Source organism: Phalacrocorax carbo, chromosome Z, assembly GCF_963921805.1.
Source record: "Phalacrocorax carbo chromosome Z, bPhaCar2.1, whole genome shotgun sequence".
NCBI classification, from domain to species: domain Eukaryota; kingdom Metazoa; phylum Chordata; class Aves; order Suliformes; family Phalacrocoracidae; genus Phalacrocorax; species Phalacrocorax carbo.
The window spans coordinates 17,408,056-17,552,234 of NC_087548.1; the positions used below are offsets into that span (position 1 = coordinate 17,408,056).

Here is a 144,179-nt window from a genome sequence, read left to right on the forward strand (position 1 = left end):
CCACAAAGGAATTGTAATTGTTTTTGAACAAGATACATAAATTTAAAAATTAGGGTTTTGGTATCATCACATTGTGATGATCATCAAAATGTGCGAGGTGAGATTCAGCTTTGCTGACAGGAATTTGATTTTATTGTTTTGATGATTGTAAAGGTCTTGTGGAAGAACAGTGGAAGAAAAGAACGACCCATGGCCTAAAAAAAAAAATTAATTACCCAGAGTGTGTGCTATCTAGTTAGACATGATCCAGCTGATATCTCATAGCACCTGTGCATAAAGACTTCCCACTTCTAGAATCCTCCCAATCTGAATAAAACTAAAGATGATGTGATTGAGGGGCAGTTTTTAGGATTACTAAATTAAATACAGGAAGATACTACCGAAACTATATGCAGTGGATTTCTAGGACAAATTCAGTTACAGGTGCAGCAAGAGAATGGCGCTGTACAACAGGGACCTTGTACTGAATGCTCTCCTAAGAGAAATCATGACTTACTTAATACAAATACTGCCTCGTGTATATGTGCATTCATGTACATTCATTATAGCCAGGCTTACTGTTTTCTGCCTAACACAAGGCAAGAATGCTGAAGAGGTACTATTAAAATACTGATTTAATTTTTTAAATATCACTTGAAGCTTAAGTGCTCTATTCACTTGAGAACGTACAAACATGAGTAATAACTGATCTTTTTCAAGTCCTCATAGATAACCATAAAAACTAGATCTGTACTAATTAAGTCACAGCAGAACCTTGTTATCTGCATTAAGGTGAGTGATTTGCTGCCCCACCATCACCCCTTGTAAAGAGAGGTAAACAGTGCCATTTTGTGCCTTGGTGTTCAGCGCTAAGGCCAGAGCTAACATAGGCTGAGACTGTATGGATCAGTGTTGCAGTAGGAATTACTGTGTTCTATAATCCATTACAATATAACTTTTAGATTACAACACTGCTGAATCAAGCAGCAGAGACTTACAAAGCAAGTCATGCTACCCTTAACAGTGACCGGCACTGGAAATAATACAGTGAGCACTTGCAGGGCAACAGTTATGGACTTCAGGACAAGACAAGCACGTCTTGCATTATGTGTGTTTGACTCCTTCATAGGTTGCTAAGCTGCCATAAAGCACTCATCTTCTTTTAAGTCTTGAATTGTTCGAAGTACCAAACAAACACATTTGAATGTTTGGCTGGTGGCACTAAGGTAAATTGTCCCAGTAGCCTCACAGCTGCACATTCACTGGTTTGTTTTTTTTTTTCAGTGCCTATTTTCTCCTGATTTGGTCCTTGATCAACACTGTGAAAGGAATTATCACAGGCTGATGCAACCCAGATCCTCTAAACCTATCAAACTTCAGTGTGTTTAGGTTTCACAAGCACATTTTCAAGCAGGGAGGGGATGGGGAAGGGGGAACAGTGTCCTAAAACTCTGTTGTCCCCCTACCTGCCAAGAAAAGTCCATGCTAGACTTTAGGGTTTGAAAACAGATGGACCGGCTGAGGTGCCTGGGGGTAGCTTAGTTCACAATTAGGCACTGCAAAATTCCTGTTAAACCTCCTATACCAGTGCAACATTCTTTGCATGAGACTTGCAGATCAGCCTGAGTGGCAGTATTTTGAACCCCTGATGGTTCCCAGGAGGCTGGACTCAGTGTGATTAAACATAAATGAGACATAAACTTAGATAAGAGCCAGGCGATAAGCTGGTACATATGCTGCTTTAGTAACTGCAATAAGACCACATGGATTTATAGCAACCAAGAACTGTCTCCTTAAAGGCTCAGGTTTATCCAAGCCCCAGGTCTGGTCTGAAGAAGGAGCTCATTTCAGATTAAGGTGACTCTCCTGAATTTCCTGAAAATTCTTCTTCTTTCATTAATACAAAAATACACTCAGAATTGCATAGTCCATCACCTTGAAAGCAACAGGCTCAGTGTAGTTTGCAGACAGTGTTTTAAAGAAAGTATTCTATCTGCCATCTGGACACACCACTGCACCATAGAGGCACCTGGACTTATTATGGAGCCATGCTTATATTCTGACATTCCCAGGATCTATCAGGGAGGTGTTACGCATTCAGGAGAGACAGCGGCCCCTTTGAAGGCAAACTTTTGAGCTACAGCAAAGAAATGCAATAATAAAAATGCAATTAATTGGATTTCAGATACACAGCTTAGATACAACAGTCAGAGAGACAAAGAAAATGCTGTTATATAAGAACAGCTTGAAGGTATAGAAACTGGCAGTTATATTGTAGTCTAAAAGGGAATCCTTTGCAATATGATGTAACAGAGGTTGCCTTCCCCAGTGGATGGGGAAGCTGTTTCTGCTCACCCATGGGCAGCTGGGCATGTGCCAGACCCAAAGCCTCTCACCACTGCTGTCCCCAGCTGCCTGCAAAATCCGCAGAGAAATTCCCTTTTTTATGCTTTTGCCAAGCGAATATGAAGTGCTAGCAAATTAGAGCACCAATGTCTTACCCTCACTTTGCAGAGTTATAATGTCAGGCAAGCTCCGAGGTAGTGGAGAAAATAAGCTGAGAGCAGGCACAACAGATAAAAACCTGGGCACATCCTTACACCAGAAATGCTGTAAGAGGCAAGCACAAGGCAACCCCGTGTTGAAAGATGGCACCTGACCCCAAAACTGCTGCGTATATACAAGTATATGTAATACAGATAGGGAGAATCAACATCTGTTTTTACTCAGAAAGGAAAAGTGTTTTCTGTTTGGAGGGTCAATGTGCTCTGAACCATCCATCTCATAGGTTTTGTATAGGAATTTGAGAAAAGATGCATGAGAAACAACAGGAGACAAGTATGTTTTGTCTCCTCTTCTTTAATCTTCTGAAGCTACCCATCCTGTTTATAATCACAAAAATAGCAACACAAAGGTCCCCAGACCATTTTGTTCCATTCTGTTTTGTCCAATTATTAGGGGAGTACAGACTTGAATCAAGATATTCTATTTTCAGCATGTCTGTTGGTAACTAAGTGCTCTATGCAACATAAAACAGTCCCAGGAGAAGAGAATGGAAGAGCTGCAGGCCATCTGGCACATGGACCTGTGCCTGGGGCTGGAGCCCAGGACTCTCGCACCACCAAAATATTTGGCTAACGTGATAGAGATTAGGAATGTTCTGTTGAAAAACTGTATGTTTCAGGAAACAAACATCAAAAAGAAAAAAAAGCAAACCCATAGGCAAACCACAGGACAATTCATCTTTGGAGGAGGTTGTCCCTCTCCCCTTTAAGTGCATACTCATAGGCAAATGCTCACACATATGCACATATGATGTTTACAGGGCAGAATAACTGCTTCTTTTTTCTTAGAGGATAAAAATATACAAATTTACTGACAAATCTTTGTAAACATAGTTTGGCTCAGCTCCTTTATGTGGCCTTTCAAAAAAAAAAAATCGACAAAGTTCTTGCAACTCACTATTATAAATTCTCAGTGCATCAAAATAGCATTCAGATCATTAACACTACAATATTTACCACTTGCTTTGAAGTAAGAGAGAACCTGTGCAGACCGTAAATAAATCCCATTTATATTTATTAGCAAACTATTTCTGAGCATGCACTGGGTCCCACAAGACCCACAAGACCAAAAGTTACCACTGACATTTTTCTCCCATGAAGGTTCTGCTGAACTACTTCTTTCCACTCACCTGATCCAATCGATGCAGCAAAGGCTGTAATAGGAGCTGCAAGACATTGGCATTAAACACTACTGGTTAATGGTAGCTGGTTTTTCTCCTGTTTTTGTCCATGACGTCCAAGACAGAGAAAAAAAGAGTTCCTTGTGGCAGTAGCCAGTCAAGGATTTGGTTTGATATGAAAGGTGCTACATTCCAATCCAGTTCTCTGTTCTGCACCATGCTATGGGACTAAAGTTACTACAAAATTGTCAGCATAATTCTCCAAGCTATTTATTTAATTCTTCTGGAAGGTCAATAGCTTTTTCTGAATGTCTGGAAAAAGGGCAAAATAAAAAAAAAAATAGTAGAAGGAGTTTCACTGGATAATTAATTTAGTAACATATATATAGTCCCCACATTAATATCTTAGTCTTTAAAATTAAGCTCATTTTTTACTCTAAAATTTGTATTTGTTTAATCCAAAAATCTAATCTTAGCTTCACAAAGAGAACACCAGGGGGAAGGCTCCTCAGAGCTCTGCTGTGTAAAATGTAATGATTACAGGCAAACAAACACACTTTACACTTGTTAACTGCAGCCTTCGCACAACTGACACTTTCAACGTACAGAAAGAGCAGCCGTGAAAGTTGAAAAGCAACTTCATCATAAATTGTTGATTTATGTGGTCTTTTTGTCAAGTCCTTTTAGCAAGCTCTAATTTAGGACTCAGGCTTTAGTAAAAAGAAAGCAGAAGTAAGATGACAAACATTTGAGAGCAGCAGCAGCAGCAACCATGTTTGCTCCCTCCACCAGCAAACAATCTCCTCTTACATGACTCCAGGAAGGGTGGAGCTGCATCTGCTCCTATTTCTAGTTTTGAATCACCACTTTGTGATCATCAGGCTAAACTGCAGATGAATTTTATAAAACCAGATCCATTTAGCTGAACCCTTAGAAAGCTGAGAACCCACCTGATGTGCTTTCCCCTGGACACAGTGCTGGGTTAGCCCAGGGCACCAGCTCTTAATAAATTATTGCCAACAAAACCCAAAGCCTAAATTTCTTTTATCTTAAGTACTCCAGAGTGGCTGGGTGGGTGGTCTATGTTCCTATTCTGCAGTAAAAGGAAGGAGCCTAGGTCCTCACTAGTATACTTTCACCACTAGCCGGTGGTGTGTGATGTAACAGTCTCCAACAGTTTTCATGCTTGGTTCATGCTTGACCAACCTGACAGCCTTCTATGATGGCTTGACTGGCTGGGTCGATGAAGGGGGAGCAGGGGATGTTGTCTGTCTTGACTTCAGTAAGGCATTCGACACTGTCTCCAATAGCATCCTCATAGACAAGCTAAGGAAGTGTGGGTTGGATGAGTGGACAGTGAGGTGGACAGAGAACTGGCTCAGCAACAGAGCTCAGAGGGTTGTGATCAATGGGGCAGAGTCTGGATGGAGGCCTTTCACTAGCGGTGCTCCCCAGGGGTCTGTGCTGGGTCCAGTCCTGTTTAATATATTCATCAGTGACCCAGATGATGGGACAGAGTGTAACCTCAGCAGGTTTGCTGATGATACCAAGCTGGGAGGGGTGGCTGATATGCTGGAAGGCTGTGCTGCCACCCAACGAGACCTGGACAGGCTGGAGAGCTGGGCCGAGGGAAACCTCTTGAAATTCAACAAGAGCAAGTGCAAGGTCCTGCACCTGGGGAGGAACAACCCCATGCACCGGTGCAGGTTGGGGACTGAAATACTAGAAAGCTGCCCTGCGGAGAACGACCTGGGAGTGCTGGTGGACAGCAAGTTGACCATAAAGCCAGCTCTGTGCCCTTGTGGCCAAGGCGGCCAACAATATCCTGGGCTGCATTAAAAGGATTGTGGCCAGCAGGTTGGGGGAGGTTATCCTCCCCCTCTACTCTGCCCTAGTGAGACCACATTTGGAGTGCTGTGTCCAGTTCTGGGCCACCCAGTTTAAGACGGACAGGGAACTGCTCAAGTAAGTCCAGCAGAGAGCTGCCAAGATGATCAGGGGAGTGGAGCATCTCCCTTATGAGGAACAGCTGAAAGACTTGGCTTTCTTCAGCCTGGACAAGAGAAGACTGAGGGAGGATCTCACCAGTGCTTATAAATATCTGAAGGGCGGGTGTCAGGATGATGGGGCCAGGCTCTTTTCAGTGGTGCCCAATGACAGGACCAGGGGCAATGGGCACAAGTTGGAACACAGGAAGTTCCACGTAAACATGAGACAAGAACTCCTTTCCTGTGAGGGTGCCAGAGCAGTGGCACAGGCTGCCCAGGGAGGCTGTGGAGTCCCTTCCCTGGAGACACTCAAAACCCGCCTGGAAACATTACTGTGCCCCCTGCTCTAGGTGTGCCTGCTCAAGCAGGGGGGGTTGGATGAGATGATCTCCAGAGGTCCCTTCCAACCCCTGCCATTCTGTGATTCTATAATTTTCACTAGAGTTGTGATACACCAGCTTCGCCTTGCTAAATTTCAAAGAGGAGGCAGCTAATTGCCCCAACCATTCCTTCACTTTCAACTTTGATTTTGCTATACACAAGCTAAAATGTCAGTGTTCAGACTATGTAGTCAGTGCTTATGGTAGTGCTGTCAGATTTTACAGGCAGCTTTTTGAAAGAAGTTCCCCCTCCCTTTCCTGTTGTATGCAGACTGATTATGCACACATGCAAAATGTTCAGCCAAGTTTAGCTTGTACAGGTAACTGTTCTAGTAAGGAGAATACAGATTACCTGATTTTGCTGCAGAGTACATTGTCTGCACAAACTGATGTACAGAGTAATCATCTTCAAATTACAATAGAAAGCACCTGATCGGACCATATTAGAACTTTAGTAACGGAGTAATTCACGCAGATGACAAACTTGTCTCTAAAAGGTTTGATTGATTGGAGCATTGCTATTTTGTGCAAGTCCATGAATCATGGGTATGATTGCCTATTTTTATCACTACATAGTTAATTATCCTAAAGTATTCAATGTGGAAGCTTGCTTTTCAACTGGAAAAGGCTATTGTGGTCTTTATGTCATTGAATGCAGAGCATTGAAGATGCAATAACTTGTTAGATTGGATTATGCAGACAAGGCATTCAGGTCAGTTTGATACTAGGCTCCGTTACAAGCTGTGACTACAGCTAATAAAGTACTTCTGGCTCTCCACTCTGCCATAAATTAATGTGCAGATCTTTAGCCCACAAAAATACTGTTACACAAATGCAGGTTGGGTGAACAGCCAGGCAGTCTTAAGAAAATCAGTACATCAAATAGATGAATAAAGGCATAGAAGCACCTTTTCCTCCAAGATAATGTTTTCAGCATCTGATAATCCTGTCTAGACAAGGGTATTAGGAAAGATTAAGTAGGGAAATAGATGAACCTGAATTATTCTGTGACCCTATGATAACAAATCAGTGGGGTGCTCAAGGGTGAGCTGCCCAAGCAGAGTTTACCTTCACATCCATATAACATGAATTAACTTTTTTCCTGTTCATCACTAGACAAGTGCTATTTGATTTTGATTTGTGGGAAAGATTACACTTTATTTACCATCAAAAGTAGTAATTTGTCTTTCTGTTGCGAAACAACAGCTCCTAAGCATCCTCCCAGCCCCCAACTACTCGCTGTCTGTGTATTTAGTAACCTTCAGTAAATTTATTTTTCATGAATTTGCCTAGTCTCCTTTTGGGCTTATGAAAACATTCAACACCCACCCCAGCATCCAGCTGCAAGGAGCTCCCCAGTGTAATTACACAGCAGGTGAAATCCCCTCCTTTTTTTTGCTCTGAACATGTCCCCAGCAAGATAAGCTGATGACTCCTCCTGCTTGTGGGCCACCAGTTGCAGTCACTTTCCATTCCACTCACAGTTTCATAGCCATCTATCATACCTGCTAGTATTAGCCTCTCCTCCAGTCTCAAGAGTCCTGACATAGTCTTTCCTGAGAGGGAAGTTAGCCACAACTTTGCTCACCCTTGTTGCCCTTCTTTGAGTCTTTTTCAGACTGGTCACATGCTCCTTAAGACTGGCTAACCAAACTGCACTCAGTACTCGAGATGCAGACGTTGTTTAGATGAATACATAATGATGTGCTCTGGTTTGCTCCTATTTCTTTCCTCGTGATCCTCAGTGTGATTTGCTTTTTGTCTGCCAAAGCAAATTAATTTTATTGCTCCATTATTTACAGTTTGTTTCAGTGCTGATGCTAACAGTCATTAGAGGATTGAAAGATAGACAGATGACAAACACACACACACAAGAAAATATTTCTCAATAGCTCACAGAATAGGCTACAGCCATTCACTGTCTGTGTTCACTGCTAATTGCATATTTAATTTCTGTTAAAATACAACTCCAGACAGTTATTCTTGAAACAATCCAATGCCAATGGGATTATTAAAATGTATTGGCCACTTCTGGAGCTTGCAGTGACTCAATATGAGCTACAAGGTTTGACCATGTAAAAATACATCCAGTATGCTTTATTTCTGACAATTTGTCATGCTTTCTATTTTTTAATGCTGTAACGAGAGGAAGGGCAGAGGTGAATTTTATGGGATAGCAGATACATGACACAGTGGAAATGGAGTTAGCTCAGATTTTGGGTCAAGTGTTTTAATGAACATGGACAAATCTTCCCATTACTGCAGGAAAATAAACGGTGATTTGCTACCAAGAAACCAACCCTCAAAAACCTTTTGTAAGATCTTTGATGACTCTGGTCAGACGACTGCCAGGTTGACGAGTACAGCACTAGAGGAAGATGAAAGTGCTAAACCCTGGCTGGTGCCAGTGCTCTCACCCAGAGTGCCTTGTCTACGGGATAGATCTGCACCAGGGCAGGAAGCGCTTGGAAGCTCAGGAATAAAGAATTCGTTCAGGTGTCACCCAGTAACAAAATGCACCGTCCTCCTTGATTTGAATGCAAGCTGAGAGATGGGCTTCACATTTTTTCCGAGTTACTAGAAAAGCAAAGCCAGAGGACTTAGACATTTGGCTAATAATAGGCTTTTGTACTCCAGTATAAGGTCTATTCTGCCTGTTTCAACAGTGAGGCACCCGACATATCTAAAATACACCCCAGCCTATGCCCTCCAATTCTTCCTTGCAAATTGTACAAGCTTTATTTTAAGATGTTTATGAGTTTCAGAAATGTGACAGGTACTTGAGGAATGGAAGAGGTTTGGTCAGACAATAGTTTTGCTAATGAGGATGACACTTCCTCACCTGTGCAAACTGCACAGGAACAAGAAAACAGAATGTATCTGCATAGATCGTGTGCCATTAATGAGCAAGGACTGCGTGCATCACATAAATCAAGCCCAGAAATTTTTTAAAGCTCTCTTGCTTTTGATCTGAATGCTGTGAGGGAGCAATGGCTCTCCCAAAGCCTTGTGTGCTCCTATCTGCCTGCAGCTCATTGTTTAAGAACTTAAACAACAAAGTTCCCTCCTGTTCTTAGATTTTCCCACTTTCTCATTGACTCTCCCAAAAATACATTTCTTATTGCACACCCCAGCCCCCTAGGACATCCCATCAGAGCCATCCTGTGAAATTCAGTCCCATGTTTGAGTCCCTTCCAGCTGATCATCTCCTTCTGCAGTTTGTGCCACCACTGTGGTGCTCCTCGCCACCAGCACAGAGTGAAAATCTCACTCTCTCCCGAGAGCTGCAGGTGTTATTCCAGCTGGCCTCATTTCTGGGCGGGTTTGCTAGTTATTAATGATTATATGAAAACTGGTATCCCTTCCACCATTTTAAAGGAGAGACAGAAGCTTTGTTGGTCAATACTGGTCCAAATTAAAGCTTACACTTACTATTTAGTACTGTAAAATAATTTCCACTTTCTTCACACTGAAACACAGACAAATGTAAAAAGCTGAAATGGGTGAGGTCATCAGCTCTAAGCACTGAGGAATAGTTTCCTGAAGTGACTGACTTCTTTGGCATGTGGAATCTCTGCAGCCAAAATCAATAAGCTTTCCTCTCTTTAGTTTAATTCAATAATTTGCTATTTCAAAGCTGAAAAAGATTGACTTAAAAGCCAGGAAGACTTCCCTTTTCTGCTCATCTATGAAAAAAAAAAGTATATGCATGTTCTTGGGGCCTTTTGGTCTTAAAAATATAAAAGAATTTGATAATTATATATATAAAAAAATCCTACTCAAATCTTTAATTATGGATCAAACTTTTTCCATTTAGTAAATGACTTTCCATGAATTTCAGTGTTGATACACATTTTCTTTGGGATGCAACATATTTAGCTCCATTTTATTTACAACACTTTTTTTATTAGCCATAGGGCAGATTTTATATGTGTTAATTCGCTCTAATCATCTTCAGAAGGCAGCATGAAAAAAAACTAAAAAAATTTCATAAATGCCTTTTGCTGTTTCCTCAAAAAATAAAAGACGAAATAAAAATCTGCATGAATGTATGTTAAAACAGATGCTTGCTAATCCATGTATATAGCTTACACTCCTGTTTAGCAAAGACATACCAAGTCTAACGTGCTGTTCCACTTAGTTGCTAAATCAGGTCTTAATGATGATCTGTAAGGATTAACTTGTCTTTAGACAACAAAAACTGTGATGAAAAAACAGGAAAGCAAGTCTAAAATTCATTATTGAAATTATTGTTTTGTACTTGAAGATTTAAACCTGATTAAGACCAGTTATTTAAGTTACTTTGATTTCAATCAATAAATTTACAATTCAATTATTTTTTCCTCAGAAATTTCACAGATTCTCGGAGAACAAAACCAAAATTAAATGAATAATACCAGAAACTGCAGCTAGGGCACTAAGGAGCAAGAAACTGGGCCAAAAATGTAGAAGTCCTATTTATCACTTACACTGTGTTTATGCTCCTAAACGGCTTATTTCCATAAAATCTACTTAAAATTGACCTTCTGAGAGAATAATTTCATTGTTGTTGAACTCTCATCAAATTAAAAGCATGTAAGAGTAAAACTTCTTCCCCTTACCCCTCCCTTACCCACCCCACCCCCCCCCCCCCCCCCCCAAATCCAGTGATATAATATACAATTACTTTCTGGAATCAGAACCATTTACTGAATACCTGTCTCACCTAGTGTTACACGTGCTTTCTTAAAGGCATCAGCACCTCAGCTGGCTGTGTTCTCACGTATCATCAGACCACTATATTAACAGTTAGGACAGAGGCAACCTATATTTGGAATAAAGTAGCTATTGCAACAGCAGGATAAAGTAGGCCTGCTGATTCATTTATTGGAGTAGTTTAGCAAAAAACTGGAGAGAGAGAAGAACCACTTTTACAATGAAGAAAATTCATTCTGTGTACTGAGCAATCCATATGCTCCTGTTGGTGAGACAGTACCCATGGGACAGGAATAGGAAGGGAGACATTTTAAGCAGCTGGCAAATTTAATTCATGGGTTTCTGCAGGGAAGCACTGACAGAGAGGCCTCCTTGGCATTGCTGATTTTTCATGGCACCTTCTTCTGTAACCCTGGCAGCCTGCACCTGGCTCATTGACTTCAAACTGGGCCAAGTGAGAGGGCATGAAGAGTGCCAGAGCGGAGCACTTGCACTGGGTTTGCCTGTGACTTAGTAGAAGAGGTAAGCAAAAGAGGCCTGCCCTGGAAAATAACTTCTGGCCTCACTAGGAAGAAAAAGTCATATGAAACTTAAACTCCAAGCCGTCACCATGCAGAAAGGCTTTAGTTTCTAACACGCCACACTTCACCTTTGCAGGGTGCTGCAGAGATCAGCCTTGCTGGCTGTGTTTCTGGGTACACAGAGCTCTTGGTGGGGCTTGCCTGCATCCCTCTCTGAGGAACAGGTCCCCAGACTCCATGGAAGGCACCAGGGAGATGATGGAGGGAACTCACCTGCTGGATGGCACATCCTGGAGCCAGGCTTGAGGCAGCAGCTAGTCTGCTCCACCAGCACTGCAGGCAAGCTAAGTTTGCATCGGTAGTGGGCACTCCTCACTGTGCCTATGTGAGCTACCAGCAGCAAGGCTGAGGGCCCAGGGGAGCAATGGGACAGATACACATTTCGGAAGTCTAGGCCCTGCTTTCCATCTCCCTCCTTCTTACATGCTCTTGCTACATGACAAGAGTAGCAGCATGGGCTCGTGCAGGCTACAGAGCTGGGTTATACGCTTTGGTGTTTGAGGAAAACTGGGTCTGGAAAACCCTGCTAGGGAAAGAGGTAGCCAGGAACCTGCTGGCAGTATGAACACATCACAGCATCCCGTGGTATTCAAGGGTCCCACTATAACCTAATGGAAATGGTACTGCCCTCACGGGGCAGTCCACGTACATAATAGCACAGCCTGCGTCTAACATCCAACGCCACCCCAGATCGCAAAACTGTGATTAAGAAGCCTCCTACATGTAAAGTCTTGACTGCAGCAATGAAGCCATAAACAAGAATACAGGTACCAGAGCTTTATTAGATGTTTCACTGGATACAAAGAAACTGGATTTTATATTACTCTCTTTTTACATTAAATACACATTCTTGTCATAAAAATTCACATTTGCTATACAGAACTGTAGGCATTTTTTACACAACATTTATTAAAGTACTATTGAATAGATCCTAAAAAGAGAAGGTGCAGCTCTGTGAACCTTTGTGGGCACAACACACAGGGAGCTCCATGTCCTCAGTGTTACACAATCCCACCAAAACAGAAAAGTCATTCAAATGCAGTAATGCTCATTGGGAATAATAAGGCTTCTGTACAGAGACCCTGAACAGTGTCAGGAGGCAGTGTGGCAATAACATCCTAATCATCACCTACATGATCCTAAAGCTACAGATGGCTGAAGCAGTCAAAAACTTAACAACTGCCCTGGCAAGCCCAGATATTCCTTCTTTTTCCTTTTAAAATTATGTTTTTAACACATATTTTTATTTTCAATCATAATTACACATAAACCCAGGATTCTGCTTTAAGGATCCCAACTTCACAGCAAAACTGATTTCAGCGACTCAAGGAATCTCTCACGATCAAAATGACCTTTGTAGTACCCAGAGCTGAGGGAAGAGACTAGTACATGTCATCTTACTGCAGAAAAAAGCCTAAGTGTACCTCCATCTTAGGAGACACTCATTGGCATATCATCCAGTCTGTTTTTAATTTGGTGGGAGAAAGTTTATAACAGAATTCTCATCAGCCAAGTCAAGGACCATCTAAGAGGACACGTGTACGTGACTTGGAGTGTGGAGATGAACCAATTCGGGACATCAGATATGGGACACTGCCTTCTTTCAGCCCTGTACCTAGTTTCTTATAAGAACTGTGGATTGCTATCGTGTACTGAGGATGACAAACTCATAATATTCACTTTGAGCAGTGTTGCTCACAGCTGGCAGTTGAAGGGATGCATATGCAGAAGTTGAGATAAGGGGAACTGAGCAGAGGCAAAAAAGAGTGGTAAGATGCTGCATTTTAACTAGACAAAGATAACAGAAGAGGATCTGAAATCAGACTTCTGCCTTCCCTCAGTGACTGTTCAGGTTGGTCTGACTAAGGCTGACCTCACACCGAATGTACCATAGGGCAGGCATGCTCTGCCTACAAGTGTCCAACTGGCCAGGCAGGAGATGGACCCTCTCTGTGCTCAGTATGTCTTTCAGAATTACCCTTGGTGTCAGGCAGAGGGGCATCTCACACAGAAACCATGAAGGAAGAGCTAGACCTGGATGTGGGAATGGTAGAGGGGTCATACCTGTGGGCAATGTAGAGATTCCTAACTAGAGCACTAGGTCCTGCCAGCCGTTCGGAAATTATTGTAGCTTTTTTTATTAAAGCTGCCATGGCTCCTGAAAGCAGAATGCTGTACATGGGCAGGCCAGGCCAGGCCAGGCTGCTCAGCCTCTGACATTTATCATTTTTACATATGGATTTTTACAGTCCAATCTAGATTGGAGTAGAGTACAAAGCTCTTCCTGTGAATTTACAGCTATGTTCCAGCACAGGACATGAGCAGTATTGCATAGCATCCAGGCACTTCCCCAAAGCCAGGGTACCACCACCCTCCCATCATGATTTTATCCCCAAAGATTAATTTTAGGCCATTCAAATACATGATCACAATTCCTGCTGGCATCAGCAGAAGCTGTGTGTGCACAGAAGTGATTTGATCTGTATCACACCAGAAACCATGTCATAGCCACCTTGTACAATCAAGGTAGTCGATCAGGCAAACATCCTACTCTTTATTTACCAACATGTAAGTGAGCTCCAAGTAACTTCAAGTTTAAGTCCTTAGTGCCGAAAAGTGAGGGACTCAGCCCTATGGACAATCCCCATTAACGTTTGAAATCAGAACTGATAATCATGGTATTCAAACAAGATTATGCGAATGCATTAAGGCAGGTTACATAACTGCCCTTTTCCTTTAGGATTAATTATGATTTCCTTGTACATTGTAGACAATCCATACTCCCATACACACACATACCTACAAAACAGCAGCACGGTAAAAACTAAATAGATCACTGAACTCCAACATACTTATAACCAATACATTGCACATACTATAAAGCATATTTTAACCTCATCAATGAGTAAACATACACAATTCAGAACAATGCTGACTGTATGTAACACAGAAGCTACCACTGAGATATGGCAAATACATCATATACACTATTAGCTTTTACTTCACTGAAGAGGAGTTTAGAAGTTTAAAACGGTGTTAACTGAACTGCTGAAATCACCAAATAGCCTACTCAGCTGCTAATACCTAGTGCTCCATATACTATACTCAGGACAAACAGCACTGGAGCTATGTTTTCAGGGCACTCCACTTCTTTCATATTGTAGAATTAACCTCCGCAATTTTAAATTTTGTTTGCAACACAGCATATACTTACTATACACTATCTGCTCCCTCTAATCCCAAGTTAAACTTCAGTAACTGCTCTGAAGTCAGTAGAAGTCATCTAGATTTATATCAGTACGACGGAAAGACTTAGCCCAGTATACAGGGTCATATATCCCCTCTCACACACTTATGCATATATATATATACACACACACGCACACACACACGTGTATGTTTTAAAGAATGACTTGAAATGGCAGGACCTACAAAACCAGTAATGTAACCAACAGGAAGTGAATGCAAATAACCTGCTGATTTTAAAACCAGGCTCCTGTGGTCTGATTCTGATCTTACTCTCTCCACACAAGGCAGGAATCAGACCTGGGACCAGCTGCTATTTGGTCCAAATCACTGAGGTTGGATCAGTACCAAACAAAGACAACTCAGCTTGTGTAAACTGAAAAATGGAGCCAGGCAGGTCTATACCAGCCGAGAGACTGCCTGTGTTGTGCAGTGCAGTCGCAATTTTTCAAGTATGACTGAAAAGAAAGAATCAAGTAATCACGTGAAAACATCAGAAAACAATACTTCTTGATGTGTATACAATGAACATAGCGAGGGGGAAAATGAGCACAGGAAATAAAAAAAATTGGTGGAGAATGACATGACAGTTTGAGTAAATACATGCTTATGACAAGCAATAGTGTAGACAGGTATTTTTCTTCTGATGGGCTGATTACAGTAATTTAATTTCCCATGCCAGGTTCCTCATAATACATGTGCAGAAACCTCCATAAGAAATCAGGTCAGACAACTCATCTGACCCAGCCCCACAAGCACATTTCTGGTTGAAATCAAAGAGAGTTTTAGCTCCATATGGGTGGCAAAACTGGGCTCTTGAATGGTCCAGCTCTGCGGCATAATCCCTTCTGGCTTGTTCTTTTCCGGCAAGATCTCTATCCTTATCAGGACAGTCACAGTTACAGTTTTGGGGACTGACAGATGAAATTGCCAGAAAAGTAGGATAGTATGCCCCCTCCCATATTTTTTTGTGTTTGTAATTAAGGCAAGTTTGTTTACCTGTCCTGAACATAAAAGGTTGTCTTTCTCCAGAACTCCAGAAAGGAGTTCTACAGCTAAGTAAAAACATAATTTCTGACCAAATGTAACATTTTTCTAAGATTTCCCCCCCCCCCCCCCATATTAATGGAGAAACTGTATGATTTGCCTATTATCTTACTTGTCAGAAGTTGGGCTTTTTTTTGCTTTACTTTTATTTTCCAGCACCCAAATGACAATTAGAGTAAAACTGATGCTAAGCAAACATTTCGTAACAATGATAACAAGCTCAGGATAGCTCTATATTTATTCATATATACAGGTGTGCACGCACACACACACACTTTTCTCAAATACAGCAGAACATTTGCTTTGAGTGTAACTCTGTATAAGTGAAAAGCTTGATGTTTGAATTGGTATGTGTTTGAGTTGGGGTCCTCACGAGGAACGCGGTGTTGGTGCTCTCAGATACAACAGAATTTCAATCAGACCCACCTGCCCCCCCCCCCAAAAAAAACCCCAAACTTATTTTTTGCTCCACCCAAGGATCCGTATTAACTCACTGTATTAAAATAATAGGTTAACTCATTTGGCTACAGTGAAGTAGCTGAACGATGGCGGGTAGAATCTGGAAGCAAATAAATCCAGTTAAACGGAAAAATGAAAAGAGCATTTCACACCACATCACCAATAAATAAGCAAACATTTTCATGTTTCTATGTGGGACACCCACATCAGTGGGTTCAAAAAAACCATATGTTCATGTTTAATTTTATGCGTCTGTTATGTGGATTTTTCTTGGAGAGCCTGTGAAAACTAGAAACAAAGTGCATCAACCCACCCCATATCTGGCTTAGCTGTGGGTGAAAGCACTAAGAGTCCTGTCCTTTGTTCAATGTGAATATGGGCTGTGGCTCTTGGTAAATTTTGGGGGAAGTTCAGGTAAAGTTTTAACACTGTAAAAAACCTAACTGGCTTAGATCACAGATTTCACTGGGGATGAACCTTACAGTCCTAACCTATACAGAAAAAACTGCTACTGAAGGAGGCATCACAACTTCAAAACACCTCCACAGTTTTTTTCAACCAAATTATAATACTCCTGTCCAGACAGCAGAATATCATTATGCAAGTGTGCATGGATGTCTTTGTATCATATACATACAAATGTACACATATAAATGGGGTTTTATAGTACACATACACTTAAATGTTTCTTTCTAGTGTACACACACACTTTTCCAAGGCACCCTCTCAGTATGAACTGGCAGCAAGTGTTAATTTTATTCCACTTCTTCCTAAACTAAAAACAACATCCAAACCTCTCTAACCCACTGTAACCCACCTGTTTGATAAGAACATTTTTGTTTTTCTAAACTCTGATGGTAAATCAGAGTAGATCAGATCTATCATCTGATAGAAAATAGCAAAGGACCATATGATGCCATTCTCTTTCCTCATTCAACCAAAAGTTTTAGTAACATCAGTGGAAACTTGACCATAGTCTTATCCCATAAAGCCCTGAAATATTTCAAAGAGCGTTTTCGTGTTAAGACTTATAGCATCTACTGTTTTGCACAAATGAAATGTTTTGCTTTCATAAGTTGTTTGCTTGTGCATTGATGTGTCCAGGAGACATGACTGATTGCATTGTATCCAGTTAGGTGTCATACAGTGGCAATGCTCTCATTTTATAACTCACTGAGTTTTCCATATATTTGAGTTTTATATATGTTTCCTTAAACTTAGGATGACCAGCAGTTCTGCTGCTGGAACAGTGTCATTCAGTAGACTTCCAACCTTGTGATATGCACAATTATACCCCACAATTTAAGGACTATAGAGTATTGTTATTAGCTAGAAATTGAACTACTACGGTCTTTAGTACAGCAATTTTTCACTGATGAAACTGGCACTGATTTTTTTGTAACCAGCAGAGAATTGTTGTGTTCTTAGCTGCCTTAAAGAGAAGCTTAGACTGCACCAATTTTTTAAGTGCAGTTTTAGTCCTGCAGAAAGCAGGTTTCCACTATGGGACAAAATCATGCCTACTTTATAATACACACAATTTCCTGATCCTATGCCCAATCCATGCCAAACACAGGAAATTTTCCTATTAAATTTAGTGGGCATTGGATCAGGCTTAACCCCGGGAGGAAGTGGTGCTCCAAGCTGGCCTAACTTTGTTCATGTTAGAACCAGGGAAAATATGCACTGGCAAGTCCTAGTACAGAGTTAGGCCAGCACCACATATCTGACCTGGGGCAGAGACATTGGAAAACCCCGTTTTGAGAATGAAAAGCAGGCAGGATTTAGTCTGTGCTCTCTGCAGGCTACATAACACACCATATTTACTGTCCACTGATTATGTGTGTATCAGAGGCATGACTTTGGATTTACTTCGCAAAGGCATTTGAACCTGTAACTCACTGATAAATATGATCAGTTAAACCACCTAGAGATGAAGTGGAGCAGCTTAAAATTTTCAGGCCAGATATACTGTCCTTAGACTCCTGGTGTAATGCTCACACCGTCAGGAGTCCTGCTGTGAGCAGACAGACAACAATATACACCCCATTGCTCCAAAAGCAGCAAATTTCTTGGCACTGTTCATAGCCATAGAAGACACATGAGTCGTATTTGGTACCTCACACAAAACATGGAAATGGCCTTCTTTTATCAAATACTGTAAACATGTTCAGTTTTGCTCTTGACATGAAACACAAATGTAAAAAATGATCATAATAGATTAAAACTTTTCCCCTACACCCACCCACTAAAGCCCTAAACACCTCAGGAAGATCAGTGTTTTACAATATAATTCTTTTAAAATGCAATCTTTTTTTTTTTAATTCTAAATAATGGAACAACACACATATTATAGTACTATCAAGTAGTGTCATCTTCACCTTCATCCAGGGCATAGTTGAGCTTTATGACTGTGCTGATAAAATCACCAAGTTCTACAAAATCTGCAGTGATAATATTCACACCACTTTCTCCTGGTTTCTGAGTTCGGACCCACTGCATCATTGCAGGAAGAGCCCTAAGGAGAAAACAGGAACAATAATTACTCATAAAGCAGCAAGACAAATGCATTGAGGCAGGTTTTAACAACAGTGACTCCCATTGATCTTACTTGATTTCTAAGGGAATGGTATGAGAAAGGTTACTGCTCAGGGTTTTTGAAAACCCTTCTTTTTATAATTTTTGTTCTCTGTGGAAATAATATCTTGATTGTATTTCAACTTCTCAGTAAAAACAAATGAAAGGAAGGTCATACAGGCTCACAGTAACTATTGGTCTTGCCTAGGGGCATGGGCATAGACCAGATACCTTTTCAATATCATCTGGCCATATAACAACATGAGAATTGTTTATGGAAAAAGGAGTAACAGAGAACTCAAGCAATTTGCAAAGCATATTTGACACATTCAAGGAAATACTGAAAATAGTATTTTGGGGGATGCTGGAGCAACCATGATTTCTACAGTATAAGTACAGCACATACAGAATACTCTTGCCTTCCCAGTATTAGTATCTCAGCCAGGAATTATATTTTATCACAAACCAGTGGTTAGTAACTGAAATAAAAAGCACCACAGTCATATAAACTCTTTTCTACGACGGCACATTTTCATTATGTCAGAACTTTAGCATGGGAATACTGGGGTGTGAAAGATGTCTGCCTAACTGGGTTTGTGAGTATAAAGAAATTTTTCTGACACCATGAAAATATAAGCTAACAATCACAATAAATATCTATGGAAAAATAAAGGGCTCCCCAGTCCTGCTGAGAAAGTCATGCAGTTTTCAGAAGACAGAAGTTAACGAGTTCAAAAAAAAAGAAAAAAAAAAGGTACAGATTGTTCAGAGAAAGGGTAATTGGCCGTTGGAACAAAGTCCCAACGACTGTGAAAAACTCTGCAGCACTTGGCATCTTTAAATCAAGCCTGGATGTCATTCTAAAAATACACTCTCGGTCAACCTCAAGCTGTTGAGTTAAATAAAAGAACCTATGGACTGGGCAGGGCTGCAGTCAGTTTAGATGAACATCGAGTTCTCCCTTTGCTCTAAAATCTATAAATCTGTGATTCCCGCTCAGCTAGCATGTTGTACAGCCTCTTTCACAGAGGAAAGGTACATGTAAAATGTGGGTCTGACAGCAATTTAAATCAAGCTGAACATGCTGAACCTAAATCTGCTCCCAAAAGCTTTAGGAAAACAGATCTAAAGAAAACAGAACTATTGGCAGGCACAGATTATACTTGTCAGTGGCCAGCAGAACCAGTAATTTTTTAAAGCAATTTAGAAAAACCCAAGCAGTTATAATTAGCACCCTCTTTGATTTTACAGGAGAATGCAAAACACTAAGGCTCTCCTTTAGCAGAGTGCTTAAATCCACCATAAACCCATGTTTAAGCCCAGCAACATATTTTATGTCACCCATTGATTCAGTATGACCGAAGCATATTGCCACGGTTTAAACCCAGCTGGCAATGAAGCCCCACGCAGCCGCTCGCTCACTCCCGCCAGTGGGACGGGGGAGAGAATCAGAAGAGTAAAAGTGAGGTAACTCATGGGTTGAGATAAAGACAGTTTAATAGGTAAAGCAAAAACTGTGCGCAGAAGCAAAGCAAAACAAGGAATTCCTCCACTCCTTCCCATGGGCAGGCAGGCGTTCAGCCATCTCCAGGAAAGCAGGGCTCCATCACGCATAACGGTTACTTGGGAAGACAAACACCATCACTCCAAACGTCGCCCCTTTCTTCTTCTTCCCCCAGCTTTATATACTGAGCATGATGTGATATGGTACGGAATGTCTCTGGTCAGTTGGGGTCAGTTGTCCCAGCTGTGTCCCCTCCCAGCTCCTTGTGCACCCCCAGCTGCTCACTGGTGGGGTGAGGGGCAGAAAAGGCCTTGACTCTGTGTAAGCCCTGCTCAGCAGTAACTAAAACATCCCTGAATCATCAACGTTTCCATCACAAATCCAAAACAGAAGAAAATTAACTCTATCCTAGCTAAAACCAGCACACGTATGTATGCACTCAAGTTCACAAAACTGAGCTTACATACTTTCCTATGTAAAAGCACCTTTAGATTTAAGTTTATGTAATTCTGAAAAGCTGCACTCTGTGGAACCGTAGCAGGCACATGTCAGGTGTTAAATATCCACCAATGCCTGGACTGTTTGACAAGCTCTGTTAGCAATGAGAACCACAACAGATCTCAGCAGAACAGCACGGACCACCAAGGTGATAAAATTTAGCTCAGAAAAACTGAAAACTCCACTGCATCTTCACATGCAAGAGATCCTGCTGGACCCTGGACAAAGACACAAGACCGAATGTCTAAGATGGCAGTATGTTGCCTTTGTCTTTAATATAATTCCATTTAAGCTCAAAGAGTTTCAGGTTTAAAGGTGAACTGATTGATTGTAGGCAGGCACAGATTCTCTTCTTCATTCCTTCTGCATAAGTTGATACCCTTGATATTCTACTCCCCCTTGAGGCATAAGTAACTTCTTTTGGTGTCCTTTATTTGTTCTGAAGCTGGTTCTGATGTAATTCTGTCTTCAGACCATAGATTTTGCTGTCTATACACTTAGCCATATAGACTGAAATACTATTTTCTTTTCCTACTGTGTTCTTATTAAGCCAGTCTTTAACAGATAGTCATGCCTCTTTTTGATTAGTGCTCTATCTTAAACTCAGTTTGCCCTGCCATTTCATCTCCAGTTAGGCTTGGTAGTTAAATGCGTTACTTACATTTTACTGATACTTCACACAGGGGACAGTTGCATGACCCTTTACTCATACGCACATTGTTAGATGAAGTCACAGAAATCTTTTGTTCAAGAGACTAGAGAGCATTCAAAGATAAGTCAAGAATTGAATCAGAATATCCAACAAAAAGCTTATTTGCATAGCAAAGTCAAAGAATACAATCCTGTAAGAAAGAATACCTGAACAAAAGATTCCACTGACCTTTAAGAATTGATCTAGGCTATGCAACTCTGCTTATGATAGAAGTTCATAGAAAAAACCCACACAAATAATTTTATTCCCATACTGCCATCTTGAAAGTGGATTACATCAATGACTGTAAGAAACCACACATTGCTCAGTTTCGGTACAAATATCTTACATGCTCTCAATAATTATTAGAATAAACCTGCTTTAACATTTCTCACGGTGCCTTTGTGATAGCAGCACAAACCTCGTTCACCCGTCCTTGTAATTTTCAGTCTCTGCATGCCTCAAACTAGTAATTGTTCTCATTAAGGGTTTTAGTCAGAGGAACACAAACCATGCTGTGTGGCAGCCACCTACATGACTGTGCACACAGAACCCCAGTAGGTGCTATAGTCTTAGGGAATATTCTTGCAATGTTGATAAGAAATGATTTTGCACCTGAGCATATGCAAGCCTCTCAGCTTGCAAACCCTGACAGCATCACTGCCTCTGTGTTAGGCAGGTCTTGGCTCTCCTATGGAAGATGTTAATGTCTGTGCTTAAGGGTCTCACTGAAGCTCTGGCACCAATGGTTCAGATCCCAACCCTGCAAGGGTCAAGGGCAGCCCAGCCATGTGAGTATGTGCCACACTTAAAAGACACTCAAGGTTAGTAAACTCTGCTGTTACACCACTCAATGTAGTCATACTGTAACTACATCCACAGCTCCATTGTGCTTGTATAACAAATTTTCCTAACAAAACAGTATCAAGCTGGTAATAATGACAGCAATGCCACTATTGAAAATGCATGCAGGACAGACCCTAGCTCTCCTGAAGGTAACCTCAAGTCTTCCACCCCTCCTGTGCCTCAGCTGCCTCCGCTGTAAATGATGCAGCGAAAGCTGGATGAGTTGATCAGGAGTCCTACTGGCCTTGGAGATATGTCGTGAGGTTTCAGCACCACAATTAAATGTACGCATACAAGAGGTATACATACTTCAATATGCTACAAACGAAGAGTAGATGGAAAAGCTGCTGGATGCAGAATACTGTCAGCCCTTAAACTTACTGAAATCAGCCGTGTCCTGCAGCTGTGCAGTCCAGCCCTTGCGGCCACAGTCTCAGTTCTTGGAAGGAATCACTTCTAATCTCTAAGGGTTGCAAAGGCCACTGTGTAAGGTTGAGCCACACACGCGCACACACACACAGAGAACAGTGCTGCCTGCCTTAGCATAGAGCAAGGGAGAAGGTGTACTCTTCAGCAAAACCTGCATGGGGAGAAAGAGAGGAATCTCCTCCTCTCGCTCCGCTACCTGGGTCACTTTTCATCCTGCTGCAGTTCCACTGCCTGGGTCAAGGCTGTCGCACCAGGGGCCAGATCCAGCCCCCATTCATGCTGCCCAGCAGCCTCCTGTAGGGGCTCTTGGACTCGCCAAAAAGTCTGCATGAGAAGGGGGAGAGTGGAGGAGATGTGGACAGTAGGGACCTCCCTACCCTGGACAACATAGTGTCATGCAGATGTTTAATGTGGATACACTACTTCTGACACCAACGGTTTTATCTCTAGGTGGTACCTCACTAGGTCAGTCAGAGGTACCAATAATTTGGCAATGGCTTGGGTATCAGGATGGCTTGCATCATGCACGCAGACATGCCCTGCATCACTGTTTCCAGCCATTTTTTTTGTTGAGGAGCTGTGTATCTTCTCATATAGCACTGCTACAGTGATTTTAATTTACAATCCAGTAAAATCTAGGCTCAGCTTTGACAGTTATTTTATTACCTCTATTTCCCTGTTCTGTTTGCTTGCTCATATAAACAGAAATGCGCACAGATTTCATTTTAATTTTTTCAGTTCTTTCAGGAACCATCTTCTGATGCATTAAAGAACTCAGCTGAGGAACACTGCCCTAAACTACAAAACACACATAGCCCTTTTCAAAGCTATTGAATATTCAAGATGTCTCTTTTTTTTTTAATCTATCAAAGATCTCAATTGCACTTCAGTGGTATTGAATTTTGTTTCAAAAATAATAATTAAACATTCAAGTAGCTTCAGTGCAAGCAGCAAAACTGTGAGTCCCATTATGAGCTTTCAGAAAGAAAATATGACCTAACTAATTACATTAAAATTTGCTTTAAAAATTTGTTCTTGGGCTATTTTAGTTCAGAAAGAGGGGTGGTGGTTTTTTTTTTTAATGCCTGAGTCATCAAAGCCTGACAACATGACAGAAGACTAACAACAGCAGCACTCTAAGACAGGACTTCCCATGGTGAAACAGCCATTCCTCTCTGCAGAGCTTGGAAAGAAGAGGAGGAGGAAAACCAACTTCAAAAACATAAAACAAAAGGGCTGTTCACTGTTTAATGAGAGTTTGATCACTAAACGCAGAGAAGGAGTTTTCTTCTGGAGTGCAGGGAGCCAGTACAACCCAATCCAGAGTGAGAAAGTGGTCTTATTTACAGAGTGCCATGATGCCTAGCATCAACTGCCCATTACCACTAACACCAGCAAGAACTGAAGCAGGTCCACTTGCTCAGAGCAAAGTGACATGTGGCATTTCTTCCCTCTCCAGTGAAGCATACACCTTGCCTCCTTGCAGACTTTCGCAAACAGGCATTACCGTTCAAGAAAAAGAGCAGTCCTCTGCAGAAGGATGTACTCACACGAGCCTGAATCTGAATCCCTATACTCTCTAACTTTCCCCCCCTCTATCCAATTTTACCCACGTTTGCAAGAACACTGATTAATTGCAGAGCTGTAATTCAGCACATGCTGACTTTGGCCTTTCAAGGATGCTGAGAATTCGTCGTTCCAGAGGGAACAGTGGATGTCTCGTGTGTTACTGAATCATAAAAATCATGGCTGGAAAGAACCTTGAAAAGTCATTCCAAGTTCATCCAGCCCATTCTGGGCAGGATCAACTACACAAAGATCAAACACTCCCGGTAAATGTTCAATTTAATCAGCACTTACAAGCCCCACTGATGGAGACGCCACAACCTTCTTCAGTATTCAGAGCATCCCTATGTAAATATCCTTATACATCCCCATTAGCTTCAACTGGAGAACCCACAAATAGATGCCACCAAAAATAATGGCATTAAGGTGTGCTGCTCAAGCAGTGTTCATCATGTCCTCACTCTGCTTCCTCTAAAGTTTTATTGCTCATCAGTAAATAAGCTTCCCTGTAGAACATGAACCTTAGGTACCATTCCACAGTACATCATTCTACCATAATTTTCTCTGTGGCAAAACTAGTTTAAAAGGTCCTCTTCTTTTATGTGCCAGCTGTTTGCTGCAGCTCCCTGATCAAAATTTACCATTCTCTCAGTTGTACTAATAGGCCTGTAGGGACAATAAAAACCAGCACATGGAAATGGTCTGGATTAACAGAAACAAATCAACCATATTTGCTCTCCCTCTGCCCCAAATGGGCCAGTTCATTGATGAGATTTGATTTATAACAGGACCTCCCAAATTACTGAATGGACCAACTGAGGTACAAATGAACTGAAGCACATGGATTTATATGAGCTTAGCATGAACAGGCTGGGAAGGAACTCCTTAGATTCCTTACCCCTCAGATCCTCTCTAGGAACAGAGCAAGAGTAGTGTGGCCATAAAATTGGCAGTACCAAGGCCAGACTGACTAGAGTCAGAAAATTTGGGGAACACTGGGGGAAAGTTTATTATTAATAGTCTTGAAGGCACACAAGTGGAACTCCTTTCCCCAGACCCTGAACGGACATTACACTGCCCACAAGCTGTCTTGTTGCAAGAACTACCTACATGAATGTCCAACAGTCCTGAATTTATTCTTCTGAAATGCTTCTCTATAATTCCGTCGTCTCCAATTGCTTTATACACTTTGGAAACTGTATATACGGACTACTGTGCTGGGGTCAGATGAATAGCCGTCTGATGTGACAGAACACAGACTACAGTGCTGGGGTCAGATGAATATTTTAACGTAATTGATGACAGTATTATACTCTGTAGAGTCACCAGAGGCCAGAAGTCTTTGCTCTCCTATTGAACAGTTATTGGCTTTCCGGGTCTCATTTTTAAAGGGAGGCAGAAACAAGCTCAAAAGGGCCTTTTCTGCCCTGCCTTCAAAGAACATTTCAGCTGAATTTATTGAACCTACCCCTCTACGCTTGCACAAAAATGCAATGGGATATTTAATAGCAGCAGAAGGTGGTTCTGGATGTGATTAATGTTCAACATCCTATTCTTCCCTGATTCTGTGTTTTTAGCCGTTGCACCTAGGGCATTAACTAATAGCATTAGGAATGCAGACAGCTGCGAGAGGATTCAGTGGACTCTGTAGTACAAAAGATCTCATTAATGAGGCAACTCCAGTATTTTGGCTACTCTCCTGGTCAATGTAGTGGGGAACTGAAGTGGGCAATGCCAGAGCTAAAAGCTTGAACTGCTACCACACAAAGTGAGGCATTTAGCTTTTACATCATGACTGAAGAAGACCTTGTAACACATGTAGTTACGCTAGTATGGACAAATACATGATAGTCCATAGATTAACAGAAAAACTACTGCCTGCCATGAGGATGCCTGCTCAAAGGCTGGCTTTTATCAGTGATCCAGCTGATGAAGTTAGATGAGCTTATCAGCCACTCTTCTAACCAGTTATCTCTTTGGAGATCACATAGGGGAGAAACATCTCCCATTTTCCTAATGGTGGTGCAACTCTTAAGCTATGAAAATGGAGGGGAACAGAGAGATCCAAGTGCTGTTCAAACATCATTCTTTTCAACCTTTTGTGGCCCAGAGATAAGCCTGAAACTCATTTACACAGGTGCCTGCACATGGCATAGTTTACCTCCTTGAGACAGTCAGTGGTGGCCCCAGTTCCACACTGAAATCTGACTGTTCAAAAAAGGCTAAGAAATTCAAGAAATTATAGTAAACGTGGACTATGGAAATGGGTACTGGAACTTATTCCACTGCCTGTGAAACAGAGAAAACCTCTCTTTTACATAAGAAAATATCTGTCACCAGTCAAGGGAATAGATACAGGTTTGGGGCTTTTCCCCTTGTACCTTCTAGTTCTTTTATTAAAGAGTTATCATTAATTCAGACACTCATTACACTTGGATCACTGTATTAAACCATTCAAATCAGGTGTTAAGAGTTGACTACAGAGCAGGAACTGCTTTGTCATAGATGTATGTTGTAGCCTGTACTAGACTATTCACAGCCAAGGTTTCCTCCACCAGACTCAGCCAAGGGCTTCATTTTCTCCAAGATTTGCCACCATGTGTCACCTGGGACCTTTCAAAGAGCAATCCTGCTGGGGCACTTGGTAGGGGACTCCAAGTACAGAGCTGCCTGGCTATTCACCAGTTCACAGCTTCACTTGCTGATGGCTCAGCATCTTGTTACAAAACTCCCATTCTTGAGCATGCAAAATCTGAATAATGTAAGAAAGAAGAGAGATTAAAAGGCAATGAATAATAATAAAAAAGGTTGTGCATGGACAAAATACTCTGAAATTTTATGTTGAGAACAATGAAATAGGGTCTATCACAGTGAACAAGAAGAGGTGATTTTTGACCAGTGTTTTGCCCTTCCCAGAACCTTGGGACACAGATGAATTATCAGACTGATTGAAAAAACCCTCACTTTTAAGTAGCAGGAAAAGTTACTAAAAAGGTATGTATCACTATCAGGGAAAGCACAGCAGCTAGGTGGAATGCAGGTTCTATTTAAGAAACCTCTGGATGCCAGAACCATTACTCCACTGCATGACCTGTAACAGAATTTCACACATCATTGCAGTTTCCACTGAAATAGATACTACAATAAATATAAATTACTTAATTAAATAGGTAAAATGGTTTGGTTTTTTCTTTAGTCTAATAGTGTAGCCTGCAAAATTAATGTTTTCCTCCTGCAGGTGCTTTGAAATTAAACTAAATCTCACCTGTATTTGAATCCTTTGCTATTGAATACAGAGCCAAGCAATTTCCATTTTCTTTCAGATAAACAGCTCTCAGTGGTTCTAATTTTTTGTTCCATCAAGTGGAGATATAGTGTCAGTCTTGCAGTGGCAGAGAACTCACAACCAAAGTAAATGAAACTGCATACAGCTGTTTGCCATAGTACCTTGCTCAGTATGTTCCACAATACATTATTCAGACAATCATACTATAGAAAAATCCATATTGAATGTAATGTTCAAAAATGCAAGGAAAATAACCATACTCAAATCAAAGAAAACTGCAGTAAAGAGATAGGTCTTGCAGCATTCCCAGGAATTTAACAATTTCTGATTCTTCAGAGAAGGTGGAAATCTGCTTAATTTTTAAAACATCAGCAAGTAGATTACAATGAAGCAGTCCACCCAAAGTTTAAATGGAAAATTAAGACAAAAATAATTGCCTTCAAAAAAAGGTATAGGGAAATAGTCAATTTTCATCACTGCTGCTATCTGGACAGCAAGAAGAAGCAGAGAATATAGTAAGAGCTTCAGGCTTCACATGCAGGTAACAGAAATTGGGCATAATTACATCTCTGATTTGAACGATGTGATTAAAACAAGTCAGGAAATGAGATGATGGGGGACAAAATTATATTGGAACATACAGTTTTTCAGTTAATTAAAAAATTAAATGTCTAGTTAATGTTCAATATAACCAATTAAACATTCTTTTCTTACTTTTTGGTCTTTTAAACTTTAAATAATTTTAAATTAGGTGTCATTTTAAAATAATGAAGTTGTTTTGAAACTGTCAAAACACTTCAGTATTTCTGAAACATTAAGTTAGAAAATATCATGATGAAATGTTTTCCTACACATTTTTCTCAAATACAATTAGTCATCAAGTTTAACTCAATTTCACAAGTAGTATAAATGGTGGCCACAAATCTGTTTTTTCAGCAAATTTCTGTTTAGCATCAAACCTCCTCCTTGCTGTACCTCTATCTGAAGCACCACCTCTTCTGCTTCCTGTTGTCATTTCCTTTGATTATGTTAGCAACTGCCTTTTTGAGTGGACTGAACTTCCTCTACCTCCTTCTCTACCAAACCTTCTTGTGCAAAGCTAGTTTTATAATTTCCCTTGCAAGGTGTGTATCAAATAAATACACAGCACCAAGGGTCCTTATTATGCTGTTGTCACTGCCACCTAGGGTTTTGCCACCCAGCACCCCAGCCCGGCACCCAGACCATAGGCAGTGGGGGTCTAGGGTCATGACACACCCACTGGTTCCTCCACAACAACTTTTTCATCTCACCAGACAGGGAGACTAAGCTGCTTATTACCCATTATACATTTTCTGGCTTCTAGCTCTGGCCTCACACAGCTAAACCAGCTTTGTTAACCAGCTGGATCCCAGAGGCAATCTCCTCCTAAATAGCATCCTGGGCATTGCTGTGAATCATTTACCAGAAGCAGCCTTCCTTGAGCTACTCCTCATTCCTTCTACTTGCTTTCCTCACAACCCAGTGCTAACAAGCCCAAACCATTCATATGATAAATCCTGTATTATATCAATTATAATTATGCCAAATACAGTACCCAGGAGATGTTACAGTATATCCACTGCTCTTTCACAGTGAGAAATGTTTGCCTGGCTACAGCTTGGGGAGACATGCTCACTGGGCTATTTTCTTGCCAAGGCGGTCCCATGTCAGGAAGATTTGTCCACCTAACAAAGACTTCTCTGATTCCTCAACAACCTGTAGAGCTATCAATAAATACTGCAAGAGCACCTGCTTCCCCATCACCAGGCATTGGCTTCTCACATGCCTCAAGACCAGACTGCTCCCGGGGCTTCTGCAAGCAAGCTAGCAGGAGAGGAATGCTGTGCTGTGCAGTCCTGTCCTTCCATCTCCAGTGACAAAGTAAGTGGTATGGACAAGACCATGCGCAGCTGCCTTTGAAAAGGTGGGTTAGCAGCTGTGACGTTCTGCCTTAGAAGGGGACCTGGGAGGAATCTGCTAATGATCTCTGTCCCTCTTTCAAAAGCTCATAGAGCTCATCTTAAAAGAGTCAGCTTTCTCACTCCCACTTTTCCAGCTGTAAGACTGATGAAAACTTCACTGCTGTGATGGCAGGGAGCTCTTCTCTCACTTCCAGCCTAAATTTATTTAGTCAGTGTATAACTGTTGCTCTTGTGAGAACACTGGCCTTTAGCCTAAACTGTTCTTTTCCCTCGCCGGTATTTATTCCCCTGTGATATTTATAGACAGTAATCACACAGCCTCTCAGGCTTTATTGTGCTAGGGTAAACAAGACAAGCGCTCTCAATGTCTTCAGCAATTTATTCCCTGATTATCCTAGTTAGTAGTCCCTCTCTGCATCTGTGCCAATTTTAATCTACTCCCCAGAACATGGATGATCAGAATTGCACAGGATATTCAAAAAGATACCCTACACACACCTTGGGCAGTAATATCACCACCTTTCTGCACATGCTGGAAGTGCCTCGATGCATATCAAGAGGATACCACTCTCTATCCCAGATGCTTTTCACTGAGGGCTCAGCTTTAGCCAGCCATGGGCGATACTCCAGCATCTGCCTTGCCTGGCTTCCCCACCTGTTGAGATCCCACCTTACCAGAGCATGCTCCCATTGTTATGACCTTGCATTTTATACCACTGAATTCCAGTTCATTTCTAAATACTGCAGGTGTCCAGTTCCCATTGTGTGTTACCCCTCAGCTTTCCTCTGTTATGATGATAGCCTCTTACTTTGTGTTATCAGCAAACTCCATTAGCAGTCTCCCTCAGCTGAATCCAAGGTCCTTCATGGAAATATTAAAGACAACCAGGCTCTTTAAGGGATGCTACCATTATGTCCTCTTCAGTCTGGTATTTCCAACCAGTCCCAACTCCATTTCTTATTCCTAAATTCCATTTCGGTTGATAATATTTTACTAGCTGCGTTACTGAAATCCCAAAATTTTCCTGTAAAATTTCCACAGATTTAGTTACAAAAACAAATTAAGATAATTTGACACCATCCACCTCTGGCAAAACATCATCAACATTTATCCTATTTTCCATTAACCTTTGTAACTTTAATTATCACTTCTTTCCCAGTTAAGCTCTTCAGTCTCACCTTCTCCTGAAAGTTTGTGAGGGCTCAGACCATTCCCCTAGCATTTTTAGATAAGGGTATTATGTTTGCTGCTCTCCACTCTAAACCACTGTTTTCATAGGTCTGCTTTAATGTGTGCAATGCTTATGCTAGTCCTTCAGCAATTCTGCTATGGAGGTTACACAGATTGCTCTCGTCTCTCCTTGAGTGTATCCACTTCTTACAGCTTTTATAAATCGTCTTCCCCAGTGATATCGGGAGTCGCAAAGAAGGCTCCAAGAGGAATCCTGACAATTCAAACACTGGACAAAAAACTAACTTCCAAGCTCCACACTGAGTATAGCAGAACTTAACATGAAGATAAGCAGGATAAATAGTTATTTTAACCAACTCAAAAAGGCCTCACATCGTTAAGGTAACAGCAGTACCATTTATTTACTATACTGTGCAAGGGAATCCACTAGAAGGAATAAAATCTGCTTGTTTCACTCCGGTAGATATTTCTGCTGACCTTTGAGCCACCCTTTTTAACATTCCTTACTGGCAGATTTTGTAAACAAATGCTAATAGTCGTCTTCTCTTTTAACTCAACCTTGTAGCCAAGAGTCTTGAAATGTCTAGATGACGCAATCAATGGCAACAAAACATGACTGACAGCAAAATTCAGATCAGTCATAAAGCTGAGTCAGACTCTTCCACATTGCGCAGTCCTGAATCACTAACTCTAGACTACATATACCATCATGCTGTCTGCCTTGACTTCAATTCATTTTAAATTTTAAAAAAGGCAGTCAGGCCATTTCACTTTTGGCCGAAATAATGAGGTTGAACTTTCTCAGAGAAAAATTAAGAACAGATTCTGACTTATTTTTCCTGGAAAAAAGTAAAAGTCCCGGAGATGTGCCACAGTATACCTTAGATGATAGTGTCTCCCTGAAGAACTGTGCCCTTCTACAGTGTATACTATGATGCACACCAGGTGAATTATTATTGTTAATAATACTGCTATTTTGCTTGGCCAGTTGTATTCACCCTATAGTGAATGGATAAGACTGTAATTTCCAATAGTCATATGCAAAATTAAAATGGACATCAGGAATGAGAGAAAAAGTATGATATTGTCTGCAGACTGTCACTTGATCAACAGTGATATCGAGGGGCAAGTAAACGCTGGGTACTTCAGTGCTATACACCCACTGTCGTATTAAACAGATCTGGCCTGAAACCAAGAACTGCTGTTCTGTGAGAAAATCCAGCATTTCAAAATGTGACTTTGTTTCAAATTAGAAAGCAAATACAAAATGTTGGCCTTTCCCTTCAAATAAAGTTCAAGACCTATTTCTGAATACAGAAATGAAAAGCTGTGAATATAGAAACAGCATTAAATATTGCAATTAACACTGTAACATAAATCTGAAGACAAGACAGAATTAATGGAAGTACAAAGTTGAAATGTTTTGACATGAACTATTTTGCTAAAATAGACTTCTCCCTGGAGAAAAACACTGAAAGATGCATTTCTGGAAAAAAAATAGTAGACTGCAGTCTTCAATAAAAAGCTGCTGCAGTGGGAAGAAGAACAAATGGTTTTGTAATCATTGGGTTGAAACAATTTACACAAACATGTACTTGCTGCCATGTCTAAAAAAACTAACAACGGTAGACCAAACTCCTAAAAAAGGAAATAAAATATTAACCAATATACCAGTGATGTGATCTCGAACTAGCTTAAAAAAAAAAAATGTTTTGATGATTTGGAGAGGTCTTACTGGTTCTGATCAGCACCAAAAATAGGCAGATGTTATGAGAAGTCTCATGTTTCCAGTAATACTGGTAACTTCTGAATTGATCTCATATTTTATTTAATGAGAACTCCACATTGATGAACTGGGGTTGCTGTATCATAAATGAAACAAACTGCATCACAGACCATCAGGGAAAAGGTAGACTAAAAAATGCATTATATAGCTTGTAAAAATACAGCAAGGGATTACAGAGGATGCATCAACAATAAACAAAAATCCTCCTGGAGAGAAGCCAGAATAGATAATTGGCTGAGACATGCCATAACAAAGGGGCCACAGAATCACAAAATAGTTTGGGTTGGAAGGGACCTTTAATGGTCACCTATTCCAACTCCTCTGCAGTGAGCAGGGACATCTTCAGCTAGATCAGGTTGCTCAGAACCCCGTCCTGCCTGACCTTGAATGTTTCCAGGGATGGGGCACCTACCACCTCTCTGGGCAACCTCTTCCACTGTTTTACCACCCTCACTGTAAAGAATTTCTTCCTTTAATCTACATCTACCCTCTTTCAGTTAAAACTGTTGCCCCTTGTCCTGTCACTACACTCCCTGATAAAGAGTCCCTCCCTGTCTTTCTGATAGTCCCCCTTTAAGTACTGAAAGGCCACAATAAGGTCTCTCTGGAGCCTTCTCTTCTCCAGGCTGAACAGCCCCAACTCTCTCAGCCTGTCCTCACAGCAGAGGGGCTCCAGCCCTCAGATCATTTTTGTGCCCTCCTTTGGACCCGCTCCAACAGCTCCATGTCCTTGTGCTGAGGGCCCCAGAGCTGGACGCAGCACTGCAGGTGGGGTCTCACCAGAGTGGAGTGGACGGGGAGAATCACCCCCCTCAACCTGCTGGCCACACTTCTTTTTGATGCAGCCCAGGATACGGTTGGCTTTCTGGGCTGTGAGCACACATTGTTGGCTCATATCCAGCTTTTCATCCACCAGTGTCCCAAGTCCTTCTCTGCAGGGCTGCTTTCAATCCCTTCATCCCCCAGTCTGTATTGGTACCAGGGGTCGCCCCAAACCATGTGCAGGAACTTGCACTTGGCCTTGTTGAACCTCATGAAGTTCAAATGGGCCCACTTCTTAAGGTTGTCCAGATCCTTCTGAGTGGTAATCCCAGTCCTCAGGTGTGTCAACCACACTACTCATCTTGGTGTCATCTGCGTATTTGCTGAGGGTACACTCAATCCCACTCTCTATGTCATTGATGAAGATACTAAACAGTACTGGTCCCCGTACAGACCCCTGCAGAACACCACTTTTCATGGGACATTGAGCCATTGACCACTACTCTCTGGACGTGACTATCCAGCCAATTCCTCATCCACCAAACAGTCCACCCATCAGATCCATATCTCTCCAATTGAGAGACAAGGATGTTGTGGGGGACCGTGTCAAAGGCCTTAGGGAAGTCCAGAGAGATGACATCTGTAGCTCTTCCCCTGTCCACTGAGGTAGTCACTCCATCATAGAAGGCCACTAGGTTGGTCAGGCAGGACTTGCCCTTGGTGAAGCCATGCTGGCTGTCTCGGATCACCTCCCTGAGCTCTGTGTGCCTTAGCATAGCTTCTAGGAGGATCTGTTCCATGATCTTCCCAGGCACAGAGGGGAGGCCAAGAGATTGGTAGCTCCCAGGGTCCTCCTTTCCACCCTTTGTAAAACTGGATGCAATATTTCTATTTTCCAGTCCCCAGGGACTTCACCTGACTGCCATGAATTTTATTATGGAGTGGTTTGGCAACTACAGCAGCCACTTCTCTCAGGACTCTAGGATGCATCTCATCAGGTCCCAGAGACTTATCTATGTTCAGTTTCCTCAGGTGGTTACGACGAACCTGATCTTCTCTTACAGTGGGTGGAACTTTGCTCTCCCAGTCCGTGCCTTGAGGTCCACCCACTCAAGTGGTGTGGGAAGAGCGGTTGCCAAGAGAAGTCATACCCTCCTCCTTCAGGGTGACATGGAGTTATGCTGGACCACTCCACTCCATTGGCACAAAGAAATGCAGACCTGTCGCATCAGCTATGCACCAAGCACGAGTGCCCCTGTGGTGGCTCATGATCCTCTTGTAGGATACAGACCAAGATGCATATTCACCATAGAGCTGTTGCAGTCCCCTTCCTCCTGCAGACCTCTCACACCAGATGCTGATGGTGGTCAGCATGGTCAGCATCTGGTAAGCATCTGCCCCACATCAGAGTCAAAGACCAGCCAGAGATACCTTGCCCCCTTCCACTCAGTGCTGACTCAGGGGGACATCTGCTAGACAGTATAGCCTTATGACTCAGCGTGCTGGTATACTGTATATCCGTTGACATGTTATTTAAGAGATGACAAGAGTTCATAAGCATGGCCTGGAGAAAAATACACCACTCAAAAAAAAGAAAAGCAAAAAAGCAGATGTGAGTCTGCATCTCAGAAGAGATGTACCCTGAGAAGTGTGGCACAGTCATCGTGGTCGATGCTGGCTCTAAGCAGGAGAGAAGCCCAGAAGGTTATTGAGAGAGAATTACAGTAACTGAGTCTTGTGGTCAGTCCATCCAATGCATCATTTCCAGTTACTAGAAAATAAAGGAAAGTCCTGCCTGAGCTGGAAAATCTTTTTCAAGCAACAGCCCACCTAAAACTCTCATGAGAAATAGATCAGAAGAAAAAAAACCCCAGATGTTCATTGTATGGATTACTACTTCCACAAATGTTCCTCAGACTGCAGAGTTCAAAGGAAGGTGCTTTCCACCAAGAGAAAACTGTTCAGTTGGATCTATGTCTCTTTTGTTCTAGCACAGTCAGACAGTAATAGCACTGAAACACTGTCTGACAGAGGGAGCCAGCAGCAAATGCCACTAGGTGAGACAGATCATTATCAGCCAAACACTCACTGAGATTAGCAACAGGCTCAAATGAACTGTGCCTGGTGTGAGAGCAGGGTGAGAGCAGAGCTCTCATTTCCAGTGCTGCAGCAGTCACCTTACTCACCCCTCTTCGGCTGAGCCCTGTCCTTTCCCTTCTGCAGAAGGATGCTTAACAAACTGAACTGGGTGCAGATACTCGCCATGCCACATGCTTATCTGGCTGGTCTTAGACAACACACAAGTACCTTGATGACCTTCCACCCACATGCTTCAGGACCACCCACCTAGCATCTAATGACACCCTGAAACAGCATCTCTGGGTACAAAACATCCTTTCCTAATTCCTCCCAGTGGTGACTTCAAAGGTGATGGCAACACTCTGGATTCAGATTTAATTATTTCATCTTAATTGTCCAAATCCTAACCATCACCACGCATGCAGCTCAAGTAGAAATTAATCTTGCTGGGTTGACTGCTTGCAACAGCCCAGATGAAGAAACAAAAACAAAGTACAAAGAGTGTCCACAGGAGCAGAGAGATGATGAATGGCGGCTAAGGAAAGGATGTGACAACAGTAGTCCTGAGTGGAGGCAGATCCTCCTCCTGACACAGGGACGGTGCTCACGAGCCCCACACAGCTAGTGACTCAGTTGATACAGCAGGGAAGGGTACTGAGGAGTTGAGTCCTCACTGCTTCAGCATTTTCCTCAAGCAAAAGCAGGGAATGTAGCGGTGACACTGTTGTTACTTTCCTCTAGTAAGCAGCAAAACCCAGGCAAACCATAATGAACTTAGCTCTGAGAAAAGCCTGCTGACAAGGAGGCAAGTTTCTTTGTAATATCCACTCATACCTTGTGAAACAAGGCAGCAAAAGCACTGGCTAAAATAATCCCTTCCCAGTTACTCCAGCAACACACTACACTACCATACCTGTAGGAATTATTTGGATTACAGCATTGCCTCAGAGCTGTAATTTGAATGGGTCTCACTGGAAAAGGAGAGAAGCCAGTTTCTGACTTAAAAATCCAAGCAAGAAGGGAAAAAAGGTTCATGGCTCTCCCCCTTCACTGTCCAGCAGCAGAATTAAGGAGCCCATCACTCATGATCTGATTTCATTCTTTCTTTGCTACACAACAGTTCTTGCTGGCACAACTGAGAGCACCATCGTGATGTTTGAAAGATAAAGTTAAGCAGGTTTCAATACCCCACCATGAAACAGATGATGGTAAGGTTCCTCCTTGTGCTATAGCTCAAAACCCACAAGTTTTCAGTGGGAAAGTGCCTGCATCTTCCTGTGGCTCCCACTCCACTCTAACCACTCAGTTTTCTTCATATTGTAACAATATTTTATGATATAATACATTCTGGATGACAGTTTCTTAGTTACAAAAACTCTCAGATCAACAGTTACAATACTAAAATCTTGCCAAAGGTCAAATCCCACTGTATGATCATTCTGTGTCTTAAAGATGCCTTTTACTATTTTGCTTAGTGTCTGAGGTAAATACTGAAAGACATTTTACTATAATAGGCTGTGCTCTACTGAAGCAACTGTACATCCTGGGAAAATACATGCAATGCTATCATTATAATTATAGGCAAACTCTTATTATAATCTCTGCCTACATGAAGTTTGTATCTTAGCCACCCACCCCCCCACCAGAAAATAATCCTGGAGGAAAATGGAATTATGAAACATTTCTCTAAGAGTAAAGTTGTAAAGAAAAGGCCAATAAAATGAGGTTAAACATTTCCAGGCTTTAAGAACAAAAGAAATAAAAATAAGCTTTATATTGTATCAAACCAGCATCTTTCACAATTACATTGTCTGCCTAAGAAAGAATTGCATTTCATCCCACAGACATTACTGAATTCCTAGGGAATAAACTTTATCACCTCTGTTTTAACAGTAGAAAAACATGGGCATTTTTATAGCCTATGCAAGTTCTGCATCATACAGAAGGCAGTACATCACCAAGACCTTTGGTCTGGCTGCCTTCCCTATTTACAAGCCTTTTTTCACTCCCCCTGTTCCAGCCGGGGTTTTTTGTACGAATGTGGCACAAGGGTTCCCAGCACAACTCTGGCTATAGCTTGGGTGCCTAACTGCTCATTCAGTTCACAAAGGCTACTTGTTTGTAAGCATGGGGAAGCATTTCAAATTAATTGCAGGCTTCGTGTACCTTCTGACACTGGATCCCGGGGCTTTCTGTAGCTAAGGCTTCCTTAGCCTATCATCCATGCAGAGAGCACCACTGTAGAAATTGGGGATATGCAGGTGACTTCTCTAGGGACAGTGTGAATGCATTCTCTCTAGAATACAACTGAAAGCCCTCTAAGGCCTTGGAGGATGCTGAGAATTGCCCAAATTGATAATACAGCATATGCAATAGGGTTTTAAGAGCTGACAGGATTTTTCTGACAATTTCTATCCACATCCTACCACTCCAGGACCACGGAGCAGCCACAAGAGATTAAAAATGCAAACTTCCAAACATATTATTAGTTAGTCCAGAACTGCCCAGTTCTCTGCTTAAAAGATGTCAGGGATGTGCCTATAGATCTACTTACTCATATAGTCCTGAGGGCAATGGTTTGCAGCATGCAAGAAATAATACAACATAACATGGATGCTGTCATACCTGCTGAGGTTGTGTCTGCTTGAGTTTGTATTAAATGCCTTTGTATTACAGAAAGTCATTATCAGCTTGAAAGCCACCTTGTGAATAAATCTGGAAAGGCTTGTTTCTGTAAACATCTGCACTCATTTTGCACCTGACGGATGAAAAGGAGAGGCACCAACCCATCAAGGAACTGTTTCCTTGTAAAAGCAGATAGGCAGACCCAGGCCCAGCACCAACAAATGCATTTCTCCCAGGTTCAGCACTTCTTAGCATCTATTAGCTGTAGAGTTTCCTTAGTGATCTAAGTAATGTCAGAAAGATCAAAGAAAACCCAACAGACTTAATGCAATTTCAGTATAGCAGCCGTGTAGATTGAAGCATGAAATCTTTGAGACAAGTAGACATTAGTGACAGCTTACAGCAGCAGGGCTGGGGGAATGAACATTTCCTTTTCATGATGAAAAACACTCGCTGCTTTCTGTATATGCAGGGTCAGACTGTGCTCAGAGTGTGATGATGGGATCACATAAAATATCTTTACAAATAGTCACAGTATATACTGTAAATACAAGCAGGTATTTTGGTACAGAACATGATAAAAGTTAAAAGCAGGCCAAATAGAAGCAAAGACTGTGAGACACTCCACCCCCCCACATGAAAACACCAAGCCAACTACCCCAAACCAACACGCCAAAGCCAAGCTGCCATTAAGCTGGTGGTTGCAGAGCTGGTGATCACCATGCCAACTCTCTTTCTGGACTAAATCCTGCAGGCTACCAATAGGTATGTAGATAAATACTTTTCCCTAACAAAGCTATTTAAAAATCCTGTGCGCTTGTATTTTGTGGCGTTTTAATGCTCTTCCAGGTTCATGACCAGAGCCATCAGACACAATCACCCAGCACTTACCAAGGGAACACTGTACTAAAATCCTTGTGCAGACGGATGCTCTGATGATGAAATGCCAGTAAAACACCTGCCAGCAAAATCAGCCTGAACATACACAGCCCATTTGGGATTTTACTGTGCAGGCCTGTTGATGTGGCAGATAGAAGCTTCAGATGAAACCAAGGTCTCCCTATGCTGCTCTGTGTGCAAACACGGAGATTGCCTCTTGTGAGGAAAGACTAGAAAGGTAATTAAGGATAGTTTGAGGAAGAACAGAAATACTGAGGATTTGGCTGGATTGCCCAAAGTACTTCTAAATTCCCCAGTAATATACGAGAATGATAGTTTGTGCCTTCTGGAGTGTTAGAAAAAAAAAAAAAAAGAGAGAGAAAGTAAAAAGATGGACAGCCACCTCCAAAGTCAAACGCAGTGAGGGACAAGCATGCTTGTACCATACACATTAGTGAGGGACTGACTATACACTTGCCTCTCAGCAGTGAAAGAGCTCACACACCACCTGTGCTGCTACAGGGTCTCCAAGTCCTAAACCCAAACCAGCCCATCGAAGCCTCCTGCTCTTCTTCAGCCCATAATGGAGACAGACATCAAGGTTACAAGCAGGAAGGATGCTCAGAAAATCAGCAAAACCCAGCTGCCATTTCTGTTGTTGTTTTTCTTTTTGACATAAAATAGTTTAAGAATGGCATCAGTCAGAAGCAATTGTGGATCAAAACCATCATAAAATCACACACTGCAAGCAACACAGAAACTCAAAAATACAGCTGACTGAGATATGGCTTGGAGAAGGAGTGCACCCTCAGTAACTGACTCAAAAATTCCACTTCTTGCAACTCCAGGGATTATTTTTCCTATAATATCCACCTATTCACTAGCTAAATCTGACCCTGCTTAGTTTATGACTGCATCCAGAGTCGGCTTTTCTCTACACAGCCTCTGTGGCCTACTTACCACTCCTTTTCTTAATAGTGTGGATGCTTTGCCTCTACTTCAAAGGTTCATTCTCATGTGCAGGATTTTTTTTTAATTTGCTTTGGTTGCTAAGGGGGAAGCTTTAGCATGGTGGGCAAGGATTTAGTCACATGTGAGCTACCGGGAACATTATCCTTAGAGATTAATTTGGAAATCAAGTGACAATCAGCTGGGTATGTGTTTATTTTCTGTTTCCCAAAAGCTTTAAAAGTACCACAGGATTTTGGCATCCTCTGAAGGATTCTTCTTCTTCTATATTATTCAACCTCAGAGACAACAAAGAGAATATCATGCTTGCTCCACTGTCAGAGATAAAATTAGTAATTTCACTGCAAATCAGAAAACAAATCAGATTATTATGAAGGACAGCTCTACACTCATCAAAAGGTTGTTTCACAACTGCCTTTCAGATGTACTGAAGGCAGCTGCCTTGCTGTGAAGTTAATTCAATAAGCAGAGGGAATGTAATTCATTTGGTACATACCGTTTGCTAATCAAAGAGTATTTCTTGGCATCTAAACTGTGCATGACAGAATGTGAAGCTTGAAAACATATTCCTAGTCCTCAAGGTTTTTCATCAAATCCAAGAAACATAATGTGCACGTATGCAAGAAATTCTGAATTCTCCTCATTCAAGTAATGAAGATGAAAGCTGTGTTACAAAGTTTTGTAACACTGAGCTGTGGTCCTAGGAAGAGCTTATGAGCAACAGCTTATCCCTCTTGTATTTGTGCAGGATAGAAAGCTTGATGACTTTATAATTTCTCCTTCTTTCAAATTATTGTCCTATAGAGTATTAAGTGTGATGAAAGCAGCAAAGCCTGTGAGCCAGCATTATCAGTATTATCTTCTACTGAATTCAGTCTTAGGATCATGAAAGTGTTTGGTGGTTTTTGTTTGTTTGTTTGTTTTTATTTTCTTTAAATCAAGGTTACCATGGGTCTCCCATCTCTCTAGGTATCTGTACGGTAGGGAACAGGATGAGAAACAACATCACTTCTTCTAAAATGCATTGTTTTAGGAGACTGCTCTACTGCGGTTTGAACATGTAGACCTTTACCACCATAAGCAGCTGCAATGGGCAGCTATTAAAACAACCATCTTGTGTTGGCTACGGAGGAATGATTCACTGTGCTCTTTCACAACATGACCTACAAAGCAGCAGAAAGCAACATGGATTGTTGCACAGTGTCTGCTTGAAGTTTTCCTGGGTTTTTAATGTTTTCTTAAGATCTTAATTATTATTTTTATATATATAAATATATATGTTTTATGTATATTATATATAATACCTGTAAATATATAACATATATATGTAAAATATATACAGGCTTTTTTTGTCTCTCAGTTGCAGCATTTTACAGATGCTGCAACTGAGAGAAACCATGTTCTCCCTCTCACATGGCCATTGCTCTTCAAATCGTAAATAATGTCCTGAGCAACAAACAACTTCAGAGATCAAAACCTGATAAGTTTTGTTGGATCCAACAGGTTCTAAACTTGCTCTATTTTCAGAATTAAGTCAATATATAAATGAAAATGGCCACTGTACAGATGGGGGGGAAGAAAAAAAGAGACAACTAAGGGTTTTATCTGAAGATGCCAAAGGAACATTTCTTAAACATAATATTTAATTTAGGAACAAAACCCAAGAGTTATTTGAAAAATTCAACCTTATTCCACATTTGCATTCATATCTTCCAAAATTCAACATGAAGGAAAAACTCCACCCAAGTATGGTTACAAAACTGCTGCCAAAAGCAAGATACTGGATTCTTAATGCAAAGCTCTTCACCAGTATTTATTAATAAGCAGAAAATAGTATAAAATGTATAAATCTATGCAGCAACTGGCAACACAAGCACATATGTTATCTGCCTGGACACAATAACAGGATTTGATCTGTATATTTATTCTGAAAAGGACAGAATAATCTTTTTTCCAAATAATTATGAGATGGTTCAAAGAAGCAAACACAGTGCAGCTAGCGCATATGCCCCAGCTCCTTTAGTATGGATTACATACTTCTAAATTACTGAAACATTAATGCAGCAAGATTGAAGAGAATTCTGTAAATTAAAGGATGTGCTGCATCCTTTAACTGATCATCTATTTTTTAACAGGATCATCATCAAGTGAGCAGTAGTTCTGAGTATACCTGATGTTTACTTTCAGAACAGTTAACTCAACCTACAAGCTCAGTTTCTGTGTAGATAATACACATTCCAAGCCTGTGTCTTCCTGCAGTGTATTTTTGTTGTAAGTAGTAGGATTTCAAAATGAGATGCCACACTTGGAAGACAAAATACCAGCTTTGGAGAAAATTTAAAGGTCCATTTCTTTTGCAATGGTTAAGAGAGTTGTGCAAAGAACAAAAAAAGTATTCATGCAACAGACATGATTACACAGTTGTGGCTCAAGCGAAAATCTCATTTGCAACTTGGAAAAACAACATTTTCAGCTATTCCAGCCCAATTATTTACTGACATTTGAAGTTAGTTACAATCTCAAAAATTGCAGTAGAGAAAGGCATACTGTGAGTTCAAAGGCTCAAGTCATTCAGCCAACCATATCCAGAATGCATTTGAACATTTTATTTCTCCAAACAGCTTCAAGGAAGCACATTATGAGCCAGAGATGAAGAAAAGGCCTTTTATTGACTGTTTTATTGATGCAGCAAATTTTAAGGATAACTCGGTAGTTTCTTGATTGTGCTACTTCATGTTCTAGAGAACACTCAGAAAGGTGTCTACCAGGGAAACAAATCCCTGAACAAGGTGAGTGTTTAACAGTAAAATCCATCAGCAAAGTAGTATTTCAGTACAGACTCACCAGAAAGGGAGATCCCCAGTCTGATGGAGCCTGTAAAAACATAAGTGGAAGATACACAAGAGCTGCAAGTGCAGTCCCACAAGGACTTCTGAAACATATTCCACTACTTGTAAAACCTTCTGTGTCAGTGTTTTACCATTTCAGGTAAAGGTTTTCACCTTGTTTTAAAGTTAACAGTAACTTAGGAAAGCTGCCATAAAAATGGCTCAACCTTTCTCAAAAATGAGGCATGTTTTCTTTGCATGGTGTAGTGTCACAGGTGCTCTATCATTCACCTCATAGAAGGAGACAGTGTTCCCAATAGACCTTCCTGGCACAGGCACATCCATGCAGAGAGCAGAACATTAGCAGGCCATTGATCCCCATTATAAATTTTTTACACTTTGCAACCCTTCTTTTATAAGGGGAAAAGAAAAAGGTTTTGTGTCTTGGCATTAAATTTCAGGTTCTTACCAAGTTGTCAGGAATGTAGTCACACATACATGACTTCAAGCTGAAAATTGGCTGTGATTTATCAAAGTCAGAACAGTATTAATAATGCATGTCTTGCACAGATGGCTTTTTTTGTAATGTAACAACTAATGGCCTGTCAACACAGTATTTCATGTATGCAACCTCTACAATGGTCTGCAGTCTCTTTCCAGTATGATAAATGAAGGCCCATTAGGAGGCAAGTTCACTCTAATGGTGTCCTGATATCTTTGATATAATATCTGATGGTACGCAGAGAGAAAAAGCACACATTTTAAAGGTGTTTTTAAGGTAATTAAGGATGCAAATTCTGAAGTGTCAGGCTTTGCCCATAAGCCAAAATGAAAAAATTATTTACCCAATACCAGAAGCCTGATGCACAAATAAAAACTTAAATTACCTAGAACATTTAGACAGATTTGTCCACATCCAGTAAGGAAATCTAAGGCAAGATGTTCAGTGCTCATGGTAAGAAACCAAATCTGAAAATTTGAAAACCCAAAACAAACAGAAAAACCTGCATTCAGGGGGAAAAAAAAGGCTAAGCCAATCCTATAAAACCTCATTAGGCTTTGGTGACAGATTTTTCTTCAAGATCTAAAAGCTTCTCCTTCAATGTGTTTCTCTTTAAATGTTTTAGGATTATGCTCAAGTTCTGACTAACCCAAAGTAGCATGGAAGAAAACACATCTGCTGGAGTTTCTTTAAAAGGAATTAGAAAAGCAGCATTACCAACATACACATTCAGCACACTCAGCACACATTACCCACCAGAAACTTACCTTTCTGTGATTGTTTCTCTGAGACCACTAGCAACCCCTTTCACCACTGTACTAGCCTTTGGTGTCAGCACTACTTGAGATATAAAAAAGGAGCCCTTCTTTCTTCTTTCAGTGATTGATGCCTGGAGGAATTGAATCAGTTTTTCCGGATCTGTTGTGTTTGCCCAAGGAGCTGGCATCATCTGGCCTGGCCAAAGAAATGGTACTTCAAGAGCCACTGGACTGTGGTAGAATACCAGCACTTGGTGTTCCTTTTCCCACAGGTACTGGAGGCTGACTTCATGAGCAAATATAGCAGGACACATTTTGTTTCCATATGTGTCTTTGAGCATTTGGACAAGCTTTTCATGATGGTATTTCTGCATTCCATAGAAGTGATTGAAGTCCAAGAAGACCACTTCTTTTGGGTGGTCAGCAAGAAACGCATTGATCTCTTCCAGACCCTCCTTGACTTTGGCACTGAATAAGCCATGAGCAAAGTAGAGTTCATTGTCTGGGTCTCTGGGCTTGGTGGAAATTCTAAGATCAAAATACCGTATACCTGCTCCCAGCTGGCTGGTGAAATTCATGGTCTGTGTAGCCAACCACTTCCTCATCAGCTTTTTAGCCACAGTCCCAAAAACAGACACAAAATTCTGGACCGTCTCTGGCTGTTCAGGCCCAACAGGAGAGGCTTCATCGATGTAGAAGCTAAATGAATCATGAGACCCTGAAACACAACAGAGGAAAATGATCAATATGGTATTAATATATTAAAAGTCACTAGTGATTCTTTCTTAATAAACACAATTTTCTGACCTGTACCAACACTCATGAAAGGATTCCTCCCCCACCCTTTTTCTCAAAAAAACCCACATTTGTCTGGCAGCATTTACTCCACCAGCAACTCCCAGGGTCTTGAAAGAAGTTAGTGCCTGTTTCACTGCTTGTTTGGGCACTCCCTCTCTCTCCTCTAGCTCGCTCTTACACCTTTAAGCTCACTGGTGTTAGTGGGCATGAAAGTAATCCTGGTGTCACTCCAGCAAAGCTAGTCATGTAATAAATCCCTAGAGCCTATGAGGAGAGTCTGGCCCTGCACACTGAATTATGCACCATCTAGTTTGCAGAACCAAAGGGAAAAACCAAACCAAACCAACAACATCCCGCACACACTTTCACAGCCAGCTAAACTAAGAGTTGAAAAATGTCAAGAACATGTAACATTTGTGACCTTTTCTTTATTTCATGTTTCATCTGGTCATCAACAAGGTTACTGAATGCTGTTTTCCTTCTTAAATTTACATCTGAAATTCTTTGCTTTCCTTTGCTACATAAGTACAACAGAAGAGCCAAAGATAGCATTGCATTCCACTGATAAAATACAGAAACTCCATTGCATACTCTTGCAAGAGCAAGACATACTACTCAACATGCCTATGTACAGAAGTTACCATTTTTCCACGACTTAAAGTTGAATACAAATATGTAAGACACTTTGCTATGCAAAACTCACTCTATCTCAGGGTATTTCCATTAAAAAAAATAAGCAACCACAAAACAAAAAACCAACAACTTATTTTGCTCTACTTTTAGACATTTACATGAAAGTAGCTGATAAAGCTAAGGACATCTGCAAACACATGATCATTCTTCTGGAAGGGACTTTGTCTTGCTTTATGGAGAGATGAGCAGATCCTAGGAGACGCTCATCACCATTGTCTACTACTAGCCTTCTGAATACCTGGTGGTGAAATCCAGCAGTTTATACAGAAATAGTGTCCGGCTGCAGGCAGAGCCGCACTCCCACTGCCCCAGCTGGAGGGGATGCTTCTGGTCAGACTCACCATGGTATTGGGTCCACTCCTCAGCCTACATCATACTGCTTGCAAAACTCCTTCAAGGTCAGCAGGACTTTTATTTCTGAAATGGACTGTAGCACAAGGCCCTCAGAGATCCAAATCCTAGCAGCAAAATGAGTTCAGATCACAAGACTTGCCTGCTACTGATGCTTCTGTCGGTGCCTTTCAAAATTACTTTCCAAAGCATGCATGCTGTGTCAAATAAGTATCACATTAATGAAATCCTGCTAGTCAGTCATTTCTGATGGCAATGCTATTTTAACTGAACTGGAACAAACCCTATAAACTGAAGTGACAGCTATAACATTTTCTTTAACAATAAATGGAGTCATGACCAATCATATTAAACTCTGGCTTGAATTTTGCTTTGTTTAATCTGAAAAAAAGTCTTAAAATCTTGTACACGCCTCCTTTTCATTGTTGTCTCTCTGAGCTGCACTTTACCGTTAAATATTAGATAAATTTTCTATTCCTAAGCTTTCTACTGCTAAGTGTTGAAGCGATAGCATATTCCTTGCAGAATCTGATTAGATCAGAGTATCTGGTTACACGCTGATATCCCAGGGGACCAGATCTGCATACAGAATTCTAATGGTAAAACAAATTATTAGAGCAGTGACTTGTGTTTCAACAGTATTACAGGGAAAATCAATGAGATATATTAAACATTCTGCTTAATGTAACCTGTGCTAATCTAGAAATCAAATAGATCCAGTCTTGTTCAAAACAAGGCATAGCTACTGATATTAGCAAGGGATGGATCTTGCAAACTCTCACTTTGTCCATTGAAGTCCCTTTTATTTCAGTAGGATTTTATGACAGAATAAGTACATGTATAAACATGATTAAGTGATTGCAGCTGTGAGCTCAAAATAGTATTAAGATTAATTACACTACTTGTCCTTTATAGTCTGATCTACAGCTACTGGCAGCCTGAAGTTGCAGTACAGGTAGCTAAACTTGACCATCACAGCCAATATGCAACAGAATGCCAAACACTACTTAAAGTCAAACTACTTAAGTCAAGAGAGGCAGCACAGTTCTCATAGCAGAAAACTATGGTGAACAACTTGTCAGCAGGTAGCTTTTAGCTATTGGTGATGCAAAACACAGAGAACAGCATGTAGGAGGCAGGGGAGACACCACAGTTACAAGTGACGGAGCATCACATGCAGCATAGTTCAGAAAAAATATTTTTTCTTAATTAAGGTCTTCATGCACATATTCAAGCCTAAAAATGGGGATTCCTACAATTAGGGTACAGAGAAAAGTGCACAGTTCACTGAGAACCTCCATGTTTTGCAACCCAAACAAGGAGACCCTATTGAATACTACAAAAAAGAAAATAAGGCTTGACTTAACTTTGTTGACATCCAACAAAGCAGCTCTCAGCTATTCAAGAGTATGTGAAGATTCCTCCTGACTGAAAAATAGGGCAAATGTTTTGTCTTTCCACATGAATAAGTAATTTGAACAGGTCATTTAAATATTTATTTTCATCATACACTCATCTGCATTGCCTTTTACCTTCATCCTGCCCTGTTGTCCTATGCAGCTTACTCATATAACTTGGGGAAATTCAAAATCCTTACACTTGGCAGAGCAAATTAGAGTATGATCTTTTCCACTGTTATGCCCCAAATCACTATATTCCTGTAATGAGATAATCCTATACAAACATACACTTGTTTTTAGGAACCAGGTTTCCTTTCAACTTTGCTTTGGTGGATGGGGACATTCCCATCTTACTTTGCCACTGGGAAGTGGACTTGCAGGTTCTCTGTATCACCAAATCTCAGCTCCCAGGAAGACAGGATGTGGGCTACACTCAGAAATGCTAATGCAAATATTGCCCACAATCTTTGGAAGACAGCGGTGGTTTCATGTCAGGTATCTTTATTATAGTAGGGCAGGGGACACACTGACCTGTTGTATAGGACAGTGTCTACCACAGAGACTTCACAGTCTGAGACATGGGGAAGCAAAAGAGAGGTGAGATGACTCATCCCAAGTCACACAGGGAGGAGGAGTAAGCTTATACTCCTCTTGTGTGCAAACGTATTTTCTCAAGAGTTTACTAAGTGTCTAGCACTTTCTTAAAATATTGAGGATTGTTTTTCCACTATTTCAACAACACATATCACTGATCCAAGGAGTCAATGATGAAGCTTCATGGATCAGGATCATGGTGGTGGCGAACAAGGGGTAAATGTGCTATGCATATGGTACAGACTGCACAGTCAAGAAAATTAAGTGGGCACGGCCTCCTTTAAGCATCTGGAAGAAGCCTCACATTTACAGGCCTGTTTTTGTGGGGAACTTTGAAATATTAGCTGGAAGAGCAGAACAGCAGGGCACAGGCAATCTGGAGAGAATCAAAGACTTTTTTTCTGCAGGCACTCCTTTAAGTAGACAAGGCTCACTGCTGGTTGTGGTATGAATTAAGGAAGAAATGGCTAGGGACACGAAGGCAGACAGCAGCCTTAGCCGGAGTGACTATGAGGTGATATAAAAATTTTAAATTGTGAGGAAAGTGAGGAAGGCATATAACTGAATAACGATCCTGGATTTCAGAGCAGCAGTCTAGGAAATTGGTAAGTGGTAGTCTGCGGGAGAATTACCTTAAATGCCAAGGGACTTAGAAGAAATGGCTGAAACTGAAAGACAATCTTTCTAAAGCATATGAACAATCCACCCCAGTGAGCAAGAAAACAAGGAGGTAAGGCAAGAGGCAAGTTTGGCTGAATGGATAACTTCTGAGAGAGCTCAAACTTAAAAAGCCATGTACAGAAGGTGTAAGCAGGGACAGGCTCCCTGGGAGGAACAGAGCAGGAATGGAAGGTAAGAGCTACGAAGTCCACAGCTTGGCTGGAATTTCTGCAAGGGATCGAAAACCTGCAAGGCATGGGAAAAGCAACAGAGAGCTCCTGCAGATACATCAGTAGCAAAAGGGAGCAAGGAGAATGCTGGCCCACTGCTGAGCAGGGCAGGAAACCTCATAATGGAGGACAAGAGAACTACTGAAGTACTTTGTATCTTTCTTTCCTACGTCTTCACTGGCAAAGTCTGCTCTCAAGCACCCATGTCTCTCTGCATAGTACTTTCTCTTTCTAGAACTGCTTCTCATTAGTAAAAGGTGACTGAGTTAAGGACTTATATAGATTAGACACATGTAAGTACACAGGACAAGGCAGGATTCATGTGAACATGCACAAGGCATTAGGCCAAGATCTCTCTAAGGCTGCCCTCTCTCACCTTTGACAGGTCATGTTGACTGGAGGAGGCAAAAATTACACTTATGTTCGAAACAGGAAAACAGGACAATCCAGTGAACAACAGTCTGTCAGATTCATTTCAGTCCCAGGAATATCACAGAGCAAGTCCTCATGAAAACCATTTCCAGTTTATGAATGGGGAAAAAGTGACTGGGAACAGCTACCATGGGTTTTACAGGAGCAAATCATGACTGACCAACCTGATTGTTTTCTAGGATGGACTGATGGGCTTTGGGGGGGAAAAAATTCCTATTACTTCAGCAAGGCTTTTAACACAGTCTCCCTTAATATACTTGCAGTCTAACTGGGAAGACACCAACTAGACAAGTGCACTATAAAGTACGTGAAAAACTGTGTGGACCAGCAGGCTCAGAAGTTGTGCTGAAGGTTCAAAGTCTTATCTCGCAGCTGATTACAAGCCAATCCTGTTTAATGTCTTCATCAGTGACACAGACAAAGTGATGGGGAGCACCCCCAGCAAGTTTGCAGGTGAAACAGAGTTGGGAAAAGAGGTTAATGCTCTGGAGGGGAAAGTTGGTGGTCAGAGAAATTGCAGCACAGCAGAGAAGCTTGATTAAAGACAAGATGGACCCAGAACAGACAACACCATTCAGTAGCACAGCTGCAGCCCAACTGGCTACAAAATAGCTCTGCAGAAAAAGACTTGTTCACTTGGAGGTAATATAAAAACAACTTCCCCGCAAGACCAGTTAAGCCCTGGAGCAGAAGCCCAGCAGGACTGGACTCTGTATCCCTGATTCGCAGTGCTTGGCTCGACAGCCTCATCTAACTTGAAGTTAGCTCACCTTTGAGCAGGGGGTGGACCAGATGACTTCTGGAGCTCCTTTACAATGTAAATTATTCTGTGTCTTATTCCCTCCTCTCCCAAGATACAAAAGATTAGTTTCCTGTCTCTCAACCTTAGATGCAATTATCAAGAGACACTTAAAATGGCTGCACCAGCCATGATGCAAAAACCAAAAGTGGCCAGTTTCAACCACTGAGATATTAAATTTTCATGAACTTAGATGTGGCCAAACACTATTTAGATATTCAAGAGTAAAATGTGCAGTATCACTTATTTCACAAGAGAACAGCTGCTAGTATTTTTATTAGGGAGAACAGTCTCCTGTTTTCTTTGCTGAATTCCCTTAATAGGACAATTGGGAATATATAACCCACTACAGCTCAGCTATGGACATATTTATGGCTTCCCTGGAGAGTTAAATCCCCCATTTAAAAAATAATTGGGCTCAGTGCTGAAAAAAGGCCCTCGGGGAGAGTGTGTTTCAGTTCAGAATAGTTTCTTCAGTCCCACAGAGATTTACAATGAGGCGCAGTGAAGCTACTATTTTTGGTGGCTAAGTTTTAACATATCATTCATAAAGCAGGCAAGCGTAGCCAAACTTCACTTTGCCCTCCCCTCACTGTTGGCTCTGGCCATCCTCTTAACAACCTCTTGGTAAACAGCACCAAAAATAGAGGTACTGAATTGAACAGCAAAGTCCAACATGCTCCTTACAGCAGCAATCTCAGCCTGAAGATCCACATGTCACAGGAAAACCACAAACAGAGAAAAGCAAAGTTTCACAGTTTTTGGCATCTTTTACTCTCCTCCCCCTCTCCCACAGACCTCAAGCTCCTGCTGTCTCTGCACTAGGAGTTACCCAACAACTGTTGGAAATGGACTTTTGTACTACAATTTGGGTGTCATAAAAAGCTTTACCTGCTGTTGCCTTCCTATATTTAGGAGATGACATCCCTTGGTGACTATTGCTGAAATGTCACATACTGTGCAGTCTCACTTTTTTGAAAACATCCTTGTCAATGAGGGCTATACAGTGACTGACACCAGATCACAACTCCCTTCTTGGATGTTGTGGAGAACAGCTAGGACAAATTCCATGACATCTGGCACACAGGAGACCAATGCAGATGTTCTCCCAACCTCATTTGATCTGTTCCTACCATCTCGTTTGGCACTAACAATGAATCAAACAAAGAAAAAATCCCCTATGATCTCTAGCCACACTGCTGTTTCAAGGAATAGCAAAGCCTAATCATGACTACTAGATTTGGTGCACTGCAATATTGTGTTTTACCTTCTTTTTAACATGGCTGAGCACTGTTCTTTCCACCGAAGCCACAGCACATCTCAGGAGGTCAAAGGTTTTACCAAGAGCAATGCAATTCAGACTTCCCAGTCCAGTTACCTTTAGCAGTTAAACTGTTTGGGTGATACAAACTTTTTTTGGTAAAAATATTACCCAGGAGAGCAAAACAAAAACAACTGGGAAAAAAGGAGGTTATAGATTATGCAGTGACTCAGCTTCCCTGCAGGTAACTGCTTCACTTCTCAGCTATTCTTCCACTGTTCATCACCAGTTGTGTACCCCTGACACCAACCAAGATCACAGGTCTTGGCCTCTGTGATCCAAAGGAATTGGAAAAGAGGTAGACACTACCTCAGGAAATGCAAAAATTCAGATAGTGAACAAGCCATAAGAGCCAGAGCAAGAGTACATGTATGACCCATTCCTGTATACATAGTCCCACTGGCTATGCATCCGATCACATCAAATTATGTTGTAATGTGTACAGACAACTCTCTGCTACCCATAAAATCTCTTTCTAGACTCATAAACTCTGTCAAAACCCTATGAGAAACAGCCTGGTGCTCCAAGCACCATGCTGCTGTTTCTAGGTAAGCCAGTGAAAGATGCACAGACAGCCCCATGTGAGTCAACTTACATCTGGTAAAGAGGAACTGAGAAACCTGAAACTGCCCCTCAGCAGTGAGACCAGAGGGCTTTCTCCCTGCAGTCCTCAAAACTTTTGTTTTGTCCTGTGTCTGAATTAATAAGCCCGAAGACACTGAGACAGCCACCTCCCGGGTCTCACCCACCAAAACCCCATGGCCACAACCAGCGAAACCACCACAGTTAGCCAAGGGTGCAGGTACCTAGCAAAGAAGCTCATCCACAGTCTTATTCCCCCACCTCAACCTCCAACAGTTGCATGGGATTTCTGCAACTCCCTACTTGTGAGCAGTTGCTGCACTGCCCCTAAATTAGCCCAGTTTTTTAGGCAAGGTGGCCTGCAGCACCAGCAGGATCATGCCTACTTTTTAGCTTTCTGAAGGCTCAGGAAACCTTCTCAATGGAAAGCCAGAGCAGTGGGTGCTCATCCCAGAGTCCTGGCCAGCCAAGCAACCACACATTTTTGTAACTTAGTCTCAGCATGGAAATCAGGATCTTCATTAAATACAAAAAGTTGGACTTTTCTTTACATGAGAGAAATATTTTAATACATAAGAATATCTGCATTTTGTTCAATAGAATTTTCTGATCAGAATATAAGAAAAAATATTTTATATGCCTGCATTTTGGAGGCCGTGAGCTAACCCATACATAACTCAAATCATACTGAATCACCTCCTCTGAAGCAGTGAAATCAGAAGAGCTATTTCATTTTATTTATATAAAGCTCTGAATTTTCTATTGAAAAAGAGACATAAACCAAAATGAAGACTTTTTAAAATAAGCCCATTAAACAAACTTTAAATGTCTGTGAGGCAACATGAACACAAATCATTCCCACTTTTCAAATCAAATCTTTTTTCCAGGTCATGCAGCTTTACAACTTTATATCCAGACAGCTAAATCTTTCGAAGTCAACAGTTTTAACCTGTTAAGTAAGCATTTTAATGTTTTCAATCTATAACTATGGGGATGAATTAACCTTGGTTTTCAATAGGGGATTACCAATAAAATACAAATCCAAAGCCCAATTCTAAGCACACTTAACTGTTTGAATGATTTTAACTATGTGCACAAATGTCTGCAGGAAAGAGCCCCATTTTGCTTTAGTTTCTTTCAGAATAATAGAAATCCAAATTGCTTAGGAGTTACATTAACACCAGCTAAATTGAAGCCATCGAATATCTGGGAGCAAGAAAAGGCAGGCAGTGACACAAGAGAAAATGTATTCTGGTCGTCTTCGAGAATGTAAGCAAAAAAGTTAACAGGAGTGACAGAGAATGAAGATGTTAAAGCAACCTTTGTAACATTACTATTAACTTCACAAGAATTTAGATGCTGCTGCAAATAGGGCACAATCACGATTTCCCTGTCACAAATTCACTCCCCAGTCTGCCCCCATCCTCTGTGCCATCCCTATCACATCCAACAAACTCTTCTCTTCCTCCGCTTGTATAGCCGGCAACTCAGCCCCACACAGCCGCTCACTCACGCCCCCACCGGTGGGACGGGGGAGAGAATCAGAAGGGCTCCTGGTTTGAGATAAGAACAGTTTAATAATGAAAATAAAATAACAACAACAAAAATGCAATGGAAAGGAAAACAATGAGAGGGGCGAAACCTGGTGCGGGGGGAGGGGGAATGAACCACCAAAACAAACCGCACGTGACGCAACTGCTTACCACGCACCGACCCGACACCGTCATTCCTGAGCCGCAACCGCCCCCCGCACACCAACTGCCCCCGTTAATGTGCTGGCCATGGTGTCACATGGCATGGAATGAACATCCCATTGGCCGGTCAGGGTCAGCTGCCCTGGCCATGGCCCCGCCCCTCCCAGCCTCCTGCCCACGCGGCAGAGCATGGGAGGCTGGAAAGGTCACTGGCTACTACAGGCACTACAGTGAAGAGAGTTAACCCCTTCTCAGCCAAAACCAACAAGTGATAATTTGGGAAAGGAAAGGAAGTGTTTACTTCCTTCCTGCCCCCTTACTTCCCAGAACTCATAGCTCTCCCCTCATTCCCCACCCTCCTCCTGCAGGAGACAAAGGTGCATTTTCCCTCTGCTACCAGGTGACTCCTGGACCAGCCATAAGAATTGCACATAACTGTAACTTAGACCTTGGTCCTGTGCCTAGGGACGTGGCATCAGGAGACTGCGCTGTGCTACCTTATCAGGTCTGTTATTGCAGGCAAAGTTGTAATTAGTATGCGAACATGGTTTGCTTGCAAGGGTGAGCAGAACTACTTTGTATTAAAAAACACTTCAAAGTCATGTTTTGTCAACCTCTGCCAGACATTGCTTCTAATACTACTTCTGCCTTAGGTGGACCTCTGCATTTCTCAGCCAAAACATCTCAGCTCAAGCACCTTAATCTACATCAAATGTCACAGCACAACTACAAATGATGCAACAACTACTGGATCAATGAAAAAAGCCTAGAGCTGTACATGGCAAAGTAGAAAACATTCAAAACCCAGCACACAGCAACTGCTCTTTGATCAAGGTAATACGGAACAGAGTTTATCCTTCAGAGAATAAGAAAATAGTTCAGTTTGGAAGAGACCTCTGGAGGTCATCTGGTCCAACCCCACTTTTCAGGAGTCCGAAGAGAAGGGAAAGAAAGAAAAAATTTTTGCACAGATTACTACAAATCATTGAAGACTGCTCAATAAGACCTGTCTGAATCAGCTTCTTAGCTAGGAATAAAGAATAACTGGTAGTCCATCAGTCTGCAGACAGCATCCCGTATCTAGTGACTGACTAGCATGACTCTTTAGGGTCATTGTTCTCCCTATAAACAAATAAAATTTCCATACACAAGAAAGAATTTTAAAAAACACCTCACTCTTGTTCCTCTGGCATCTCCTTATCACCTATGAAACACTCTTGAGGATCATTTTGGTTTGTGCTTTTGAACATGGCTACAATTGCGTCCAAGGGGAGCCTATGACTGTTGACATTGCCTATAACCTCCACGGCTGTGACGAACCACTCTTGACTTAGGCTGAAGCTGTTAACATTTTAAGTTGTTTTTTTAAGAGACAGCTTGTGGACTATGGCAGTGCTTGCACTGGCAAAGTGTTTCTGGTCACTAGACTGAGCTAAGATCAGCCTCTCAGCTAAGCACTGCTTCTTTCCTGTAAGGAGCTCACTTCTAAAATCAAACACATTGGAAGGTGGGAAAGGATCTACTTGGCTTTAAGGCCCAAGCTAACTGACAATTATCACAGTATGACAAAGCAAACTTGGCTAAAAATCTGATTAGGTTATGCAATATTCAATTCATATTAATAAATTTAGTGTACATAGAAGTACCTATATCCAGCCTCTTACAGCTCCCTCCTGCAAATGCAAAGGCCAGCTCCTATTGTTCTTAGAACACCACATCAGTTAATTCCATGTTTCAGATTCTCAATACTCTGCTCAAAAAGTAAAGAAATAAGAAAAAACAAGCTGTAATTATATTTCTAGCTCTCCAAACAGTGTGAGCACTTTCACAACTATGGACATCATAAGGCCAATTCTGCTAAAGAAATTCTTTAACAGAAAATTAGTACATGCTGCCCTCCTGAGAGCATGTTTCCCTTTTCACTTGGTAACTTCCTTACTGTCCTGTAATTATTTGCGTAGGAGGACGTGCTATAATGTTTTCTGAGACACTGCTAAGTGTAGATAGCCTCCCACCTCTTCCCAGTCAAACCACCTCCAGACAGATTTCCTTGCAGACTTCATGCGGGCAGCACACAGAAGACAGCACCGTGGAGTAGTACACGAATGGCAGGGGCTTTCCAAGAGCTCCAGATTACTGTACTCTAAAAGCTCACCATCGAGAGAATTATTGGTTTCATCAAAAGTAGGTTCTAAACAAGCAAGTCTTTAATCAGACAAATGTAAGATTAACAGCACTGAAAAAGGGCTGCAAGATCAGGCCATAGCACTGAGTGCAGCATACTAATTCTCACATTTAAGCAGCTTGGCAGAGACCTTGCCAAATGCCAGAGTAGCAGCAGGGCAAGCTCTGGGCAGCACTACTGCTCACAACCTCTCCCATCTCCACGGCCCCAAGAGCTATACCCAGCTGCTCTGCTGAGTACAAGTCAGGCCACCAGATTTCCTGCAGACATCTAAATGCAAACAGCATGGGGAACACCTTTGCATTATTGGTGTAGAAGTGGAAATGATCATGTTGAGGATTGAGAGAATCAGTTGGTGTGCCTTCCCTGCTATTTTTTCCAAATGTGATCTACAACTCTTGGCTGTACACAACAGAAAAGGTGGAGGAGGAAGGCAGTGATATTGCCTGTACGTACACCAAATAAAAAAAAACAAAACCCCAAAAAACCTGTTCGATGTTTGTGCACTGCATTGAAAATTTTAAAAGGTGAAAAAGCCTTAAAACTTTTAAAACCTGCCCTACAGTAAGCCACTAAAAAGTTATTTTTATTTGTTCAGTCAAGTGAAACTGTAAAGATGATTTCACAATGGTTTGTGAGCAGACACATAGCACAAATTCTGTAACAGGAGGAGGCTCCCTTCACCTATTAGACTAAAAACCAGCAGGATTCATGAAATAAGAACTTCAAGTCAAAGTTATAAAAATCAGTAAATCAACCCTTATTTCTGACACAGCAAGAGTAACTACCATTTTTTTAAAAGAATCTTTACATGAGGATTGACCAAGCACCCAAAACATATGGTTTAAGATAACCAGAGTTCACAACCTCCACAGCAGACTGGACACAACGCTATGACTTGCATGATGCAGGTCAGGCTGTGGCAGACTGCCATAGCCTTCTCATTCATGAATTTGACTGCATATGTAAAGACTGAAGAGTATATTTTATATCACATTAATAAACATCACATAGAACCTTGTATTTTATAGAAAAATAATCTGAAGACAAATTATCTATCTAATCACTGTAGCTACTGTCTATCACCAGCACTACACAAATGATGATTGTTTCAAATTTTGCATTTTTAGGAACACTGCAAAAAAAAATCTACTATGCTATTTTTTTCTTTTTGCTCTGCAAGATCACTGCTGCTTGTTCAGATGCATCAGAGACGTCTATCAGATCTGACATTTTAGTTAAATGCTAGTCTCAGAAGTACTGTATATTAACTATTTTTCTTCTTAATTCAGGGACTAGCACACAAGAATGTGAACATTTCAAGGAGGAAAAAATAGCAGAGGTATATCTGATTCTAAGCATAAAATTAATGTGCCAGGAATAGTTTGGGGCATATTTTATCACAGGACCAGCTCAGTTTGGCTGAGTATGTCATCAGCATCCAAGCCATATCTCCTGGAGCAATCACTGACACTTGAATTGTGAGCCAATAGCTTTGCAACTAGCCAGAAGCTGTGATGACCCCGGGCAGCTCTGCTGAGCATGCGAAATGGCATCTCCCCACAGTGACTGCCTTCAGATCATAATTTTTGCTCATAACTCTAATGCTCCCATTGACAGGATGGCCTTGAAGGGCAGCATGCAACTGAGGAGGGCTTATAAAAAGAGAACAGGCTGTCAACCTGTTCATCTCTCTTCCTCTCCATGCACACAAACATAAAGCATTTACTTATTATGTATAGCCACAAGTAATTTGATGTTCACACACTAAAACAGAATCAAATCAGACAACCTCTGCTTCTTGTACTTTTATTTATTTGATTTCTTTTCATGGAAAACAGCCTTTAACACTCTTGGTAACGAGAAATTCCCATTGAAATAATTTCTTCTGATTACACCGATCTCTCTCTTGCCATTTACTGCATTTTTTCTGCAACACAGAACATTTTGGATACCTGATTTTGCATTTCCCCCATCTCTTGCCTCTCCCCTCTTCTTTGATATACATTTTTTTTCTCTGGCATATGCAGTATAACCCTTTCCTAACTCATGGCTGCACTGACACATGTATTAGCCTCAACGTAGTTCTTATTTCATTGTGTTCTCCTTTTTTTTTTTTAATTAAAAACAAACCCCACAAACAACCAAACAACAGTGCAGTATTTTCTATTAAATCTGAGCATCACTACCGAACAGCTCTAGTGATCTTGTAGCTGACAAAAATTACTTGCACAGCACATGTAGTTTCTGCATCTTTACCAGTTATTTGAAGGTCAAGAAGAAGAAAACCAGTAGGTGTGACTGGATAAAATGAAATTGCATTGCAAAGTCAGTGGAAGGATGATGCCTTAAAATAGGTTTTCTCTTACTTGTAAGTTCCCTGCAGGAAAGCCACTGCAATCTGAAATAGATCTCCACAAGAACTTTGAAGGCAAGATTTTTCAATTGTTTGTACAAGCTTAAACTCTGCTGCAAGGACACCTGCAACACAGAGAATAAGGACTCCTCCTGCACTGTAATGAGTGCACTGACAGTCAGTTTACCAGCACTCCAGGATGGGCTGTCCTAGAGACAATATTGACAGAGTTTTCTATTACCATGTGAGAAATCTAGGCTAGATTCTTTCTCATTTTCTCAGTCACTGAGCTTGAAAAGCTGGGACAAACCTGAAGAGCTAATCTGATTCCTAGGGGAGAAAGCTGGGAAAGTAAGTGGGAGAAACATTATTCCCTATTCTGAGTCGGCTCGCAAAGGCTTCCACATAAAAACCCTCCTAAACGACCACTTTTAATAAGCTGTCCATATAAACTTAGCTGACTGACTACACCAAGGCTGAGAGATAACAGAAGGATGTAAAACACTGCAAAGGAAGGGTAAGAAGAGGTAAGCATGTAAAATGTTATATTTTGATCATTCCTCTTGCTCTGCACCTTTCCTTATCCTTTGGTTGTGTCAAATCTTCACAACGGACATTATTCTACTTCTGTGTATTGCCTGGCACATTTGACAAACTGCTACAAACAAAATAACTCCCTTCTCCACTGCACTGAATGCAAAACATGTCTCCTGAGACCAGGTGCTCTGGAAGAAGTCTTTCTCATGTAAGGTGTCCTCAACTATAAGCAAAGACACTGTCGTGTTTTACTTCATGTTCACTAGAGAGAAATAATAAAATATTTTCTGTCAAGCCCCAAGATGTGAAAACACTATATCATCTTTTCCAAAGCATATTTTTCTTGCAAAAATACGGAATAACAGCCCTAAGCACTTGAATCCTGAACATCAGGAAGACACCAGCTATGTTCCTACAAATAGGGTATCCCTCCAGCACAGAGTGTCCCCCACAGTCAGTTTGTAACTAAACAGGGTGCAAGAGAATGGACAACCAGAGCAGTGCCACCAGGAGGAAGCGCTTGGGCTCATTCAGCTGGCTGTAAATATAACCCTTCGAACAAGGTACTACAACCAAGGCACCACACCAAGGCGTCACCAGCCCTTTCAAGCCCAGAGGTCTGCAAATACAGCACAGCTCTTCTTTACCATGTACAACCACTGTTTTACAACATGAGTTCCTGGGAAGGTATTACAGAGGAAAAAGCCTTTCTAGGAGGACTCACAGTCTCCTCCTTTTAATCAGTATTTCACAGAATCACAGAATGGCAGGGGTTGGAAGGGATCTCTGGAGATCATCTCATCCAACCCCCCTGCTTAAGCAGGGACACCTAGAGCAGGGGGCACCGGAATGTGTTCAGGTGGGGTTTGAATATTTCCAGGGAAGGAGACTCCACAGCCTCCCTGGGCAGCCTGTGCCACTGCTCTGGCACCCTCACAGGGAAGGAGTTTCTTTCTCATGTTTACGTGGAACTTCCTGTGTTCCAACTTGTGCCCATTGCCCCTGGTCCTGTCGTTGGGCACCACTGGAAAGAGCCCAGTCCCATCATCCTGACACCCCACCCTTTAGATATTTATAGGTATTGATAAAAATCACCACTCAGTCTTCTCTTGTCCAGGCTGAACAAAGCCAAGTCTCTCAGCTGTTCCTCATAAGGGAGATGCTCCACTCCCCTGATCATCTTGGCAGCTCTCTGCTGGACTTGCTTGAGCAGTTCCCTGTCTGTCTTAAACTGGGTGGCCCAAAACTGGACACAGCACTCCAGATGTGGTCTCACTAGGGCAGAGTAGAGGGGGAGGATAACCTCCCCCAACCCGCTGGCCACGCTCCTTTTAATGCAGCCCAGGATATTGTTGGCCGCCTTGGCCACAAGGGCACACTGACAGCTGATCGTCAGCTTGCTGCCCACCAGCACTCCCAGGTCATTCTCAACAGAGCTGCTTTCCAGTATTTCAGTCCCCAACCTGTACTGGTGCATGGGGTTGTTCCTCCCCAGGTGCAGGACCTTGCACTTGCTCTTGTTGAATTTCAAGAGGTTTCCCTCAGCCCAGCTCTCCAGCCTGTCCAGGTCTCGCTGGATGGCAGCACAGCCTGCTGGTGTATCAGCCGCCCCTCCCAGCTTGGTATCATCAGCGAACTTGCTGAGGTTACACTCTGTCCCTTCATCCAGGTCATTGATGAATATGTTGAACAGGACTGGACCCAGCACAGACCCCTGGGGAACGCCACTAGTTATGGGCCTACAACCATACTCTGCCCCACTGATCATGACCCTCTGAGCTCTGTTGTTGAGTCACTTCTCTGTCCACCTCACTGTCCACTCATCCAACCCACACTTCCTTAGCTCAGGAAGCTAGCTCCTTAGCTTCCTTAGCTCATTATAGTCTTTTTACATTCAATTGCAGAAACAAGGAAAATAAACTCCCTTAAAGACTTCCCATGTGACAGTTGAAGATGGTTATGGCTTTTGTATGATGTCAGTTGCAAGGCATCATGAATCATCTCTGGGTGCTAGCAAGCTCAGAGTCTGTCATCACCTGATGGTCCACTGTCACAGAGAGAGGTATGGGATAATCTGCCACCCCTTCTTCCTGACACCGTCACAACCTGCCTCCTGTATAAGGTTAAACCCTAAAATATGAGGTTTAGTAATACCCCCTTCAAAGTTTTTGTGCTTTTAATTATAACTCTGAAGAATTTTTGTGACTCATTTCATTTTTGACCTCGAAAACCAAGTGGTATTACGAAGGATCAGGAAAGAAAACACAGTAAAACACCAGTAGCCTAAATAAAGGTCTCAATCTCAGCCAATGGGCAGGAAATGGGACTCACTCGGATGTTATTTTGGCTGGTAGATCCAATTTAAAAAAAAAACAACACACTGTAATGCAGGTAAGAGTTACAAGAGCCACTGCTGGAAAAGTGTAGGATTGTAAAATATGACTCTCAGCTACATCACCTGGTGCACAACTGGTCTGGTCCAGGAACATGAAGGGATTAGTAATTTCATTTTGCAGACAGACTGGCGACAAGTAAAGACACACAGAATAGAGAGGATTCAAACTATCGCCAACCTCTTACTTGTCTCTTCTACCATCACTTAACATGCGATTTAAAGCCCCGCACCACTGATCAACCTGCAGTCCCACCAAACACACTGTGCCTAGCAATCCAATTTCAATCCAGTTCTTGTATTACTTGTTGCTAAGAGTATCCCTGCTTGATTCAATTCAGAAATCAAATAAGACACTATACAATACAGAGGACTATAAGAAATGAATGAAACAAGTTATAAAATAGCAGTATTGCATTTCCTAAATTTCCAGTCGGCAGTCCACACCAGATTCCCAGTTGGTATTTATCAGTATAGCTCTAATGACCCATTATGCCAATTCAGACTGCTGCAGATCTGGCTGTTAGTGTTTACCATTTAGCATTAAGTCAATGAAAAAGCACAGGCAGTACTATTGATTAAATGAATGAACAGTCAGCTGATCCACACTTTGTCCAGGCTCGGGATACATCTAATTTACACTTTATATGCTCATGTCTTTAAAAACAATAATTAGTTTAGCTGTTTCATACTAACACTACTTAAATACAACATTTCAGAGTAATTTCCTAACATGCAATTGGATACTACCCTCATCATCCCTCTAACTCATTTCAGCTGTTTTCATCCCCCTGGTTTAAAAGTTAACTTTGATATAGTAAAATTTACAAATTAGTAAATGTATTTAAAGGATCTTTCACAGCATCTGAACATGGAATGTTTTTAGTCTTGAATGTGCCCCAAAAAGCCATGTTTTCTTTGAACATCATGACAATGACTGCAGTCCACCTAGACTGACTGTGTTTTGGCTTTAATGCAACACTTCCTCAGCTTGGAAGTCGAAATATTATCTGCAGTAATCCCATAGCCGGTGATACTGTTAAAGGTGATGCTATTAGTAAAGCTGGCACTTAGAGTGCCATGATGATGCCAGCACAAATTCTTTCATGCTTCCTTTGAATTCCCTAATAACTTCTGTATCACCTTTTTCTTCTGGGTAGAGAGTGCCCTCAGGCAGGAATATCACAGACCAAACTGCCTTAACATCCCCTTCCCCTCCACTCTCTAGCTCTATGCCATCCTAAATATTCATTATTTCAAGACATTTGAAAGGACTTGCTCAAATAGCCCATTTCTGATCTAGTTGTGGGAGGATGTGAGTGCTTTGTCTGAAAGCCTTTGCTTCAAACTATTAAGTAATTCCTTAATAAAATGGCACTGGCAGACAGCGTCTGGGTTCGACAGTCCCACTCCACAGCCAAACACAATAGCAGCTGTTCCACACGGCTATTATTGCCGTTTTTCAAGGAGACTGTCAAAGCTGAGTCTTTATCAGACAGTGTCTTTTTTTTCTCTCTGCTTTTCTTCCAGTTATAGACATATATATATTAATTCAGGAATTTGTCAAATTTTGAGTAACAGATCTTTCAAAAAATAAAATCCTTGTTACTTCTTTTAGGAGTAGCTGTACTGGGGGGAAAAAAAAAAAAAAAAAGAAAATCCAGCAAGACTCTTGCAATTATCTAAAAGAGGACCAAGTTGGACAGACACCTTTATCTTCATATTTAAGTTTGTTTAAAAGGCTTTTTCACAACATTAACCACTCTGGTGGATACAGAACCACCCTCCTGCCAGAACATGCTGAAGCTGTGGAGCAATGTAGCCAAAGTTCCCAGTACCTCCCACCCCTCTGACACACAGTTGTGACCCAGAGTGTGGTATGGAAGACAAATTCAGCGCTTAGCTTTGGTGGAAATCTTTTCATTGCTCAGTTGTCATTTCTATAAAATGGAGGATATTAATACATTCTCTCCATTAAAATTGTCCTAGTAAAAAGTGCTGCATTGGAACTAGGCATTGCTGAACTTTCAGTTGAGGTCCAAGTAAACACTGAGTCAATGGCTTAACAACATTCTCATTAAGGCCTGTCACGTACAACAAGGATATCCCTCTCGCCCAGAAGAGCCACCTTGCTGCACTGCTGCCTCCATCCCACAAACCTGCGCACCTCGGGCAGCCAGGCAGGCCCTCAGCACCGCTGCTGGTTCAGCAAGGCAAACACAGACACGACAGCAGCTGGAGTCTGTATTTCATCCTCAGAGGCACACGGTTCTCCAGATGGTGCCGTGAGGAGGACATCATCCTCCCCTCCTGCCCTGCAAGCATCATCACGAATCAGACAGATCCCACATACAACACAAGAGGCCTTTTTTGCAGAAGTTCGGTTTTGTGCTGTGATTTACAACCATAAAACATTCACCTTTGCATATGGTGAAAATGTTCCATATTTTAAGAAAGAAGTATCAAAATAATTGCATGGCAAATTATTTCTCACCTATGATGGACACCTTGTCCATAATCTTCTGTTTCTAGCAACAACATTGACATATCAACAAAGAATAAATACCTATTATCAGAGGCCACATTTTGAAATCTAAACATATTCATCAAAAATTAAAATTTGCAGGAAGCTCCTAAATCTGTTCCCGCAAATGCCAATCAGCCACTTTGTACATTATGTTACTGACACACTTTAATTAGCTCTAATTCACACATATAATCAGTGTCTAGAAAATTTGCAGTGCACTTGTTATGAAGCAGTTTTGCATTTTACCAACATGCAGTTCCTTTAATGTTACAGAATTCACTAATGCAACAAAAAAGATCTCTTTCTGCATCATGAATTATGACATACCTGTCTTCCAATTAAGTACACTGTTTTTTTTAAAGCCACTTGCAAACTAATAGCCAAAAGTATTAAAAACTTTCTTCATTGAACACTGTAAAGAAAAGAGGAAGAAATCATTCCTTTGCTATAGAGACTAGTATTCTTTTAAAAAATACATTTCAACAGTACACAAACTAATCTTCAGTCCTTTTGAAAAACCCTCTGAGCATCTACTTCTATCTTCCTGTTCCCAAATACCTTTGAAACTATAAGTCACAGGAGTCTGTCTGGGAGTAATATCCAGGCTTTTCCAAGTGAGATAGACAGTTTTAAGCCTGACAGTGCTTAACTACAAAATGCAGTTATCATTGCTATTGAAGAGGCAGGAATTTAAAATAGAAATTAAAGATTTCTACCCCTTATAATAGTGATGTAGCTGTTGGTGTTACTAAAGTTCAGATCTCATTACTATACAGTTCTTCAACATCCCCAGTTGATTTCCAAGCAGTGTTCCAGGCAGGTTTAATCCAGCCCCATTATCAAGTGCAGAGTTTTATGAATTTGCTGGATCTGCTAGGTGAACCATAATTTCCTTTAAGTAGTAAGAATAAAAAGCAAACCTGGTGCAGGTGAATGAAAGCCAAAGGAATAATCAGCACAAAACCTTGAGATGAAAAGCTTTTGAATTGCAAGCTATTTTGTTGGAGCAGAGACTGGCCATACAATGGATTCTTTATTTGTTGCAGTGCACTTCAAGCACAGGTACTTCTCACTCCAGGTGCTTAGCTGACCAATAAAAAAAATAATAATGCCAGAATTGCACCTGACCTCCAAGCAAAAGATATATTCCATCTTTTGCCTTATTTCACTAACATACCTCTCTCTGGGCAGAGGTACAAATCCGTACTAAACATTGTTTCCTTCTTCCACAAGTGAGCCCCCTTTGAAGAACTCCAGAAACAAGATAGTTCAATTATTTGCATACAGAAAGGCAGATTTCATGGCACTCATTGATTTTCACCAGTCAAGCAGCAACAAAGAGGCATGCAAGGGCATTGCACTCTGGACAGTAAATGAAGTGTTCAAGGGTAACAACACAAGTGTGAATGCAGGTGCCAGGCATGGGTTTGTGTATGATGCCACACACAAACAGTCCATAGAGAGCCATAGGAGACATATGGCAACAGATCTGTGCTGAAATTCACCCCTATCTGCTGCACGCTCTATTTAGTGGCTGTGCACAGGCACATCACCCAAAATGCTTGCTCATCCTGTGCAGCAGGAAAAGCTGCAATGGAGGCAGAATTTGCCCTTCAGTGTAGGAGGAAAATGAACAGTGAGCAGAACTGCAGTCCCCACCCGCATGTCACCAGTTAACAGTTTTGCTGGTATGTGACCTTTTGTTTGCCATCAAATCGTCTCCCTAGCAGTCAGATCATATGTTTGCCTATTCATCAGGTCCTCTGAACATTCAAACCACCTGTTGACATACACAAAGGCTGTTTGGATCCTTCCTGCCCTCTATTGTGGCAGCTCACTAAGACAGGGAGCTCCCAGCAGGGTATGAGCAGCAAAGAAACACTGCGCAGCCAGAGGGAAAAGAGATGTCAGCAGAGCACACTTGCACAGGGAGAAAATTAAGAGCCTGGAAACTCAGCGACAAATCATCCCTTTTCTTGTGAATGTCATAAAAGAAAGATGCTCAGAATAATTACTACAATAGCAATGTTAAAATGTTAATTTGTACAGTACTTTGTTGGAGCATGCAGTTCTGATTGACGTTTTGGCTGGAAAAGGAACCTTACTTAGCAATCTCTGTTCGCTGAATTAAAGCGCTAATAGAAGCAGTTTGATAAAAATGATGTCACCCTATTTGAAACCAAGCCAAAGGAAAGAAATGGTTTTACGATTTTGCTCCTGCAACTATACAGTGATATTTAGACATAAAGATTTCCAGGATCTCAGTATAGGTGGATTTGAATTCTCAGCATTAAAAATTAAAAATTGTGGGAAATCTCTACAAAATTCTAGCAGTAAAACCGCCCCCAGCTGAACACATGCTGTTTGTAGGAGCAGCAATGCATTGGCTATTTATTTTCATCACACAGATGAACAACCACTTAGCTGGTCCATGTTTATCACCCTGACCACCTCACCCCACTTAAAATTAAGCCTCTCATCTGAACTGGTACTAGTTATCTAAATTCCTGTGGAGGTAAAAGAGAAGGAAAGGGACCTCTGGTGTGTACTTAACTTGTCCAGAAATAGGTGTCTAATGTAAGTTAGGATAATGTACCAGTGGAGGTGATTCTTTTTGTCCGCTCTTTAAATAAGACAAACGGATCACTTCAGGCAGCTAAAATTAGGTGAGATGAATCCTAGCATCTTTAAATCATCTTAAAAGATGAAGATTTAAATCATAATTCATCTTTAAAGATGAATGCATCTTTAAAGGGACAGAAATATTATCCCTGTATTACTAATGGGCAATTTAGGTCACAAGAGGCTGAAAGTCATACGTTAAAAGAGTTTGAAGTCCATCTACATGGAATTTAGAAGTTTAAAGTCTAAAACTATGACTCTGAAAACCTCTCGGTGGCAGAGAGGAGAAGAGTAGAAAGTCTTACTTCTTACCACAGCATTTCCCAAGCAATGAGATCTGCCCAGAAATGAGTCAGTCTCATGGATGAACAGCTCAGTTCCCAAACAGTATATAATTCCTGTTAAACTTAAATCCCTGCATAAACTTAAAGCGCCCTTGTGCTAAATCCCTATTTAGGAACTAAGCTGTAAACACACACAAGAGAACATCAAAAGGACCTGAAGGTGCTCGGTAACTCCAGGTATCAGGCCAAATGGTCCAGGGGAAGGAGTATGGGTAAGGGATAAGCAGAGGGGTGTTGTGGGGGTTGCAAGTCTGTGGGAGGCGAAAGTCTGGAAATCCAGGCCCAAAATATTTCAAATTGAGCACCAGAAATGTTCAGTTTGTTTTGCTGGTTTGGTTTTTTTTTTATTTTTAAGTCTACTTTCCCATATTCAGTGATATCTGCATTTCTCTTCTGTCTCACAACTATAGCAGCGACATATGTATTGGGATAGCTTGACGAAGACCTCACCAGGAAGCATGGCTGCCCTGATCAAGATGAGTTGGAGAAACTTCTACAGAGGCACATCACAGACAGCCATCTCTGCAAGGATCTAGCTATCTATGGATTAAAAGAAATGCATGAAGTAGCAATAGAAATCAAAGAGGAATGCTGAAAGAAACGCTAGGATAATAACTACAGCATCAAAAGGTCACAGCTCATCAATTTCTTACTATGTGCTTCATGCTTTTACATCACAGTAGACCTCAATTTTAGGGAAAGACTGGAATAATACTCCCATTCTGAAACAGTGTTTCTCCCCCACAGAAATACAGAAAAAAGCATAAGAGAAAAGGTGATAGTGCTTGTGGGAAATGCTGACATAGGTTCAAGAGAGAGGCTGTTACTACGGGAACACAGGCAAGAACCAGCCCTCCATGGCTCCTAGGACTCACCAGCTGAGCTGAGGCAAGCTGGGCTCTGAAACCAGGGGTGAGCATCCTGTGTTTGATGTGATGGGAAGGTAGGTGTGGACAAGGACAAGGACAAGAGGAACGTGTAACTTGCTGTTACAAGTCCTGCAGAAACACCCACGGGGAAATGCACTGTTCTCTTTACGGTTTGCTCTACATGAGCGGTGTAGAGAGGAAGGCACATAGCCACACGCAGCCCAGAGAGAACCACCACAAACCTTAGCTGAGTGTTCTCTGTAAGCTACAGGATGGACATCCTACAGGGAGAAACAGCATATTACCTTGTAACACTTTTAGTTGGATAAACTGAAATTACACTGGTCATCTTGGTATTTCTCTCGCCATGACATGAGAACAGTACCCAGATGGCCCGTCCTTGACAGCATGGGGGAAATTATCGTTTGGGATACGCTCAGCACGACCCAGACTGGACTCCATTTGATATCCAGACAGTGACACTTTCAAGTTTCACAGATTGAGCTACTCAGACTGTGTTTATTCTTAGACGGCACTAGCATTAGATTAGTGTCAGGCTGTATTTTTGTACTTAGCTTGAAGTCTGCTGCTTCCATTTCAGGCCTGGAGAAAGGTTTCTATACCTAAAAGTTTATCCAATTTTTTCCAATTATAGCTGCCAGTCCTCAAAAGATATTGTCTTTTCTATGTGCCTGGCTCTCGATATTCTTGGACTATCACAGCTGTAAGAAAGCTACCACGATATGGAAAGATACTGAATTTGGTGTCTGAATGGAGATTGCCCAAAATGAAGAAAAATGAAGCCACATTACCATTTAGTTCTCAAATTTACACACCATACCGAGAAGACCTATACTGCCAAACCTCTAAGTATTACTGATTTTTAACTGCTATATACAACTAGGTAGAGAATTTCAAACAACAAGAAATCATATCTCAATCAGCTAGTCAACTCCACAGGAAATAATTGAAGCAAGAAACGTGCTCCAACACTAAAAAAAAGTTCCTGAAACAAAACCAAGCGCTATACAGCAAACCCCAAAACGCTGCCAAAACAATCTGATAATAGACAAAACAAGGAGAAAAAAAAAAAAAAAAAAAAAGAAATCTCATTAACATGATGAAAACACCCACCACCAGCAACAAATTGACCTGGAAACCCTATGAAAGCATCACGAAAAATAACAATAACGTCAGATTGGACACCCTGGGACACAGATTTGGAATGAAGCCCTTAAAAGACTATTTTTTGAACAGCAGGAGGCTAATATAAACCCAAATCTCTTAAACTTTTAATAATTCTGTGTGAAACCTATGTTTCTTTATTAAGCTAATCCCATTAACTTCTGATCAACAGGTAACAAACTCAGCTGCCAGCTCTTAATGATACAGGAAATGGCACTTGGCAAGCCGTGGCAGTAATTTACCTTTTCTTCTGCCAAGTAAATAACTATTAATCTCAGACTGCTCTAATATCTAAGGCACCTTCACTAAGATGTGAAAGAAGCTGTGTGAACTGCCTTGCTATAGTGGTGGCACTTGCTCAAAGGCAAAGCCCCCTCTCCCCAAGCCACTTCTGCAACCCCTCCCTGCACACATGCATGACTTTTCCTTTTGATATGTTATTGGCATCTGGGAAAGAGATACACATTAACAGGCAGCTCATGGTCCAAGAGAAAGGAAAGATGCCTATAAATAAAAAGCATTACACTAGGCAAATGTGCTGATATTTTGTCTATGTGCTTCTTTCTACCTGCATGGCACCGGAAATCAACACTTCTTTTAATTTGGCTGAAGAAATGCATAGAAGGTCGCTCAGACTTATACTTTATATGGGTTACATCACTGGACTTGATTGTCAAGCACAGTTTAATATTTCCAAATATAGCCCCTCTGTGTCTTTTTCTGAAGTCTCAGTAAGGGGCTGGACACAAATTCGGTTGACCCTGTTCCCAAAATCAGTTATGTTCAATGGTGCATCCCCTCCTGTACACTCCCTCCCCATCCCTCTCCACTCCCCCCAACCTTCTGTTAGCAGCAAAGAAACAAAAGAAGAGGCAATTATAAGTAACATCAGGCACATTTAAACTGAAGCCTGTTATAGCATTTTCCAATAAATCTATCTGTTATTTCCTAATAATTAATTATTTATGTATTTGTATTCAAACAGACAATAGCTTGTGTCACAAATGGTGCATAAAACCGACAGCCATGGTTTCTTAACATGGTTATATTCCTGCTGCAAAAGGTGCCAGGTCTAACAGGCTTTGGCTTTACAGAAAACATAATGCAAAGGTACAATGGAGAAATGAAAGGTCAATCTGACCTTCACTGTCACAGGTTTTAGACATTAAAGGTTAACACCTACAAAAGATGTTACCTCCGTCTCAAAGACTCCTGTCCAAGCACTCTTTTGTGTGCAGAAATAATGTTTCTGCGTGAGTACAACTGAGTCTTAAAATTATATTTTAACTGGCTTTAGATAAATCAGTGCAAGCCTCTCGGAGTACTCTTATATTGTTTTAAGCAGTTCAGACTGCAAGATTGCTGTAAGAGAGACCACGTCCACACACTGTGCTCCTCTCTGCCCATGCCAGGGCGGGAGTCTGGCTCAGACAGCAGACCCACAAGGGCTTGCACTCAACAATCATCTGCATAGGTGATGCTCTCAGGTGCCTCCCAACCCCTGTGTGTTCCCACCACGCGACAGAAATGGTCTCATTACTGATGCATCATAACCTCATTTCTCTTGACTAGGGTTCATCTTCTTTTCATTATGGATGCAGTAATTAGTTAATGAGGAGGAACTGCCACTGCTAAAAGAACTGAATTGTAATGCAACTCGACTAGCATGAACTCGTTTTCAAAACCTGAATGGAGCCATGTAATCTGTTGTTTAACAGGAGATTTTGCAGCTCTCTGTCACGCTGAAATTTCTGCATTTGCATTTGATATTACAGAGTTCCTACATTTCTTCCCCTGCCCTTCCTCCCTAGTAATATACACCTTTAAAGAAAAGGAGACGAGGGGATCAATTTTCAAAGACAGGTGGAAATTTAATTCCACAAGTACAGAGAAATTGTGAATAGAATATTTTTATCTAGGTAATACTCATGAGCCAGAACGCGGACAAGGACATATTGTAAACTGCAGGCTCCAAAAAAAATATTCCTGTTCCAAAATAGAAGCAGCACTATTTAATTACTTCACTGATTTCTCTTCTGGCAAAAGCATCAGCTAAGTAAATAAAATATTTCAGTGTAGATTTGTGATTCCTTATGGCTCTGGCTTTGGCCAGGTTGACAAATAAAACTAGCATAAACCTCAAAACCTGGGAGGCAAACAGTTACCTCATTAAAGTGCAGCACATTAACTTGCAGCCATCAGCTCTGCTGCGTGCTGTGCTGTGAATAAATTAAATGTGAATTCAGAAGAATTCTGGCTGGCTGTGTCTGACAAGCTTTATTACTGTGCACATACCAGCAATCATCTCCCCAGTTTTGCGGGCAAAAAACATTAAGGAGGCAAGAGCAAAAGAGTCTAAGTTTATCTTCTCTGGCAGTGGAGTTGCTAAACTCAGACCGCCAGAGATGGCCTCACATGAATGCTTCCATGGCAAATACATAAATGGAACAGATCTACCACCAGTGAAGCACGTGTTTTGGTGGCCTACCATTAGCAGCTTCTCCTTGTGGCCATACCCAGTGAGTGGCTGTTGGTTATGCAAATGCAGTCAGTGTTCACTCAAAGAGAAATGCAATCTGAGCACCAACTATGTTGGGTTTTGCCTCAGTCAGTCACGTATCACAGTGGCAGTCACTGAATTATGTATTTTCCTGGGGCAGAAGGAAACATTTCCCCATCTTGTTCAGTTCTTTGCCACTATTTCTTGTAGTGTTATTAAACTCCTTTATCCTGGCAGCATGAAGAGTCTGTAACATGTTAGTTGTATTTCATCCTTTTCAAACAAAACAACATTCGATGATGAAAAACAGGGATTAACATTTCTTTTCCACGGTACTTTGTTAAAGTTCTATCCCACTAACAAAAAACAGGATTTGTGACCATCATTCTGTATTTCCAAACACAGACAAAATAGAAATTAATGAATTTTAATTAGGTCAAACCATCAGCCAGCCAAAACATGAACGAGGAGATAAGTGAGATGACCATCCCTCTAGCTGGCTTAGGTCTTCCGAGCACAAGCACAAATGCAGGCATTCAAGACCGAAGCCATAGCAGGTCAGTGATCCAGCACAAGAAAGGAATGCATAAATGCACACTAACAAGTTTTATATCTGTGCTTACAGGATATCATTGTTCAGGTGGGCTCAATACTGATTTATTAATCCATGATCTGTGGCATGAGCTCTTGAAGACCTTATGGCTGGATTAGCTCAATGGAAGTGCATGTGATGACAGTCAAAGAATATGCAAGAGCAGAATCTGGGCCACTGGCATAGCTATAAATAGAAGCACACGAAACCATTTTCTTCTATTAAACCTAACACCTTGGCCTCCGGGAAAGTAAAATCCTGTAGCTCCATGCTTATTTAAATGAGCAGACACATTAGAGCATATAATGTCAGAAAGCCTCTTGGACAAAAGCACAGCAAATACCAATTAGTTCAGATTGATGGAGAATTAAAAATTAACATTTTATTCATCAATATTTCAAAGCCCTATTAAGTTCCATTCAGTAGAGAACGTCCTAAGCATGTATCCAGCAGCATCCTGCAGAACAATCACAGCAAAGCTGAGGACTATGACAGAGTGAAGAAAGTAGAAGGACATGGAGTTTGCCTAAAGCCTCCAAAGCTAGCTCCCATTTCACCCCCAGAAGTTTAATTCTGTATCTGTATTCCACACTTTGAAAAAATGTTCTTACCTCTAATAAATCCTAGCAAACAAGGTTTCCATGTCCATTTTCTTTGGTCTACAGATGTAAAACTTTCACTTCAAAAGCAGCATCAGAGTGGAATTAAGTCCTTTAGTCCAACTGATAATATGTGCAGTTACAGAGATAGCATCCACTTCAGCTTGAAAATGTGGTCCATATATCCTTTGCAGACTTCTGACCTGGTACATAGTTTTCATTATATAGACCCTGGCGAAGTGATGGCTCTCTCCAAAACCATCACCATTTCTGAAGCCCTTCAAACACCAGAACAACACTAGAACTGTGGCACCGGGTGAATGTGGGTAGCCTGACCGCATCATCTTATAAATTCCAATCTCACTGTAGCAGCTCTCTGAATTGCTCTTAACTTTTACTCCATGCCTCATTTCTTAAGAAGGGAACTGAAATATCTCTGTGTCTGTCCAGAGAAAGTAATTGCTGATCCTTGGCAATGATGACTCCTGGCCAAAGATCACTGTCTTGCTAATAGTTCCTAACCACTGTACCAAACACAAATACTCAGCAGCCACAGAGGGGGGGAAGAGAGGAGTAGAGAGTAAGATATTGATAATCACAACTCATAAATAGAAAATGAAAAAACCTCGAAGAAAAGACAGAAAGAGACAATGCAATAAAGCAGATAATCTAAGCAGCAGAGACCAGACAAGAACAGAAGTCAAGGCTGTACAAGGGGACAGAAATAGAAACAGAGTCATAATATAGTGCAGGAGATTTTCAGCACAGCCAAGGAAACCTGGAGGTGGTTTGCATGTAGGCATTTGGTATTTTGCTTCAGATGACCCATGCTTTAGTCTACAGGTGAAACACAAGTGTTCCAGGGAAGCTCCTGTGTGAAGTTACTGTTACTGGACAGAGTCCTGGAGGAGCCCACTCTACACTGCTGTCCACCCACAGACAGAGCTTCGCCAAAAGCTCGCTGTAGCTACGGAAATGGCTTCCAGGCAGGGACATGGCACTTGACCCATGGCCCAAAATCCTATAGTTTTGTAACCTAACAGGAACTATCAACACCGAGTTATTCACAGAGAACGTGCCCCCAGGACAAGGTTACTGACCTTAAACATAATCTTGCAGACATGTAAGATTAAAGCATGGGGCTGCTACAAGTGCCTAGTAGCACCCTGCAGCAGGGAGGTGGGCTGCAGCTCTCCCATGCAGAGGAGCCAGGGAATTAAAGTCACCCTGCATGAGAACATAATGCCCACTTCTTTAAGTTTGCTTCCCCCCAGCAGCTTTTTCCAGCCAAATTAGATAGACCATGCACAGGTGGTGGGGGAAAAAAAAAAATGAGAGAAAGGAAATAATTCTCATTTATCTTTTAAACACCTGGAAGATGTCTGAACACTACAGTAGAGTGTCTGTGCAAAGATCTGGTAATTGAACCTAACTATTCTGGGGGACTTTACAATTTACAAGATATTGTAATTGATTGATAGATATTTATTTGTAATTTACAAGAGGCAAAGATATGAACTATCTAGTAAATAAAAATAATTTGCCTTGACAAATACACCCTTTCTCTTTGTCAAACACTACAGCAATCACTACTATAAAGTGTCTGAGCAGCCACAACTTATGCATGGTCTCAGAGTTCCCACATGGGTTCCCGTCAGAGCAAGAAAGTTTTGCTGCTCAATTGCCACTACTCCACCCTGTGCAGGGTGCCCATCTGTTCAACAGCGCCACACATGAAGAACAGAGAACTGGAGAAGAGAGTGGCAATGTTTACTCTGAAAGGATTGTTCAGCTTTTGAGGGCTTCCTACAAAGACATAAGAACTTTATAAACAAGTTTTTCTTTTCTAGCTTGTTCATCGATCGCTCAATTTGTCCCATATGCCTTCTGCAGCTTGTAAAATAAATTATAATTTAATCCCTTATGAACTTTCAACAGGGAGCTGTCACCTGAATGAGCAAACACAGAAAAATATATGTACACATATACAAACACACACATATGTATTGGAATCAATGCAATGATTAATGCATGTCCAAATTATTATATTGATAACCAAGTGATTACTCTAGCATCACGTGAAACCTAGCTCTTTATCTCCTGAAGGGATAATCTGCTTTCCTGGGAAGGAAAAGTTTTGCCTTGTCTTCAGAAAGGCAGACTTGGAAACAATCAGGATTTGGCCCAATATAATTTTTCAGTTCTTGAGACTTCTACTCTCTCTCACTCACTCATCAAAAAGTCCAGCAGCCAGTGCAACAACAAGCATGGTCCTTTACCCTGGTTCATTTTTAGTTTGGTTTGGTCTTAGCTTGTTTGGTTTTTTGAAAGAATTTAGGATCTTACTAAAATTACCCCTATGAAGGACTTAAGTGTGCTAAGCCATGGGCAGCCTCTGTCCTGGTTGTTGTACAGTCTAAAACAGGGACAAGAGATGGACAGACAAAAAAAGTGCAAAGGAAGAAAAAGACAAATCTGCGTAACATTACTGGTGGCAACCATGAATGGAGAGAAAATTCATTTTCAAATCCCTGTTCATGTTTATATCAGGCTTGCATACCTGTTCCCAGCACAGGAAGAGTAACACAGCTACTGCCAGGGACACCCGCACCTCTCCTACCTGGAGGGTTGGTCTATCAAGGAGCTGACTCACCAAAGAAACAATGTGCTCATCTCTACCAAGCATTTTATTTGATCATGAAGATGTCCATGCTCATTGCAGGGGGCACTGCAGTAGAAGATGACTTTTAAATGTCCCTCCCAACCTAAACTATTCTGTGATGCTATGATTCCATGTAATTGTTGTAATTGTACAAGTTCAACAAGATTTAAAATAACATGTCTTCTATCTACATTTTTCATCATGCAAGGCCTGTGCCTAAGTACAGCATGGAGCAAAGCCAGACTCTTTAATCTTCAATCCCTTTGAGTGTGCACAGCAGGGAGAGACACAGGTTGGACCAACCTGCCCTTGGGGGTCCATTTTTAACAATATGTTTCAAAGAGCTAACTTCCTGAATTTAAGAAAGAAACCCCTGTGACTAAAGCATCTCTCTGGAGGAAAGGTGAACAGGTAGTCTTGAGATCCAGATAAGGGTGATACTACTACTTTCACTCTGCTATGAGGACATAAGGTAGCTACAAAGCCCTGTGTTTAGCTGGTTACAATATTTGATGAAGAGAAGGTAGTCTTTCACCTACTTTTAACAACCATCTCTCAAATCAGTGGCACAGCTGGTGTCCAACACAGAGCTAAGGACACTGACTATTGCCAGCTCCAATGTACCAATTAAGTAGCGATGAACATTGAGCAGAAAAGTCATAGTGCTTTTTTACCCTGAAGATCTGTACACAGAGGATCATTGAGAAGATCACTATAGGTGAAAGCCTAGCTCAACAGTTGGAAAAAACCATGAACAGATTAATTTTATATATATATATATACACACACACACACACATATGCACACACACAAATTCAAAAAATCTATTTTTTTCATACATACATATATATATGAATGAAAAAGTGTGCAGGACTGCTTCAACTAGGAGGCTAAAGAGTTATTTTGCAACATGTACAGCCACCGTTAAAAGGCTGTGATGGATCCTTGTGATCATTTGTTACACCCTAATCTTACTCAGTGCCTCCTTCAGGAGTTCAAGAACATGTGGTGAAATCAGGATACCCAGACAGAGACAGACAGTACTCTGTCCTGCATTAGGGAAGGGACAAGTGTCACAAACATGATCACATAACAGGGCCACTTTCAAAATGTCTTGAAACTACAAAAAACTTGTGGTCCTCAGGGGGGCCCACAAACATTTACTTAACATTCAGATGGGCCATCTTAGGGCAACATATACATGGACCTCAGCACTGACCTAATTCTGCCTTCTCAAGAGCATAGTTTTGCAAATTCCAGGTGCATTTGAAAATCCACGTTTAAACTTTTACCAGTTCCCATGAAAGTAAACTCATATATCCACGTTACCTGAGCAAGCCCCAGCAATAATCCCAAACTGCCAGGTATGCCCTTGTTAAATTTGTTAAATATGTTAAATACCACAGAAAAATACCTGCATTCTGTAAATCGCCACCTGACATCAAGCACCTGGAAGCCTGAAGAATATATACAGGTACCATTTGCTTCTTGGGAGTCCAATGTTTATGTTGTAAACAGGAATTGAAAAATGTTTTCATGCACATTACCTTTACTTTTTGCTGATCACCTGTTGAAAAGGTTCACTGCCTTAATGTGGCTTGTAGGTTTTTTTTCATTATGTTGTAGCTCAGTTGTTCACACTTCCAGTCTTACACATATTCCAAGCATATTCTTCATATTACGTAGCTTAGTCCACAGTTTGCTTTGAAACAGTAAATTTGGCTGGGACTAATAATACTGTCTGCATTTTGCAGCCTATTTATCTGATTCATCAATTTATTCTCCTCCGAGTAGTGATGAGTAAACTCTCTCAGATTAGTTCCACACACGTAATTGCTTCTTATAGGAAAGGTATGTGAGTATTCAGGAAAGTTCATTGGGTCACTGCATTCAAGAGTTAGCTTCTCATATTTTTAATCTACTATATCTTAAATGTTTTTAAGCTACTGAACCAGAATCACAGCCACACTGTAACCTATTCACATTCTGACATTTTCTGTTTTGAGGATATGAGTAAGGTTTTATAATTCGAGATTTTATAAAACATCCTGAGAACAAAGATGTACCCAAGCAACTCTGATACTGGAAGAATTATACTTTAGCCAGAAAAATTGAACACAAGTTATAGCTGAAAACATGTTTTTCATTGCTACACCCTGCTCTGTCTACCCCAATCTACCCCATGATAGTCTATATTTATAAAGTAATTCCAAACTGTCCATATTTGAGTTCTTAATCTGCTGAAGGGAAAATAACATTCAAATAAATCCCCTTACCAAACATCTTTTTTCTGCCAAAAAAGGATGAAAAAAACAAAGAAACAACCTAATTCCGATACCACAAAATAATGGTTTCCTTTTTAAAAGATTGAAGATGAAAAATTTTATAATGTCACAAGACAGTAAGAGTAAGGAAAGCAAAAATTCTACAATTCAACAGGATTGCACTATCTGTTGTATAAGTCAAGTAAGTCTAATGACTATGAAGGAAGAAATAAAGTGAGAGACAAATCTAGTTACAAGAAATTGTTGTAGCCATGATTAAATGCCCTTAATTAACTGTGCCACAATTATCATTCCTTGTTCAATCTGGAAAGCAATATTGTGTCAGCTCATGTATTCTCTGCACATTGTTTAAGTGAGTATTTTCAGACATCACTGCCTGTTTCTGGTTCCTAAAAAGCAAACTTTTACATCCAAAAGACTGAAAAAAAAGACCCACTGCTTCAGAGCATGTACAAGTAAACCAGTCATTTAGCCATGCAGGCAAAATTCCTCCTGAAGCAGACAGCGAAATTGGCATTGCACTGAAATATTCTTTCATATCCTTGTCAGGAATAGCCTCTGCCTCTTGCAGACTTTTTGTTTTTTTAATGAAAATAAGTGATAATGGTTTGGTTTCTGACAGAGATCTCAGAAGCCTCTGCAAAGTGGGAAGACTACCACACTTTTCAGGTCTTGCAGGTAATAGAAAAAGGATTATTTTTGTTAGACCATTGATCTTAACCCAACAGGACATGTCGTCCATTTCATAACATATTTTCTATTACTTAAATGAGTAAGAGACAACATTATTTTTTATGTCTGATCACCTATCAATCCAAACTTAGATATTGTATTGTTCAAGAATGCCTGCAGTGTATTATTTTAGAGGAAAACAATCTTACATGGTTAATTTACAGAACAGAAACACCCAAGGGAAGTAGCAGACAGTATCTACAGATTCACACCAAAATCATATTAGAAGTCAATACAGCCTGTTCAACAAAACCAGCCTACAACAGCCAGCTCCCCAAGAGATGTGGATTTAAAACACTGGAGGCAGAAACGTACTTAGTTCTCGAGTGTTTCCAGCTCATCTTGGCTCTTTGTCAAGAGTTTCCACCCTGCAAGCCCTACTTCTGATCTAAGTCCACACTCACCAAAAATCGAAATATGTAACATAAGCGGTTTGTTGGGTTTTTTTAATGATCTATATTACAGATGTCACAGAAAGGGAAGGTTTCAACTTGAAATCTGTTCATTTTTGAAACAGCTTTAATATAGAAACTTAATATAGGGAGTTTCAGCAGCATACAGTATTCTGTAAAGGGGTGTTCAGTTCCCTGCAAATGAATCCTTTACAGATATGTTCTATTTACAAAATGACCCAGACAAAAGTTAGAAACCCCTCAAGATCTGGAAAACTCACAGAAGAAGCAGCTACTTTGACCTTAGAGGCTTTCTGAACAGAACTAGCTGAACATTTTTCATGATCTTGAAAAATCATGCATCTCTCCATCCAGCAACACCAAAAACTTTAGAAGATGCACAAGTATTTCAGTGACACAAAAGCAAAGCTTTTACCATTTTTAGTAGCTTGAAAATACAAGAATGTACAAGGGAAGTTGCAGATCTGCTTGCCCCTGTTCTTGCTCTTCCTTACAGCTGCATATGGTCACTGCTGGAAAGCAGAACAACACAGAGATGACAGTACAGCTATTTATATGGCACTTTAAATATAACATCCTGATTTGAAATAAATCCTTTGGGTTTGATATACCTTGCCGTTACTGAATTAATACATTTAAACTGGCTCATGACTGAAGAAAATTTTTTTCTTTTTTGAGAAAATACCTGTTTCCATCCCAAATAAAGTAGTCCTTTCTCTTTGGCTTTTGTCAACGGCTGATGAAAAATGCATCTGTTACTTTCCAAGTTCTTTTCCTGACAATATGGAATTTACTAGAAAATAGACAACAGTTTTAGGGAATTTCAGATCAGGGTCTCTTTACAGACCTGTAAGGCAACAATAGGTAATGGTTATTTATACCAGACTGTTGCATAGCACAGAATAAGAAGTCAGTTCGAGCCACAGAATTATTCCATTCAATAGGCTCTACAGCGACCCAAAACTTTGTGCTGAGATAGAGTGTTTTTTCTGGAAAGAACTCTAATCTTGCTTTAACACATTTCACTTCTCAATCTATCAGTTGTGCTAGCAGTCTCACTGGTAAAAACGCACAGTTTAATTCCAAGCTGAATATATATGGAGTAAAAATGACATTTATATTTCACTTCTTGACTACCCCCAGAGCATGCTGTGATAGTTATGTTCCTACTGAAGAGCCATCCTGAAAAAATATTGCTCATATTCTTTAATCAGACTCAGAAACATTTTCATACTCTGTAGGAAGAGACCATTCCATCAAAAATATGAATCTCATAGGGTCTCTAACACCAACCATCGTCATGGTCTTGATGTAGCAAATGGTCTCCTCGGGATTTCGTAACTTCTAGTGTCAGAATAAAACATGTCATTAAAAGCTTTAAAAGGGCAGTTCGTGGAATAATTTATGGGGCATCATCATCAACTGACCTCCAAAGATACTGAGACTGAAATACACAAGAGAAGCAAAGATTTCAGCCTCTTCTCCTGATATTGCCAGCTTCCCTCTCTTCCTTTAGGCTGGGATAAGCCATTTGCTCTTCTTGAAATACTACTCTGACATATTACACAGCAACACCCTCTTCTCAGGCAACTAGAGAACTGTGATTATGGAGCACAACAGAGTCAGGAACACACTTTTATACAAAATGAAACTGCCACATACCTGAACCTCAAATAATCTTTGAAAGGCATAATGTCTTTAGAAGGGCAAAAAAAGGACTGTATTAGGGATGGAAGGGCTGTTCAGGCAGTATAAGCAGAGTAACAAATACTGTGGTAATTGTGTGGGGTTTGGCTTGGTTGTCTCTTTCCTTTGCAGATGCAGGAACAGCTCAGAAAATTAGCATCACTCTCTAAGGGAGAGGAGTGTAGTTTGATCTCATGTGGGCTCTCTGCTAGGCATCACAGCATTTTAACACACACATTCAGGAACTGTGTAAATTAAAACTAACAGGATTTCTTTTTAAGTATGTATTTTTACAAGATAGGCTTCAGAATGGGAGACAATACTCATTTTTTCCACATCACCAAACCTCTGGTTTGCCTTTGTCTTACAGGAGTATTTCTGCAACACAAGATATGACTAGCACCCCTGAACCACACATGGAAGGGCCAGATTTTCTCTCTGGCTGGATCTTGCAGAGGTTCTTCCATGTGGTTAAGGCTGAAGTGCTGGCAGAGCAGTAAGGACAGCACAGGCGGTAGCCAAAAACAATGGTTCAGGCTGCCTAGCTCGAGACTGATGGGAAGCAAGCTACAGCCAGCATGGCTGTCAGGGAACTGCCCTGGTAAAGTGTTTGGCTGGGTGTTTCCCATGGCTCAGGGACAGCTAACCTCGAAATATTACTGCACTCAGAAAGTAATGTTGCACAAAATTGTTAATATATTTCCTCACTTCTGCTTTGGTTTAGTTTTTCTTCTAAGACAGAATGTGCCTTCACTCCAGCAATGCATTAAGGTAATTCTTACCTGAATTACACCCATGACTAGTTAAGGCTCAACTGCGGTTCTCATCCTCCAGGTTTGTAAGAGGTTTCTTAAGGTGTAAGCAGTCCTACCAGCAGGGCTGTTCATATAAAAAAAACTCATTCGTAAGACAAAAAGAATTCAAAATTTGCTTCTTGATGAGGAGTCATTTCTGCATAATTATCAGGCTGCAATGCAATTGGCTAGGCACTGCCACACACACAACCATCTAGGGAGAGGCTCCTAGGTCACAGATCTTGTCTTTTTACCAGAGCTACTCAGCACAAAACTTCACTGAAAATGAGCACAGCATTTTGACAGAATTTAAGATGCCCCCTGCAGAGAAGAGCTCAGAGAGCATGTGAAGTCACATAAGAAAATTCACTCTTCCAGTGCTTGCACAGGCTTTTTATACAGCATGGCAAAACCAGCCTTACCAAGGCATTAGCAGCATCAATTTTTATAGACCAATGGTTCCAGTAACTCACCCATGGTTTTCACTAGCAGCAAACTCTCTGAATGCACAGTACCCCTCCAAACTTGTCCCTGATGAAGAACTATAAAAGCATCTTAATCGTTACTCTCCAAGCTACGTCTCCTAAATACTTTTGCCAGAAAGTGACCTCAGTTGAAAGAAAGCAGTGAGGCATGGATGAACATTTTTCATCTCTTAAGAAGTTTCTAGAAGTGTTCCATGAAAGGTTCCCTCATAAACAAACTATCATAATAAACGTGTTGCCTACCCACAGCAGAAAGTCCATGGCACAGCTGATGACTGGTGCTCAGTGGAAGCCATCTGACTTTATCCACATGCAGCATAACCTCCCCAAGAGGCCTGCCAGCTAAAGCTGCTGGAAGAGAAGGGAGATTTGAAGATAGCTACAGGTGATGGTGAAGATGTGCCAAGCTGCAGTTTCAAGAAGACTGCATAAGCTTGATCCCCCAGGAGCCCTCAGGTTTTTACGCAAAAACTATTGCGATTTATCGCTCATTGCTACACCTGAGGCTGGTTGAAAAATACCAGATTTCACCTTAGGTTTGCTGAAGATGAGTAAAGGATAGAAGAGAGGGTTTCTGAGGTCAGGCTGGGAACCCACCTGATAACATGGTAACTTTCTGTTTTACAATGAGGCACTCTTTCCAGTCCATGTCTAACATACCTCAAAGAGATCATACCTCATTTATTTAATTTGAATCACATAGGAAGTGAATCCACTGTTGATACATTTTCCTGTTGTTGCACATCCTGCTGATCTCAGCCTGATTTTCAGAGTTGTTCCCAGGTGCTTCACTACTCCTCATGCTACCACTGACACACTGTCTCAAAGGTCTTTGTCACTTAACGTCCAGCTTCCATTTCTGTCTGTATTTCCAGTAACAATGAATACCATGCCTCATTTGCAACCACAACAGACTGCTATCTCTACACCATGCTTCTGAGCATGTGGCTGAAGCCTGCTGGTGATTTCTTCCCAGCTGCTTCACCTGTCAAAATCACAGTCACCACCATGCTCCAGGTCTCCTCCTGAATTACCACATTTCAAATCCCTCTTCTGAAAAAACAATGGCCTTTTGAATAATTTTACAGTTCAGCCCCAGCCTATTAGTTTATTTTTATCCAAATGAAGTTCATTTCACTGTGGTGCGACATGGGCTACTGTCTTCCTCATGTGCTTCCTTCAATAGTTATTACTCAGATATTTCCATAATGAGCTTGCTCTCATCTAGGTTATTAATGAAAAACATTAAATGAAACAGGACCCAAACATTGCAGCAGTGAAAAACACCCTGTCCAGAACCCAATTTTACGAATTCAGTGCTGTCTACACCTGAAAGCCATTCAGAGTAGTTGGATGCAAACACTACTACCAAGATGATTTTTTTTTTAGCATGTATCATACACAAGAGGATGACAGCAAACAAGTTTTAACCTGTGGTTTTGCCAAAGTCATTCACCAGCTTCCCCCAAAAAGAAATTACATGAATGTTATTTCTCTAAAGTCAACATGAATTCACTGTCAAGTAGAGCAACAAGAAACATGTAACAGCAGGCACAGGCCTACTGGCAAAAATCATTTTATGCCCTCAGCAATTCCATATCCTGATCTAAATTTGTCAGCTATAAAAAAAATCTTCTGTTGACAGTTTTCACTTTAGATATCCTAGCTTGGCACTCATGGAATATTTCAATACTGCAAAATAGCTTGATCTCAGTGCCGAATCGTCAGAACACAGCCCCATTCTGCTGGGAGCTCACAGAGAACTTTTTCCTGCGTGGTTCATCATTTGTTTTACTTAAACTTCTCCACAGCAAATTCTGTCACTTTCCAATTTTTTAAAGAAAGACTGCTGCAATGGTATACAAATGGTTCTTTCCAGAGATCCTGAGGGCAAAATTTAATAGATAGCAATAATGCAGTGATACATGTTTTCAGAACATACATAGGAATGACTGAAGTAAAGCAGTCTTTTCAGAGCCCACAAATGAACTAAGCAGCTGGTGAAATGCCTGGGTACCTCTTTTTATTTAGCAGTAAGATGTGTTTTATGTTACTGTAAATGTCACATATTTTGCCAACAGCAGCGTAATACCTGTGCCCCTTCCTTCTGAGCAATCTTTTTCCTGCACTTTTGCTCAAGTTTTAGAAATCAGTCAGGAAACCACTCCTGGACTGCACTCTAGATTCTTTCTGAAGCAATGCTTTGCAAAAAGGTGGAGCTAAATCTGGCAGCACTCACCCCCTAATCTGCAGGCAGGGATTTAGTGTAGTAACCTAAATGGCTTGTCCTCATCCCTCCAGCCTTCAGTGCATTTATTCCCCTTTTAATTTACTATATTCTCTCTCTTGCTTGACTTTGGTTGAATGGATGAAACTGCTGGCACCTTCTAGTTTTCAAGCAGTGCTAGAGGAGGCTTCTGAGTGCTTACTAGCAGATATTAAGAGAGTATAGTGATATGCAACTTGCTCAACTATCTTCTCTTCAGGAAACAAAACCCACACTCTGGTTCTTTGCATTGGTGACTGAAGGACACAGATAAAAACAGCTGGCTATAGTTCACCTGCTGAAATGTGAATAAGTGCTGCTGGATGGCACCAGGAAACATCCAGTGCAATGGTGAGGCACTGTTTGCATGTAACTCCAACGGACAGCACGTGCAACCCTTAATGTAACTCAGAATTTGTTGCCAACCAGCCAGCCCTTCCACTGCAGACCTTGCAAACCTCCCATTTAGCTGAAGCTGCTGTAACACTTTCTTTGCTTTTCAAATGAGGACACAAACCCTCATCCCCTGCAGCTCATCCTCTAACCCATGGGGATCTGCCACAATTGCTTATGATCTGGTCTCACTTCTGACTAGTCCTTCTCTTCAGAAACCACGTGGGCAATGCAACCTAGCCAGAGGGTATGCCATCACACCCTCTGATGACTAATAAACTTGTGTTGCTTTCCTGTGGGAAATATTTCCTTTCCTTGCTGGCATCACAAAGTGCAAACCACACAAGTATCACATACAAGACATCAAAACCTCATGTGTCAGCTGACTTAAGAAGCTTTGGATACCCTCTTTGTCCTCTATTATATAACACTGTAATTCACTGTCAGAGCAAAATACATAAATTCTAAATTACACTACTGTTTAGGAAAAAGCATGGTTCAAAGGATAAGCCACTAAATTAACATCGTATAGAACTCAGGCTCACTTCCTACTTATGCATCAGCCTCCTCTATTTTGCTTTCTGGTCCATGAAATGTGGAAAACATCCCATTGTAATACAGACTATGAATCATTTACAGTTTCTGTTTAGTACGGAGGCTATGGAGATGGTTAAACGATGCACACACTTTTGATACTCTGACCATTTCTTTTAGACAAGCTTTAAGTACGTGTCTTTGACTCTAAGTCCACTTTGCTGAATCTGGTCTGACATCTCCCCCTGGAAGCATCAGCAAAAGCCAGAAGCCCTGACCTAGATGAGCCATACCACCAATCATCAGTGTTTTTACACACTGATACAGAGATGTGTCTGCTGCATGCTTCAGTGGGGCTAATATCAAAGTCACCCAGTCTGGTCTCAAGGATCTCCACCTCTACTGCTCTTCTCAGCGCCCACTCCAGGCATCAAACACTCCATGAATCCTTACCTTTAATGCAATACACAAATCCACGCAGTGTTTCTGACAGCTACTCTTCTGTTCTCCCGTCACACCTCAGTATTATTTAAACTACTTGTTTTCAAACTATCCCACAGTTAGTAACATGACATGAAAATCCAGCCAAGATCAGAGACCAAAGCAAGAGGATTGGATTTTCATAAGCAGCTCTTCAACAGAGATATAGAGAGCCTTAGTGTTCCACAGCTTTGGAAAACAGACCAATACTGCTGTCATGAAACAAATATAACCTCAGTTACACCATGACATTTTAAAACTCTCGCTTAGAGAATATTTTCTATGTTGTGCTGGTTTTGGCTAATATAATTTTCTTCATAGTTGATAGTATGGGACTACATTTTGGATTTGTGATGGAAACACTGTTGATAATTCAGGGACGTTTTAGTTACTGCTGAGCAGGGCTTACACAGAGTCAAGGCCTTTTCTGCCCCTCACCCCACCAGTGAGCAGCTGGGGGTGCACAAGGAGCTGGGAGGGGACACAGCTGGGACAACTGACCCCAACTGACCAAAGGGACATTCCATACCATATCACATCATGCTCAGTATATAAAGCTGGGGGAAGAAGGAGGAAGAGGGGGCTCTTTGGAGTGATGGTGTTTGTCTTCTCAAGTAACCGTTAAGCGTGATGGAGCCCTGCTCTCCTGGAGATGGCTGAACACCTGCCTGCCCGTGGGAAGGAGTGAATGTATTCCTTGTTTTGCTTTGCTTCTGTGCACAGCTTTTGCTTTACCTGTTAAACTGTCTTTATCTCAACCCATGAGTTTTCTCACTTCTACTCTTCCGATTCTCTCCCCCGTCCCACTGGTGAGGAGTGAGTGAGTGATTGGCTGTGTGGGGCTGAGTTGCTGTCTGGGGTTAAAGTATAACAGTCCTTTTTGGCACCCAGTGTGGGGCTGAGGTAGTATTTTCTTCAATCCTTTCAGTATCAGGGAAGAATACTGAATGGAGCGGGCAAACCCAGCTGATCAACACATGGCTCCAAGGCTGGTGTCACTGGTGGAACTTTGGGTTTTTTTTCATCATGGGATGGTCTATTCATCATCAGGTCTGCTGTCATCCGATGGGATACACCTTTCTAAGCAGGGGAAAAGGGTTTTTCCGAAGGACCTAGCAGGGCTGATTGATAGAGCTTTAAACTAGATTGGAAAGGGGAAAGGGACAATACCAGGCTAGTCAGTGACAAGCAACGGGATGGCACACCAAACTTAGAGAAGCCACATGTTAGTAAGATTCTTCAGACTGTTCCACGTGGTTATGGGCACAATGAACTGCAGTTGAAGTGTTTCTACACAAATGCACGTGGCATGAGGAACAAGCAAGGGGATCTAGAAACCTTGGCCCAGTCCCAGAGATATGACATCACCAGCATAAGTGAAACCTGGTGGGATGCGTTCTGTGACTGGTGGGCCATGATGGATGGTTACAGGCTCTTCAGGAGGGAGAGGCAGGGCAGTGGCATTGAATGCAGTGGGGGAGCTGGAATCCATGGACCTGGCAGTTGGTGATGGCACAGTTCAGAGCTTCTGGGTAAGGACTAAGACACAGTAAAATAAAGCAGATGTTGTCCTGGGGGTCTATTATAGACCACCCAGCCAGGAAAATGACACTGATGAATTATTCTTTAAGGAACTAAGGGATGCCTCTAAGTCATCTGCCCTTGTCCTTATGGGGGACTTCAACTTGCCAGATGTCAACTGGGAGTAGCACACAGCTGGGACAAACAGGTGCCAAAGACTACTAAACCGTCTGGGTGATAACTTCTTGGTAGTACTGAAGAAACTGACCAGAAAGGGTGCCTTCCTTCATTTGCTGCTTACTAACAGAGAGGGCCTCCTGGGTGAAGTGGCGATTGGTGGCTGCCTTGGCCACAGTGACCATGAAGCAGTCACATTTAAAACCTATGGTGACAGGAAGAAAACTGCCAGCAAGACCTCAACTCTGGGTATGAGGAGTGCAGACTTCAGGTTGCTCAGGAAACTGCTCAGTCAGGTCCCCTGGGAAGAAGCTTTTGAAGGTGCTGGGTTCATAAGTGCTGGTCACTTTTTAAGCATCACCTCCTAAGAGCACAGGAGCAGGCAATTCCAAAATGTAGGAAGTCAAGCAGGCAAAGAAGGCGGCCGGCTTGGCTAAGCAGGGATATTCTTCTAGAAATAAGGCAAAAAAAGAAAATATATGAGCAGTGGAAGCAAGGTCAGGCAACATGGGAAGACTACAGAGATGGTGTTCACCACTGCAGGGAGGAAATTTGTGCAGCCAAAGCTCAACTGGAGTTGAAGCTGGCCAGTACTGTGATGACAATAAAAAGGGCTTTTTAAAATACATCACAGAATCACAGAATCACAGAATCACAGAATCACAGAATCACAGAATCACAGAATCACAGAATCACAGGTTGGAAGGGACCTCAGGGATCGTCTAGTCCAACCTTTCTAGGAAGAGCAGAGTCTAAACAAGATGGCCCAGCACCCTGTCCAGACAACTCTTGAAGGTGTCCAATGTGGCCGAGTCAACCACTTCCCTGGGGAGATTATTCCAATGGTTGCCTGTCCTTACTGTGAAAAATTTCCCTCTGGTGTCCAACCGGAATCTCCCCAAGAGCAACTTGTGTCCATTTCCCCCTGTCCTCTCCATGGGACTCCTTGTAAAAAGGGACCCTCCATCTTCTTTGTAACTACCCCTTAAGTACTGGTACACGGGGATGAGATCCCCTCTGAGCCTCCTTTTCTCAAGGCTGAACAAACCCAGTTCTCCCAGCCTATCCTCATATGGCAGCTTCCCAGTCCTTTGATCATCTTGGTGACCCTTCTCTGGACCCCTTCCAGCCTGTCCACATCCTTTTTGTATAGCGGGGACCAGAACTGTACACAGTACTCCAGGTGTGGCCTGTCACTCTCACTTCTGTGCCGGGTAAAAGTATGGAGAAGATTATTCTGGGAATTATTGAAAAACACCTGAAAGACAACACAGTCATTGGTCCCAGCCAGCACGGGTTCACAAGGGGAAAGTCCTGCTTAACAAAATTAATTTAGTTCTATGACAAGGCTACCCACCTAGCTGACCAAAGGAAGCCAGTCGGTATAATATCTTTGGATTTCAGGAAAGCTTTTGATACTGTCTCTCACAGTATCCTCCTGGACAAAATGTCCAGCATACAGCTGGGTAAACGCATAATGCAGTGGGTGAGCAATTGGCTGATGGGTTGGGCTCAGACAGTCATAGTAAATGGGGTTACATCGGGCTGGCAGCCAGTCACTAGCAGGATTCGGCAGGGATCCATCCTGGGGCCGGTACTCTTTAAACTCTTTGTAAATGGCTTGGATGCAGGACTTAAAGGAATACTAATTAACTTTGCTGATGACACAAAATTGGGAGGAGCTGCTGACACTCTCAAGGACAGAGACGCCCTGCAGAGAGATCTAGACAATTTAGAGCTCTGGGCAATCACCAACCATATGAAGTTTAACAAGGGCACATGCTGGATTTTGCACCTGGGGCCCAGCAACCCTGAATATACAGACAGACTGGGGAAGGAGAGGCTGGAGAGCAGCTCTGCAGAGAGGGACCTGGGGGTTCTGATCAATGGCAAATTGAACATGAGCCAACAGCGTGCCCTGGCAGCCGAGAGGGCCAAGCATGCCCTGGGGTGCATCAAGCCCTGCATTGCAGCCGGTCGAGCAAGGTGATTGTCCCACTCTGCTCTGCGCTGGTGTGGCTTCACCTTGGGTACTGGGTGCAGTTTTGGGTGCCACAGTAAAGATATAAAGCTACTAGAGAGTGTCCAGAGGAGATCCACGAAATTGGTGAAGGGTTTAGAGGGGAAGCTGTATAAGGAGTGGCTAAAGTCACTTGGTCTATTCAGCCTGGAGAAGAGGAGGCTGAGGGGAGACCTCATCGTGGGGTGCAGCTTCTTCACAAGGGGAGTAGGAGGGGCAGGAGCTGATCTCTTTTCTCTGGTGACTGATGAAAGGACCAAAGGAATGGCAGGAAGATGTGCCAGGGGAGGTTTAGGTTCGATATTAGCAAAAGGTTCTTCACCCAGAGGGTGGTGGAGCATTGGAACAGGCTGTCCAGGGAGGCAGTCACAATGCCAAGCCTGATGCTATTCAAGAAGCATTTGGACAACACCGTCAGAGGCATGGTGTGAATTGGGGTTGCCCTGTGCAGGGACATGAGTTGGACGTGATGATCATCGCACGTCCCTTCCAACTCACGATATTCTGTGATTCTATGAGACAACGACAGGTTTGATTGCAAAGTGTTGGATGGAATTTATAGCTGTTATTGGTGTTCAGCTATTAATTGGCAGGCTTGCCATGGGGCTTGCTTGCCATACTCTATACTAGAGTCCAGTGCTCGTTAGTGACTGTTTTTTGCTGCCACTGCTGCCTGTATTACTTATCCTCTTACTGTGCTGTGCCTGGGAACATTTTGATAACAGCAATGGTGATGAGCCTGGTCTGGCAGATGGCCAGGGCATCACTGCTGCACTGGACAGGCTGGAACTCCAGTGTGAATTCAAGTCAAAGGGACTTGACCTGTGGACAAGTCCATGTGGGAGCAGAACACCCTGAAGCATCTGTGGCTGTGGATAAGCCCATGCCAGAGCAGGTACATCTCAAAGTGTCTGTGGCTGTTACAACAGACAAGTGAAGGCTGTAATTTTTGGGTTTTGTCTCTTGGCTCAAATGTGTATCTCAGGTCCATAGTAATTCCAGGAACAGATCACTACGTTTGAACTGGGAGACAAAAAAAGAGAAATAACAACCTTTACTTGCCCCAAGAGTTCTCAAGACTTCAATTATACAAACATCTTAAAAGATATGCTAAGACCTTGAAAATAGGATAGCTTGTTTTTGAAATACTGCTGCCTAAATATTAAAACATATTATTATAAATAAATGTTAATACATTTGAAAGCCTTATATAATTTCTAAATATTATAGTAAAAAAAGAGCAAGTCTTTGACAGGCCAGCTGGCTCCACCATCATTATAGTGCAGACCAAAACATTACTTAGTGATATTTCAGTAGTCCACTGTCTCAAGAAAGATTAGATTATATGGTATTTCCTCCTCATCTGCATGTTCCTTAACTCATTACAATAAAAAACTAAGGGCCTGATCTAGCATTATTAGTCATCAAAGCACATGTCAGTTGACTTCAAAATGCAATATGTAAAATCCCAAATCCTGCTTTTCTCAAGTTGTTCCCTAATTTATATTTAGGTCATAATCAAAGACAACAGAATTTTTTGATAAGGCTGAATTGTACAGCTTGTGATTTTTTCACTTTGAAGACAGATTATTTTTTCTTTCATGCAGCTATTTAGTAATGGTTCACTTAAAGACTAGAAGCAACATAAGCTGGCACTCAACTTTCTGACAAACAGGTTGCATTGGGTACATTAGAGGGCCATATTTAAGTCCATCATGTAATCAGCATTGCTTTCTTCAGCTGCTCAGAGCAATATATTCATCAAGAGCTAACCAAGACAGACTCTGTTCCACACCTTATAGCGCTCAAAGTAAAAATACAGAGTTACTGCTCTGATTTAGTGACACTTCATACAGATCTGCATTTACACATGGTACAAGGCAGTGGAAAACCAGGTCCGGTAAGACTAATGTAAAAATTTCTCATGGCAGTCGGTGAATTCTTTTACTCAACTGTCCAAAAGCAAACCAAACAAAAAAAACCACACCCAAACTTAACTGTGAGCTGGGTTGAACTCCTGCAAAAAGCTTACTTCAAGCATAGTGTTTCCTTCCCTCCCTCCTGGATCTTTCCTGGTTTGTCCATAAGTTGGTGGGAGTTTTGAAAACACATTACTTTGCCTCCTAGATTAAAACCGTGGTCACAAATTGTTATCTAAGAGAGACATGATTGCTGGCCTATTCCCACTTAATTTTAAATGTGATTTCCGTGTTAGAAGAACACTTCTCCATATTTCTACTGGGTTTATATATTCTCTAACAAAGTATTCCTGGCCTGTATCCCACGCTTAAGATAGAGTTGAAATGACACCAGAAGGAAACAGTGACATAAAAAAGATTGTGTTTATGTTCCCGGCTTCTGTGTTCCAGGAATAGCATGCTCTTGTAGACATCACCAATTTTGAAAGTAAAGGGCATTAATGCTCACTTGACTCAGAGAAGTTGCTTTCAAGGCATTAGGTTTGTTTATTGGCGCTTCTGAATACCATTCAAAATAAAAAAACACCTATTACTAACACCTTAAAATGACAACAAAACACCTTCACCTCCCCTCTCTCTGATAATATTCAAGCTAATTCACAGCCTAGAAAGGTGGTTTAAAGATTAATAAACCTTATCTCTCTTGGCACATCTGGGAAAGCAATGCCAAAGAAAGATAAAATCCAGTTCTGAATATTACACTGGTGGCTTATTGTTGCCTGAAGGCTTACTTGAGAAGCAGGCTGGGCTGGTAAGAGGCCACCACAAATGTTAGTTCCTCTAGGGTAGGTTGCAAAACACATGGGATTCAGAAAGATATGCTTCCTCCAGAGCAGAGAAATGTTGATTTTCATGGATTGTAAATAGCCAGAAACTACTGAGCATTGGAAGAATGAAAAGGACATCCTCCAGACATGCCCCTACACCTCCACAGCAGTAGGCAAAATTCACAGGCTCCAGGAAACCACAAAGACGAACATCCATGCTTGCTTGGGAAGGGTTCATTCAGGCTGCATCTGCTGCCCTCAGCACAGGTTCTGTTGCTCTACCCAGTATCTATTCAGTGTCCAAAACCTAAGTACTCACAGAAGCAGGGACCCAAACTTGTCTCAGTAGTCTCTTGTCCCAGTCACATTCTCTCATCAGTGACCCAGCATCACAAACCCTCTTGTACCCTCTCCCCAAGGCTGTAAAACCTTGCATACGCTAGCAGAAAAGGGGAACAGGGGAAGTTCCTGCTCCAGCCTCATTTACAGACTATAGGACACAGCTCTCCCTTGAAAGCCACTGGAAAAGCAGTTCATCAGTCATCATGCTTGACCAAACTGAAAGCCTTCTACAATGGCGTGACTGGCTGGGTAGATGAAGGGAGAGCAGTGGATATTGTCTATCTCGACTTCAGTAAGGCATTCGACCCTGTCTCCCATAGCATCCTCATAGGCAAGCTAAGGAAGTGTGGGTTGGATGAGTCAACACTGAGATGGGTAGACAACTGGCTGAACAACAGAGGTCAGAGGATCGTGATAAACAGGGCAGAGTCTGGTTGGAGGTGTGTAACTAATGGCATTCCCCAGGGGATCTGTGCTGGTTCCAGTCCCGTTCAACATATTCATCAATGACCTGGATGAACGGACAGCGTGTAACCTCAGCAAGTTCGCTGATGATACCAAGCTGGGAGGAGTGGCTGATACACCAGAAGGCTGTGCTGCCATCCAACGAGACCTGGACAGGCTGGAGAGCTGGGCTGAGGGAAACCTCTTGAAATTCAACAAGAGCAAGTGCAAGGTCCTGCACCTGGGGAGGAACAACCCCATGCACCGGTACAGGCTAGGGGTTGACCTGCTAGAAAGCTGCCCTGCGGAGAATGACCTGGGAGTGCTGGTGGACAAGTTGACCATAAAGCCAGCTCTGTGCCCTTGTGGCCAAGGCAGCCAACAATATCCTGGGCTGCATTAAAAGGAGCGTGGCCAGCGGGTTGGGGGAGGTTATCCTCCCCCTCTACTCTGCCCTAGTGAGACCACATTTGGAGTGCTGTGTCCAGTTCTGGGCCACCCAGTTTAAGACGGACAGGGAACTGCTCAAGCAAGTCCAGCAGAGAGCTGCCAAGATGATCAGGGGAGTGGAGCATCTCCCTTATGAGGAACAGCTGAAAGACTTGGCTTTGTTCAGCCTGGACAAGAGAAGACTGAGTGGTGATTTTATCAATACCTATAGATATCTGAAGGGAGGGTGTCAGGATGATGGGACTGGGCTCTTTCCAGTGGTGCCCAACAACAAGACCAGGGGCAATGCGCACAAGTTGGAACACAGGAAGTTCCACGTAAACATGAGAAAAAAACTCCTTTCCTGTGAGGGTGCCAGAGCAGTGGCACAGGCTGCCCAGGGAGGCTGTGGAGTCCCTTCCCTGGAGACACTCAAAACCCGCCTGGACACAGTCCTGTGCCCCCTGCTCTGGGTGTGCCTGCTTAAGCAGGGGGGTTGTATGAGATGATCACCAGAGGTCCCTTCCAACTCCTGCCATTCTGTGATTCTGTGATCAGGGTTTATACACCATAATAATTTAGATGCAACCTTTGGCTCAAGAAATTCACAGACCTGAAGAGTAAAAGGGTATGTGTAGGGGGGAATATCCCTTTATTCTCACCTCATCCTTAAGCCCTTTCCCTGACACAGGCCAGAGAAGATGCCAGAGCTATGGCACTAAATGAACTGCACCTTTGATATACTGGCCTTAGATCTCCACCCTTGCATCTCCACACTGTGTAACCCTGACTGAGTTTAATCCTTGTTAATGTTCATTTATTCCTGTACCAACAGGGCTCTCCTACAAAACTGAAGTCACTTTCCAATAGCAGAGATCACTCCTGTTTTTCTAAAGGATGCAGCCTCAAAGAAAACTCTAATAATTTTGTGGTGTAGGAATTCCATTAACAAACAACTAGGAATCAAAATCAGAAGGTGGACCAGACCAGTGAACCTTTCAGTGACTTTTCCTGACATCTGCTGAGCAGAAGCATGTGCCAGAGCCAAACACGTGATGGCACAAAAGCAAACCATTTCTCTTCGGTATGATCACTGTATCATCCTGAGCTCTCAAACAAGTCAGTGTCTAGTTTTATTGGTTCATACTCACATCATTTCCAGACAGAATAGCTTGCATCATTGACAGCCAGTTCATTAGAAGTGATCTTAGAAATCCCAGTTTCCTCCATATTCCATACTGAGATTTCTAAAAGGGTTCCTGCTTTTTGCACTCTAGAAGCAACAATGTTCATATGTACATGCACTGTTCACGTCCTTCACAGCGTGCCTTGGCTTGTCTCCCCTGTAAGACAGCTACATCCAAAAAATACTGAAGCTGGCTTGATTTCTCCTTATTTATTGTCAACTTATAAAATGTTTCTCAAAACACTCACTAGGCACATGCAGTAAATAACACTTGGCTAACGGCATGACTCCAGCTCCCTCTTGCAACAAGAGCCTGCGCTACTAGATAAGCCTTTAAGCATGACTAGAAGGTCATAATACATGTGCTTCCCCTTTCCCATCCCAGACAGGACTCTTCTGAAGCAATCTCTCCTACTGGGAAGTGTAAAGGCTGTCAATTTTGCATCAGAAGCAAGGTAAGCAAGAACTCCAACCGAGCAATACTTTGAAGATTAAAGTTCACGAAAATTGAGCATCTCTGTGCCACTGGAAAAGCCTCCCCTTCAGCCCTGGAGATCAACTGGGGGAAAAGCTGAAGCACTAATAAAAACCCAGACCAACCCACAAACACTGCCTGAAACAGAAAATTCCAGACTTGGATTCATATACTTCCATGGCCTAAGTAGTCCTGAATTTAAACATGCAGTTTGTTGACCAAAAAAATACACTGCTGACCCCTGTGGTGTACTCTGAGGCACAATTGCACACAGGCAGTGAGCACAGCTAATTCCAGCATGCACCTACTGAGAAGAGGTTCTGGGATCCAATTATGCAACCCCCTAAAAAGCACTTTTTTTAGTGCAGTGAGGATACAGAAATGAATGCAGACAAACCCTCAATATCTGCCAGTCAATGTCCAAGTTAGATCTTTGCCTCCAGGAAAATTTCCAGAACTTTCTGTGGCTGAGGATAACTGGGAATTTCTGTTCAAAACCAACTTTATCCAGCCCCAGCACACCCCAATGCACTGCCTAATGATTCATACATAATGCAGTGCAATACAGAGCATGAATGTAGTCTTCCTTGCTTTCCAGCAATGGAAAAAGCAGATGTCTTCTGCAGTAGCTTCAAACTGATCTCCTGATCTGCCCATCATACACACATAAGCCACTTTTGAGATGTCAAAGAAAACACTTCAAATCTGAGGGAACTAATGCAAAAGACTCACATTTTTGGATCACATGATGGTAATATGCATCTGCAGACATGATATGTAAGGAAGACCACCTGGCTTGCATGGCTTCTGAGATGGAATTTGTGAACATGATCTACACCATTAGAACAAAAAACCTTGCAAAACTTAAAGGCTTCAACAGAAAGAAATAAGACTAATCCTAAAATAGCAAACATATTGGGATTCCTGTGCTAGCAACTAGAATCTCTACCTACTCAAACATCATCTCTGCTGACAAAGCAACTTCTGTGTAGAGTTAACATGGCTGGAAAGCTGCCCTCCACCAAAAGCTTGCATGAGGTTTGTAGTGTAAAACAAACAAACAGCCTTTCTCCCAAAGCACTGCCTAGGGGTCAGTGAAATATTCCACAACCCATGGGAGCACATTTCCTAACCTGGCTCTCCTCCTAAGAACAAGGACAGCCTCAGTATCCGTGGTCTTCTTGAAATTAGCAGCCCCTGCCTACAAAGAAGAAAACATGGCAGAGATTTCTAACAGCTTTCTTAAGATCATACAGCACCTTCACAGGTAATGAAAATGACTAAAACTCCTCCATTTCTCTTCTGCCCTCTCTACCACCTGGATGGCAGGCATGCGAGTGAAACATCAGAAGACGATTCCAGTCACACAGTGGTTCAGAAGATGTACAAACATGTCACTTGGCTTTGGTGTGAACAGCCAGACCAGTTTCAAGCGTGTATCTTTGAAGGATACAAAGATTTAACAAAAAGATTTAGCAAAAACAACAAACCCCAAGCCAATGGTTTTATTGAATGGAACTACACATAAGTGAGAGTAGGAAAAATGAGTTAAGTCCCAGTTTAGCAACCTTTCATAGTTATAAAACCAAGTTGCATGGCTGCCAAAGTATAAATAGGTGCCAAATGTTTAATAAGATTTAAAAATAAAATCTTCTATCAAACACAAATACATTGTGGATGACAGCAGCACAAAAAGTTAAAGCATAAAGTATAATATTCATCTCACCAGGTTTTTTTTTTGTAAAAAAAAAAAAAGCTACAAAATTTATTTAAAGGCCAGCTTAGTGCAGTGCCCTTTATCCTGGCTTTTTAAAATCACAAGCAAATCTATAATGCAAGTAACTTCATGAACAGGTTTTCAACTTCATAGCAGCGGCACATCATACATCTCCAATCATCTGAAACATCCTAAGTGCTCACACACAGAGGGGAGCAAAGCCTGGAACCACAATTAATGAAATCCATTTTTTCTCCCTCCCCTCTTTCTCTTTTCCTAGCTATTCTGCAATATTTCATTTCATAGTGGAAACACTAAGATGAAGTATTTAAGAATGAGGTATGCAAGCTAATCATGTAAGATATCAGATGAAGCAAAGATTAACTTCATTTAATATGAACAGATATGTTTTAAAAGATGGCAAAGCATTTGAAAATTATTCTAGACATTTTTTAAAAATTATATCATGGTGAAAACTGAGATGGTTTTAAAACAGACAGAAAAAGACCAAATCTGTACTTCCAAACAGAGGAAATAATATATTCCATTTCACCTCAAGAAAAACAAGTGTCTGTGACATTTTGTTACAGTAGGAATGTCACAGGGTGAAGATTCTCTTTGCATACTTGGACCTGAGCTCATGGAAGACTAAGGACCCTCAGTTTCCAAGGGAGCTGGCAGCACTCGGCACTTTTCAAAATTTAGTCCCCATCTACCCGGCGCTAATCTACAGGGCAAGAAAGACCTTAAGCTTTACCTCAAGCATTTTGGACAGATGACAATTTAAGGAGGGGTTACTATTGGTATTATAAACTGCAATATACAATTTTGTTGTTTAGCTGTTCTTCCATGTAGCCAATGGTAGAAAAAACATTAAATTATTTCAGAACTCCAGATTAACCAACTGTTTCTTAGCACAAACTATTTCTTTGCTACCTATCTATATTCAATAAGGAAACTGAACCCTTACTATAAAAATGTGAAATATGACCTCAAGTGATCTGGCTGTGCAAATATGTCCAGCACTGGTACAGTTTTCTATCAGAAGGATAAATACATGAAAATGAGCGCACAAACTATTTATCATTGAATTCCAGAATCACAGGTTTGAAAAGACCTTTAAGATCATCAACTCCAACCATTAGCCTAACACTGCCATGTCCACCACTAAACCATGTCCCCATGAGCCACATCTACAAACTTTTAAATACCTCCAGGGGTGGTGACTCGACCACCTCTCTGGTCAGCCTGTTCCAGCACTTGACCACTCCTTCAGTAAAGAAATTGATCCTAATATCCAATCTAAACCTCCCCTAGTGCCACTTGAGGCCATGTCCTCTTGTACTATCACTTCTTACTTAGAAGAAGAGACCAACACCCACCTTGCTACAACCTCCTTTCAGGTTGTTGTAGAGAGCAATAAGGTCTCCCCTCAGCCTCCTCTTCTCCGGACTGAACAACACCAGCTCCCTCAGCCGCTCCTCATAGCACCTGTGCTCTAGACCCTTCACCAGCTTCATTGCTCTTCTCTGGACATGCTCCAGCACCTCAGCGTCTTTCTTGTAGTGACGGGCCCAAAACTGCACAATGTACTCGAGGTGCGGCCTCACCAGTGCCGAGTACAGGGGCACCATCACCTCCCTGCTCCTGCTGGCCACACTATTCCTGATACAAGCCAGGTGCCATTGGCCTCTTGGCTGCTTGAGCACACTGCTGGCTCGTGTTCAGCCCATTGGAAACCAACACCCCCAGGTCCTTTTCCACTGGGCAGCTCTCCAGCCACTCCTCCCCAAGCCTGTGGCATTGCATGGGGTTGTTGTGACCCAGGTGAAGGACCCAGCACTGAGCCTTGTTGAATCTCATACAACTGCCCTCAGCCCATTGATCCAGCCTGTCCAGATCCTCTGCAGAGCCTTCCTACCCTCAAGCAGATCAATGCTCCTGCCCAATGTGGTGTCACCTGCAAACTTACTGAGGGTGCACTCAATCTTCTCATGCAGATCGTTGATAAGGATATTAAACAGAACTGGTTCCAAATCTGAGACCTGGGGAACACTGCTCATGACCACCTGCCAAGTGGAGTTAACTCCGTTCACCACAACACTCTGGGCTCAGCCATCCAGCCAGTTTTTGACCCAGCAGAGACTACACCTGTCCAAGCCATGAGCAGACAGTTTCTCCAGGAGAATGCTGTGGGAAACGGTGTCAAAGGCTTTACTAATGTCTAGGTAGACAACATCCACAACTTTTCCATCATCCACTAAGCGGGTCACCTTGTGTCATAGAAGGAGATGAGGTTAGTCAAGCAGGACCTGCCTTTCCGAAACCCGTGCTGACTGGCCCTGATCACCTGGTCGTCCTGTACATGCTGTGTGATGGCACTCAAGAGGATCTGCTCCACAAGCTTCCTCAGCACCAAGGTCAGACGGACAGGCCTGAAGGTCTCTGGATCCACCTTCCAGCCCTTCTTGTAGCTGGGTGAACCCCAGAGGAAATCACTACTGATTTCCATTTCTGACAGGCTACTTGAGAAAGGAAAGGAAGTGTTTCATTGCATTTGTTTACACTGATTTACCCCAGAATTTCAGTATTTCTGTACATTTATTAGCTGACAGCATACAGCTGTTAAAAATAATGCAAAATATTAAACCAAGGTGTGCTATAGGAGGTCAAACCAAAAAACCTTCAATTTTACAGAAGTTTAGAATAAAACCTGAAGTTTCAGATTTTGAGTGATTTACTTCCAAATTATATTCTTTGCAGTGTCCCATGGGCTTGACTGTAAGAACTGTACAAGCAGATCTGTTTACAAATTAAGTACCAATAATTTGCACGTACTTCAAAGAAAGGACAAGATGCGCACGCAGGTTACTGTCCCTGGAACTGTCAGCTCTTTGAAGAGCAGAACTGTTACACACAAATCTGTTTAGTAAATCTAAGAAGTATTAATTAAAAATATACAATCAGTTTCTAATTAGGTAGCTAAAATTTTAATTAATATGTCTGTGCAGAGTGTAGGAGAGATTGCATAGCCCTCTTAGGGGACTTAAAGTTATAGTCTCCATAACTCTGTCTACTTTGCACATGCATTTTTAATTACTTGCACAGTTGAGTGTGTCTGAGCACCTTCAAAGCAAGTATCATGTTGTATGAAAGACACAGTACACGTTGCAATATAGTAAGAACTGTAGAAAGTTACCAAACATAAAACACATACCAAACACAAAGATAAAAATTGTCAGAAGGTATGGGCAGTTTGGATACACGGAACATTTAAGAAGTTTTCAGCCAAGAGATTAAGTGAAACAGAAATTCAGTGAGGTGGAAAGAGAGGAATAATTCCAGATGGCAATAAAGCCATTCCCTCTGCTGCACCTGCCGTGGCAGCAGGATGCAAGGCAGGTCAGAGAGGAAGCCAGCTCTGCTGGAACTAAGCCGCAGGAGACAGAGTGGACAGAGATTGCTGGATTAAATAAATAGCTCCTGTTGGGAAACGTACTGAAAGCATTTTCAAATTACTTCTTGTAGCAGATGGGCAAGTAACTGAAGGGCTTATACTGTTTGATTTTTATGGCAGTGTGAGGAACCAAACAGATTCATTCTGTGCACGCTAGAAACAGGTAATGGCAGGGGAAATTAACAGTGAATCCACAGGAAACTGTTTCACAAAGAAATATTTCTGAAGGGGTTGGAAATTACACATTAGCATGTGCAGGGCCAATGAGAGACGGTTTTGTGGATAAAAGTGTTATAAAAAAGACAACCATCAATAAGGAAGAAGAGAGCTATCCTAAAAGAGTTAGGAAGATCAGTCATTAAGCTCTCCACTCATTTTCTGAGCAGAAAAAGCATAAAATACTTATTTCAAGTAGAAGAACACTGAAATAGAGTACAGGGTGCACTGGAAGAAGAAACAGTTCTTCCAGATACCCACACGCACATCAAAAGCTAACAGGCAATCTGCATTAGAGATTTATTTATAAGTTTACCTACATCATCAGTTTATGGTTCTAGACAGAGCTAATTTTGTACAGAATTGGCAAGCAAAGCTGAGGTACTCTTTTGACTGCCAGTGGACAGACAAGGGTGAAACAGGTCCCAAGAGCTTCCCAAACACAATCCCTCTTCACTCTAAGAACATCCAATTTATCGGTTATTGAAGCTCAAAATTAACAAACTCCCCAGTAACATTTAAACAGTGAAAATGATGTGTATCTCTGTAACCAACAAGTAAGTATTTCTAATAATTTTTAAGATGAAAGAATTTCCCATGCGGCTGAGAATGAGAAGTGTCTGCCCAAGAAGTAACCACTCAAATGTTTGCAAAGTATTACAATGGAAGACAGGAATTCAAAATATTTAAAACTGAGCTGTTATGTTACCTCAGCAGTGCTCTCATTCACACAATGGCTAAAGTATTCCAGCTACAGTAACATGCATGTTTTTCCCAAATCTCCCCAAAGCATCCCCCATCTTGTAATACATCTTTGACATTAACACATCTCCTCCCTTTTTGTAAATGAATGCTTGATCAGGCCTTGCTCTTTCTTTTCAAAGCATGATGATGGCAGAATAGTGGTAAATACAAATTTCAAGTCTCAGAGCCTCTTTCTAAAGATGGGTAGCGTGAAAAAACACTCCATCTGTCAACAGCTTCTTATTTAAAATGAGCCCGCTTTTGCTCTGCTGTGCCTAGTAATTGCTTTCAGGCTGACAAAGAACTTTATAGGTAAAAATACGAAAAAAAAATCCCATCTGGGAAATGAAAGAAGCCAGACAGGTCCTGTGCATTCCTCTTAAGGAACTACATTAAAGAAACACAGCTGCCAAGCTGGTATCATTGTGAAAATAATTTTCACTGAGAATTGCATTGCTCAGGTGAATCCTCCCACAACAAGAGCACATGCTGAGGCCAAAGGTTTCATCTGCTCGAAGTAAGTATGAAAGAAAAGCCTGAAGAGTCCCAACTCTCAAAATTATGCACTCAAGGGATATTTTGGGTCTCAAATTCATTCAGAAGATTTTATCTACACTATATGAAGGATAGAGACGTCCCTAGCACACATCAGGATTGCTCATATGGTAGTTCTTAGGCTAGCACCAATTTTGGTGAAGGGATTAGTTACTTGGGGAGGAAAATACTTTCTTCCATCAGAAATCATACTTACAGACTTGTCAGAGGCTTGGAACATTAGCACCAGGGGAAAGGCAACATGTATTACACACATTATTTGTACAAAAACTCAGACTGATATAAAACTAGATACATATTTACAGGTTGTCAATAAGAAAGTGAATTGATCAGTAAGTGGGTCAATACATAAGGAAATGCTGCCTACTGATGTCTATTTTACTGCACTGCACATAGCTCATATCAACCTGGATTAAGAAGAGGGCATTAATACAGCAGAATACATAGGCTCTCTATACCTCATCTTCTAGCCTCAACTTGGGGGCACAAAGATTTCAGTTCTATAAACTTACATTATCTACAAAAAAACTCCCTCTTATCCTGGCCAAAGAGGCATGGGCATCAAACAAAACTACACTTTACCAACTACCAAAAGGCAACACCACCAATAAAAATAATCCACAATCCTCCACCTTTTTTTTAGCCTGACTGTTGTGACTTTAGCCAAGCAGATCTTTTAACATAAGAGGCAGTTTACAGACACTTGGGCTGAAATCCTAAAATATCCTTTCATTGTTCTGATTGTCATAGCAATAGACGATTAAATGTGCATGGTATTTTCTGGAAGCTAGGAGATTATTTTGTTTCCAAATAGTGTATACTATTATTTGTTACTGGTATCCTTTGCTTGAGAAAAACCTGCCATTTGCAGTGCAAGACAACAGCACAATGAAGGAAGAAAACATTATGGTATAACGCACCATCCTCGTATTTGGAAGAAATCCAAATAGAAAAGTTTCTGATTGACAAAGCCGGCACAAGTTATATTAGAGATCTCTGCCACGTCTACTGTATTCCCGGTCTTAGGAAAACAAAAGTACCTGACTTGAACTGCCAAGAATGAAACAAGTAAATGAATTTACTGGAATACTAACAAAATCCAGAACAGACTACGGAAGCATAAGTGGTGATAAGTAGTATAAATTTGTGACTGCATAAGCACAAAAAATTAACATGTTAAAAATTTACAAGTTAAAATTATGAAGATTTGACATACCAAGTTTTGGATTTTACACATTGCTTGCATTAACTATACGCACGCATAGCATTAATGTTCAGTTGTGGTCATATGGGAGGAAAATTCCAAATAAACATTAATGTCTCAAAGGTTATTTCTTCTTAAAGGATGAAGCCATGTTTGCCTTAGTACTAATAGTATATATTTCCACATTGTGTGTTGAATAAAATAATAAATCTTCCGCTAGAAGATAATATTTAAACTACAACCTGCATGCCAGGTTCCCTAATTGACAAATTCATGTGAAATATATTGCCCCCCTCCCCATAAGGCTCTATTTGCCAAAGCTGGCATTTCAAAAGTGAGATAGGCAGCTAAGTGAGGTTTGTGTCAATTTACAGTAATAGAAGGGCAAATTTCAAAGGTCTTAACACTATGCCACTCAAGTGACAGAAGTTTTGCAGCTGATTTCACAAAAAGCAAGGCTTTTGTGTGCATGGCTGTTACATGAACAAAACCCTTCTGCCAGTGTAAGTCTCTGCACCTACAAGCTGCAGAGCTTGCCCTCTGCTTAATTGCTGTACTGGGATTAACTAGCCTTTACAGTCAACAGCAGGGGTTTGGATTTTTGTTGTGTTGGGTTTGGGTTTTGTTTTTTTTTTTTAAATTAAACATGTTAAAAAAAGTGTAAAAACTTATATTATTATCGCCAAAGCTCTGAAAGACATCCACCTTGAAAAACTGTCCTTTATTTACAGAGAGGCTATTACAAAGTGACTGAGAGGTCTTGGTGAGATAAATGCACCAATAGCAGCCTCATGATGCTTCAGTCAGGGAAAAGGTGATGCATATCGAATGCAATTTCTTGCATCTAGAAGCAAGTAAGTTTGATCACGACCTCCTCAAAACCAAGAAAAAGTCTCTAAAACAATACACTTAACCTGTAAAGGCCCAATGAATGGCAGACGGACTCATTCCTCATCATAGACAATATTTTGCAAGAATATTCCACTGCTGGTGGGTTAAAGAAAAGTTATTAACACGAAGAGCTTTTACCACTCCAACAGGACTTGACATAACGGTTACAGATGCTGGATTCCTGTGCCTCAGAGGGACACAGTTTTATACAGGATCTGTGCAACCAATAGCAAAAAACAGTGTAGCATGTAAAATACCAGACATGGCTTGTGTAAACTGTAAGAAACTGAGACACATGATTTTAAAAGGGCACACCTGTGTTTAAACAAAACTATAGAAAACACATTCTAGCAAATACCTGCTGCAATTACACTGTCTTTAAGACAGTGTTTTTTAAAGTGTTTTTTAAAAACACCTTTGACTAGCATTATAAAAATTGCTGTAATATGAGCAGCTGCTATACAAAACTTACAAGAGGTGAACATTTCTCAAAGAGTTTAAGAGAAATTACAGTTTCAGCGTCTCTGACACCTCATTCATGTTGGACATCTCAGAGGGGACGGGATGCTGGTGAAGAGGTCTGGCAAAACGAGGTGCTCCCTCTAAACCAGGAATCATCCTAATCAATTACTGGTTTGGATTCTGACATGTATTTTGCATTAAGTGTCTACAGTTATAGTTAAAACCTTACCAAAAAAAATAAAGCAAAGAGCGCTGGAAAGAAAGAGTTCACAGTCAGAGCACCACGACCTGCCATTTCTCATCTTACTCCAATTACTGCCGAGATCGAATGTTTTCTGAAGGCGACGAGGCACGACGCCGCGTTGCGCTCTGCCCACCGCGACGGCAGCCGGTGGCCCCGCGCTCTTCCCCGCGCTACCGGGGAACAGGCAACCCAGGGCACTTCGGCCGGACGCGGGGTCCGCTCAACGGACCGGCACGCGGTATTTCCCCGCGCAGGTAACTGACCCAGCCTGTGCGTTCCGCCGGCCACCGCCCCCAAGTTCCCCGCAGTCCGGGGCCGCCAGCACCGCCTCCTGCGGGCCCCCTCCCGCACCTGCGCCGGGCGCTCCGCCGAGGCGGCGGCGGCGGGACCCGGGCGCGGTATCTCGGAGGCGAGCGGCTGCGGCGCAGCCCGGGGGCGCTGCCCCCTCGGCGGCCTGAGGAGCCCGAACGCGGCAAGCCCCCCGCTCTCCTCCGCTCCCCGGCGCAGCCCCGCCGGCGGGCAGCGCGGGCGGCAGCACCTACCCGGGATGGCCAGGTTGGTGAGCGGGGTGCGGTGGATGCTGCCGGGCAGAGCTGCCATCCAGTCAGCGAACCGCAGCTCGTTCTTCCCTTGCGACGAAGCCATGCCGCCGCCCTGCCCCTGCCCCTTCCCTGCCGCTCTCCCGCCGCCGCTGATCGCTCCAGCCCGCCCGGCCCCGCTCCCCGGCCCGGCCCGGCCCCGCCCCGCCCCGCCTCCCCCCGCCCCGCCGGGCCCCGCCGCTGCCCCCGGCCGCCTCCCTGCGGCGCAGCGCCGGGTCCTCTGAGAGACCCCGGGGCCGCCCCCGCCAGGGCCGCTCTGTCCCCGCTCAGCAGCGCGGCCCGCCGTGCTCGGTAACACGGGGGGGCCGGGGCCGGGGCCGGGGCCGGGAGCGGAGAGCGACCCCGCCCTCGGTAACACGGGGGGGGCCGGGAGCGGCCCCCGGCAACCGCCCACACGCACCCCTGCATCCGGCCGGCTCCGCCCCCTCGCCGTGCCCCCCGGGTCGGGTGCGGGCAGCAGAACCCTCCCGAGAGCTCAGCCGGGGCCACGGGGCTGTAGCTGACAAGGCGCCTGCTGCGGGGACGGCGCTTAGGGGCGCAGGCTGGCGTTTGCTGCCCTGCGTGGCCCTGAGGCTTCGCCATGACCTCCCTGACCTTGGCGGTGGCTTGGTTGGTAGGTTGGACGCCTCCTCCGCCGGGCATCCCTCGCGGCCGATTGCAGCCGCGGCTTGCCTGCCTCTGGTACAAACTTCTCCTTCCGCAGTGGGTTACTGACATTAAAAAAACATTGCTCCTCACTTGGACACTCCTTGGAGACCTGTAAATTTTTTTTTTGGCAATAATTTTTTATTATCCTTTGAGGATGATCCAAAGTAGTATCTCCCATTCTCATTCCCAACCTAACTATCTTTGGAGAAGCATCTTAAATGTCGGCATTAACAAAGCACTTAACGTTACTGCCTCCAGATCAATGAATGAACAAACCTGATAGAACTTGGTGAGCCATCTTCAACAGTTAGAACAAGTCTGATCTTTTGACTTCAGCATGACTGTTCTTTATCAAAGCTGGTGACATGCATGTGGAGGTTAACCTGGTAGATTTGGCAAAAACAGTGCCTGGAGAGCCATGCTTGAGCCAGGATCAATTATCAGTTCACCCTGAATTCCTGGGAGGGTCAGCTGTGTCACTCAATGTCTTATTTAACACCTAGCTTTGGAATTAAAAATGCAGGGAACAGCTAGTAGCAACCTTCTTTTATCTTCCTGTCCAAGTTTCCAGAGCAAGTATGAAGAAAAGTTCTCCCTTCAGCCACATAACAAAGGAACAATTTCTTGGAAAATGAGTGAATATTTCTAAGGTATTTAAATAAAGGAAACTTGCTGACTCACTTTTTGCAATAGAAACAGCTCTTAAGGTGGGATTTGACTGGGGAAATGTGAACAGTTGATTGACTGCAGGGAAGATGTTGAATCTGATTTGGGTAGTACATGAAAAAGGGTCAGCAGTAAGCAAACGATCACTGAGACAGGTTTAATTTTTGCAGTATATGTTCCTGCCTATGAGGAGGCTCATCTGTCCCTTCTGAAATCACTGATATTATTGAACATGAGGGGAAAAAAAAAACCCAAACTAAAAACCCGATTAATCCACATTTTGGATACAAAGACATAAAACCCACTACTGACCTAAGGATGGAAGATGTTACTTTATATCATCTTCACAGGACAGGAAGAAATTGTAGTAAAAAACCTCAAGATTTCTGAAGAGCATTCAAGTAAGTAGTAATGAATATTTTTATCAACATGATTGGACCAAATCAGTTAAACTGGCAAAATTATTAATGGATTGCACTCGTTACCTGGAAAACTGCCACTGAATTTTTGTCCACTCTGCTGTGTTCTATTTTTTCTGAGATAGAACTGAAGTATACAGCTTTTTGAAAGGTTAATCATGTAGTTAATACTGTTGATTTTCTCTTCCAGTCTCTAAAGCTTTGGGTGTAGCTCAGAGTAAAATAAAACAAATGCCTGCAAAATCCTGTCATTTTAAAATGTATTTTAATGTATAATAATGCCTAAACTAGCTGATATCATTCCAGGCCTCTCAGTAATGCTTTCTGCTTTACTGGAGAACTGTAAATGTCCCTCTCTGCACTGACTAAAAACTTGTTGGCCTTTGCTTCCACAAGTAATTAGAGCTTTTGTATCTTCTTTTTTTTTAATGCCCAAAGTAAGAGTCATCATAGTCTGAATTTTCAAACCATGGGCACTCTGCTTTGCCAAAACCAGTCCCCTCTAACATGTCCCACACTAATCATGTTTGAAGAGATTTGCCTCTGTTTCTAATGCACTGTAACTGCTAAGGTAGCAAGCTTAAAATCTGTCCCTGGGTCTCTGTGAACTTGTGGGACACAAGCTTAAATAATTTGGAGGGAAGTGGGTAGGAGAAGATTTTATGGACAGAAAGTAGGAAACCTTTCTACAGCAACCTGAAGAAACATCTATGTGGAAGCTTTGACTTAAAAAGGTAGCTTTTTGAACCTTTTCAGTGGTTTGAAATTTCAGCGCTTGTCTATGTGTCGGTGTGGGAAGAGTTTAATAAAAAGCAGAGCAGACTCTTTGCTTCTCTTGATCGAAGATCACCTTACTGTGCTTTAGTCTGAACCTGCCATTTTACTAATTTTAACTGATTTATAAACAATGGCAGCCTGTAAATCAAAATCAGAGCATCCATACAAACTTTTGTTCTTATTAAAAAAGAGTAAAAAATAAACCCCACATTTTTGGTCAAGTTACCAAAACCCCTCCACATAACAAGTCTGAACTGTCAGAGAAAGTGGATTCCAGGAATCAAATACTTTAATAGCTTGAGAGAGACCAGGTACAACAAAAACAAAAGGCAGTGCCAACATACTGAAAAATACCATCTTAGCTCTTTTATTCACAGCTTTGCTGAGCTCGCTGGAAATGCCATGAAGAGATGGAAAATTGAAATTGTACTGTCTGTTCATCATGTATTGTGTTCTCACCAGTCTTCAGCTATAACAGCATGGATGAATAGTGACACCTCTGCTTCTATCAAACAGAAAAGCAGAGTAATTTAGCCAGTAGGAATGTCACTTCAGCACTCAAAATTAATTTCATTATTAAAAAAGGCTTTCCATTGTTTTTATTCTTTTTAAAATTAGCATTTTAATGGTAAACATTCACTGTTACACTTTGTCATTTCAACAGTCAGATACTTTGCCTTTTCATATGTCCTTGCATCTATTTTAATCATGCGGATAACAAAGGAGTAACAGAATCTTTTTTCTCTAAATTATATAAAGTACATTCCATTCTGAAAGGTAAAAGAAAAATGGCTTAATGGGGGATTGTCTCTCAATAATTTTCCTATTCTATCTGATTTATTTAGAGCCTACTCTAAATTTATTGTTAATGAATTCAAAATGAGGCTTTGAATGGAAGAATTACTATTTTTTAAATATTTGAAGTTTTTCAGTAGATTCTGCTTCTGAGGTTTGGTCTCTTCCTCCTTCTTACTGCCCATTTCTATTAATAGAAGTTTCTCAGAACAAATCCTGGCTGCCATCCCATGTTTGCAGCTCTCATGGCTCAAAATGACACCATCAGTAACACCTAAGCAGCAAAGTCCTTCCAATTGTTTGCAGGTCAGTTTCCAGTTATCTTCTTGTTACCTGACAAAGCAGTGGATCCACATTATTCTCAACTTTGTTACTCCTCATGGCTAACAGGTGTAAAAAGTCATTTTTATCTGTAAGACAAGCTCATAAAACCCTGAAGAGTCAAAGTAAGTAGACTGATTAAGATAATTTTTTAAATGACCAGGTGGTCACAAAGAGGTGATGAGTATTTTTGTTGTCGTTTCGTACTTCATCTGGTTATTTTGGCAATTTCACCTTGCATTAAGCAATCTCTATTTAGCAGTTTTCGTCCTGTCAAAACAGCTTACGAAATTTCTGAGTAGACAGAAAAAGCCTTGTAGAAACAGGGTAAATAAATCTTTCATTTTTTGAGAAAGAATACGTCTGTTTCTGCTTTTCAGGCAAAAGAAAATGTGGTTTATTCTGCACTCTGATTTCTTATTCACTGCTAAGAAAATCTGACTGTACTTGCTGGTGCTGATATTGAATCTGAGAAGGAGCAAAGGAATCATATTTGTTCTGGACAGCTGACAAATTCCAAGACGCTAATGTTATCCCCACGCTTCATTGTTGTGAACTACAGAGACTGTGAACATGAATGGGTTAACATAAAGATCTAACATGATGTTTTTACTTGTATACTTAATAACCAAAGCAGAGACATTACAATAATATACAGAGGACCAAAGGGAGTATATGTGTCTTAATGCAAAAAAAAAAAAAAAAAGTCCAAAATACATACTACATCTACTATTAGAACAGAATAAAATAATTGTAGTGTACAGCAAGACAGTTTGTTATAGTTAACCAAATTTTGGAAACTTGAAATGAAGAGCCTAAAAGGCAAATAATAATATTTGTATCCAGTCCTCAAGTGGAAATCAATTTCACCATAGCCACTCCTCTCTGAAGAGTATTTCTTAGGTTTCTGGAAGAAGGTTTGTTTTGTTTTATTTCTGGAAGAATGTTTGGGGTTTTTTTTCTTTTCTAAGTTTGTCATGCAGAGTCATGCTGTGTCTCACTCAAGACGTTTGCTTAAAAACACAGCAGAGGCTACTTTTTTGCCTTGTTAAAAACATAAATTTGGTTATGTTGGCAATACTGTAAAGACTCTAATGGCATTACCAAGAGCAGCGATGGCAGAACATGAAAAGCCCTATTTTCTAGCCACTGCTATAAGATCACAGCAAAGTGTGCAGCTTTGGTACATGGCAGGATGAGAGAAAGGGTGCTTTTTATTTCTAAACAGACCTGACAATGTATAAAAATTTTCTATAGACCCTCATGAATATTTTGTCATGAACAAGTGCTTCTGTGTCTTGAAGGCCCCATGTCCACCTTGGTAAAGAACTTGCAGAGAAAGCTTAATTCAAGCATTTAAACTTCAGCACATTCTCAAAGCCATGTTTTAACAAAAACAAGAGCTAAATGAACTAGTTTAGTGGTGGAGTTACCACAGGCAATGCAGGAGCGAGCTCCAGTGCTGATCATAACCCATGTAGCCACCCAATGTACTGTTGCCATGGTACCAAAAGACTTTATCAATATGAAAACACCTACTTTTGGTTAAAAAAAAAAAAAAGAGTTGAAAGCCCCAAACCAACCTCTCCCCACTAACTTTTAAGTTTTCCAAGAGAAGCAAAAAGAATGAAAATTTTCAAGGAAGCCAGATAGTCCCATGACTCCTCCTAGTTTTGTCAGAAAACAAAGCCCTTTGTATGAATAGAAAATTTTGACCAGGCTAACTAAAATCTTCACTAAAAAGCAACATGATAATAGACAACACACTCTAGAAAAATTCAGATTGTCTGGATGCTGAGATCTTGCCTTTGGAGTTGTAGCTAGCATAGGCAAATCAGGAATGTTCAAAGCAGGGTTGTCTTGCATTGTTAAAACTTTTAACAATGCAAGACAGAACCAAATCAAGAAAAAAACCTATTCTCATTGACAATATTTATTATGTTATCAAATAGTGGTAAGAAAACCCATACACCAAAAAATCAGTGACAGTGACAGGAATGAAATAGATGATATAATCAGAAGTGGATAGTACTAGCAAGATTTTACAGTGGTCCACCAGGAACAGAAGATGTGATCAGTTTGTATATGTCAGCAATTTAGGTAGTTCAGACCTACCGGGCAGGGTGTTTAGCAACTGCAGGAGAAGAGGAAAACAGTATTTCTAAATAGATAGTAAAGTACTTTTCATTTAGTTAAAGTATAGAAATTCAGTCCTATAAAAGGGATTCACAGATTTTACAATTGTTTCTCTACCATCAAGATATTCAGAATGACATCTTGTAACTGATCTTGGCTATGACTGAACAGCACATATGCACTATTATGTAGCTCCCATTTCTTTGCTGTAGGATTATTTTAAAAAGCGCAAACATCAGTCAAACCATTCATGTTCTGTAGTAAATGTTATTTAAAAGAGTCCAAAAGAAATGGGAACTGCATTAAATGAAAAACCAGTGAAAATAAATAAACGTATAATGGCTGCTTAAGCAATAAGTATCAAGCAATAATAAACAAATTATTTTTATTTTTGTGCCTGTTGGAAAATAGTCCAAAATCGGTGAAGATGATGAAAATACTCCACTGAATTCACAGGGATTTGAATCCCCTGGATGGAAAACTAGTACCAGTTGGTTAATAGCTGATGCCTCTACTGTGCTAACATCCTAAGCCACTGGAGATGAAAATTCTTCTATTTTTAAATAGAAAGGGTGATGGATGACACAGTGACTTTCCAACAGGAGCTGCAGAGTGTTAGCAGTGGTCAGTTCCACTCTTGGCAACTGGAGTCATATTTCACGAAAGATGTATTTCTGCCTCCTGGATGAGGCTTTCCAAACAGGCTCTTGCTGTTTGCATGGTAATGAAGCACTCACAGAAGGCGTTTAAAATAGTCAGCAGGACTAATGAGATTTTAGCACACTACTCAGATCGGTATGCTAGCCACATTTCACAGGCTGCAGTCAGTGCCTGTTGAGGGAGACGAGAGGTAATGTTCCTTTTTAATTACTCACACCCCACGATTGGTGTGAGCGGTGCAGTTGTTCCAGCTTGGCATTTGCAGGTCAGGTAGTACAGGGTGCAGGGCAGCGTCTCAACCCCAAAGAAAGGGGTGATACACCTGGCTTCTCTAGAGGAAGAGGTAGGAAAAGGTTGACACAGACACTAGGGAAACAGAGATGAGAACTAATAGTGGTAAACCAGTGTTTCCGTGGTGTGCTTCACTCTACCTTGTGATGTTAAGGAATGCTACATGGTAGTTGCTCAAAGGTAATATCGTGTTCAACAGCATAAAACTTCTTACTTGAAACCAGGGATATTTGCTCTTCCAGCCCAAGAAAATGAGGTGAGAGAGAAAGAGGGCAGAACAAGAAAATGGAAAAAGTGGCAAAGTAACAAAGACAGGAGAAGAATCCCCCAAAGGCATGGAGAAAGTTGATATCCAAAGGTGGTGGTATCACCAAGAGGTTAGAGACCAAGTTCTGGGTCTTATCCTGCCCCTGGACTTTCATCCTCTGTGGCAATGGAGTGGAGGAACTGGTCTTGCTTTTCTGAAGAGAGCACCAGTCCCTCTGCCATCCAGCTCCCCCCAGTTCCTGTGGACTTGGCTCCACTCTCTCTGCTTTCTATTGGTGCTTCACCCTTGACCTACATGGGAAATTAAATTATGCACCTAAGACCTGAATTGCCTGACCACACTATACCTTATGAACAGTTCCAAAAGGCTGGAATGGTTCTAGCTAGAGGATGGAAACCAGTCATCAGTTTCTGAAAGAATATTTTGCCTGCAGGATTGGGCCCTAATTGCTGTGCATCATGACTTGCTACCAGAATGAAAAGTTGTTAAAAACAGTTTCATTAAAGGCAGTCTAACTCTGGATTATAAAGAAAAATAAGTTTGAAAATGTAATGATCCGTATTACACTGAGAAAATAAAAGATGCAAGGAATTCCTCATAAAAATACAATCCCCATAAGATTAAACTTATTAGTTTTTGAAATAAAAGTCACACATTTTATCTGCTAGGCTGTAAAATATTTGCCTAATTCTTTTGGGAAAGACCAGGGTTAAAAAGACCATCAGAGACTTCTCCCAACATAACTTGCAAGCAACATAAACCAATGCAAGGGAAAAAAGGTGCAATCTAGCTCTGACCAGCCTCCTCCCACTGCTCTTGAGCAGGTAGGAGAGCCTGTAACCACCCTCCAAAAGGCTGCAGGTGCTTCATGCTTCCAGCAGCTCATGCAGGTTGCAGCTTTAGTATGGTGCTCCTTACAGCCTGCCAGTATTTTAGGAGTGTTTTCCCGTTTTATCCATTTTTAACTAGTTTTCATTGGATTCAGTAGCTTGGAAATCAGAACAAGGCCCTGATCCACTGAAGCACCTACATATGGTCATAGTCTGTCAAAGATGGTTTTAGCACCTGCTGTTTGGATTCAAGACCTTAAAGTCTGTTCACGTTCTCCGGATACCCTGTTGAAAAATACACATTGGCCAAATTAAAATCATCCCTTCAAAAGCTGTCTTTTGCCATCAACTAAGTTAAATAGGGGGCATGGAAGATGGATCCCAGCAGGATGGTGGTGGGAGGGATGGGACTGTTTGGGATGAACAGCTGGAGGGAAAGGCAGTGCTTGTTCCCTAGCCAGTAGGGCCAGCAGTGGGGCTGGGAACATGGCTGTTCATGCCTTAACCCCCACAACACCCACCGTGAGCACTAGAAATCATCTTTTTTTTTTTAAGGGGAGAAGGATGTCTCATCAAATGCAGAGTCTAAATTCAAAGTGTCACTTGCAAATTCAAAGCATCACAAAGCCCCACAACAGCTCTGGGCAGCTCCTTCCCTTGACCCCACAGCCTCACCTCAGCATACCGCCACTTTGCCTTAATATGCGTATGATCTTTTAGTTGTTCTGCTTTTTATCAGATACTCAGCCGCCTTCTTACATTTTTTTCAGGGCAACAGGGAAAAGCGATCCTTTACAGCAACAAATATTCCCTCTTCTTTCTGCAAATCAGCTGCTTTCAACATGTGTTTTTGCAAGGGCTGAGCAGGTCAGAACATGACTCTGCTATAATGTGCAGCATCTGCTCTTCCTCATGTCAGCTTAAGACTCCGTGGAGATCAGTGGGGGCTCACACAGACACGACAACCAAAAGTGAAAGAATTCTGCAGTAATCTGCACACAGATGAACAAACTTCACCGAAATACCCTTTCTTGTGTGTGCAAAGTAAGAGATTTCCAATTTGTGCTGCTGTGGAAAGCAGAAGCTTAATGCAGTCAGTGCACATGCTGTTTTCTTTCACCTAAAGGAGGGTCCAGAGTGTTTTCCTCATGGTAATTACAGCTTTGTGAAGCCCACATACCTGAGGATGAAGGTAAACTAACCTTGGAAGGAGGCTGGCGGGTGCGGTGCTGAGAATGTCAGCATCAGTGGGCTGCGGTGCAGAGAGCGCTCCTCAGGCGTGGGGGCTGACAGGGAGCCCGGGTCTGGAGAACCAGGGGATGGCTGGGGCGCGTCCACAGCTGCTCTGTGGGCAGTCCCCAGCCCCAGCAAAGGCACCATGAAATGAGGGAGGCGCAGATAGACTTGGAGAAGAGGAAGAAGTTGGAAAGAAAAAAAAGACCAGTGTTTGGTTTCATCACTCTCCAGACAAATGAAAAGACGTTTCTGAGCAGAGCACAGTGGCAGAACATAACAGAGTATTTATGTGGGCTTAATCAGTGCCATTTTAAGTGTTAGGTTCAATGTGAAGATTTTTAAGTAGCCTTTTGTTTTAACAAGATTCTTTCTGGGTTGAAGTGTGGTGAGATGCAGTTCTATGTAAATCAACAGATTTATGCAAGCGTACATATGTAAGCATATCAAAATCAGACTACATATTTATGAATGGAAGAAAATGTACATTGATTCAGGGCATAAGTATTTTGTTGAAAAATCTCTGTGTGGAAATAGTGCAGCATATTCAGCAGCGGCTAAATTGTAAAGATAGACTGATAATGTCTCCTCATCTCCTCACTCTTATATTAAGCATATGCCATCTGAGAAACAGGAGCTTTGATGTGTTATTCCACTAGCCATATGAAGTGAAAAAGCCAGCAAAACTTGGTCCCATTTTTAGAATTTCATTTTTGGAAGAATTTTCCACTGCTGAAAGGGAAGCAGCAGCAGGAGGTTTGTGAATGGTCTGGATGATGACTTGGATCATACACAGACTGAGGAGACACATTGGGTAAGATCCTAGCCCCTTTGAAGTTGATGGGAGGCTCAGCACACGAACACGAGGGAGCCAGCCTTCACAAGCACTGTTTTGGCTTTCCCTGGGATGTTGCAAGAGCATTGCAAGTCACACTGTTGGATAAACCTCCGGAGTGTTGTGGAAGGAGGAGGAAAACAGGAGCTACTTTTTCCATTGCAAATGAGAGTCAGAAATATGCACTGATCTCGAGCAAACTTGGGATCCCAGGTTGAAAATTTTCTTCACCTGTGTGGAGACAGATGTCCTTAATCCCCCAAACTAAAGACATCAGAGAGGAAAAATGGAGTACTTTGAAACCCTACTGGCTCCAGGAAGAGCAAAGCTGTTTTGAGAAATGTGCGTCATACACTCACACTTGAAGTTGGAAGTCTGTCTGGGACTTGGTTCATTGTCCACACTGGAGAGTTTTCAAGGGTCTGAGAGAAGAATATCTATTAGTCACGACTCTAACTCTCTTCTCCAATACTTCTCAGTATAAAATATTCTAGAAATTCTACTTATTAGGAGAAGCTGTTTGAGCAACTTTCAGTAAGGTAGAGAAAGAAGTTCAGCTGAGATTGTTTTGAAGTGCCACCTTCTTTCTGCTGCATGGAGAGGAGCTCTAGGACAAGGAAGAAGGGTAATTAAGAAAAATATTGGAGCAAAGGATTTCAGAAGCTCTGTGTGTGCCAGCACTGGATAAATGGTTTGCTGACCAAGGAATACCTTCAGAAAAAAAAATCCTCATGAAAATATATCGGTATAATCTAAAGGTCCTTTTAAGGTACACCCAGTCCTGGAAAAAAGGAAGTCTTGCTAGATATGGAAGGAACTTCTGGCACGTTATGTAGACACATAAAGAAAATATATAAAAATATAAGTATGAAAAGGTGGTGAATGTCTCTGCTAAAGCTGCCTGTGTCTGTAAGAGGTAAGAGGGCAGAAGAACAGAGAAAGAACAGTAATTTCTTCTAAATTCTTCTTGTAATTCACTTACAGCAGAACACCTACAAAATACCTTGCAATGGTTAGGCAGACACTCTGGCAGCACTATGTGCTATGCTGACATTCACTTTTCCCTCACTTTTCCTTCTCCTTGAAATTCACTTTCTTTACTGTAGTAGTAAATTCTCCAGCTCAGGTGTTGTTCACAGTGACATGCTAATAGACACCTCTACTCACTAATGAAATATAAATTAATAACTTGAAAGCACAATTAGCATACTATTATTCAGGTGGTTAAATATGCATGTGAAATCCTGGGTGGGTTTTTGCTTTGGCCTTTTTACAGCCCACCTCAGTGGCTCCCACAGCTCCAAAGTACGCTGTGGTGGGGAAAGCTGCAGGATCTGCCAGGTTCCTGACCCTCTGCTGGCCATCACCAGGAGCAGCCATCCATTCTTGCCATCCGCCTTGCCCTGCATCAGAAGGGAGGAATTACTAGGAAAGAGTTGTATTGTTTGACATTTTTGTTTCACCTAAGGAAATGTATTCTGGTCAAGCCTACAAAGCCCAGGTCTGTTTCCTGAAATTTGAAGGCAAACCTTCTCAGGAGCATAAATGATGGGCATTTAAGCTGGCGTCTTTAAAAGATTCATAAAAGGAAATAAATGTTGTTGCTTATGCTTTGCCTGATAAAGCTCGGAGAGTTAAGACACATCAGAAATTATGAGGAATGCTTAGGGACAGGGATAGGTTCTTCCTTTATTGTTTGTATAAATCAAAATAAATAAATGAGACATAAAGAACTAATTATAAGACCTGTAAATCAGTGCCAGTACTGGTAACGGACTCTAAATGTTTATGTACCTCTAAACATCTTAATATCTCTCAAAAGTAAAATCTCCAAGGATGTGTTTCCCTGTAGTGATGAACTTTGTTTCCAACACAATGTAACCCATAGATTTGGTGTGCTGTGCTGATTAGGGACTTATATGGATTTTGCAAAGCATAAAATGTGAGAAAGTTTGTCTTATTTGAAAAAGGGAAAAATAAAATATGCTGCACATTGTGAAGTCATGTTTACAAAAAGGGAGCTATTTGCATGTCACTTTCACCGGGGGAGAGAATAATTCAGAGCAGAGGATGCCTGGCTCCTTCCTGCTGCTCCAAGGGACGAGCAGAAGCAATAGGTCCATCTGACCAGCATTTGCATTTGTGCAGCTTCCCAGTTTTCTCTTGGGAAAGAAACCTAAGGAAAAGCTGGGAGAGACTGAGAAATGTGTTCACAGATTCTCTGTTGTTCCCCAAATATATTTTCTTAGCTAACTCTTTAACAAACATTTTGTCAAGGGCAATTGAAGGATGCATCTGTGATTCTTCATTAGCTTCATAATTCCTTTCTTTTGTGGTCTTCCTGAACGGAAAACTAGCTTCTCAAGTCCAATTTTCACTCTTACAGTCAACATTTTGGTAGCAAAAGTTTCTTCATTTTTTTCTTTGAAACTCCATAAACATCAGACTGAGCAGCAGGCACCACCCTGCAGTTTTAAAAACCCTCCAAAAAGTTTATTGAGTTTTTTATGCCGCAAATCCAGACTGTGTGTAATTGTTCTCCTCTATCACATAATGTGTTTGGATCCTGTGCTGCCAGTAATCACCTCCAGAAGAAAGAAAATGCAGTATTTGTTCCCCAGGAAAGCTGTTACAGTTGTCCATTATGTAGTTTCCTTTTCACTTTTGTTAAATTAAAGCAATATTTTAAATATTCAGAATACAAATTTTGTTTGCCTCTTGTATTACAAGGCCTGAAGGAAAAGCAGTAGACGGTCTTATTTCCTTAGCAACAGAGTCAGGTGTGATTTATGCCACTGTGTGTCCTTGCAGCTGTCTCCAAGCAACAAACCAAACTGCAATGCCAACTGCTGTACACAAAATACATGGAGGGGCTTGAGGGAAAACTCTGGACCCAAATACCTATCCCTGGCATCAAACAGGAGGCAAGACTGAACAAACATGGGATTATCATAGAGTTGGAAATCAATCAAATAATCTAAACATCTCAGTTCAGCCTGCCAAATGCTCAGTGTGCAAAGAATAATCTATTTTAAATCAGTCAGTGCTTAGGTGACAACTGTAGGTGTGTGTTAATACTTTACTGAGGCTTTGCCTTAGCTTATGAAAGTGGTACCGCTGCATCTGCTGTCCCTGAGCTGGCTCAGCAGAAGCTCATATGGAAAACAGAGTAATTGTGCAGCAAAAAAATATTTTCAGTAATAATTCACTGTTAAAGTAGTTGCCAGAATTTGCCAAACTTCGTTTGCCATTTCAAAGCTGTTTCCTCTTTGATGTAGAGATTTGTACCTATGATTGTATCATGTTGGCAAACACTGTGTTTCTAAATAACAACTGTAAAGCTAGTAAGGCTTGCCAAATGCAATCATGACAGATAGCACTATTTTCCTGAAAAAAATTACTGTTTCAGTTAAGGTGACATTTGTTTTGGAAGCTGAGTTTTTGCAAGTGAAATCTGCTGTTTACACATCAGCTGTCCTGAGCCAATGCTTTTTAGGTGCTTTTCAGGTGCAGAGCTAACACCTGTGGGTTACAAAAAACAAGCAAGCAAGCACTCCTTCATGCCAACATTTCATCCCTACCCCTAGTTTACTCTTACTGGAAATCCATAAAACCTCTGAAATACTAGTGTTCATTCCACTCCTGAAAATGCAGTGATTTTTGTAGGAAGTGCTGGGTCCTGTAACACTGAAATCAAGGAGGATCTGCTGACCAACAGGTGAAGATGGAGCATGGAAAAGCTGGGATCTCCCCAGGAGTCATCACCAGCTGGTGCTGGAATTAATGCACCTGTGTTTCACATCCCTGAGCATATGCTACCCATGCCAGACCTGATGTAGAAGCAGAGACCATCACCTCTCCCTGGCCCTTCCTTGCCATGTCAGCTTCAGGAGGAATTTCTGCCCTGTAAAGAGGGTTTTCTTTTGGTACTTTGCAAGATGGAAAACACCCCTAGGCTGGTGCCTCCCACCCATGTGGTTTGGGTGCAATGCCAGCATCTACAGCCTGGGTATATCAGTAAGCAGAGGAAAAAGACTTAGTAAAGACCACTAAAACATCTCTCATTTTTAGGGATCAGGTCTGAAATTGCAGCGACAATGTGGGTGTGTGAAGGTCTCTGGAGAGCCGGGTGGCTGGGGTCAGGTTTGTATCACTGGTCCTGACAGGACTGCTTAGGGTTTATCCCAGCCCAGCTATCCATACCTAACTACAGTTCCTGCCTTTTCCAGGCAGAAAAAAGCTTTCAACTTTTTACTTCTTGCAGTGCTATCTAAGCGGTTGTACTCTGAAGCCAGTCTGCCTAATTTCAGCACATCAGGCAACAGCCACCTTGTCTTGTACTTGCAAGATCTTCTAGACAGCTGGGGTTTCTTCCACTTGCATAGGTTTGTGCTAAATGGTTCCTCCTTTTTCTTTTGGGCTTTTCTTTGGGCCTCATCCTTTTGGAAATGTAACAGTAGAGTCTTACTGTAGAGCCATACACTTTTCCTCCTTTGCCACATACTTTTGTCCTGATTTTAAAAGTTGCCTTTTGGTAAAGCTTCTTTTGGAGAGTTCTCACTTAAATCTTTTTATGATAATCTACCAAAACTCATCAGCTGGCAGATGTTGCTTAATTTAAAAAGAGCATAAAACTGTAAGGCATAATGTTGAAAATTTATTTTGTAACATTTTGTTCTGAAGTGGTAAATTCTTGCAGTAGTAAAAGCCTGGATTTATGCTAAATATTGCATCAATAAAACTTTAGTATTTGTTACCTGACTGCAGACATACTCCTGTTGACAATCCTTCAGGTCTCACTGCAATATTTAATATTTTAAAATAAAAAACAATTTATCATTGAGATCTAATGCAGTGCTAACAGCAGGCTTGTTCTCCCATTCCCATTATTTAACCCAACAAAATCAAACACAGATTTTTACATCAAACAGCAATCCCTCAGAGGTTCAAGAAATGCTAGCTGGCCCTATCACTACAAAATATTTAAGCATGCATCTTATTTATTTTATTGGTTACAAAAGAACTTTAATCATGTGAATAGTATCATCATATCTATGAGACTAATTGCATGCCTGGTGCTATCAACAAGCTCAAATATCTTTTTCTTTAATTTGGGATGCAAATTCTGATTCATTTTATGGCATGCACCTGTCTTCTGCTTTCTGCAGAGAGGCACACTGCTTCCCCCTGTGAAGTGGCACAAGGTGCTAAAATCGAGAAGCTTATCCTCTTTAAAACACAAAGAAAGGCTGCCTGAGTCCTTATCTGGGCAGCCAGGACTTCTAGAAAAGAGAAAAACCCAAATGTTCCTCTTGTATATGTGAAAACATGGACGTGAGTAATGTTTTTCTGGTATAAAATATCTGCAAAAGGAGGACCATGCCTGTGGAAAATACAAACTCATTTCAATTTTTTAATACTCGTCTGCTTATTATTTGTATTTGTATTTTTACACACTTGTATATACTTTTAATATGAAGTTTGAAAGGATCACAATGGAAATAGACTGCTGCATTTTTTGCTTTCCCTGATTGCAGCTTTTTGTATTTGAAAGAGTAAAAAACTAGTTCAAGGCACCCTTTTTTTTTTTCATTTGATACCACTTCCTTATCAGAGTATTTAAAGGATGAGCTAGAAGTGTCAAAATTTTCATTATTGACCAACAGTTTATCCTTTTTATTAGCCATTATGCTTCATGTGTGCTTGTTTGCTGCTGGCAAGCTGATTTTAAATGGCATGACTTTATTTTGGTTTGTTATTTTAATTAAAAGAAGCAGCCTGCGATTGTTAGAGAGGAGTTTTTCTCTTCATCTTTTACCCTTTAGCTTGTTCATAAATACCAATTTCTTCAGCATCCTAGTGAAGCTGCTGATGTTTTTTCAGTGTATGTTTAGTGCTGCACAGCAGACAGTCTATGGGATAATGAAAGACTGATTTCGGGACTGCCTTGCATCAGTCCTAGTAAAACTAATTAAATTTTGAGGTGAAACAGGTTGTCAGCAGGTCTGAATGTTGTGGTTCCCTTAGAGCTGGAGGCAGTTTTGTCCATCAATGATCTGCAATACCACCCCAGTTCTAGGAGTAAGAGGATGCAAAATAGTAATGACTAAATCCATCATCTGAGAGGAAGATGAGTTCAAAGAAATCCAGACACAGCTATGGGGTCTGTATGGAAATTGTGTGCAGGTCTGGACAGCAGCTCCTGGGGACCCGAGCACTGGCCAGCAACTGCAAGTTGGTGGATGTTCACTCCAGAAGTGCATGTTCTGTGAATCCCTCCCTCTCCCCTCCTCAAAACTCCTGAAACAAACCTACGGTCCATCAGACACCATTCTCTTGCCACAGATCCACAAAACTACAGTTTGTCACAAGGTGAGAGGCCAAGAGAAGAGCACAGCCCTATGTGCCCGCTCTTCATTGGACCAAAAAGGTCAGATAGGACAATGGCAGAAAATGCTTTTGCTCCTGGAGAGACTCATACACCACAGGAAAGAAACAGTGCTGTGCTGCTGGACCCTTCAAGGCAACTCATCATTGGAGTCTTTACATCCTGAATTCTACACTTTATTCTTCTCCTTCCTTTCTTATTGCCATAGAAATTGAAAAGCATCTGTGAAATGTCTATGCTTGACATTTCTGGGAGGAGCCCTGGTAAACCTCTTCCAGCAGTGGTTAAGTACATATTGGGGGGGTTGTTAATTTTTTTTTTCTTTTTCATTGGCTCCCATTGAACTGAGTTGCAGATTTGCAAATTTCTCTCAGTGACATACATGTTCTTTCCTGAACATTTTTTCTCTGGCCTATGTGGCTTGAAAGAATGCCTAATGAAGCAATGTTCTATGCGTGTACTCTGCATTGTAAACATACGTATTAGCTCTAGAGGTGCCAGTTCCCAATCGACATGCAAAACCCATCTGCAAGAAGTTCCTGCTCCTTTACTCACTATCTAGAAGAGTCATTTCTCATTCCCTTATGAAGCTTTAACCAGTAAAGGATCACAACGGCTCCATTTAAAATTTCCCTAAACAGCAATAAAATATTATTAATCCCTTTCTCTTGTCTGGTCCCAGATCCCCAACAGCCATCATAAACACAGCAAACGGGGCTATTTGTCTATGCTTCAGCTCATGCAGAAATAATTTTCTGTTTGATTCCTCAATCAGACCTGCAGACTTTCCATCAGCTGCCTCTCTTAGTCTCAATCCACACAGTCAGTAAAATTGTTCATCTTTTAAAAGCAGATATTGTACCTTCCCAGTTACATTTTCATTTAAAAAATAAATCGATAGAGTTTGCAACTGATAACCAGATTATGATTGCTTTTAAGATTCTGATATCTTTCCCATGAGATAATCTGACAGCACAATAAAACACATCTATTTATTACAAGGAACACTCACACATTCAATTGGCCTGTTTTAAAAGAGACCATAAATGAGATTTAGGATTTTAAACAGCCTGGGTGACTTTCCTTCCTCTTAATTTCCAGCTGCTTGATTTTTATAAGTCCTTATTCCCTGAGAAGAGTTTTTAAAAGCAATTCAAGACTTTTTAATGTATGTATAAACATATATATGCATATAGACACATACACTGCTATCCATATAATGAAGAAAGAAACTTATTTTTGTGCTACTTTCACAGAAACTAGAAGGAAGGGAGCCACTTTGTCCTCTGCAAAACTCATCTGAAGATGTTCCTCCCTGTGTTGTCCCTGTTTCCTCCCTACAGTCTTCATCCCCAGCCCTAACACAAAAACTGATCCCTGTCTCAGAAAACTGTTCTGCAATCCACTCAAAGGCAGAGGCAAAGAGCATTACTAAAATAATTATACCCAATAATGCCCCAAAATGGTTTGTCTCGCAGTGTGGGGCCATTTTATTTTTACAATACAGGGAAAATGTGCTTTTCACCCTGGGGTTGGAACTGAAAAGTATAGGATTTGCCTCATCCAGCCAGGAAATACTGAGTGTTATTAGGCTTCATGAGGAGAATAATTACTGCCCAGGTGACTCTGGGGTTACACTTTACTACTAAGAACACGCATAAAAAAGGCAAAATAAAAATTACTGAACTAGGCGTGGCGATGTGAGAAAAGCCAGCTGGGCTGTGACTGCAGGCTTGCAGACTGCTGCCCTTGTGGGGATCACGGTATGACCCCTCGCAGGTGGGAAAAGCAAGAACTCACAGGGTTCGTAATTTAATTATTTTTAATCTTAATTAAAAATTACCCTGTTTGGTAATTTAAAATAGTTACATTTGATGGTTAAAAACTTAATGTGATGGAAACAAGCATTACAAAGCAGGGAAGTGGTATTTCCACCATCCATGCCCTGGAGGCTCTGTGCAGAGAAGGAGGGTCTCTGCAGAACAGTGGCAGCGCCATAGGCCATCTTGAGCAAAGGTGCAGAAACTCGTATACTGGTGAAGAGCAGTGCAGCCAGCTTTTCTAAGTGTTTATGCTGCTCAGAGTGGGGAAAAAACAGCCAAAATCAAGCTTGAGTGCCATTACCAATACATAAGCAAATAGGCCATAGGTGCTTGTGTGTATCTAGATGTGATATTTATTGATTTCCATCATAAAAACATAAATAAGATGAAGCAAATATTACTTGTATTTCCAGACTCAAGTCCATTTAGCATCCTTATTCCAAAAGGCCCCAGTACTGTGGCTGTTGCATTCCTGTTGCATTGGAAATCTGGAGACAAAATGGAGGAAGGGCACCATTGCTTCTCAGTAAGCTAAACCACATTTCATTTCATTATATTTTTCATTTTTGGTGAACTTGTAAGTGCTGCCAGATAAAATAAAATAGTTGCACACAACCTTCTAATGCAACTGCAATAACAGTTTAAAAAGCTTAAATTCCTGTTACTCAACATAAACAAAACCTGGTAGTGATGTTAATTTTTGGTTTCTTGGTTGATCCTGAATTTTAAGAAAATTTTAGGGCTTCTGAGGTTACCATGTAAAACAACCATTGGACTTGCAGTCAGCACCAGATTAGCAACTGCCTAATGCAAAGGAAAATGTCACAGAATCACAGAATCACAGGTTGGAAGGGACCTCAGGGATCATCTAGTCCAACCTTTCTAGGAAGAGCACAGTCTAAACAAGATGGCCCAGCACCCTGTCCAGCCGAATCTTGAAGGTGTCCAACATGGCCAAGTCAACCACTTCCCTGGGGAGATTATTCCGATGGTGACTGTCCTCACTGTGAAAAGTTTCCCTCTGGTGTCCAACCGGAATCTCCCCAAGAGCAACTTGTGTCCATTCCCCCTTGTCCTCTCCGTGGGACTCCTTGTAAAAAGGGACTCTGCATCTTCTTTGTAACTACCCCTTAAGTACTGGTACATGGGGATGAGATCCCCTCTAAGCCTCCTTTTCTCAAGGCTGAACAAACCCAGTTCTCCCAGCCCATCCTCATATGGCAGCTTCCCAGTCCTCTGATCATCTTGGTGACCCTTCTCTGGACCCCTTCCAGTCCTGTCCACATCCTTTTTGTATAGCGGGGACCAGAACTGTACACAGTACTCCAGGTGTGGCCTGACAAGCGCTGAGTAGAGTGGGATGATGACTTCTTTCTCTCTGCTGGTGTTGCCCTTTTTGATGCAACCCAGCACCCTGTTGGCCTTCTTGGCCACAGCAGCACACTGTACGCTCATGTTGAGCTTTCTGTCCACCAGGACCCCCAGGTCCCTTTTGACAGAGCTGCTCTCCAGCCGGGGGGATCCCAGTCTGTGCTGCGCTCCTGGATTATGTTTTCCCAGGTGCAAGACCTTACACTTGTCCTTGTTGAGCTTCATAAGGTTCTTGCTGGCCCACTCTTCCAGCCTATCCAGATCTCCCTGCAGAGCAGCTCTCCCTTCTGAAGTGTCTACTTCCCCACTCAGCTTGGTGTCATCCGCAGAATTCATCGGGCTACACTTGATGTGGTATCCAGATCACTTATAAACATATTGAATAACACCAGGCTCAATATTGATCCCTGGGGGACTCCACTAGTGACAGGTTGCCAGTTTGAGAAGGAGCTATTTACCACCACCCTTTGGGTGCAGCCTGAGAGCCGATTGCCCACCCACTGCACAGACCACTTGTCTAGGCCATAGCGCATCAATTTCTCCAGGAGGAGGCTGTGGGGGACCATATCAAAGGCCTTGGAGAAGTCCAGGTAGACAATGTCCACCACCTGCCCCATGTCAACCAGGCAAGTCACTGTGTCATAGAAGGCCACCAGGTTTGTCAAGCACGATCTGCCTTTAGTGAAGCCATGTTGGCTTTTCCCAATCACATGCTTCATTTGTCTTGCGATGGCCCCCAGGAGGATTCATTCCATAACTTTCCCAGGGATTGAGGTAAGGCTGATGGGCCTATAGTTACCCAGATCCTCCCTTGAGCCCTTCTTGTAGATAGGGGTAACATTTGCCTTCCTCCAGTCCTCTGGGACATCCCCCATTCTCCATGACTTCTTGAAGATTATGGAGAGTGGCCTTGCAATGGTGTCAGCCAGCTCTCTCAACACCCTCGGGTGGGTGGCGTCAGAGCCCATTGATCTGTGGGGGTCAAGCTCCTGTAGTAATTCATATACTAACTCTTCCTTCACTGATGGTGGGTTGGTGTTTGGTTCAACTGGCAATTTTGTTCCCAAAGCCTGGGCCCCAACAGTGCTGGTAAAGACAGAGGTGAAGAAGGTGTTGAGGACCTCTGCCTTTTCAGCATCGTTGGTGATTGATTCTCCTTTTCTGTTTAACAGTGGGCCTATGTCAAGAAACAGTAGCACATTATTGTCTAACACCCAGGTACTGCCCAAAATCCCAGCCGTCACCCCAGCTTAGCGCATCCCTCAAGTGAGTTTAGGGGGGCTCTCAGCTTCTTCCTGCCCACATTTGGGCATCCTTCAGAGCATTCCAAAAGGAGGCAACCTGCCTGAGCATGTCCTCTCTCTTGGGGACTAGGATGTGTGCCCAGCAGCCACCATCCTCATCTTCCTCAGGGGACTCCACCTTGGTTGGGCCACTGACCTTGTGGACTCACAAGGTCTGCGTGACACTGGGACACGAATGCCACAGCAGAGCTTTGTAGTCAGGCAGGTATCGCAGCTGAAAACCAAACTGGGCTGTCCCTGTTGGAGATCCTGTTGATGGCTGTGATCCCCCAACCGTCACAGCTGGCAGGCTGCAGCCTCCTGTCAAACCTGCCGTTGTATTTAGAGTTACCACCTGTTGTGTGTGAAGCCTAACTTTGCTGTCAACATTTTTCATTAATATTTAGATACCATAGCAGCATGAAAAGCAAGTCGGCAGATGTGTGCAAATATATTTTCAAAAGTTTTCCTGTAACACTTTAGAATGCTGTCTGCTCACTGGATGTTTCTGCTTGTCTTAAATCTAAGCAGATTCACTGGGGATTTTTGTCACGAAAAAAGAGATAAGTCTGAAGTGCATTATTTTTACTGCTTTAATGTTACAACATTTCACTGATGGGGATACTTAAGTGGTGACCTTATTCCTGTGATTATCTCCTGCTGTGGCCATGGAGAGGCTGAGTGGGGACATTCACTGTCACTCCAACACGTGGCCCATGACCCCCAGTTCCTTGAGAATCCTGGCAGGGACAAACGAACGGGGTCACCACATGGCACTGAACAGCACTGCTGGACAGCACAGCATTTAGTGGTAGGAAACAAAGTGAGTGCCAAAGTCCTGCTTTCACCTGCTAACCTTACTGGAAAGATGATATACTTTAAATGGGTAAAGATAGGAAAAAATATACAGTAGAAACTCTGATAAGTTTTCTATCTTTTCCTTTCCTCCTCTACATTTTATTCTGTTTTCATAACTGCAGATATTACTATAAGCACCTAATCAAAATCAGGTCAATCCCATTAGAGTGGGAGCAGTGCTTTAATGTCAGAAAAGGCCAGAAAGCCATCCTCCTGGAAGCAGGAGGTTTCCCCGGAGTGAGAGACAGCTTTAATGCCAGAGACCCCATGACCTCAGAGTTAAGCCACTTACATCCAACTCCCCAGCTAGAACAGGAGTGGTCAGAGCACACTTTCTGTTGGTAAGAATTACTAGACGTATGTATTAAAGCAATCCCAGTGCTGCTGCAAGGTGCAAGTCAGTCCCTCTGGTGTTAAAACTCAGGGGATGACAAGGTAATATTGCTGCCTGCATGTCCCCTGCATCACTGCCTAGGGCTGGCCATGCACAAGTTTAGAGCTAATTTTATATCCATACTTTTTCAGAACTAGTTTAAACAGAGATGAAGATTAAAGCCTTGAGTTTTGGTACTGCTTGTTTCTAGCAATTTTTTATCACTGTAGGCTTGGACCTAAAATGGTTTCCAGCAGAGTCATTAACCCAACACAGCCCAAAGGCTGTGCACATCAAGCTGCAGCATGTCCCACTGTTGCACTTCCACAAGCCCAGTGCTTGCTGTGCCATGGGCTGGGAGAGGCAACTCTCTGATGTGGGACATGCTGGTGAAAATGCACATGCACTCAAGCTCCATTAGCACCTCTCTTCCCACAGCTTGCAATGCTTGTTTTTCCTGCTGCATTGTCTTTCTGGCTCCTTAGCAGTGTTAGATGTATCTCACTGCTACTTAGCAAAGGCAAAGACGTACCCCACTGCGCTGGCTTTAGTGTATCTAACATTTCATAATGCTCAAATTACTCCAGACTGACCCAAAAGCCTGATCTACACCTTATTACCAGGATAAATTGATGTAAAATACCATACCAACACCACAGAAGAGGTCTTCATTCATGTTGTCGTGCATTTTAATCTTGTTCCCTTTTTATTTTCCTAAAGGAAGGTTGATTCATGTTGTGAAGCTATAACTGTATGTGAATTTTTAACTGCTATAGTTCTTTCAACTACTCTAGTTCTTTCACTAGATTTTATACTTCTTGATAACACAAGGATGCAAACAATGTCTTCTCAAGATTAAATAATACTGAATAACTATGTTAAGCTACATAACCATTTACAATTCAATAGCTGTTTACATAAATTTAAACAGCGTATGCCCTCCCTCTAAATAACTTCATATTTCTGATATGTCATAGCAATATTTAGATGAAAACTGGAAGTCAGCTAAATTACACACAGCAGAATTTGAGAATAATTTTATTTGTTAAATTGCCTTGAATTTGCTGGACACAAAATCAAAAATAAGCTTATTAAATCATATTCTACATTAAAAACTGATTTATTAAGAAATACAATGAACTGAACAGACTGTTCCTGGTTACTGTGTCCTCAAGATTTTAGAACCGATAAATTTTACTTCCACACTTCATTTTTATTCATAAACGGGAAAACAAGCTTGCCTACTTTTTCTGCTCCCAACTGGCTTTTAATTTTGGAGGGAAATCAGCTTTGGTAGAAAAATTTAAGGAAAACGGACAAGTCTCTGCAGATGCAAAACAGGTTATTTCAATCAAAAGTTGGTTCATTTCTAACATTTATGTTTTTCAGATGCATAGCCAGTGCATAATATTTCAGGATTTTGACATGCTTTAAAATGTTGACAACAAACATGCACTGCTTGGCATTATTTTTCTTGGTGCAGCAGAGATGAAGGAAATAACAGAAGCTAAAGTATAAGACAGGTGAGTGAGAAATTCAAGAGTCAGAGATCCCAACTCCCTTTGTCTATATCTGAGGCTACAGGGATAGCAAAAGGGGATCAAATGATGATAGTCCATTTAGACCTTACCATTTCCTGAGATCAGCTACAAAGTTAAATCACAAAAATGTTCTTTGTTTTTAAAGGTGTGTTTTTCCTTGCTGATGCCAATACACTGGTTTCATAACAAAAAGGCCCCTACCTCTTACTTTACTGAGTTTACAAGGAGCACCTGTATTGATACGGTTCTTTCATACCAGTGCAAACGTCCACATTAGAGAAAGGCACAAATTAGGTTCTTGGTTCCAGTTAGTACAAAACTTAACATTACTTAGCCCAAAACATGGAGCTAAATTAAATGGCTGATGCAAGACAATATGATTAAATCAGAAATGTAAGAGTTAGGATCATAAAAAGAGGATCTTTCATGGTCTTATTATAAGTCTGTTCTTTGTGCTGTGGGACTGCCCAGGTGAAAGCAAGAACTCGGCTGAGCTCTCTCACAGTTCTTTGTTTCTTTCACTGGAATAAACTAATTCTGTCCTCACAGTGCCATAAGGCAATTTACAGTAGTATAAAAGGCATTTTCCAACTGAGACTATTGTCCATAAGACATTTTGATCATTACAACTATTAGAAGAAAAAGCTCATATCTTCATACCTGTACTCTTGACTCTATCTAGAATTGGAGATGAGAGACTAGACAATTTGGTAGGAACTATGGCCAAATCTCAGAGATACAAAATACTCAATTTCCCATAGAAATTAGAGGTAGATTAGGTGCCTCATCACTGCTGTGGGTCTCATGTGATCCCTAGCTTCCTTTAAAGATGTTGGCCTTGCCAGTGCAACACCGAATCGAAACACAAAATTCCCGTGTGTGGTATACATATGCACATGTATTTATGAGTGTGCTATCAGGTTATCTGTGCAGTGCTATCAGGGGACTGGTCCCACTCTTCTTTGCCATTGGGAACAAGCTATATACATTCTTTATGGTGTTATGTTTCCCAACATATTACTATATTATCATATCATAATCTTAAACAAGAGATACCAAACATGCCACTTGTAAACATACTGCATACAATTTGATGTGCTGAACTGTTATTGTGCTCTTTCTAACACTGCTATTTGTGCTCCAGCTGCAGCAATGACAGGGCTTTACCTCTCTCACTGCACACAGTTATTATTCTGCCTTTTCCCCTTAGTTTTATCTTAGCCCATTCCACTTCTGCGAGTTACAGCTTTTCCATCTTGAAATTAGTTCTCTTTCTATTAAGTAACTTCCATTTAAGGTGGTGAAGAGCCCACTGCAGATAACTGTGCATAGCACTCTTATTAGGTTAACCCCTCTGCAGCAGGAAGGCTTAGATCAGACATTGGCCCTTTTCAGTCCAAATGTCATTTCCAAGAATAATTTCCCCCAGTTGCTTAGCAACTTCTCTTAATCTTTCCTTTCTCTCATTCATATCAATAACCAGTCCTTCGGCCACATTGCAAACCCAAGCACGCTGCCTCCGGCTTGCTGTTCATAGTGTCCTAGTAAAAACAGTCAGAAACTCACTAGGACCTATTTTCATTTTTCTACTCCCCAATATAGTTTCTTTTATGATTGGTTTGCTCAATAAATACATAAGGCATAAAATTTGCAGGCAACAAGGAAACAGATCTACTGTTGCCTTTATGCACTGGGGCACAGGGATGTGACTCAGTTCAGCTTTGCAGTCCTTGAGGGACCACAGGCTGGGCAAAGGCTGCCTCTTGCTCTGTTCCTAAGCAAGCACCTGAGGAAATCTTCACACCAGCATGTAGGGATAAGCTTCAAGCTCCTAGAGAATTCCTGTGCTTCTTTTTTTTTATTTTCTTTCCTTTTTTTTTTTTTCCAAAAACCTTGGAGAAATTTGTCTGAAGCTGCCAGAACAGCAGAATGGCTCAAGAGAAAGATGCTTAGAGATTAGAGGAGTTACATATCAGGTACACATACTCCCTTTCCCTGTGTGAAAGGGGACGAGACTACCATGCAAAATACATAGCAGAGTCTTGCAATGTTGAAATGTAACTTCATTTATGCAGAGTATTATGAGCTCTTGCTGTTATATACTCATTTATGCACAATTCTTTCCCTTTCTCTTCTATGCTGCCCAAGGCCACACCTCACAGATAGCACTGCAGTATCACTATTTGCTAACAAAATAATCATGAGTCTAAGCCTTTCTCATACACCCAGGTGCCGCTCATAATTCAATGAAGGGGGCATTATATTAACTAAAATCAAAATTGCTCTGTGTATATCTTAAAAGCAGTTATTAAAGTGCCTCACTCTGAAGGCAGGACTTTCTCTGAAGAGTATTTATCAGTCATTGCCCAAATATAGGAAATTCCAACATTTCTCATCCCTATGATTTCACTGGTTTATGCACTGGCAAGAACAAAATATCAGTATAGCCTCATACAGTTTGACTTTTAATTCTGCTAGCATCCCTGTGTCTGCTTATGCATAAATAACAAAGATGTGCTCTGCAGTTTTGTGTGGGGAACCCCACTGGCACCTGATGTTTCTCAAGCTGTAGGAAAAAATTGTGACCCTCTTGTCCTCAGCCATACCACCAAGGAAACTTCATCTGAGACCTTTATCAGTTTTAAAGTCTCCATCACACTCCAATGCTAGGCAGTTACCAACGTTGGTCCAGATCAAATGACCCTTTCCATAAACAACTACTTTAAATGTCATCATAAAGTCACTTCAAATTCTTGGTGATATTCAGGGCTTTCTACAAGTCTGGATAAAAGCCACTTTTCTTTTACATACCACAGTACTCATACTCATGTATAGTCCAGACTGGAGTCTTCTTGTCAAAGATGAGAAATAGAAACAGTTTTTAACATGGCTGGAGACATCAGATGGTTACCAGGTTGTTGGCAAGTCAACTGCCAAGAAACCTGTCTGTGAAGAAGCTAAACTCAGCTAAACATGATGTAAACTGATAGGCAACCTTGCAGTATAAAGTAAGCATTAACCAATAGAAGTTGTTCAGCCATATCAAGATTATAGACAACCATTATCAATACTGAGATTACACATCATTTGTCTCCGTAGCAAAAGAACAACAGGATTGTGCATGCTGTCTCTCTGGAGGAGAAAAGCATGAATCCTGACTTTTCTACTTGAACTGCAGGAATTAGATAGAATTATGAAGACTTCCAGAAAACCACTGCTAATGATGATACACCCTGGGACCAAGATGATATCAAACAAAACTAGACAGATGAGAGAAAAAAACTTGTCTCCATTTGTTCTGTCCCCAGGAGTGAGACGGGGACAGGATAAAAATGATGGAGACACTTCTTTAGTCAGATTACTAGAGTGAAATGAGTTTTCTTTTTGCAGAGCCTTAAACAGAATAATTTTTTGAAAGACAGGGGGACCAGTATCTCCTGTATTGCAGCAATAATTATTGGGAATGGAGGAAAGCAGAGCAGTAAGAAAGGTGGTACTTTAAATTTATAAGGGAGTCTGCAAAGGAGAGAAATGTAACACAATCATTAACTCAGCAAATCATGAACAAATTGACCTACAATGACAGAAAAAGTGAAAATAAATATCAATCCGATTGCTAGAACTTGCAGTAAGAAGTAAAAATAATTGGAAATTTCTAATTTACAAGAAGGCATTTAATATAATTGGCATTACAGAAATCTAGTGGGAGGATTTTCGTGTCTGTCATGTTAAAAATACTGCTTTTAACGTGGTTCAGAGGAACAAAGCAAGTATAATGTAGGTGGAAGAATTACACCATGTGGCACAGGCACCATTGCTTACCTTAGGGACTTGAAACTACAGCCCAGAGCAGGAAATAATAATCATGATCATAATCATAATCATAAACTGGACAGCAGCTCAAAAGCTGGTTATACCATCTTTGAGTTGGTTTGCTTTTTTTTTTTTAGCTCCTTTTTTCATATTTGACACATCCAAGCAGATTAAATATGGTAAACCAAATAGAAGAGTATATATGTAGAATATAAAACTGTTGTCTTAGTCAAGTTGCTATTCTAAAATTTGCATATTTCACTTGGATGCTACCTGGCATGCTGCTGGATCCTATCCTTATCTGTTCATCCTTTCAGACTGCTAACTGGTGTTTCAGGGGGCAGGGGGTTGTCGTTCAGCTTTCTGTAAATATTCATTAATTTTAATTTAGCATTAAAAGATCATTGATCTTTAGCATTAAAAGATCCAGTTCTTTATCAATCCTGTAAGGTAAGATTCATAGATTAGTGTCAGTACTGATAAAAAGGAGACAGTCCTTTTCTTGTATATGAGGAAAGTTTTAGGCAACTTCATCTGAAAGAAGAGATCACACAAAAGAGAAGAAATAAGAAAAAATATTGTAATTCTTTAAGAAAAGTTTTAGATTATCAAAAAGCTACAGTCAAGGCAGAGAAATTGTTTTGAGCAAAAGTTCCTATTGGATAAGAGGAATATTATCCAATGTTTTGGAACACTGGATAATGAAGACCAGATTGAGGGCAGATATATAATAAAGAAACAAGGAGGAATAGGTAAAAGGAATGTGATGTCTAGACCACAGTACAGGAATGTGTAGTAAGAGAAGTTAATTATGTTAGATAAAAATCCATGGCAGGCAGGGCAAAAAATAAAGCAACTTCCATTTAAGTGTTTCAAGAAAAAAAATAATAATGAAAGCAAGATGGGCACCCATTTACTGAACAGCTCATTCTACCTCATTAGTAACAGCCTTTCTATAATCATTTACTGCTTTGTATCTGGAAAAACGCAAGACAGGGTACTAGATGGAGCATCTTCATTACAATGATGAAATTATTCCCATGCCAGGAGTAACCAAAGAAGCACACCAAGATATATATAGAGGATAAACACTTGAATCAACAGAGCCAGATAACAAGTCAAGAAATAAATTTTCTGAGGAAGACTTTAGACAGTTGATTTTCTATGTAAAATAAACTTTAGGTGAGGCCAGAGAAAATACCTGATGACTGGAAGAGCTGCAACATTGTCCACACTTCAGCAGAAGCAAACAGATTGACAGATGGTGGCTTAATTTGATAGCAATCTCAGACAAAATAGTGGGAAATCAAATAATCAATTTTAGGAGATTCAGCCCACAGAAAATGAGCCATCTTACATCTGCCATGGCAACACATTTGCCACTGCTGCTCTTTATTCTGCCCAAACGTTTAGTGAACATTTTTGGTCTGCAGGAAAGAAGGTACAGCTAATCTCAAAAGTTAAGGCATTTTTGGCCTTGCCCCCAGCCTTCTGTCTTTTCTGTGCTCCTTGCCCTCCTTCTTGCTTTTTTCTGAGTCAATGCTCTTCAATTGTAGCTGGAGAAACGACTTATTCATTGAACCTTCATTGGCTGCTATTAGGTAGAGTCTATCTAATCTATCGTAGGCGTTTAATTGATAAAGAATTAGAGGAAGACTATAATTAACTTGAGCCAATGTGATTTTACGGAAAACAAATCTTGACAGACAGTTGATTTAATTTATTGAGTGGCTGAAGGTAGCTGGCTTGAAGTCTTGAATGGTGGTAATGTACTTGACTTTGTTCTTTACGAAGTCACAATTGAAAAATGAGTGCTCTAAAATATCTTCAAAGCACATGAACTGGCTAATGAGTTGGAATGTTTCTTATAAGATAATAGGGAAAAAGTTGCCTGAAATTTGAAAACCCATCATCAGCTATAGTTTCCAGAGCTCCAGTGCACAACAGCTTGCTCATAACCTAAGCAATGAGCTAAAATGTGAAACAAACTCAATTATACAGAAAGTGTGCATGATAGCAACCGAAGAATGTAAACAAGGTACAATGCTTTTGAGAAATCAGCAGAGAACAGATATGCACAGGAGAATCTTCACCAAGTTAATCCCCAAGATGAGCTAATTCAATCACAGAAGCAGCAGCATTCACTTGACCTAACTACAAATTCAAATACAGACTGTGTTGCATATGTGGTAGGAGCTCTGTTGCGCCCAGGGATCCAGTTGACTTTTAAAACTGCTCACACTGATGCTCCTGAGGAAGGAAAGCACACTGAATAATTAGAGGTGTATAGAAAACAAACAAACAAAAAAGAATGACTGTTTGCAGTACTTAAATAGCTTTTTAGCTTGTGAGAGGGAATCATTACTTAAAATGGGAAGTTTTGAGAAACAGAAAAGTATGGCATGAGTGTGTCACAACATGTGTCAAACATTGAGTGGAAGAAGGGCTAGCAAGGGTTTCAAACTGTAGATTTGGTTTAAAAAACAGTGTGAACAAACAGATAAAACTCTTACCTGGATAGGACTGGAAGAGACTCCATTGCTTATCAAATTCAGCACAGCACAATTTAAGCAACCAGGCATGTCATGGAGATGTCCCTGGACTCTCTTCTAAAGGGCTTGGGTGTTCCAGCCTGGAAGGGATGACAGGAGGTCCCCAGTGCAACTGCTTGCTCCAAACAGCAGCAGCAAAGTCAGACCATGTAGTTTGGGGCTTTCTTCAGCCCAATCTTGAAAAGCTCCAAGAACAACCCCACTTCTCTTGGCAACCTGCTCCACTCTAGACTGTCCCCATGGTGAAAAAGGTTTCCCTTTATAGGTACTGTGGCCTTCTCCTGTTTCAACTAGACACACAGTCACGCATCCTGCTGCCTTGCACTGCTGTGGAGAGCCTGGGTCCATTTTTTCAGTGACCTTCCTGTAGGCAGGAGAAGGTTGCTCTGAAGTTCCCCTAAAGCCTTCCCTTCTCCAGGCGGGAGCAGCCCTGTCCCTCAGGGTCCCCTTGCAGGGCAGGTGCTCCATCCCTTGAGCATCCTGGTGACCTGCCACTGGGCTCACTGCACCTAATCAACCTCTTCTTTGGGTTTTGTTATACCAAGGCTACAAAGGTGCTCCCATTACTTTCCCAGCAGAGATTTCTAATTAAAATCGACTACTGCTGATTTGATGGTATTAGGAGAGAGACATTTTTGCTCATGGCTTATATGAACCCATAACAGCTCCATTGGTCAAGCAGTATGAGTAAGGTGGTCAGCATTCCCATTTCAGGATGCTGATAATGGTATCTGTATCCTGAAGAAGACCCTTTTAATAATGATGGTCAGGCTAGACTTGATTCTCATAACGTCTTCTAGAGCAGGACCTAAACTCATCAAACTTCCAAGAATGGGAAGGATCTGTTTTCTAACTTGAAAAGTTGATCAGTTAACCTGGGCCAAGTACTGTGAGGGAAAAAAAAAAACAACAAAACACAACAAAAACCCTACCTGTGAATGTTCTTTTAAGATTTTACAATAATTTCACCTGACTACAACGAGTTCTCTTTGTATTTGTTTCTGTTAATGTTTTGTTCAATGAATTTACTCTCTGATGTCTCATGAAAAGCACTAATGTTCCATTGTTTTGAGTTCCAAAACCTTTGTCCTGGCAACTTATACTTAAATGCCATGAAACATATACATTAAATTGCAGCTCCAGGTAACTCTTTTTGAAGGCTAGCTACCCTTCAAAGCAGCTATTTCAAAAATACATTTAATAGCAAATAGTAATTTATTAGTAGATAGTAAATCAAATTATCACTCAATTTCTGGACAACAGAATGTGAAAACATTTGTTCAGTTTAGATGTCATCTCTTCCAAGTCACACACGCAAATGTCTCTCTGAAATATCATTTTCCCTCCTTCACCTCTACTTTTTATATGCAGCCCAAAACACTGTTCCCAATGTAAATTCCTTCTTAAAAATTTGCTTCAGGTTAAAATAATTAATAATTGTCACTATCTTTTATTTTTGCAGTGTTGGAAACAACAGAAACATTACAATAGAGATGTTAAGTTCCCGGAATACATCCTCTTAAATGAGAATCAGATTCATCCAGAATGAATAAACCATGATAGAGGCAATGCACATTATGCTCAGAGAAAGTGGTTCTCTTCCACTTCGAAAGGGGCTTTATTAACTAATTAATTATCTTTATTAACTAATTAACTATTAACAGTAATAATCAGAACATGCTGATCCCAGGGATTAATGACCAGAAGGGTGTGATTGTTTCTGTGCACACCTTGGCCCATTACTTCCCAGCAAGCCCCTAGTTATTCATCCTCAGGAAATTGCATTGTTCTTATTGGCATATTAAACTGCATATGAAAGCAGAGCTTTCAGGTTTATGGATGGTTTAATTTTATTGGCTAATGTAAAAATAGCTAGTGTGTACAGCAAAAGGAATGAATATTATGTATACCAAATTAATTGGGAATAATCCCTGAACTTTCTATTTGCTTGATAATGACAACAGATTTTCTGGTAGCAACGTGACTGATTTCATTCCACACTACTGTACTTACTACTGGTAACATTTTCATATTGCCACAATCTTTTTTTTTTTTTTTAAACAGAGTTATATACATAATTTGACAACTTTGGAGTTTACTGATTTCAAAATAGTAATTGCAGTCATTCACAAAATTACAAAAACTTTGAAGAGGGGAAGGAAAAGAGTGAGTTGAATTTTTTCCTGCTGCCAGCAGAGCTTGCTTTCACACAAAGAAGTGACTCCCATAAATTAATAGCCATGAGAACTGTGACCCCAAAGCTCCCAGGGAGCAGTGGAACAGCAAGTCCTTGCAGTGACAGCCCTCTTTCCTGAGGGAGATAGCCATTAGGAAACAGCACAGCCTCTTTCCTGCTGAATATTTTCTTCCATCAACGTAATTTTCCACAACATAAAATATAATAAAACTGCTTTATTAAATCCCAACTAGGCTAAGCAATTTCTTACAATATGATTTTCTAAGACAAAATAAAAGGAGCTGAACATCTCCCCAGACTTGAGACACATTGCTAGTGTTGTTACATGTAAAACTAGACCTAATGGCTTTGGTTTATGATAAGCAGTGTAAGGGGATGGTTTCTTCAGCCTAACATCTCTTTCAGCATCAGTTATTACTTGAGTTTAACCAGGGCATGGACCGCTACTGGCAGCAATGGCTTGGTCACATTTTAAGCAAGGCGTGGCACCATCGTGGTAACTTTTCAGACAAGGACAAGTGGGATGTGTGCTCTGGACTTATGCTGTTTTGTAGAAACAATGGTCTTCTCATTTAAGCAAGAACCAATATCAAAGCATCAAATGCCTTCTAAAGAAATCAAGGCTGAGTAAAAAGAAAATGGGAAAGGTACTCTTCTTTAGTCCAGTGTAGAAATATGATGATGGTGACTTTCACCCAAGCTGCTCCAAGGACTTTAATTGAACATATCTTGAATTCTTTATTTGTCCACCATTTGTAATTTCAGAAAACAACCTTTGATATTTATGCATTAAGTTTGATTTTATCCAGTTAGGCCCATAGATTCAAAAGCAAATGGTATTTTTCCCATCATCATATTATCCCAGCCCATTACAATCATTCATTAACATGATCTCATTTTATCTTCACAAAAGGCAATAGCAGTATGTCAAGCCATCATTTCACAGACGAGATAGCAAGGTCCAGAAAGATTTAAAAACTGGGCAATAGAAGCCTGGAGGTAAAGCCTGGGGGCAACACCTTCATCACAGGTCACCCCATCTCCTGCTTTCCTGGCCCATTCCCTTGCCCTATATATATTGGGGGTTAGGTGTCTTGTTCTTTTTTTTTTTAGCATACATTAGAATCATAGAATGATTTGAATTGGAAGGGACCTTAAAGATCATCTAGTTCCAACCCTCCTGCCATGGTTTAGGCTTTAGTACCAATACCTGGTCTTAAAGAAGAATGTGCTATACATTCACAGTCAGGCTCCTGCTCATGCTTAGCCCACTCTCCCATCTTTCTATAGGTGTACTCAGCTGAAGATGCCTTGTGCATCTCAAACAACCAAGAACCTGTCCCAGAAGTCTTGTCTTCCCTGGAGCATGGAGCTTGCTGGAGGATGGAGAAGTCCTTAATGCAGAGAGTTCATCATTATTATAGCAACGACTTTGTAGATGATGGTAAGGATTTTGAACTCTGTTCTGAAATTGAGGAGGATGAAACATGGTTAGCAAAGCCCAGATGTGAATTGCTTGCATTGGTCATCACTCTTTATGAGGCAAGTAGCTTCATGCTGTACAATCTCAGGCTTCCTGTAATGTCCATATTAAGAGAGGAAAAAGGAGTTGTGAGTCTATACTAGACATGACAGGAATGTAGAGCAGTAGAATGTTTTCTTGCTGGAAAAAAGAACAAGTTTCTGCACCATCTGAAAACTTCCTGACCAAAACACAAAACATGAGCATAACTCTACTTCGGTTGCCTGCTTCAAGGTGCTCACAATACTGGTGAGACTAAAACATGAGGCTGAACCTTAAAGTGTTTCCTAATATTGGTGCAAAACTATTAATGCTTGCGTATGTCTAGGCTGGGTAAAACTTCCATCAGCTACTCTGTGCCCATCAGTTCAGATTTTCCAAGCTTTGGGTTTTCTGCAAAAAGAAGGAAAGGAAAGACATCCATTGCTATCTTTACAGAAGTATGGCATAAATAGATGTCTTGTCTCACAAGCTCCCTGAGGATGAACTATGGGAGGGAGCGAACAAAGGGGGAGAAATAGAGCCTTGGGTGACTTATTAATATGCAGACCTACATAGCCACATATATCTGCCTAACCAGGATCTGAAAAGTTATACCTCTGTGCATGGAGGTCCATGAGTCCTCATATAAGGTCTTTAACACTCCTTGATATCAAAGTCCTCCCTTTGGTCCTGGAGGCACTTGGTGCCCCTGGCTTAAGGCCAGCAGCAAGCTGCCCATGACACCAGCAAACACTCATCCAAAGGTGAGGGCAGGGGCCCTGCAGATGAATACTTCTTCGCACTGGGCTGTCACTGTGGCAGAGGTGGCAGCCTGGTTCCAGGCAGTGGCAGGAGTTCCTTGGCACTTACAGTGACAGTTACAGGTTTGGAGATGGCAGGTCTGTCACAGCTTTACACAGAGGCATTGGTACTTTTGGTGGCCCAGGCCATGTGGCCTCCATGCTATGGACAAACTGAGATTCAGCAGACCACGAACAGCCTTCTGGGTTTCTGTTTGAGAGGATGAGTCTAAATTTCAATAAGCCCATTTCTTGGGTTTTGTTACTTCTAAGCAAGAATCATTCTAATTTTGCCTTAGAAACAAGAAAATAACCCCTGAAAACATAACTGACAGCCAGGAATAATTGCCCATGTATCACACAGAGCTATTACAGTAGTTAGGATTTGTTTGATACAGTTGTGCCTGAGAGAGAGATATTATTTATGTACCTGTTGTAACGGCAACACAGAAATATGTCAAGGGTTTTCAGCTGTGCTTAGTTTGAGTCTGAATAAGTTTTATGCAAGGATGCTGATCTCTGATCTTTTTTTTTTTTTCCCCTACTTTTAATATACTTATCACAAAACAAAGAAGAAATGTATGGCCATTAAAGAAGTGCAGCTGGGTTTGATCTGACATGATCAGGATTTGTAGTATTTCATCAGTGTCTCAACATGCTGATGTCCCTGGTAGTGAATTTTCTTCTGTCTTGTTTAGAAATGCTCAAGTGGTGTTTTTCCAGCAATGCACTGTCTCAAGACCTTCAAAGAAAAGGTCAGTTACCTGAACTGTCCTTTGCTAGGTGATAGTTCTCCTGTTTCTGAGGTTTAATCCTCAGTCAAAGATAAGGGACAAACTTCTGATTGTGGCTAGATAGTCTTAACATAATATATTTATTATATAATTTTAAAAGTACTATATATTTTTGGTTGGATAAAAAAGTGTAGAGCTTCCTAGAATCATAGAGCTCAGAAGGCGAATAAGGGCTCCTTTTGCTGCCCACTGAAATATAACCATTAGTAAAGACAAGCCATCTCTGTCACAGACTAAGAATAACACGAATGGATGGCAGACATCCCCACCTTAGAGATATGATGACACAAAGGCTGCCAGGTGAGGATGTTGAAGCTGGAACAACGCACCAAGAGACACTGAAGTTCAGCTGTCACTTTGCCTCTCCAAATCAAGAGTGGGTATCTTTCTGGAAAATAAATCATAGATCAATGGACAAGGATGAATCTTTATAGCACATGGCATATTGGTCAGACTAAATAACTGGAGGCATCTTCCAGCCTTCGTATTCATTAGTCAGCTGATCAGAGCAGTGAATGAGAGATTGTGCATTCAATAAGAACCACAGGCAGGAACCGAAGCAGGCAGGAGATATAATCTCCTGACCTTCCAGGGGGCAAATCACTGCTCCTTAAATAAATAAAGCCACAATGTATTCTGTAGGAAGGTGCACAGGGTTTTGATTTCACGTCTCTGTGGTGGGGCCTATTTCCCTAGGAAACTTCTGTTTCTCTCCATGGTTTTTTTGTCATTGTTCTATTATGAGACAAAGGACAGAAAGAGTATACAACTTCTTTTGTAGCTCATGATATTATATAAATGAAATGTAGCATGAAATTTACTTTTTGCCCTAATGTGAAATTGGATCAAGTAAAAGCAATTTATGTACTCTTAGCAAGGACAGCTCCTCAAAAATGCCTGAAAAAAATTCCATTCAGTTTAAAAAAATAACCATCAGATTTATACCTTGACTCACAATTATTTTATTACCATCTGGTATAAGATCGATGATATTGAATTACACATGGATCACCATATCAAGCAACAAAATTATGAGAATTTTGTTTTGCACTAAGGTATTGTTCAAATCCTGGCACACTCTGACTCAATTAAAAGCACCAGGCTCTACACAGCTGCAGCTGAAAGAACTTCTGACATAAAACATTGGCTCTGTTTGTAGCAACTAGGACAATAGTTTTTATTTTAATAACAGTGTTCAGTGACTCCTGTTAATAAAAATCCTCAAGAAATACAGGCCTAGAATGCTTAGATTTTTTTTTAATTAATTATTCTACCATTTGAATGTGGCAGTAAAGTTCAGAAATCTCTGGAAAAAATAATACTATTGCTATTACTATTATTCATCTTCAGGCTAACAGGACAGGTCAGCTGCCTGGAAGGTTGCGGCAAAGTAGGATGAAGCACAAGGGCTCATTACCTCTTCCCTGGTGGCTTCCCTCTGTGCCTGGCCCTGCTGCCAGAGACAGGTGACAAACACAGGAGCTGCTACAGCGCGGCTCATCTCCCCTCACACAGCTCCCTGCAGCACCACGCGGCAGCATATGCTCTGCCTCAGCCCCCGAGGTACAAAACAGCCCCAGATGCAACAAGAGGTGCTTTTATAAGAGCTTCTGAGATGTTCTTTACAGACCCCATCAAACAAAACAGATATCATCAAATAAAACAGCTCTGAGACCAAACTGGTCCATATAAGTCCTCCAAAATACACTGCTCACAGTGAACACTAAATAATATTAATACACATAAGTTGGCAGAATAAGCAAAATGTGGGTGCCTCCATCCATCTGTAATGCCAGCAGCCCTGTGCATGGGGAAAACAAGCCCTCTCAGAGAGCAACCCTCTTCTCTGCATTTTGCATTGCCTTGCAAAGTACCTAGAAATACTGCTGCACCATCATGGGTTGAGTAAATAAATAAACAGTCAGAGTTTGTAATTAGAATAAAGCAGAATTATAAAATATAATGAAAAATGAGACCTTCCCTAGGCCACAAGTAATTATTTCTGACACAGCGTTAAAGAGTGTTTTGTCCATGTACAAAAGCAATGCAGGATGATCAGCAAACTGCAACAGCTTTTATACATCAATAAATTAAAATTATGTAGGTGGAAATTATATACAGACATGCACACTCATATGCATACACAGAGATTTCAACAAGAAAATTATTCTCAAGCTGCTCGTCTGAAGCCACAATGGTCAAATGACCAAACCCTCTAACAAATACTCAGGTGCTTGGCTTCACCTGCTCAGGCAGTCCTAGCACAGGAAAGGGATTAGACGCAAGTAACAGATTAAGCAGGTGCAGGATGAGCTCCCAGACAGCAAAACTGCTATTATTTCAAGGAAGCCTGTTGCCATGGTTTCTACAAAAATATTCCAGGTAACACTAAACCACTTCCTTATCCTATTTTATCAATATTACCCCTGCTGATGGCAATGGTGCAACAAAAATCCTTGCCTTGGCATCCATGACTTTCAACCAGAGAGTTTCCAGCCTGTGGCAGGCAGCCATAGGAGGAACTCCCCACGCTCTGCCATTTTGCAGAAGAGGTGAAGGTGACCAGGTCACCACGGCTGGACTGGTGTCCACAAGCCAGAGGAATGGCTCAAGGTACAGTGCATCTCTGGAGCCCCAAAACTACCAACCTGCAACTCCAAGATGCAGAGTCACCAGTCTAAACCCTGTGACTCCCTCCTCACCTGCCACATCGGTTCAGCAACACCCAAGTCCCTGCTGTCCCATGGAAAGACCCTGTGGACCCCAAGAGCCTGCCTAGTTCTGTGTAGCAAGGGTTTCCATCAGGAAACCTCATCAGGAAGGGTCTGAGCCTACAGCACCTGCCCAAGCACTCAAACCATCAGCTATGGGCTCTCCTGGAGCAAAACTGTGTGAGCTTCACTTTGCAGGGTATAATGAAATACTCCTGAGGATGGAGAAGGCGTGAATGTGACTACACACAGAAGCGTTGTCAGAGCTCCCATCCACCAGGCTATGGGCTTACCTCCTCCAGTGACTGACATTAGATGATATTACAAAATATGGGAAACAAATTCCTAACATAATGTGATTTTTAAATGAAATGGCATACAATGAAAGCCATTTGTCTTCAGTATGAGTGAATGTGGACTAGAGCAGACACACACTGAGATGTGTAAGAGCAGCTGGCCAGTCCCTGTGAGGGCATGGAACATCCTGGAGCAGTTAGGCATGGAAACCGTTGGAAAGGAGTGGTGGGATTTTTCTCCTAAAACACAGTATGGGTAAACTAAACACCAGAAAGAATTATGAAAGCCAAGAGGTGTGTTTGGCACTACCACAAAAGGTACAAACTGCCACTAATAGTTTCAGGCTGGAAGCAAGAGGAAAGTTCCCAGCCACCAGAGGTTCTGGAGCAGCCTCTCAGCCTGGACAATGGGCAAGAAGACATGCTGAAGTGGGGCTTGGCAGACGTGTGAATGGGAAAACGTGAACTGACAGACAGGGATAGTGGGAGACTAGACTTAATGGCTCAGGAAGTCTTGGCTGCTATTTGCCTATCTGCAGGCAGAAAAGGTTCAGTCTGAAATTTGCAGTTTTTTCTTGGTGCTGGTGCCAGTAGGGATTGATGAACAGTGCTTTCATCATTACCATCTCTGTAAGAGGTTCACTCCCATCCTCACACATGACCCAGCTTTGTTTTCACAGCTTTTTATTATTGCCACTAGAACCATAGCCATGTAACTTTAATAGGACCTGAAACTCAGAAAGGTTCAAATCTAAACAAAAATATTTCTAAAGTAAAATGCTCTTCTGCATCTACATTCTTCCCTCTGAAGACATATTATAGAATGGCCCATGCCTGACTGAAGTAGCAGGGAAACCCTTCAGATACTACAGTGATGGGGATTCTGTACAAACCTGTATAAGATCTGTGAAATCCTGATTAGATAAGTGTACATAGAAGGGAGAAATAAAGTTAACGCTGTGCCTTAAAGCCTCTGCAGAGGCACACTCTGAATTGCTTTATGTGGTACCTTCTGAAGTTTATTCCTTGTTGTAAATCTAAATATGATGAAGGAAATAATCTCTCTTCAGATCATCTGGGAAAAGATTGCTTAATGTCATTAATATAGTAAAAGAATGAATTACAAGCCCACTGTTTCTTGTATAAACCAGTCAAACTCTGTAGATCCAAGGGCTTTTTGAAATATTTTTACAGCCATATCATTTGGAGAGCCCGTAGGCCTCTCACAGCACCATCCTCACAGCCTGATTTGGACTGGCACTTAGCACTGTGTGGTTTTCACTTAGTGGATGTTCACAAAGAATTGGGGTTTTCAATGGGACCAGCAGAACCTGGGTGTTTATAGTGAGAAAGCAAGCTGCTGTTCAGCCACTGTCTCTAGGGTTTATAAGCATAAGCTGCAGAGAGCATGTGCCTTCATGCATGACTTCGTATATGAGACTAAACAGCCATGAACAGTAGGTGATTTTGAAAAATAAATAAGTAACATTGGGCTGTATGCACTGCCTGGATAGTCTAGAGAAGCATTCATTTTACACTAGTGACTCCAAAGTCTTTGAGTGATGTCACTGATCTTGTTCTTCACACTGCTGCATGTTCTGAGTAGAAAGGGAGTTACATTTTAAGGGCTACAGGCATATGCGTCCCGGCATTATGTAATGAAAGACCCTCCTCAAAGGACAAGTAAATTATTTTTCTTTCAGGGAGTGAATATACAGGATTCCTGTAAACTGTGACAAAATTATTACTAACAGTTGCTTCTAGATGTACATTACCAACAAAAGGAGGGCTAAGA

The 144,179-nt window shown here is 41.5% G+C and overlaps 1 protein-coding gene across 1 annotated transcript; it reads right to left on the minus strand.

Moving 5' to 3' along the window:
- Positions 1-12,070: 12,070 nt before the first annotated feature.
- PLCXD3 (phosphatidylinositol specific phospholipase C X domain containing 3) lies at positions 12,071-104,262 on the minus strand. The gene is made up of 3 exons (XM_064438435.1): positions 104,145-104,262; positions 43,790-44,498; positions 12,071-18,578 (listed from the first exon to the last, which is right to left on the minus strand). The coding sequence occupies exons 1-3, from the start codon at positions 104,245-104,247 to the stop codon at positions 18,422-18,424; spliced, it is 969 nt and encodes a 322-aa protein (XP_064294505.1). The 5' UTR covers positions 104,248-104,262; the 3' UTR covers positions 12,071-18,421.
- Between the last annotated feature and the right edge of the window lie 39,917 nt (positions 104,263-144,179).

Coding starts and splice junctions, on each gene's coding strand:
- PLCXD3 (XM_064438435.1), bottom strand. CDS start 104,247: ATGGCTTCGTCGCAAGGGAAGAACGAGCTGCGGTTCGCTGACTGGATG. Junction 44,499..104,144: donor CACCAACCTGGCCATCCCGG/GTAGGTGCTGCC, acceptor GTTGTGTTTCAG/GGTCTCATGATTCATTTAGC. Junction 18,579..43,789: donor AGAGAAACAATCACAGAAAG/GTAAGTTTCTGG, acceptor TTTTCTCCTTAG/GGCTCTTCCTGCAATGATGC.